General features: G+C 35.5%; 2 pseudogenes; both read right to left on the bottom strand.

Annotated features, from left to right (window-relative positions):
* Positions 1-71,716: 71,716 nt before the first annotated feature.
* Positions 71,717-114,131, bottom strand: LOC122738289 (annotated as a pseudogene).
* A 29,664-nt stretch (positions 114,132-143,795) lies between these two features.
* The window catches only part of LOC122742278, an 806-nt pseudogene continuing 422 nt past the window's right edge, over positions 143,796-144,179 (bottom strand).

Here is a 144,179-nt window from a genome sequence, read left to right as displayed (position 1 = left end):
ACTTAATAAATGCTTAAAAGTATAAACTCTTCTAAAGCTTCTAATTTATTGGCGGCCACTCATTAGAATTTTAGCCACATCACAGCAACCCACCATTCAAAACACATGAAGTTTTCAGATGAAATAATCAATGCTACCTATAGGTATATTTTAAAAAATACTCTAACTCACGATTGATTAGAGAGATTCATGTCAAAACAATTCTGGGTACTACTTCCTACCTACTGGATTAGAGAATAGTACAACAGAGGAAAATGTCAAATGTTGTAGGGGATATGGGGAAAATGAGACATTGATACACTCTTGATAAGGTTATAAACTGATTCAAACTTTCTGTACAGCAATTTGTAACTATGGCCAAAGGGCTATAAAACCATGCATACTCTTTGATATAGTACAGTTGGTATCCAAAAAGTGATTTAAAAAATTGAATTCAAAATTGAGGAGATGCCCATCAATTAGGGATGGCTGAAAAAAAGTGCGGGATGAGATTATTATGGAACACTATTGTGCTACAAGAAATGATTAGCAGGATGCTATCAGAAAAACCTGGAAAGACTTACCTGAATTTATGCAAAGTGAAATGTACTGTATACAAAATAACTATATTGTAAGATGATCTGCTGTGAATGACTTAGTTATTTTCAGCAATACATTGAGCCAAGAAAACTCTGAAGAACTTATGAAAATTGCAGTCCATCTATAAAGAAAGAATTGATGGTATCTGAATACAGATTGAAGGATAACGTTTTTGTTAGTTCCTTTTACTAAAGTTGTTTTTGTCTGTTTTCTTTCATAACCTGACTAATGTGGAAATGTTTTGCATGACTACACATGTATAACATATATTGAATTGCTTGTCTTCTTAAGGGGAGGTTGGGAGGGAGGGAGGAAGAGAATTTGGAACACAAAGTTTTAAAAATCAATGTTAAAATTGTTTTTACATGTAATTTGGTGAAAAAATAAAATTCTAAATAAATAAAAAAAAGAAATGTGAGAAGCACAAATTTAGACATCGCCACTCCTAATATTCATATGGTCTATCTATACCTGACCTGGGATAGAGCCTTCCTAGATCATATTGGTCTGATTAAACTCAGTCAGATGCATTGTACCTTGAGTCCAGCATAGTAATATCATTTTAGTCCTATATGAGAATGAAGGACAACGAACCAACAAACCAATCAATCTCCCAGTTACCCTGATGTATAGTTGTGTAGATGCAATAATTCTTCTCTTTGAATCTGAAATCTTTGAGTGGAGGAACCAAGGTTTTTCCTTCCTTCTTCCCTTCCTTCCTTCACCTATCTTCTATTCATTTGTTTTATTTATTTGTTTTTATTCATTTTTTAGATTATTTGTATAATTACTATATAGCATGGTACACTAACCACAAGAAGCACTTATTTATTTTTATTTACCAACCGAGTTGACTAAATTTCCTTTGTGATCCCTTCTCATTATAGAATTTTGCTCTGTTTCTTTTTACTTAAGACATGTTCAATAATCTATACTTATGCATAATAATTTGTTTTACATTCAACATATATCCAAGTATGCAGAAAAGTAGGTTATAACTCTCCATGTTTTTATCAAAGTAAAGAACTATTTATCACAGAAAAGAAACTGATTTCAAAGTCATAGTCAAGGTGGGTAAAAGGTCAAATTTTGAACAGAATTACTATTTCTTATGTGTTGAGGAGAATTCATTAGGTGGTATTGTGACAACCTTAATTTTTGCTCATATTGCTTACTTTTCTTATTTATTTTACTAATACTTCTATAAAAATTAAAGCTTTAAATAGTCATTGGAACATAGCTGTCATTTAATAAATATTTATTGATTGATTGGTAAACATTTGTTTTACTATCTGGGTATAAAGTCAGGTTGAATTAGGGAAATGCCTTGATCTAATGAATATTCTATTTATATTAAGGACCCATAAGTGTTCTGGGCCTGGTGTCAGGAAGACTTGGGTTCAAATCTTGCCTTTGACACCTACTATTTATATAAGCTTTGAAAAATCACTTAACCTCTGTTTCTTCTCAGTTTCATCAACTATAAAATTGTGAAAATAGTAGAATCCATATCTCCCAGAGATGTTTTAAGGATCAAAGAAAGAAAGAAATGGGGCACAATCTCTCATTATTAGTAATAATCACTTAGTAAGCATCTAGTATGTGATGAAATTTGTCGGGATATAGTTAAAAAATAAGACACTGCCTTCAAGGAACTTAAATTCTTTTCTTTTTTTTTTAGTGAGGCAATTGGGGTTAAGTGACTTGCCCAGGGTCACACAGTTAGTTAAGTATTGTGTCTGAGGCCAGATTTGAACTCAGGTACTCCTGACTCCAGGGCTGGTGCTCTATGCACTGAGCCATCTAGCTGCCCCAAGGAACTGAAATTCTTTTAAGGGGCTATAGCATGTTTTTAACTGAGTCAATAAAGTATGGCATATGAAAAAAATACACATTGATCTGTGTAGGTAGTAGCACTTGTGTCGTTTAAAATTTAACGTGTGGTCACCTTAAATTAGAAGCTTTAGCACCAGTCTTCGGGCATTAAGCACTTATTAAAGCATATCAAGTATTCACATGGAGTTCAGAAAGTTAAGATAAGGCCTATCTAGCCTAGAGTTCCAGCCTGGTCGGGTTCTTCCTTAAGCCCTCCGCCACCAGCCTGCTTCAATCACAAACTCTCCTCAAACTGAGTGTGGAAGCTTTTTATAGGTCTGGAGTAGAGGAGGCCTTTACCCACTGCTTCAAGCTGATTGGTAGGTGTCATCCAAATCCATTGGTTCACTGGACTTGAAGGTAGTCTCAAGTTAAGTTCAAATTCTTTAGCTTCTGAGAATAATATCTCTTTAAAGGCCAGCCAGGTGTGGTTACAATCTAATTAACTTGAAGTAGCTAATAAGCAGTCAATCACTCTCACTTAATTTAATCAGTTCAGATTAATCTCCAGGGGAGCCTTTGAGTATCTGCCAAATCCCATTATTTTCTCACAAACCAATTACCAGAAGAATTTGGCAATGTCTTTTGAAAGAGGTGACATTGTAAGTGAGCATTGAGGGGATTCAGGTGTTCTAAGTGTAAGAGTAAAGGAAGAAGAACATCCCAACATGCAGGATAGCCTGTGCAAAAATTGTGGAGGTGGAAGATAAGATGTTATGCAAAGGCAATAGCAAATAGGCAAATGTGGCTGGAAAATAAGGTGTCTGAGAGGGAATAATGTTAAATAATACTGAAAAGAAAGGCTGTGGCCAAATTTTAAAGTGTTCACAAGTTACACTTTTTAAAGGAGCATGCATTTCACTTTAAAAGGAATGGAGAAGTAATGAAACTCCTGAATTGCAGAATGCTTTGGTGAACCATGAACTTTAGGAATATCAATTTAAAAGTGGTATAGAGAATCGATCGGAAAAGGAGACCTTTTCCTCCTGAAATCAAGACTGGTTTCAAGGAAGCTAACTGACATGAATGGAGCATAATAGAAAAGGCAATGTATTAATTTTAATTAACTGGAACAACTAACACTAGACTAAGAGATAGTTGAGTAATATAATTTGCTTATAAATATGTGGGGTTTTTAATATTATTGTTTTCTTCAAAAATGAGCAGTTAGGTTGGATAATGGATAGATCACTGGGCTGGGAATGAGGAAGACATGTTACTGAGTTCAAATCTGGTTTCAGACACTTACTAGCTGTGTGATCTGCATTTGTAAAATGGCAGATAACTTCAGTACCCTTGCTGAGAAAACCCCAAATAGGGTCACAGAGAGTCAGCCACAACTGAAATAAATGAAAAACATTAATTTCCAAAGTACTAAGAATCTTGAAGTATGCTTTATTAAATATATCACACTTAAAATGTTAGTAAGTGACAGCATGATACACTACATAAAGGTTTAGTCTTACACTTAGGAAGAAGAGGGGTTCAAGTCCTGACTCGGACACATACTGGGAATGTGAATATGGTTGAGTTACTTAATATGTCAATGAACCAGGCAACTATCTCAGATGAAGAATTTTAAATGTATTTGTCAATCTCTGGTTGTTCATAGAGTTTCTATACACAGAGTATTCCAGGCTGTAGGAAGCACAAATCCAGATTTTTTTTTTTTAAATCTCAGTTCTATAAATTATTTTTAAAAATCTGTCCATGTCCTTCTTATTCTTAAAAATTTAATGGTTCCCCTTTGCTTACTAAGTAAAATTACAACTCTTTTCCTTGGCATCTATACAAAAAACAACACAATATGATACAATTCCACTTTTTTTAGCCTTATATTGTTCTCCTTTAACTGTTCCATACTGCAGCCAAATTACATTATTATAAGTCCTCTGACAAACAACATGTGCTCTCCTATTTCTTTATCTTTACACATTTTTCCTTAAGCCTGACTTCCTCAATCCCCCCTGACTCAGTTGAATTTGTGAAATTAATCAGTTCCTGAATGTAAAAGCATACTTCAGCTGTCATCTCATTCTGGAAATTTCCTCAGTGCCCAGGATTTCCTCGCTGTGATACATACAAACACCTTTGTGATATTTGGACCTTGGAATATCCGATTACTCCTCTTCTATCATTATCAAGTTCCTCCTTGGGCCTCCATTTTGCTAGGTGACCAATGACAGCCAACCTTCATTCCCTTCTCAATGCCTCACTTTCTTGGCTTTGACACTATGCTCCATAGCCTCATCCCCTCGCCCTTTTGGGGGGGTAAGCTTTTTGAAGCCAGAGACTGGTTTTCTTTTGACTTTTATTTGTATTCCCAATACTTGACAATGTGTCTGGCATAGAGTAGGTGCTTAATAAATATTTTTTTTTTCCTCCCTTCTTTCTCATCACTGGATTTCTATTGATTCTTAAAATTCCATATCAGATATTCTCCCTTTTAATTTCTGCTTCTTGAAATCTTGAATTCTCATGACTAATTTCAAGTGCTTCCTCTTATATGAGGTCTTTTCTAATTCATGTAACCCCCCAAACTTACGTTGCATATATTTTGTATTTTTTATCTATGATTATGGTTTTTTTCCTCTAATAGAACTGCACATCTTTAAAGGCAGGGATTAAATCTTTTTTGAATCTCCAAAATCTAGCTTAGTGGCTTATGGCATGCTTAATAAAATTTTGTGTTAAATTTAATGGAGATACTTAGATGAGGTGACCTCTAGCATATTGCTAGCAAATCAACTTTATGATATGAAAATACACCTTTTAAGTGTCCTATTTCTTGGACCATGGGAACATGATTTTAGAGATAGGTCTGTCAAAAAACAAAAACAAAACATTTATTAAGTACTTATTGTGTGTCAGAAACTGTGATAAATTCTGGAAATACAAATACAAATCTAGTGACTTTCCCTGCCTTCAAAGAGTTTACATTCTATTGGAGAAAGCCAACATGTAAAAAAGAAATAAAATTGGGGAAGGGGGAATGTACATGGCATTGAATGGAGCAGGGTGGAAAGGATGGTATAGAAGGTTCTGTGGAGATGAGTAAACAATACATCCTGCAAAGAGATGAACACATGATGAGCCAGAACCAATAAAGGTTCTACAAGGAACCAGCCAATTGGAACAAGAGGCTATAGAAATGGCAAGGTATATCAAATGTGATTAGTGCATGGTGGAGTAAGCTTTTAGGACAAAGAATTTTACTTTATATGGTTGAGAAAGTCCTGTTGAGAGTCTGAGACCAGTTAGTCCAACCTTTTCATTTTATACTTGTAGAACTGAGGACCAGAGAAGTTTAGTTGCTTTCCCCAAATCCCATAGTTATAGCAAAACTAGGATTTGAACTCACTTATTTTGACTCCAAATACAATGCTCTTTATGTTCAGTGCTCAATAACATCTTATTTCCTTATGCTATTGGCCTGAGAACAATGTAAAATTGAGGATTAATTATAGACAAGGGAAAAATATTCTGAAAATTCATGCTATTAACCTCCCTTTCATGAATCATTTTATAAATACTAGTGAGTCTTACAACCTTTTTTTTTTTCTGATTTCAGTTCATATATTTATGAAGTATGCCATTGTTTAAACCTTATATGCTATTAAACCCTCCTCCTCCTCCTCCTCCTCCTCCTCCTCCTCCTCCTTCTTCTTCTTCTTCTTCTTCTTCTTCTTCTTCTTCTTCTTCTTCTTCTTCTTCTTCTTCTTCTTCTTCTTCTTCTTCTTCTTTCTCTCTCTCTCTCTTTCTCTCTCGGCACTATTGTGCTGACAATTTGTTCTTACCCAGCTTTAAATGGAGACTTAAGCTCATATTTAAGAAAGAACTCTATGGATGGCTAAATCACCATGGGAGCCATTATTGGATATAGAATACCTTCAATGTTTGCCTAAATAGATACCAAAACATTTCACTTCCAGTGTATTTCCAATTACCATACTTTATAAAACATGTTGAGAGTGCTAGTGTGGGAATGAGATTAAATAACACTAAGTCTATTTCTTCTTACTCTCTTTTCAGCAGTGTGAGATTCAGGGTATTTCTGGGAAGAGCACTCCATTGAGAAGTACATTATGCAACTACACCACTATTATTGGCCCTGTGGAGAATACATTCTTTTTGCGGCTGCAGCCTTCTCCTTTGTACTGCAAGCCTCCTCAGCTACAGTGCTTTTAATCTAACATGATGAATATCCAGTTTTATGATGTAAACAAGACTGTTGATACTAAAATATATGTCTCCTGTGATTTCCTGTGTTTAACCTCTGATTTTATTTTCAGTGTTTCCTGTTGTGAGTACTTTGAATTGTGAGTTAGCTGGGAAAAAAATAACAAAAACAAAAAACATAAATGCATTTCTGAAATAGCCACAGAAACTAGATTCCACGGTGCTCCCAGCTTTTTCCAATCCATGTAAGTTTCAGTTACTATTATAGGTGGAAAGAGAGCACAAACAAACCAGGAGCACTTCATTATCAAGTGACCAATCAAAAAGGATTTAGTAAATGTTCAATTTGTGCCAGACAGTTTGATAAAAGCTATAGATACAAAGAAAGGGGAAAACAGTTCTTGTTCTCAAAGAGATTACATTCTTTTTTTTTCTTTTGGTGGGGCAATTAGGGTTAAATGACTTGCCCTGGGTCACAAGTGTCAAGTTTCTGAAACAGGATTTGAACTCAGATTCTCCAGAATCCAGGGCCAGTGCTTTATCCACTGCACCACCTAGGTTCTCCCAAGGAAATTACATTCTGAGGGGAGGCAGTATATCCACATATCAGTACATATGTGGAATTCAGAGAAAATGGAAAGTGGTCTTAGAAGGAGAAAACATTGATATCTGGGGAAACAGCAAAAAAAGACTTCCTGTCATAGGTGGTGCAATGCTCAACATCACAATTTAATTTTTTTTTCATTAATCCCTTTTAAAACATCAATATATTTCAATTCTTCTCCCTCCCCATGATTCACTTTTTGATGTTTCTCTCAATACAAAAGAAAACAAAACAATTATGTAAAACTTAATGATGAAGCAGACTATGCTAGTATATTCGATTTTCTATACCCATAGTCCATTATCTCCACTATTTATGGGGCCAAAGTCATTCATTTGAATTCATCTGATTTTTCATAGCTTTGAGCCTCAGTTTCATTTATATTATGAAAGCCATTTTCCTTTTCATTCTGCTTTCTTTATCCTTTATCAGTTTGTTCAAGTTTTCATATGTTTCTTCACTTCTTACTGCACAATATTTTATTTTATTCCTATGCCACAATTCATCATTCCATAAAATATTTGGTTTCTAACTTTTTTCTCCCACAAATAACATTGCTGTTACTTTGTGTATATACACACCTAAACATATGACCACTTTATCATTAGCCTCCCCAGGAAAGGCTGCCATCATAGCTTTCTAAATATCCAGAAAAAGTATTGAAAGAATTGAAAATTTATTTCAAAGATCATTGAAAGAGTTAGTAGTTGTGGTAAGAATATTGCTTCACCATTCATCATGTCAAAGATCTGTAACTTCATTGGCACTTCAATTCCCTCTAACAATGTTGATTAGAACTCCTTTTAGCTTTCTAGGTAAATTACTTAATGCTCAAGCAGGTTCAATGACTTATCCACAGTTATTTCGTATAAGGCTTAAGCACTTGTGCATTGCCCACCACGGCTTATAGGTGGCTGATTTAATGGAGAATAACGAGGTCTACAAGATCAAAAGTTGTACTACTATAACTAATATTGGAAGAGCAGTGGTGGAGGGTGAATCTAGCTTGACATGGTTAAGGATAATAATATGCATCTTCTCTTTGAAGGTTGAGTTCAGCAAATTGGAGGAAATAATTTGTGGAATTCAAATAACTTCATTCTTATCTTAGTAACAAAACTCATGTTTGAGGTGTGATCCCTGGATCACCATATCCCTGGTTCATATCTTTTTTTTTCATAATTTCCACATTCCCTTGTTTTGATATTGTTTCTAATTACCTTGTTTTTAATCTAGATACTTCAGTATCTCAACTTGCTACTCTATGTCCTCAGCTACTAGTTTTAGGGTTTTGCACTGTCTATTTGAATAGGCTGGTTCTTCACTCATTTGGAATCTTCTGACTACATATTTCCTTGCTTCCCAATTGTGGATGCATTTCAGTGATCTAAGTATCAACTTTAGGTGACTAAAACGTGTCATAACTAGGATGAGAGAGTGGTGCAGGTCTTGCCATCTGAATAGTTAATTTCCCTCCACTTCTCTTGCCACTAAAGGGATGGATGAAAAGGGGAATAATTGAATATAATTCTATCAATGTGGCAGGAGAGTAGATGGAGTGATTCTGTCTGTGGCAAACAATAGTTGGAAGTTGGAAAGGGTGTTGACAAAGCCAGATCATTGAAAGAGTTAGTAGTTGTGGTAACTCACTTTTCAAACCCTTGCTATTCTTAAATTTATCACATACCTCAATTAAAATTGGTCTCTCCACATTAATGCACTGTTGGTGGAGTTGTAAACTGATTTAACCATTCTGTAGAGCAATCTGGAACTATGCTCAAAGAGCTATAAAACCACATATACTCTTTGACCTAGGTTTGTATCCAAAATGAGATAAAAATATCTAAAAGGAAAAGGATGTATAGGTACAAAAATTTTTATAGCAGCTCTTTTCTGGTGGCAAAGAATTGGAAATAAAGGGGATGTTCAACAATTGGGGAATGCTTGAACAACTTGCAGTATGTGATTATGATGGAATACAATTGTGCTATAAGAAATGAGCAAAGGGCAGCTAGGTGGTGCAGTGTATAAAGCACAGGCACTGGATTCAGAAAGACCTGCGTTCAAAATCCAGCTTCAGACACTTGGCACTCACTGGATGTATGACCCTGTGCAAGTCACTTAATCCCTATTGAAAGAAAGAAATAAAAGAAAAGAAAAAGAAAAGAAAAATGCTTTCAGAAAAACCTGGAAAGACTTACACGAGATGATGCAAAGTGCATTGTACTGTGCAGAAAGTGACAGCATTATAAGATGACCAGATGTGAACAACTTAGCTATTTTCAACAATACCATGATCCAAGACAACTCTGAAAGACTTATGATGAAAAACATTATCCACCCCAGAGAAATAACTGATGGTTTCTAAACACAGATTGAAACACTTTTTAAAATTTATTTTTCTTGAGATTTTTTTTGTCTGTTTTCTTTCACAACATGACTAATATAGAAATGTTTTGTTATATAACCTATATAAAATTTTTTACCTTCTCAAAGGGAGGGGGAGGGTGAAGGGAGAGAATTTGGAACTCAAAGTTTTTTTTTTTAATGGAATTTTAAAATTTGTTTTACAAGTAATTGGGGAAAAATAAAATATGAAATAAAAAGAATGTGCAAAAAATGGTCTCTCCCTTATTTGCTAAGTCTGATGGCTTGTGCTCAGCCACCAACCTTCTTGACTCCTTTATAGCATCTTCTTGAAGCTTTGATGATTTTTCTCTTTCTTTTGTCAATTCTCATCCTGAACACTTCCATTCTTTTTCCTGTTTTCACTCTCTTGTCTCATGGATCTCTTGCTGTCTGATCAGTTGTTCCTGTCTCCTTATTGTATGATAGTCCATGTCTGTACTCTAAGTCTCTTTCCTTGGCTCTCTTATTTCTACATTTTACCCTCTCCTAGTAATCCCACAAGCTTTCATGTGTTCTCATTATTTCAGTTTGGATGATACCCAGATCTATATATCTGCACTAAACCCTATCCTAATTTGAAGTTACAAAATCACAAAATATCTGTTGGACATTTCAAAGTGGCTATTTTATAGGCATATCAAGTTCATTGTACTTGAAAAAAATTCTGTTTGACATAATTATCTCTCTAGTCATTAAGATTAGAAACCTTGACTCTTCATTATCCCTCATCCCATCTCTACAATCTAACTGCAACCCACTAAGTCTGTTGTCAAATCTCTGCATCTCTTATATCTTTCCTCTTTATTCAATTACTTGACAATGTCTCTGGTTGAAACTCTCAGCACATCTTGTCTGAATTTTCTGTATCTGTTTCTCTTACTTTTCTTTCTATCTCTCCTCCTTCCCTCACTTTATTCTTCCAATCCAGCCTTCATAGAGCTGCCAATGGGATTTTCTTAAAGTACAAATCTGACTATATCATTTCCTCTACTCAATAAAATCCAATGGCTCCCTATTGACTCTAGCATCAAATACATATTGCACTCTTGGCTATATAAAAACTTTCACTGTGTGCCTTTAGACTATATTTTGAGGTTTATTACATAATACTTGCCTTAAATCACTTCAATTTTCAGCCAAATTGAGCAACATGCTGTTCCTTATCCATGTCTATGTATCTTTGTTTTTTGTCCTTCTTCCCAGGTGTTTCTTATACTTAGAGAACACTTCTTGGTCACCTTTTCCTGATAAAATCCCCAACAGTTTTCAAGGCTCAACTAAAAGGATACCTGTTACAAGAAACTAGATCTCTCCAGATGCTATTGCCCCATAGCAACCACTGTTTTAAAATTTTCTTTTTACTTCATGTTGACTAATATGTGCACATTATGTGACTCTCAATACATTAAAAACTTTTTGAGTGCAAGGTGTCTTTCTTTTCTTGGTCAATATATAGAACAAGAATGTCTATTGTTCATCAAATGCATAATGATTAGTTTAGTGAATAACTATGTGTTTTTGTGGGAGACTAGATAGTACAGAGGCTGGAAACCTGCTATGATTTCCTTGGATCACCTTCTTAATGGCCGTTAATGTGTATCAGAACGTGTGCATTTGTGTTAATCTTGGACAGGACACGTGGCTTGGCAGGACTAAATCACACAAAGCATATATGTCTGGATAAATCATAGAGAATAATTGAAAGGGTAGATTCTGTCTAGAATATATTTATCTGAATAGTAGACCCCTAATATTTTGTTTTTCCCAGAGTGTCCACTCAAAGGAGAGTTTCTAAAGAATATCAGGCAACCTAAAAGCAAGCTATGGTAAGTTCTGCCCCCCTCAACCTGAAGAGAAAACCTAGGTACATTACTTATCCTTGTACCAAGTCAATAAGATAATTATATTTCTCATAACAAAGAAGTAGAAATCAAATTTTACATGAACAGTGATAATGTGGATAGGTACAGGACCTGTGCTTTGGTTGGCAGTGGTACTCCCTAGAGACAGAACTCCAGCTACAAATGAAGGTTTGTAACTTCTTTGAAATATAGCAATTATAATGAGAACAACTCATGTAGCACATAGGTTTTTACAAAATGAAACAATATTATCTCATTTGCTTCTCATAACAACCATGGGAGGTAGGTACCACTATTATACCCATTTTTAGAGATAAAGAAACTGTGGCATACGACACTGTGGCTTGATCAGAGTACTGGTTAGTGAGTATCTGAGTCTGGATCTGAACAAAGGTTTTCCTAAATTGAGGCCCAGGACTCTATCTACTGCACCAACTAGTAGTCTTCTAATCTTTAAGGGCTGTGTGGAGTAGTAGGAGGTTAATTTACTTGCCAATGATTACAGAGCCAGTATGTTTCAGAATCAATACTTGAAGTCAACTTTGTTTTAGAATAGTTCTCTCTCCACTTCATCAAACTTCCTCTCAACAACAATAATTGTTTACCTGTAAAGAGCACTTTATAGGTTATGCAATCTTTTTACATTTAATATCTTAGCTGATCCTTGCAATCCTTGGGTTAAATAGCACATTTTTTAAAATCCATGCTTGTGATTTCATTGGCATAGAAAGTTTACTCTATAAATTAAGGTCAGTAACTTCTCTGCAGCTTAGATTCTTTTTTGTTTGTTTGTTTGTTTGTTTTTTTAGTGAGGCAGTTGGGGTTAAGTGACTTGCCCAGGGTCACACAGCTAGTAAGTGTTAAGTGTCTGAGGCCGGATTTGAACTCAGGAACTCCTGAATCCAGGGCAGGTGCTTTATTCACTCAGCTTAGATTCTTAAAGAGATTTCCAGGGCATTGAGAGACTCTCCAAGAGACTGTGAGCCAATATACATAAGAGTCAGGGCTTGAGCCTCAGTCATACAGATATACATGTACTTTCCATTCATTCTAAATCACTGCTTCTTAGTAAAGTATCCATTTTGTATGGATGAAAATACTTAGGAAATGTGACTTTCTCAATGGAGTAAACTGATTCAAACATTCTTTTTTCCCTTTTTTTCTGTTTAAAATTTTATTTTACAAATTACATGTAAAATCAAATTTTGACATCACTTTTTTAAAACTTTGTGTTCCAACTTCTTTTCCTCACTCCCTTCCCAACCCCATCCCCAAGAACTCAAGCAATTCAATATAATTTATACATGAGAACTCATAGAAAACATTTCCAAATTAGCTAGATGGTGAAAGAAAAGAGATAAAAACAAAACTTCATATTAAGGAACTGTCAAAAAAATTATGCTTCAATCTGATTTTAGATACAATCAGTTCTTTCTCTGTAGATGGATTGAAATTTTCATAAGTCCTTCAGTGTTATATTGGATCATTATTTTGCTGGAAAAAAAAAAAAACCATGTCCTTCCCAGATCATCTTACACTATTGCTGTTATTTTGTATACAGCACATTACATTCTGCGTCAGTTCATGTAGATCTTTCCAGGTTTTTTCTGATAGCATCCTGTTTATCATAACTTTTATATAGTACCTTAAACTTGACAAAGAATTTTCTTCACAATAGCCCAGCAAAGTAGGTACCATATGTTTTGCCATTATAATCAATCATCATACCTGTTTCCCTTAATCCTATTCCTTTCCCATGATATTTACTCTACTTTATATCTTCTTTTACCCTATTCCTCCTCAAAACTGTTTTGCTTCTGACTGTCCCATCCCCTGTTTTGCCCTCTCTTCTTTTACTCCTCCCTCCTTATCCTCTTCCCCTCCTACTTTCCTGTAGGGTTAGATAGATTAATCCTCTCAAACGGTTGTGTATTTTATTCCCTCCTTGAGTCCACTCTGATGGGATTAAGTCTTTGGGCTAATTCTGTGTTCTAAATTTCTTCCCCTCCCCTCCTCTATCCATCCCTATGAAATCAAGCAATTCAATATAAGTCATACATGTGCAGTTAGGAAGAACATATTCACCTTCCTCGAAAGTGTTTTGCTTTTTACTGCTCCCTCCACTAATTTGCCCTTCCCTTCTTCCCTTCTTCTCTCCCCCCCACCCCCTATCTCCTTCCCCTCCCACTTTCCCTCAGGGAAAAATATATTACTGTACCCACTTCAGTATGTATGTTATTCCCTTTTTTGAGCCAATTCTGATGATAGTAGGGTTTGCTCACTCGCCCACTCCTTTTCCCTCTTCCCCTCCCCTCCATAAGCTTTTTCTTGTTTCTTTTATTTGAGCTACTTTTCCCCAGTCTACCTCTCCCTTTACCTTTTTTCCACTGCATTTTTCTTACCGCTTAACTTTATTTTAAAGATGTTATCATGGGTAAGCTAGGTGGAACAGTGGACAAAGCATCAGCCTTGGACCCAGGAGGCCCTGAGCCCAAATCCAGCCCCAGACAAAAGCCACCCAACCTTTCCTACCCCACAAAAAACAAACAAACAAACAAAAACCCTAGGGATAAACAAAAAAAAGTGCTTTACAGATATCATTCCTTCATATTCAGTTCATACCTGTGTCCTCTAAGTATTCCTTTTAGCTGCATTAATGCTGAGAAAGCTCTAATGACTTAGAAGTATTATCTTCCCATGTAGGAATGTAAACAGATCAATCTTTTAATATCCATCAGGATATCTGTTTCCTGTTTACCTTTTTATGCTTCTCTAGGTTCTTGTATTTGAAAGTTGAATTTTTTATTCAGTTCAGGTCTTTTCATCACAAATGACTGAAAGTGGGCAGTTAGGTGGCACAGTGGATAAAGCGCTGGCCCTGTCTTCAGGAGGACCTGAGTGCAAATCTGGCCTCAAACATTTGTCACTTACTAGCTGTGTGACCCTGGGCAAGTCACTTAACCCCCATTGCCCTGCCTAAAAAACCAAAAGATGCAACCCCCCCCCAAAAAAAAGACACCACCAACAACAAAAATGCCCGAAAGTCCTTTTTCATTCAAGTCCCATTTTTCCCTCTGAAATATTGTAGTCAGGTTTTCTGGGTACGTGATTCCTGGCTGTAGTCCCAGTTCCTTTGCTCTCCATTATATCATATTCCATGCCCTCTGGTCCTTTAATGTAGATGCTGCTAGATCTTCTTTTAGCCTTATTGGAGCTCTACAATATTTGAATTCCTTTTTTTCTAGCTGCTTGCAATGTTTTCTCATTGACCTTGGAGCTCTGGAATTCAGCTATAATATTCCTGGAGGTTTTCCTTTTGGGATCTCTTTCAGGAGGTGATCGGTTTTCAATTTCTATTTTACCTTCTGCTTCTAGAATGTCAGGGCAATTTTCCCTGACAATTTTTTGAAAATGATTTCTAAACTCTTCTTTTGGTCATAGTTTTCAGGTAGTCCAATGATTTTCAAATTCTCTTTCCTGGATCTGTTTTCAACATCAGCTGTTTTTCCAAGGGGATATTTCATATTGCCCTCAATTTTTTATTCATTTGGATTTGCTTTACTATCTTGGTTTCTCATATTGTTACCAGCTTCCATTTGTTCAATCCTAATTCTTCAGCAACTATTTATTTTCAGAGAGCTTTTGTATCTCCTTTTTAATTTGGCTTTTCAAGCTGTTGGCTTTTTTCTCCTGAGTCTCCTGCATTGCTCTCATTTTTCTTTCCATTCTTTCCTCCATCACTCTAAATCTTTCTTCTACCTCTCGTACTTTCTCTTCAAAGTCCCCTTTGAAAGTTTCCATGACCTGAGACCCATTCATATTTGTCTTGGAAGCTTTGGATATAGGGGCCCTGAGGTTGCTGTCCTCTTCTGAGGGTGCACCTTGATCTTCCTTGTTGCTGGAGAAACTTTCTATAGTTCCCAACTTTCTTTGATTGCTCATCATGCCGTCTTTTAGTTGTCTTTTAACTCCTTTTTACAGCCCTACTTCCAAGCTAAACTATCCCAAGCTTCCGACTGTCTCAGGTGTTCCAGGTTGAGGGAGGGAAGGTTTTTCTCTCTCCTGGCCTGTTCTCTGGTCTGAAGTTAACCTCAAGGCAACTTGATAATTAGCCAGCCAGCAAAACTTTTTGTGCTCTTAGGTCTTTGGTTCTTAGCTTGGATGAGCCTGCCTTGGACCCCACCTGGATCTCCTGCCACTCAAGATTTCTTCCTGGTTCCCTGATGGGATGGGATAGTGTAGGGACCAAATTTAGTATGGGGAGAGTTAATTAGGTGGCTGCATAATATTGGGGTTCAGAAAATAATGGGAGAACTCTAGGTCCAGAGTTTCCTCTCTTCCAAACTGCCATTTCTTTAGTTAATTCTCCCAGAATGATAAGAAAACCTCTTTTCCACAAACAAATCAGGTTTTATTAATGGGAACAAATTTACAACACAAGTGAAGTTAATAGTCCCAGGGACAATGAGAAAGGGGATAGAGAAATTCTGAACCACCTAGAATCTGTATTTCCAAGGAGAATGAGCTGTGCAGTGTCTTCAGGTTTTCCCTGAAGGCCACCACCACCTTCTCTCCTCTCTCTCTCTCTCTCTCTCTCTCTCTCTCTCTCTCTCTCTCTCTCTCTCCCCTCCCTTCTCCCTCTCACTTCCTTCCTGCCTCTCCCACCTGAAGGGAGGTCCTTAGCAATGCTGAGTCTCCAATTAGTTCAACATGCCCCTTGGGCTGTCCCCATTATAATTTGGCTAGGCCAATGTAGGCGTGGGGGAACTCCTAGGTGGAACTTTTTCAAGGTTACATCTTTTCAGTCTGACCATGATGAAGCAAATATGGGGTCATGGAAACCCCAAATCACAATTAATAGTCAAATTCCTCCTTAGGTCTCACAGACACCCCTGTATACCAGCCCCCTCCGGCCAGCCATTCAACACTCTTATCTGACCATAAGCTTAGTTCCAGAAGTTGCAGGTTCTGTAGCTGATTCAGAGGCTTGCGGGTATGTTTCTCTGGTGTAGCCTGCCTGGGAACTGTGTTGGTGCAATCACAGGGTTGGACTCCTCTCGCAGCCCAGCATGGCCCCTTCTAAGCTGTCTTTAGATGGAAAATTATCTCAGCACGTCTTTTTGTGGGTTTTGTTGCTCCAGGGCTTTTTTTTATTGCTTTTTAGGTAGTAATTGTGTCAGGAGCTCCGTGTGTTTAATGTCTTTCCTCCACCACCTTGGTTCTGCCCTGGATTCAATCATTCTGTAGAGCAATTTGGATCTATGTGCAAAGGGTTATAAAACCATGCATAGCTTCTGACTAAGCAATACCACTACTAGGTATATATCCTAAAGAGGTTTAAAAAAAAGGAAAAGCCTCTATACAATTTCATTTTGTGGTGGCAAATAATTGGAAATTGAAGGGATGTCCATTGATCAGGGATTGACTGAACAAGTTGTTTTCTAGAATTGTGATCAGATGCTATTGTTCTATAAGAAATGGTAAGAAGAATAGTCTCAGAAAAATGTGGAAAGACTAATGTAAACTGATGCAGAATGAAAGAGCAGAACCAGGAGAACATTGAATACGTTAATATTAATACCACAAGAGGATCAACTGTGAACTGCTTAGGTATTCTCAGCATTACAATGATCCTCCACAACAATTCTGAAGGACTTATGTTGAAGAATGCTATCTCTTACACAGAAAGAAAAGATGTGTGAATGCAGATCAAACATATTTTTTATCTGTATTTATTTTCTTTTTTTATCTGTGTTTTCTTTTACAACATGATTGCATGTTTTGAATGATTATACATGTATAATCTATATCAAATCACTTGCCTTCTCAATGAGGTAGAAGAGGATGGAGGGAAGGAGAAAATTTGAAATTCAAAATTATTTTTAAAATGCTAAAAAATGTTTTAAATGTACTTGGGAAAATAATTAAATTTTAAAAGCTACTACTCTGGGCCTCTGATGCTAAACCCAGTGCCCATACAACTACCTCACATAACTTTTTTGCTAAGAGTATCACAGAATTACAGTTATATTTGAATCAAAAACAAGAAATCTTTAGATACATGTGATCATAAATTCTGCCTTAGTCACTTTTTTTTTTGCGGGACAATGGGGGTTAAGTGACTTGCCCAGGGTCACACAGATAGTAAGTGTCAAGTGTCTGAGGCTGGATTTGAACTCAGGATCTCCTGAATCTATGGCCAGTGCTTCATGCAGTGCGCCACCTAGCTGCCGCTTCCCCCCCCCCGTAGTCACTTTTTATCTATATGATCTTAGAAAAGTCCCAAAGTCTCAGGGGATCAGTTTCCTTATATGTAAGTTTGAAGTTGAAGTAGATGCCCATCAGGGTCAACTCCAGAGCTAAATTTATGATCTTATTTCCTATGGTTATTAAATTAGTTAACATGTTTTTTTAGTTGTGTCCAATTCTCAATGAACATGCTTGTATTTTCTTGTTTGTTTTTTTCAGAGATACTGGAGTTGTATACCTTTTCCTTATCCAGCTAATTTTACAGATGACGGTTAAGTGACTTGCCTAGGGCCAAACAGTTAATAAGTATCTGAGGCCATATATGAATTCAGGAAATGAGTCTTCTGACTTTAGGCTCAAAACTCTATCTACTGTACTGCCGAGAATATCAAAGGTCTTTTAGTCCAATCTCTTCATTCAATGAGGACAAGAGAAGTCAAGTGACTATCCCAAAGTCAACAAATAGTAAATATGGGTTATTCATTTATATATATTTGAAAAATTTTATTATATCCTTTCTCCCTAAAGTTTGATTTCCAATTTTCTGTAGTCTCTCCTTAATTCTCTCCCCCATTCCTTCAATACTGATGTAGATGTTTTCTGTTGGAGGAGTACAGGGGACGTGCCCTAGGACAAGTTAAGTTGGAAAGCGGTAGCCACAATAGCCACTATCTAGCCCAAAACTCAAGAGAAATCTCCTAGAGAAAATATTTACCCATATTTTCTTTTGGTTTTCACTTGGAAATTAACTTTGAACACATTGTATGAGCTCCTGATGAGAAAGCAACTATTATATTATAAGGTGATTTACAAAATTAGTTTCAACTACATTAGTCATTTTAGCCCCATATTTAAAATGGAAATAAATTTTAACTCAGAGAATAAAGGAAAATCATAACCAACCACAATATTCTCTAGTTATTTAAAGTAAGATTAGTGCACTAAAATGTTAATACTTCAATGTATGGTAAAGGGAGAGATTCATTCTCATAAAAAAAATATGTAAAATAAAACTGAGAAGAGAGGAGGAGGAAGAGGAGGAGAAGAAAGAGGCAGAGGAGAAGGAGGAGGAGGAGGAGGAGGAAGAGCAGGAGGAGCAGGAGGAACAGGAGCAGGAGGACAAAGACAAGGAGGAAGAGAAGGATGAAAAGGAAAAAGAAAACATAAATGTATAAATATGTCTCTGATGGAGTGAACTTTGAAGATTACCTTAGGTGTCCAATTCTCTTTTATACTACATCTAGAGCCAGCTGGGTGACAAGAGTATATAAAGCACCAGCCCTGGATTCAGGAGGACCTGAGTTCAAATGTGGCTTCAGACACTTGTCACTTACTAGTTATGTGACCCTGGGGACGTCACTTCACCCTCATTGCCCACTTTATGGAGCATAAAAGAAGGTCTCATATTGAAGGGTAAGGGGATTACTATTAAAACTATTTATAGGGGCAGCTAGGTGGTGCAGTGGATAAAGCACTGGCCTTGGATTCAGGAGGACCTGAGTTCAAATCAAACATCAGACATTTGACATTTACTAGCTGTGTGACCCTGGGCAAATCACTTAACTCCAACTGCCTTACTGAAAAAAGAAAGAAAGAAAGAAAAAAAAACCACTTACAACAGAATGCATTACATTGTAGTAAAGTTGGATTAGAAATCAACAGATGAAAGTAATTACTGTATCAACTTCTGAAAACCCTGTTTAGTCATCTTGTTTTTGTAGCCTCCCCAAACGCCCCCTGCCAGCATATTCCTTACCCCCAACATGGATGACATTTCTAATGCAGGAGTTTTTATCAATGGTCATAAAATATTTAGTCCTGGAATGGACATTTCAGGGTAAGTCCAAACCCTTCATTTTACAGATGAGATAAGTGAGGCTCTATAGGGGTTAATTGGGTTAAGTAAATTGACAGCTTCCCAAATACATTCATGAGGTTTGAACCTACATTCTCTGACTACAGAAACAGTAACTCTTTTCCAAAGAGCCATATATTGTTAACTACAAAAGTTTGCAATGAGGCTTTAGTTTATGATATGGGAAAGAAGGAAAAGATTTGGCCAGGGACTGCCTGTTATTAATATATGGTAAGTGATTTTCAAACTCTAAAGAACAACATACATGTTAATTATTATTGTCATATTGTTATCATCTGTGTCATCACTTTCATAACAATAAGTTTCCATTAGTGAGTGCCTTGACTATGCCTGATTATCCCTCTCTCATTATCCCACCCAGTCTGTTTACCAAATTCCAGGCAGCCAAGCAATTGTATTTACCTATATATAAACTTAACTTGTCCAAGCACTATCACATTGGGATTAAAATGTAGTGTGTATTCCAGAGATAGGTTTGAAAGGATCTGTTTGGCTTCCCATTATTTTTGGTGTTTTGTTGTTTTTGTTTTTGCAGGGCAATGAGGATTAAGTGACTTGCCCAGGGTTACACAGCTAGTAAGTGTAGTGTCTGAAGCAGGATTTGAACTCAGGTCCTCCTGAATCCAGAGCTGGTGCTCTATCTACTGCACCACCTAGCTGCCCTGGCTTCCCCTGATTTTTAGCCACAAATTTTCATATTTTTTTTTCTTGTTATTTTTCTATATCCCAATCAATGCACTCATATAAAGTGATAAAGATGATTTTCTCTACACATCACTGTTGAGAACTCTGAACAGCAATCTCTATTTACCCAGAAAACAAAAATCAACAATAATAAAAATAATAATAATTATTAAATCAACAGCAATATTTATATAGTATTTTGAAGCTTTCTATAAATTTTTCATATTCAAACATCTTTTATGAAATAGCTGCTATTATCCCCACTTTATAGCTGAGGTGATAAGTGACCTTCCTAGTAATACACAACTTTTAATTCTATAACATGGGGTTCAAATTTGGACCTTTATGACTCCAAATCTAGCACTCTATCCACTATGCAAACCTGTCCCTCTCTGATAAAAGATGATTCTGTTGACGGAGTGCCAGGTCTGGGCTCAAATCTCAGCTCTACCATTTAATTTACTTAATAGCTATGTGATACTGGAGATGTTAATTTTGTTCTCTAGGGTCTCAATTTCTTCATATGTTCGATGAAGTGATTTAACAAAATTATCTCTTGGAACCTTCCCAGTTCCAAAAATATGGCTGCCTTGTAATTTAAGAACTCCTAGTAGGATTCCTGTGACCTTCTCATGTCTACCCATAATCAAGATTTTAAAATCAAAACCCAGCCATTGATACTGCTTCTGGTGAGCACAACTGACCATTTGTAGAAATGTTTAAGTTCTGTATGCCTCAAGGGGATTAAATGGCTTTGGCACTAAAGAGCTGATATGACTCAAAGGCAAGCTAGTACTACATATGTGGAGTGGGAAGGTGCCATTCTTGCAGTTGCTGTTCTATCTTGAACCACATACAAATAACCTTGAGATGCCCTTTACTACCAACCTCTGTAATATAACCAAAGAATAAGTGTGTACTATGGAACTTCAGGAATGATCCTAAAAAAAAAAAATAAGTTTGCTACTCTTGAAACCACAGCAAGACCAAAACAAAGGACTGTAAATTGCAGACAAATGTATATACATATTTACATATGTGTGTATATATATATATATATATATATAGAGAGAGAGAGAGAGAGAGAGAGAGATGAGTAAAGAGTTTGTCTCTTAGTTCTGTGACTCTCTCTCTCATCTCTCTCTCTCTGTCTCTCTGTCTCTCTCTCTCCACACACACAAACACACACACACACACACACACACACACACACACACACACACACCTGCATATATATTACTAAGATTAATCAACATTTAAATGTTGATCATTTACACTTTATGGTCTCACATAGTTCAAAATTTGTTTATCACAAAACTTACCCTTAATTAATTTTATTTCTTTCTTGTTTTAATGTTTATGAAACTGGGTTGTAGGAAGGATAAGGATAAGGATAAGGATATTGATAAGCATAAAGGTGAAGATAAGGAAAACTATAAAAATAATGATAAGAAGCAAAAGAAGGAGAAGAAAACTTAAACTATGATTTCATTTAGATTCTTAATTTTCTGATGAACAATCTCTCCATAGCAATGTAGATCAGCTTATTTGAAATTTTAATCTTAGATAATTGTCTTTAAAAAAAAGTAAATGGGGGGGGGGCAGGTAGGTAGTACAGTAGATAAAGCACTGGCCCTGGATTTAGGAGGACCTGAGTTCAAATCCGACCTCAGACACTTGATACTTACTAGCTGTGTCACCCTGGGCAAGTCACTCAACCCTCATTGCCTTGCAAAGACAAACAAACAAACAAACAAACAAAAAACAACAAAAACAGTAGTTAGCAAGAATTTCAGTATCTCCTTTAGGGAATCAAAAGATGTAGCACCTGAATCATGGCTTTCTTATCACAACATCTATTCTTTCTCCTATTCTGTTGTGTTAAGGGCTAATACTTCTAGCTAGTCTGTCTAAAATATACTATGAGTGGTCGCCAATAAATATAAACTTTAGCAAGAGTTAGACTTTTAAGCATTTATTAAGGAGAATAAGAATTTGGTAAAGAGAGAGAGAAAGGCCTAGATTCCTATCTATTAAAGGAGAGAGCACAATTTCTAGCTCCGCTCTCCACCAGAGTTCCAAGGAAAGAGCGCGAGAGCGAGCACCAGTCTCTCCTTCCTCCTCCCCACTAGCCCGGTCCCTGATCCTGACTCCTGGTCTTGCCCTCAAAGACCTTCGCTTCATGGGCAGAACTCTTCTACAGTAAGTCTCCAGCAGGTGGCATCATTCCAATCGTTACATGTGGGAGAAAGTGCCACAACAGCTCTTGAAAACATCAAAATGTGAATATTTGATAATAATCACCATCGCAAGTAACACTCATGGAATTTTATGTTATGAAGTTATTCCATGGCAAATACATGCTTATCCCGATGTGTTTTTTTTAAAAAGGGGGAAACTAGAGATCAGAGGGTGGTGTAGTAGAGGAAGTGCCAGCATCGGAGTCAGGAATATTTATCTTCCTGTGTTAAATTCTCTCCTCAGATACTTACCACCTGCGTGACCCTGAGTAAGTCATTGTATTCTGTTTGCCTCAGTTTCCTCATCTGTAAAGTGAGAAGAAAATAGCAATCAACTAACGTATCTATGCCAAGAAAACCCCAAATGGGGTGACAATGCATCAGACAAAAGTACAAACAATTGAATGACAACAACAAAGAATCAGAAATATTTAGTTATTGGTCTAACGTCATGGAACTAAGGAAGAGTTACTTAAGTAAGGGTTACTCTTATTCGAGCCAAATCTCTAGGATCCATATTCAGTGTTTCTCTGTTTCTGTGGCCTTCTCAAGGGTACCTTTCTAGATAGAAATACCAAATAAATATCTCTATCTATGCCCAATCTATCTTCCTACTATCATAACATCCTAGATTTGGAAGGAATCTCAGATATTATCCTATCCCAACTGCTACTTAAAGCATGAGTTGACACCTTCCCCATCCACCATTTTAGTATCCCCAATAAAGGACCACAGAGTTTCCTCTAATAAAAAGGTCTATGTTATTTTTAAATGTATCTCAGGCCTTTTATGAATAGTTGAAATTCTTAGATAGGTTACATTGAGCTTAAGTGGGCCTCCTTATAACTTTCACACATTGGTGCCAGTTATGGTTTCAGGAGCTATGTCAAATAAATCAAATTTCTCGGACAAATAACAGAACTGCAAATATTTGTTTATGGATCTCATTTCCCCACTAAGTGTTCTTTTTTCCAGATTATATACCTTACAGTGATACTCCAAATATTTCTCATTTGGCATGGTTTCTGTGTTGAATATACTCCACTTTGTCAGTTTCTCTCTTTAAAGCTAGCTGGTGGAATTAAACAAAATACATATGATAAAAATTAGTACAGAAGACTTGGCCATTTGCCCCAAGAGAAAGAGAAAAAATATAAATATAAAGAAGGAGAGGGGCTATTGAATATTTCAATAATGTAACAAATAATGTAGCCACCCAATTGCATTCATATGTGGCTTATTTATGGGTATTACATTTGTACCTACCATATTTTTGCTGAGGGAACTATTACCTTCCAAGTTATATTTTGTTTTGAAAACTTGCAGTTATCATTAGATCTTTTCTCTCCTTTATGGCCTATATCCAGTCAATTGCCAAGGCTTATTCATTTTCCATCCATGACATCTCTTAAGTTTACCCCTTTTTCTTCTGTCACATTACAACTGTCCTAGTGTATGTCCTCATTACTTCTAATGTGAAGGACTGATATAAAATCCTGATTGATTTCTCTGCACTGTCTCTTCCTCCTCCAATCTGTAAAACACAGGGTCTGGGTACATCTCAAGTCATCCTAATTTGTATCTTGCCAGTGGATCCAGATGGCTCTGGAGGAGAGAATCAGGTTGATGACTTTGCACAACTGTAAAGTTGCTATCTAGCTATACTGTCTAAAAATCTAATGAGTGGTTGCCAATAAATTAGAAGCTTTACAAGAGTTTAGAATTTTAAGTATTTATGAAAGAGCATTAGGATCTAATGATCAGAGAGAAAGGTAAAAATCTAACTATTTCTAAGAGACCCCATCATCTGACCTGCCATAGTAAGGTCAGGAACAAAAAGGACCCAGTACTTCCTTCTTCCACCCAGAAGCCTCTTGTCTGAAACAGAAACATCAAACATCACTTCCTGATGCCAAGGACCTGACCTTCTAAGCCACATGGCTTGCCCTCAGGTGCCTTCTCCTCATGGCAGAGCTTTCCTACAGTAACTCTCCAGCAATTGGCATTACTCCAATTGTCACAGTCCCTCCTGTGCTTCAAGTGAAGAAACATGGTTTCCTCACATGAAGCAAAACCATTACAGATGCTTATGACTAACTAAGTAAAGGGAATGAAAAGAGAGAAAAAGAAATTGAGTAACACATTGACAGGGGACACTCCCCTATTAGGAGGTAGACATCACAAACAGAAAAAAAAACCTAAAGGGGCACTCCCCTTTAGTAAGTGGACATTATAAACAGTGTATACAATGCAAAAAAGGAAAAAAGGGAAATGTCTATTTAAGTCTTTAGAAGTCTTTTCTCAGATGATTCTTGGGATGTCCTCTGGGTATATTTGTGGATTAAAAGTCTTTTCAGGGGTTGATGTTTGGATGCTGGTAATCAGCCAGGAAAATTTCCTACAAAATTGAGCTTAACACAACTTTAAAATAGCTTTGCCAATAATCAAATCAAACAATGAGAGTTCTCAAAAACATGTCTAAGGGAATTCAGAATCTTAGTTGTTACACATGAAATATATATAAACAAAAAATTGAAACATTCTCTAAAACATAATATTACTACACTCCTCTAAAACTTAATATTACTCCAGTCCCCCAAAACTTAATATTATTATAGTCCCCCTTGTGGAGGGTAAATTGAGAAGACAATTATGATATTAATTTTAAAAATAATTTTTATCTTTGTTTTATCACTTTTTGCATCATCTGCCTTATTATCCTCATGCCATTATGAGAAATTAAAGAATCTAATATATTTGGTAACAGATGTCAAGGCCAAATCCAACACTTTATTTATCATGACACCAGAGATAATTATGGGGGTTACCATTAAAGAACAGAGAAATGATTGGAGATGAGCATTTCCACACTTCAGCAATATATACTGCCCATGAAGTATGCCAGGCTTAAATTAGGTGGATGGGATATACATCCATGCCACCTAACATATTGGAGGAAACTGAGTCAGACTTAATCAGATGCATGAAATTGAGATGTCTGTGGCATCAGGCATATAGGAGGGGTAATAGAAGTCAGGTGTAGAATGAGATGGGTGGGACAAAAACTTCCAGCCATCTATACAATATTGTGGGGGAAAATTAAACCAAGAGAAACCAACCTCAACATTTGTCAATAGCCATTGCCTCAGCCATACCTTGATTTCATGCATGTCTCCCCTCAAATGATAATTCAATGTCTGTTCTTGCATGTATTCCTCTTGTGATCTGATGTCATGCTGGCCAACTGGCATCTAATAACTCAGAATGAAGGAAATTCATGTCTTAAATGATAAATTCCCATTATCCAAGTCTCTTATAAATTTTAAAATTGAGGATAATAATGATTGCAAAAATGTAAATATACCTTGACTCAGAATATAATATACAATTATGCAATAATTTCAAATAATACCCCTTTTTAAACTAAGTATAAGATTATTTTTGTGAAAAATCAGAACATATTTAAATACAAGTTAAAACAGAACACAATCTTAAAAGAATAAAAATCTTTACAAAAATTAACCCATATTTTTGAACTCAAAATATAATTGCAGTAGCATAAAAAGAAACCCTTATGTAACATTTAAACTGACTTTTTAAATCAAATTAAAAAATAATATCTGAAATACCCAAATAGCATATTATTAAGTTGTACACTATATCCCTATTTATGGCAATAATGAATTAGATTACATAAATATGAGAAAAGAAAAAAAAACTTTTGTAAATGTTCCCCTCTTTTTTAAAAAATATGATTAACAAAAATAATACTTCTAGAATCAATTTACACTTGCCATGGCAACCAATTTGCCAGGGAAATGGTTTATAGAGTTTGATCAAATAATGAGTTGGAAAGAAAAAAACAATTTAGAATATGGGAGCACAATACTCCCAGGATTAACATTATATTATGAAATCAAAACCATCTTGCATTGTTTCAAAACCAGAGATAAATAAATATAACAAAATACACGTGGAAGAATAAAAGACAATGAAATTCAAACTGGGGAAATTTAAATGAATATGAACTCAACATTAATAAGAGTATTACAAAATATAAACTTGATCACATGAATATAAAAAGCTTCTACAAATATTCCCCTTTTTTTAAAACTAAGTATAAAACACAATCTAAAAAGCATGAAAATATCTATGAAAGTAAGCCCATACTGTTGATTTCAAAATGTAAATGTAATAGTATAGAAATTCTATGTAACCTCTGAACTGACATTATTTCTCTGAGTGAATTTAGAGCACTTTTCATTCAGTGATCTAAAATTCCCAATACTCATATTAATACCTTGCTGTTTACCTCTACATTTCTGCAAAACTAAGACTTTTAAGTATTTATTACAGAACAATAGGATCTAATGGTCAGAGAGAAAGGTAAAAATCCAACTATTTCTAAGAGACCCCATCATCTGACCTACCATAGCGAGGTCAGGAACAAAAAGGACCCAACGCTTCCTTCCTCCTCCCATAAGCCTCTTGTCTGAACCAGAAACATCAAATGTCACTTCCTGATGCCAAGAAAATGACCTTCCAAGCCACATGGCTTGCCCTCAGACACATTCTCCTCATGGCAGAGCTTTCCTACAGTAACTCTCCAGCAGGTGGCATCAATCCAATTGTCACACAACCCTGCATCACTCAAATCCATTTTACTTGCAATTCATGACATCTCATTCCTGATATCATGGTGGTCTTTGAGAATGACAAACAACAACAACAACAACCACCTTAAGAAACTAGTCTGATCATGTCATTCCATTTCTCAAAAAAAAAACAAAACAAAACAAACCAGTGTCTCTCAAATATTATTATAGATAAAATATAACCATCTCTTTTTGCTACTTTTAGACCTTTACCATATAATGCCACCTTCTGTGTAAACTTATTACATTTTTTCTCATGTACACACCTTAGGCTCTATGTAAACTGTCCTTCAGATGATTTTCTCACAGCCAGAATTTCATCTCCCCACTCAATGTTGTTGCCCAAGTCTGAACTGTACTTCATTTTTTTTCTGCTCTTATAATCCTTGACTTTCCTCAAAGATCAGCTAATCAATTTGTTCATTTTAATAGACTGTAACATGATATTATTTCCCTGAATAGAATGTTTCCCCCAAATGCTCCTTGAGGACAGGTACTGTTTCATATTTGTCTTTGTTTCCACCTAGACTAGTACAATACCTAAAACAGAGTAGATGTTTAAGAGTTACTGATTTGTTTACTCAAATGTAGCGGTGTTATTACCCTAAATTTTTGCATTTCTATACTTAGCCACTGAAACTTATTTTACAGTAGAACTTAAAAAAAAAAAAAAGAATGTACACTTGTTGCAAGGAAGCAGTGGGCCATCAGGGGTCAGTCTAGAGTAAGTTGGTACTTTTTATTTGGACATAAGAAGTAAATGTAACCTAAGATCATGATAATCAAAGGCCCAAATTGTTTAACTTTGCAGATTTCATGGAATTATAAAATTTCAGAATTACCATGGAAATTAATATCGAAACCATGACCAATAATGAATGCCTCCATGAAACATCAAACAAGTGGTCTTAAAGACCTCTGTCAAAGAAAATCCCACCACTTGTTAAGGCATTCCATGACATTTTGGTTATTTGTAATTGTTAGAACGCTGAATTTTGTTTTGTTTTTGTACATTAAGCAGTTCTTTAAAATTCCCAATAATGGTTCTGAGTAATGCCTTATAGAACAATACTGAACACAATAATCTCTTTTTTCATACCATAGTCTTTCAAGTACTTAAAAAAAGTTCTCATTTGCTATTTCTCTGAAACCTTCTGTAGGCAAAAAATCTTGAATTTCCTTTTGTTTGTTTGTTTGAATAGAATTTTATTTTCCAAAATATATGTAAAAACAAATTTTGACATCAATTTTTTATAACTTTGTGTTCCAACTTCTCTTCCTCCCTCCCTTCCCAACCCCCACCCACAAGAATTCAAGTATTTCAAAATAACTTATACATGAGTAGTCAGGGAAAACATCCCCACATTAGCTAGGTTATGAGAGAAAACAGTTAAAAAACAAAACTTCAGATTAAGGAATTGTCAAAAACAAAAAAGTTAAAAAATATATGTTTTAATCTGTTTTTAGATACTATCAGTTCATTCTCTATAGATGGATTGCAATTTTCATAAGTCCTTCAGGGCTACATTGGACCATTGCCTTGCTGAAAATAACCACATACTTCCCAGCAGATCATCTTACACTATTGCTGTTATTTTGTATACAATACATTTCACTTTGCTTCAATTCATGTAGGTCTTTCCAGGTTTTTCTGATAGTATCCTGTTCATCATAACCTAAATAAAGTACCTTAAACTTCACAAAGAATTTTCTTCATAACAGCCTAGCAAAGTAGGTACCATACGTTTTGCCATTATAATCAATCATCATAACTATTTCCCCCATCCTATTTCCTTCCCATGATATTTATTTTATTTTCTATCTTCTTTTAACCTATTCCTCCTCAAAAGTGATTTACTTCTGACTGTCCCCTCCCCCACTCTGCACTCCCTTTTTTCATCCTTCGCTCCTTATTCTCTTCCCCTCCTAATTTAATGTAGGGTTAAATAGATTACTCCTCCCAATTGGGTGTGAATGTTATTCCCTCCTTGAGCCCACTGATGAGATTAAGGTCTTTGAGCTAATTTTGTGTTCTACATTTTTCTTCCTCCCTCCCTTCTGTAAGTAATTAATTGTGATTTGGGGTTTTCATAACCCTATCTTTGCTTCATGATGATCAGACTGAAAAAAATGTAAGCTTAAAAAACTAAGAGAAGATGGGTGTGTACTTTGAGAGATAATTGAACAAAGAAGAGGAGCTCAGACATCAGGGAACATTTATTGAAACTAAGTAACTATGCATTCCTCTAATAGCTTTCCCATGCCCACATGGGTCTGGCTAGATTATAATGGGGACACCCCACGTGGGTGTGCTGAGCCAATCAGAGACTCAGTATACCTAAGAATGGACCCTCTCCTTGCTGTGGAAAAGTCAGATACAGTTGGTTTCAGTTAGAGGGAGTTAGGAATAAAGGCACTTAGAGAGGGTTATGAGGGAAAAGGGAAGGATGGCAGACATTTAGAGGAGCTGCTGGTGTTTGACCTTCAGACAAAAACAAAAGAGACTACAAAGCTGATTCTCCTTAGAGCTACAGATGTCAGGTGTGTTGAGTTTTGTGGGTTTTTAGGCAAAGCTAGCTGGGTTGAAGGCAGGTTTGGGTGCCTGGGGCCTTTTTACCCCAGAGATTTATACATTGTTTCTAGTTCTATTAATCTCTCGTGTGTGATTCAGATATTGTGTTTTAAATTTTAAACCTGTTTTTGAAAAAGGATATTTCTTTTCTTACCCAATATTATGGTGAGCCACCCAATTAACTGGCAGGTACACTATTCCATTTTCCCTTAATTTGTTTATAGTATCAAACATCTAAGTTTTGAGAAAAATATAAACTATCTGACAAAAACTACTGTGAAAACTGGAAAACAGTATGGCAGAAACTAGGTATAGACCAACCTCTCACACTGTATACCAAGATAAGGACAATATGGGTCCATGGTTTAGGCATATCTAGCTGCCCCAACTTTTCTCAACAATACGATTCAAAAAAATCTCAAAAGACTTATGATGAAAAAGTTTTCTGCCACCAGGAAAAGAACTGATGGCATTTGAAAAGAGACCAAAGCATACTGTTTTTTGTTTGTTTCTTCATTTGCTTTATTATTTTTTGGTTCAATTTTTCTTCCACAAAATGACAATTATGAATATATGATTTACATTATTGCACATGTATAAACAACATTAGATTGCTTGCCATCTTAGATGTGGGAAAGGAGAGAAAGGGAGGGAAATAATTTGAAACTCAAAACTTAAAAAAAGTTAAAAGTTGTTTTTATGTATATTTGTGGAAAATGAAATATTATTTTAAAAACCTCCAGTTTTTTTAAGTGTAAAATGGGGAAAATAATAAATATGGTTTTATAAAGAGCTAATGAGATTATATATGTTAAGTAATACATAATTGCCCTGACACTATTTTCTAAACAATGCATCTGCCCCTAGCTCTGTTTAATAAATGTTTATTGAATTGAATATATTAACATATTCTGTAAATAAGATGGTCGGCATTGCTGACAAAACGGCATGAAAATAGACTGGATAATTATTCATCCAATATAAAATGGATCATTACTTTTCCCAGTTGTGAACATTATTCTATTTTTATCAGTAATATAGTGAAGCATCTACACAATATTACACTTAAAAATATGACATAGTAACATTAGTTCTTATAACTATTTTGCTATTTCCAAAAGAATTGACACAATGATTAGAAACTTGATACAAAGAAGGGAGAAAATGACAGTACATGTATCTAACTTTGTAAAATATTATAGCTAGGAGCAATATCACCCAGGCATAGCTTTTTTTTTTGGGGGGGGGGTGGTAAATACATAAAACTATAGGCTTAGAAATGTCTTTGGATTGCTTACTGTAACAAAAAAAACAACAAAGCTAAGATGCTTCAGATTATAATGTATGAAGTAATATATCTAAAAATAGAAAAAAAAATGAAATCCCATACCAAAATTGATTAATGGTACAACCATTCACAAGTTACATAGCCTTACTTAATTTTAGTTTCTTCATAAGTAATATAGGTAAATAATAAAACTTTAATTTTTTTTTACCTCACAGGGTTCCCATTAGGATCAAATGAAATAATCTATGTAACATACTTTGGAAAATAAATCAACACAAAAATATCAGTCAATATTTTATTTTTCTACTACAATGATAACAAAGACAAGGACAGTTACCACAAATCCCTCCTTCTTGCCTTTCTTTGCTGCCCCATATGCCAATGCCTTCCTCTTACAGATTGTCTTTGTCTATGCTGTATATATTGTCTGTAATTGGTTATTTACATGTTTTCTCCACCTTTGGAATGTATGCTTCTTGAGAATAGGGACAATTTTGTTTTGTTTTGTCTTTCTTTGCACCCTCAGTACTGAGAACAGTGCCTAGAACTTAGAAAATACCTAGTAATTGCTTGTTTATTGAAATGCATACTAAAGACAGCTTGAGTAGCCTACATGTTTATGGATATATCCATGTCTATAAATAAATGCAGTACAATCATGCACATATAGTTAAAAAAAGATTCCATCCCATGTTTAAAGAGTCTCAACTTCTAGGTAAGTAGGACTTAGTAACAATGTCTTTGATAGTTTTTAATTTATAATACCCATTCCTGCAAGCTTTCTTCTTGCCCTGATCAACTGGCCTTAAAAATTCTAATGCATTAAAGAAGAATCTGATTTCTATACAGGGCCTTAAGAAGTATTTAAACAGTCTATAGAAAATTACTTAACCTGAATCAGCTGTATAACTTCATAAATAGTTTCTCTCTCTCTCTCTCTTTCTCTCTCTCTCTCTCTCTCTCTCTCTCTCTCTTTTTTTTTTTTTTTCTTGAGACTAGTACCCTGGTGGTAAAGGGCTTGAAGGTCACTCATCCAAACAATGAATCAGGAAAACACAAAATGATGAGACAAAGAGGATGAGTGTTTGTGTGTGTGTGTGTGTGTGTGTGTGTGTGTGTGTGTGTGTGTGTGTGTGTGTGTGTGTGTGGTCAGATAGCCTTTCCAGTACACATAGAGTAAAGTTGCATGTAGAAGCTATTTTCTGAAGAAGCAAACATACTTTCAGCTATTTTACCAGGAAAAGTTTGGGAGACTGTAGGATTGGGAAAAGAATTATCCAAATCATTTTTGTTTCTTATTTGCCATTGCACTTTGCCTATGGTTATGTGCTAGGCCCAGCTTTGTCCAATGTACATAATACACTCAATACCAAAAGTAATGAAATCACCTCATTCCCTCAATTTATCCTACTATATCAATTATTTCAATTTTATTTCCACTGAGACTAATAGTACATTGCACCTTGGGTTTTTAGTATGGTGAGTTTTTCTTTAGAGGGTTAAGGTATTTTGTTATTCTTTCCTTTATTCAAGTTTCCTCATTTCCCTTCATTATCAGAAAGCCCACACAGTTCAAGGTAATAGCCACTCAGAAAAGCACACTTGTTTGAAGCAAAGCTTTTAATTTACATATTTTATCATAAGAAAAGCAGGTTTTATCCTGAGATTAAAGTGTAATATTGATCTTGGAATAAATTAAACTGTATACTGAAACACTTGCAACAAATTTGTAATTAAAAGGCACAGTATGTATTAGAGGCACAAATTATTAATAAAAGTAACAGTTAAAAAAGCACAATGCTTAAATAGATAATGGATATATTTATTTAGAAATATGCATACATCTATCTGTGCTTGCATTTCTAAAGTTGCTCCTGGGTGGGCTTTGTTCATGATTCATTCAAAGTTCCACCAATGAGTGTGTGTGTGTGTGTGTGTGTGTGTGTGTGTGTATTTGTGAGTTTGTAATGAAAAGTATATTTGATGGATTCATTTTACATGATTGATAAACTGTGGCTTTCTTACTGTTAGAAGCTTCCATTCTGCTCAGAACACAGTATTTAATGTAAGGAATTCAGATGAATTAGAATCTGTAGAATAATTATAATGCATTCGTCATTTTGAATTGCAATGAAGAAAACTTCTATTGGATAGTTAAATGAGGCCATGCCTGACCTTCTGGCCCTTTGTGATTGTGCTCTAACATTTATCATGCTACATCTCCTACACAAATTACATTTCTATTTTAATCTTTAAAATGAACTCAAGCTTAGTGTTTCTTTACTCCTGGGCACTATGAGATCCTCATTTGAAATTTGAGAAATATATTAGGGAAGTTTTCCTTCCCTGAGTAAATTATGTACAACCTAAGAGGACATTTTCTCCTGGCCCATAGATTCCAAGGAGTGGGAGATAAAATAGAGCTGACTGATCAATAATCCCTTTAAAAAATCATATTCTATATATCACCTATTTGCTAGGATCTTTACATCTTGGCAGAAATAGTGTTTCCAAGTTTCTTGTGGACAAAATTAATGTCTCTCAATTGCCTGTGGATACATGTCATTAATATGTCTTAAAGTGTAGTTTTGGGGTATAAGTCTGTCACTTGCTCTTTTTTTCACTGATGTTTTAAAGTAACCATAGGGGTTCTGCAACAATTTCAGCCCTTGTTTTCCTCACTCTGATTTCTCTGAACTTCCAAACCACACAATTTCTCTTCTGTTCATATCCTAACTCTGATTATCTATAAGATTTAACTTCCTTTGGTCTCTGTTTTTGATACTGGCAGAAGAGGGAAACTGAAAAGAGGAGAGCAAAGGTGCCCATTGTTTGGTGGATGACTAAAAAAGATCTGTGGTATATGATCATAATAGAATATTACTGTGCTATAAGAGATGGTGAATATGATTAGTACAAAGAAATTGGAGAATATTTACAACATTTGATATAGGTGAAGAAACAGAGCCATTATGTCATTATGCAATGACCATAAAAATGTAAATGTAGAGAACTACCAGGAAACAATCAAAAGCAAAAATGACAAAGGTGAGAGGTCCATAAGTATGGTACAATGCATTTTTTTCAGATCAGATAGGTTATTTTTGCTGATTATTTTCTCTTCCTGCTTTTATTTTCTTTAAAATTATGATTTGTTAACTGAAATGGCTTTCTAAGAGAAAGGAATGGAAGTATATTGGGAGAAGTCAAGTGATGTAAAAATAAAAGTATCCATACCATTTTATTAAAAAGAAACATGTATAAGCCAAATTCAAAATGTACAAAAGAGTCAAAGTCAGGACTCAAGGTATGGGTCAAATTCAAATGGAAGTCAGATAGAAGAAACAGCCTTCTACACTTTTGATCACTCTCTTCTAGGGTTTTGGGATGTCAATCTCCTTTTCTTCCTACGTATCTTACTTCACCTTCTTTATTTTTCTGCTGGATCCTTTTCCAAATTACATCTTCTAACCCAAGGTTTCCCTCAAGGTTTTGCCCTGGGCCTTCTTATATTCCCCCTCTAAACACTTCACTTCATAATCGCATAAGTTCCCATGTATTTAACTCCCATCTCTCTTCTGATGATATTCAAATCTACCTTTTCTAATCCAATCTTTTTTTGATAACCTCTAACCTTGCATCTCTAACTGTTTTTCAGACATATTGAATTGGAAGTCAAGTAGCCCTCTCAAACTCAGAAAGTGAACTCATTTTCTTTCCCTCTAGGGCAACAGGATGTATGGGATATTCAGGGAAGACTAGAACCTCTGGTATGAACGCTTGCCAAGCTTTTGCAGGGCTGCTTGTCCACCTTTAGTGTTCACCTATTACCCTACTCTCATTTGTGGCTCCAAGGCACTATATAATGTTCAATAGCCATACTCCAATGATATCCATGTTGACAATTGGGCTAAACAAGGTTGAGGTTAACTAATAGACTTCAAATCCTAGTATAGAAAGACTATCACCAGCTGAATGGGCAGATTAGAACAATTTGTTCAAAAGGCCTTGAAGGCAGCAGAAGTAGGTGCTGTGGAGTGCATCAGACATCAAATACACTAAGGCCATCCACTGAATCCTGAGCAACTTTATCTTGCTGCTGGACTCTGATGATTCTGGAAGAGCAAGTAAGACCAACAATTTAGTAAAATTGCCTCACTTAAATGCAATTCACCTGCAAGTCAAGACATCACCTATCATCCACTATTTAATTCCAACACAATGATGGCATTAGTCATCTTTGAAAAGAAAAGAGGAACAACAGCGGAGGGAAACACCATCCTCCCAGTCACAAGCTAAGAGTCATCTTGGATTCCTCATTATCTCTCAATACTGTAAGAAAATAATTATTAATAATGTATCTCTAGGAGAAACTCAGACATTACTTTGAGCTGCTCTCTCCCCCTCACACCACAAACCAGTCTGGGATGAGCCTTCAGCTTAACAAGAAAGAATGCATATTTCTTCTTTTGATTAGCTAGGGGAAAAAGCACACTTAGATGGTTGGAATTTAATCTCTAGACCCCAACCCAAGTCATGTCGATCAATGGAGCTGAATGATGCTAACCAATTAGATTAGATCAATGTATGGTGGGTAACCTGCCTCTACCAAAAACTATAAAACCCCTGGGCACACCAGGGTCACCTTCTTGGCTCTCTCTTCTTCCCTGGACTCTCTTTTACTCTCCATGCACCGTCTTCCCTCCCTCTTGGATCAATAAGCTATGCAATATATGTAATTGGTTAGGCCTGTAAGCCTGTGACTAGTGGGGAAGTCAGGGAAACATGGTCAATGCTGTAATAATATGTGATATTGATTAATAATAAATGCTTGCTGCCAAAACTGGTGCAAAAGCCATTAATATATAATTTAGTAACATTTTAGAAAACACAGCCTAGTCCCCCAATAATTTAAATAATGCAATATAAAAGCTGTTGCTAAGGTGTGTTAATTTCATCTTTACAATGTCTCTTGCATATGCCCCCTTCTCTCTTCTGACACTGGTATTACCTTGGTGTAGGCCCTCATGCTTGGACTATTGCTATACCTGCTGTTGGATCTGCCTACAACTTCGTGCCTTGCAAATAACTCCTTCAGCTGAACCTTTGTTTCCTCAGTTATTAGAAATTTACTCTTAATAACATCTAGTGTATAGCCCACAACATCCAGTTCCACATGATTGAACCCAACATAATGACTTTTATAGCCTTATAACAACTCTTTGAGTATGTCCTGACTGGCTTGCCTTCCTTATTACTTATTTGTAACCTCCATGAGATAAGATATGTAGATTTTTATTTCTTCTGTATCCTTCATAACACCTATCATAATTCTGAGTTCATAGGAGCTCAACATATAAATAATATGTACTTTTTCTTTTACAGGGGATTGATTGAATAGTGAAACTAAATTCTCATACATTGGCTATACTTTCTATATGGATGTTAACTTCTCACATTTCTTTTGTAATTTAGAGTTAGCAAAGCTGTTTCCACTCAGTATCCCTGAAAGTTAGCTAAATAACATTCCATCTCCCAATCCCATGCCTTTGTGAAGGCTGTCACTCATATCTCATATACTTTTCTTCTACTCAACACTTGTATCTTAGAATTCTTAATTTTCTTCAAATCAGAGTTCATATTCCACCTTTTACTCAAGGCCTTGCCTGAAAATACCAGTTATTAGTAGATGGCTACTGCTGAAATTAGTTTGAATTTATTTAGCCTCTGAACCACAGTCACCAATACCTGACCATAAGCCCCTTGAATCCATGGACTTACTTTATTTTTTTTTCTTTTGTATCCTTGCTGTTAATATAGTGTGTCACCACAAAGGAAGTGTTTGATAAGTGCTTGTATTGAATTGATTTTGTTTAAAATGAATCCCCACTTTATAGAAGAAGAGACTGAACCTCTGAGAAGCTAAGTGATTTTTACAGGATCTCACTAACTAAAGAATCAAAGTAAGATCTACTTACTTAAAATTCAGCATGCTATCCATTATTGTCTGCTTTTCTCAACTGATTTAAGTAACAACTCTTATACATCAATGAAGGGTCCTCATGAAAGAAAGAGGATTTGTAATGTAACAAACAAACATAAATCACAGCTCTGTATTTCTAGGACACTAGTAGAATTTCCTTATCCAATTGCTGAAGAGTCCCTATAGTAGTATCTTCCATAGATCCATGCATTGTTGAGTAATAGCATACCAAGGAAGAATGTCACCCAAACAAATAAGAAATGAATTGAATTTTTTAATTAAAATTGTCTGATTTCTTTGGTGGTAAAATTTGAATGGAGATTGCAGGGACCTCAGATACCTGGTAGCTCTCTGATTACCAAAGAGTTAGCAGGGGGCAGCTAGGTGGTACAGTGGATAAAGCACTGGCCCTGGATTCAGGAGGACCTGAGTTCAAATCCAGCCTCAGACACTTGACACTTACTGTGTGACCCTGGACAAGTCACTTAACCCCCATTGCACCACACAAAAAACAAACAAAAAAAAAAGCCACAAAGAGTTAGCAGAAACAGGGTAGCACTAGGGCAATAGGAATCAATAAATCACCCATTATTTTCTCATAAATCTGAAGCTTAAAAAACATAAGATTGTATACCAACCTGACATACATCAAATGAAGGAAGAAACATATACTTTGCAAAAAAGAAAGAAAAAGAACAATATTTACTGTACAAAACCTTAGCACTTTAATAGTTTATGTGGGTCAAAAATAAACTATGGACTGCAGAAAACACTAGTTGGTACCTATGATCTGACTAGTCTTTGTAGTCAAATGTACAATTAGCCAAAACATCAAATACCTGTAGGAGGAACCAGGTTGTTGTTTACTTGCTCATTAAATAACCCCAGCAGCAAAGTAAGTACACATGATGTTTACTTATAAAACTCCAATATCACAGAGAGAGAGAGACAGAGAGAGAGAGAGAGACAGAGAGAGAGAGAGAGACAGAGAGAGAGAGAGAGAGAGAGAGTCAGAGAGAGTCAGAGAGAGACAGAGAGAAAAAAGAAATTCACAAAGAAAATTAAACTAATCTCTTTATATTATCATATACCACAAGAAAATAACCATAGTCTGAATGAAATTCATATACATAATGCATGCCCCTATCACAACAGGACAAGGGGAAAAACCAACAGGATAAATGAATTTACTACATTCTATTGCTTCATTATGCAGCAACAAATAAAATTTAAAAAGCCATAAAAAAGAACAATAGTTTATTCTGCACATGACAAGTATAAAAATGCATTGTGATGAGGGATTTTTCCCCTTTGTAAAAGCTTCTCTTGCTTTGTATTCTGATACTCTAGAAATAGAGGGGAATGGGCACATTATCAATAAATTCAATTTAAAAATGGAAATACTGGAGCTTAAAAGTTAACAAAAAAGCTACACCCTACCAGACCAGTAAGTCAGCAAAAGAGCCTTTAAACAAACATAGATGCTCAGTAGTGGAGAAAGCAATGCCGCTGTCAACACTGAAATCATTAGAAATACCTCCTGGCAAAAGCTGGTCTTTCCTTGAATGATAGCTTGGAAGGAAGAAAAAAGGTCCTTGAGCTGCATCTAACATGCTCATATAAGGAAATGTAGTAGCTAGCATGTCACACACAAAAATGATGCCCATGTAGAATAAATCAGAAAACTAAGGTTTCCACACACTAAGATATATCAACCAAATGCAACATTTCAGCCTTCTATCTGAAAAATCAATTAATGGTAAATCCCTGCTATTTCATGTTTGTATTGCTCAGTAACTAGTTGCACTTGGTATATTACTTCTCTAAGAAGTAAGACATTTTTATATGGAAAGATCATATCTTTGCATGTGTGTTCTGTGGGGTGCTGGTTAGCTATTATTCTGTGTATACACAAGAACATATATACAAAGACAATTGAGGTTTAATGGTGATACTGTAGAATGAGATTTTTGGAAACATTTGGAATGACACGTGATGGCCTTCAAAGTATTTTTTCAAATCTGTGATTGCTGGTGAATAGGACATTTCTGTTTTGGCAAGCGGGATCAATGCATGTAATTACTCAACTGAGAAAGACTTGAGGCACTTCTCCAACAGTAGAGATATGTCCTTTAAGGAAGAAGAAGTTTCTTTTAATCTCCCAGAAAATTCTGAGGATCCATAGCAATCACCAGAGGGGAAGTCAGCTAGTATTGTTCTGAAGAAGAAAGAACAAGAAGTGATCATTGGTGATTCCCTGATGAAGGTGCTCTGGAAGATGTTTGTAAATCTCTAGTCCAGGTAATTTGTCTTATTGAACAAGTCTAAGCACATGAACTTCGAGAGGGAAGACCCAATTAGGAAATGAATGATAGCTGACATATATCTCTATCTCCATCTCTATCTCTATCTATCTATCTATCTATCTATCTATCTATCTATCTATCTATCTATCTATCTATCTATCTACCTATCATCTACCTCACTTTAAGGTTGAACATGTTTTCTCATAAGAGATAATTGATATAAATATAAAAGTCATACCACAAAAAAGAGGACAATATGTTTGTAGCTTTATTGTGTATAGGGAAAAAAATCTCTAAATAGAAAAGGAATGAGACCCTTACAAAAGACAAAACTACTTTATATAAAATTTAAGGCGTCATGGTGATTCATCTGAAAAAGTATCTCACATTTTTAGTGGACTGATATCTCAATATTAGCCAACAATGCAATATCATGGGCTAGAAAACTAATAGGATTCAATTCCAAAAGAATGTTATCCAGGAATAAAGAAGTGATAGTTTTGAATATTCTACTCTATTCAGACCACATTTCAGCTATCCTGTTAAATTCTGTTTATAACATTTCAGGGATGCCATTAATAATGTTGAAATTGTCCAGGAAAGGATGCTAATGGTGTGTTTCAAATCCTTGCTAAATAAGGATCAGTTGGAGAAATAAGATATTTGGCCTTGAAACCTGAAGACCTTTGGGGTACAAAATACCTATCTTCAGTTACAAGAAGCTAGTATGGTCCAGTATTGCTGGGCTGTGAAGCTCTAGAGGGAATAATAGAGCTCTGTAAGAGTTAAATGGGATTCCCAAGAAGGTAATTTTACCCTCACTCCAGCTTTGAAGAAATCCAAGCAAAAGGTTTCTGGCCTCTTGCCTATTACAGTAGGTTTATTTACTATTTGGTTACAGGTACACATCATCATGTGATTTAATTTGCAAGAAATTTAAAGTCATCTAGAGTAGATTTTCTGGCTAATTAGGAGAGAGAGAGAGAGAGAGAGAGAGAGAGAGAGAGAGAGAGAGAGAGAGAGAGAAGTTCTCTGCAGATTACTTTACTTAAAGTAAGACAAATAATAAGTAGGAGAGAAAGAAATTCAACTCAGATCTTCTAAATCTAAATAAAGAGGCATTTAGGTAATGAAGTGGTTGGAAGGTTGGACATGAAGTCAGGAGGTTCTGATTTCAAATTTGACCTCAGACACTTACTAGCTATGTGATAGTGGGCAAGTTATTTAGTTTCTGTCTAAATTAAATTCAATAAACCTTAATTAGGTTCTTAATATAGGTTGTGTGTTTTGTTAAGTTCTAGGGATACAAAGAAAAAGTCCCTGCCCTCAAAGGGCTTACAACCACATGGGGAAAATCAAAAGGAATCTGAAAAGTAAGGTGCACATTGTGATATTTGATGGTGTAATATATTTGATGGAGTTGAATCCAGGCAAAGCTTCTGACAGAAAATGGAGATATCATAATGGTCACAAACCCTCTATAACTGAATAATTTTGGAGGAGCTTAGTCTTTTGCACTCCAATCCTCCAAAGAGAGGGGAAAGGCAACTGAGAATGAATTGAAAAGCTGTAGAATATCAAAAGCTAAATCATGGGAGCAGCTAGGTGGTGCAGTGGATAAAGCACTGGCCCTGGATTCAGACTCAGGCACTTGACACTAGCTGTATGACCTTTGGCAAGTCACTTAACCCTCATTGCCTCACAAAACGAACAAACAAACCAAAAAAAACCACCCTAAATCATTCTTCAATGGTGCTGATATTTCAGGTTATCCACTTATTTGGGGGTGGAGAGCCCCAGTTTCCTCATCTCTAAAATGATGTTTATAATAGCACCTATACCAAAGAGTAGTTAACTGCAAAGATCAAATGAAATAATATCTCTAAAGAGCTTGGCTCAGTGCCTGGAATATAGTATGTGCTTAATAAATGTCTGCTCCTTCCCCAGGACTCTTCCCACAGTTATCTAATTTACCATTTTACCATCTGCTAACTCATTCATCTAATTTCAATGTGTTTTTTATTAGTAATAATAGCATAAATATATATTATGCTTTAAAATTTTCTAAGTGTCTTAGTAGCATTATTTCTTTTGAGCTGCATGATAACTGTGAGGTAGGTGTTATCAGTAAAACAATCAATCAATATTTATTAGGCATCTACTATATTCCAGGACTAGTGCTAAAAACTGAGAGTACAAAAAGAGGCAAAAGATCATCCCTATTCTCCAGGAGCTTACAATCTAATGGAGGAGACAACATGCAAGCAAACATATATGAAGCAAGCAATATTCAGGATAAATAAGAAATAATTAACAGAGGGAAGGCACTGGAATTAAGAGGGAATAGAGAAGGTTCTAAGAAAATAAAGGACTTTAGTTTTGACTTAAAGGAACACAGCAAGGTCAATAGGTGGAGTAGAAGAGGGAGAACATTCCGGATATGGGCGGCAGCCAGACAAGATTACCAGGAACCAAGACACAGAGTGTCTTGTCCCTGAGCAAGCCAGAGCAGTGGCACCAGTGAGTAGGGGAGTAAGAATAAGAAGACTGAATATGTATTAGGGGCTTAAGTCATGAAAGTGTTTTAATGTAAAATGTAACATTTTGTATTCAATATTACAGCCAATAGGTAATTATTGGATTTTCTTGAGTAGGGGAGGGGATGCCATGGTCAGACCTACATTTGAGGAAAACCATTTTAGTGGCTGAATGGATGATAGATTTAGGATTTAGGACAGGTACGAAAGAGTACTCACTCTTATAGATGAAGATACCAAGCCTCAAAATGTTAACTAGTGAGTAAGTGTTGGAAATGGGTTTTAAACCTACAGCTTCCTGACTCGAAGTTCAGTAGAGTCTTCATTCTATCACACTCACAGCATCCTTAGTTACAAAGCAACCTCCAGTAGAACTTTAGATTATTTTCATGAGAGATGTAATATATAGAGCTGGCTTTTAGTTCTGTAGGAGGGAGGTGATCAAGGTCACTAGAGAGCTATTTTCAAAATATGAGACATGTTCTTCACCAGCCTGAAATAAGCACTGAACTGCACACCATGCCAGTCCTTGATTAAAGAAATTGTTTTGAAAATCTTGGGGACTAACACAGGGGAAGAGCTTGAATGAGAGGAACTAATGGTAACCCACGTGAGCTGCCAACAGCAAGGCACTACTTAAACAACCTTGTGATTTTGTCTGGAAAAATTTAGGAGATAAATCATCTTCAAAGAGATGTCAGAGGGATGAAGAAAGGGAAAGGGATGTATCTATGGGGAGACTGCTCACCCAAAACAAGCAGGATTCTTTCTAACTTTGAGAGTGATTCAGTTAGACATAATTAGGTGGCTTCATATCCAAAAACCTTTGTACTTGGTAATTCTGAATAACTTCGGATGTCATAAATGTCTTTTTTTTTCAGAACAATGAGGGTTAAGTGACTTGCCCAAGGTCAAACAGCTAGTAAGTGTCAAGTGTTTGAGGCCAAATTTGAACTCAGGTCCTCCTGAATCCAGGGCCAGTGATTTTATCCACTGCACCACCTAGCTGCCCCAGATGTCATAAATGTCTAATGAAGACTCAAAACATGCATCACCACTTTCAGAGTGGTTTATTATTATTATTATTATTTTCCTGATGAGAGAAGATGTACTAGAGGGAACTTGAAGTGTCTGGGTAAATAAATCAGGGGCTTTGGGTGAACAGACAAAAATAATTCTTAAAGATCATTTTTATGAAAGTTAAAACTAAAAGGGACATTATTTATACTCCTCTCAAGTAAAAATATAATTTAAAATCTCGAATATTTGAGAAAAATTAAGTTATAATTCTTTGGGTTTGTTATATCAAAAACTGAATTCTTAACATGTTAGTGTTTATTTCTTTTAACCATTTTTTATTACGGAAAGAAAGAAAGAAAGAAAGAAAGAAAGAAAGAAAGAAAGAAAGAAAGAAAGAAAGAAAGAAAGAAAGAAAGAAAGAAAGAAAGGAAGAAAGAAAGGAAGAAAGAAAGAAAGAAAGAAAGAAAGAAAGAAAGAAAGAAAGAAAGAAATGAAGAAAGGAAGAAAGAAAGAAAGAAAGAAAGAAAGAAGGAAAGGAAGAAAGGAAGGAAGAAATGGACTAATAAACAAATACAAACAAATGGCCAAAGTAATGAATGGCTAATATATTAAGTAAATGGATGAGTAAATAATTAAATATATAAACTAAAGAGATAGATTATAGATTAAATAGCTAGATCATTAAATAATAAATGGATAAATAACTACATAAATGAATGGTTAATTCAAATACATCTCTTTTTTTGGCCCTTCACAAACTTAATCCAACCCATTTTTCAGATTTTGTTCACATTAGTCTAAGTTTCTGTTCCAATGGGCAAGTGATTTGTTAATAAATGCTATATAAGTGGTATGTTAGATATATTCAAGTATATATAACTTTACTATAGTCAAGCAACTGGTTCCAATTCTGAAATCATTTAATGCCTGCCTGGTCATTTTTCATTCTTTGATTCTCAAAAATGTCATCATTTTGCTTCTAACATTTGTTTTCCTTTTTATTTGTAACAGAAAACACAATAACACTTGAAGTCAGAACACTTTCTTAGAAAAAGGAATTCATAGGCAATAGACATGGCATGTACCAGATAACATTGCAAAAAAAAAATGAAATAGATTATATTTTATCAGGTAAGAAAGCACTCATTCTTGATGTGGGAATTATTCCTAAAGCAGCCGGCTCTGTACATTTGAACTTTACATGAAACCTGAGAGGTCACTGTTATCTCAACTGAACCTGACATGAGCCAATCAGAATAAGTGCTTTGCCAGATTTTGTTTTCTTTATTTGAAGAGTAAGAGCATGTAATATATTTTCTCGAAGACTGAGAAGAGTTTTTCAAAAAACCCTCAGTGTTGACCTAACTGGTAATTCCCACAGCAGGGTTATCAACAATTCTATTGAATTTGGATCTCAGTTGGAAGAAAGACAGCCTTAGAAATCAAATATATACACCAAGAATATTTTCTAAAAGATAAACAGAACCACCAGATACTTGATTTTGACTGACTTCAGTAAGTATGTTTTTTTGTTGTTTTGGGTACTACTAATTGCTAATGTGCAAATATAAAGGATGTTCCCTCTCACTCCACCCCCCCCCCCCAATTTTCGGGCAGAATGTTAATTTATTTATCTGTACATAATTGTTATTAGTTGACTTAGCAAAATGAAACTGACTAGTAATCTGTATACTTTTAAAGTATTTATTGTATTTAAAGAAATAAGAATTTTATGACCATGATCTATGGCCAAATTTAGAGACTATAAGAGAATGATAGGAGCTTGATGGGGCTTTAGTGACCACATAGTTCACTCCCTCATCTTGCGTATTCAGAAATTCATTTATAGAGAACTTAAATAACTTCTCCAAAGTCAAACAGATATGAAAATGATAAATATAAATCCAAAGATAACCAAACTCTAGGGGACATATCAGATAATCACAGAAATTAATTCTTTCATTCCTTCAATAAATATTTATTAACTGTATACTAGGTGCCAGACATTGTGCTAAGAAATTGGGATATAGGAGGCAGCAAGGTGGTGCAGTAGATAATGCATCAGCTCTGGATTCAGGAGGACCTGAGTTCAAATCAGACCTCAGATACTTGACACTTACTAACTGTGTGACCCTGGGCAAGTCACTTAACCCACATTGCCTTGCAAAAAATAAACAAATAAATAGACATTGAGATATAAAGGGAGACAAAAGACAGTCCTAGTCCTCAAGTAGTTTACTCATTTTTTTCTTTTTCTTTTATTTTTTAATAATAAACATTTTTATTTATACTTTTGAGTTCCAATTTTTATCTCGCTTTTCCTCCCTCCCCGTGCCCCTCCATGAAGCAACAAACAATCATATATGGATTATACATGTATACTTATGTAAAATATTACCATATTTGTCATTTTGTACAAGAAAACATGATTAAAAGAAAAAAAAGAAAGTGAAAAATTGCATGCTTCAGTCTCTTCCATCAATATCTGTTCTTTCAATCCTTTGGGATTGTTTTGGATCATCTTAAAAGGAGTCTCAACAGCTAAGTAGTATAAGAAAAAAAAAAAACTTAAAAAATCCTCTACAAGTCCTCTACAACATCATCTAGCTTCTTTCAAAGACCTCAGATGAAGATGAACACATCTTCCCTAGGCAGCCAATTATACTTTTGGATAACATGATTTCCTAAGAAGTCACACACAACCAAGTCCCCCACAAATTTATCAAACCTACAACTCCTATTCATTGTCTATAATTTTCTCATCTGTGATGAAGCAGATAACTCTCGTCCCAATTCAAATAATTTTCTATTTAATCATTAATGTGACTTTCCCCAAATATGAGGTTGGATCTTGACAACCCATATTAAATAAAATCCAATAAGATCTTATTTCATCCAGAATAAAATTTAAAAAAATGATTTTCCCCATGTAAATCCTTTCCTAATCTAGCCCCCTCCTACCTATCCAGGTTTTCTTTTTAATATATGCTTATTTATTTCCTTAAATATTTCCAAATTGATTACAGCAAGTGATCACCAGGATAATACACTATGACAAGGTGGGATTTATACCAGGAATGCAGGACTTGTTCAACAGTAGGAAAACTATTAATATAATCAACCACATCAATAAGAAAACTAACCAAAATCATATGATTATCTCATATTTGTCATTTGACAAAATACAGCACCCATTCCTAATAAAAACACTAGAGAGTTTAGGAATAGGTGGAGCTTTCCTTAAAATAATAAACAGTATCTATCTAAAACCATCAGCAAGTATTATATGCAATGGAGATAAATTAGAGGCCTTCCCAATAAGATCAGGGGTGAAACAGGGATGTCCATTATCACCTCTATTATTTAATATTGTCCTAGAAATGTTAGCTTTAGCAATCAGAGAAGAGAAAGGAATTAAAGGAATTAGAATAGGCAAGGAGGAAACAACACTATCACTCTTTGCAGATGATATGATGGTATGTTTAAAGAATCCTAGAGAATCAACTTAAAAATTACTTGAAACAATTAACAACTTTAGCAAAGTAGCAGGATATAAAATAAATCCACATAAATCATCAGCATTTCTATACATGACCAACAAAGTCCAGCAGCAAGAGATAGAAAGAGAAATTCCATTTAAAGTAACGGTAGATAATATAAAATACTTGGGAGTCTATTTGCCAAGACATACCCAGGAACTCTATGAACACAACTACCAAGCATTCTTCACACAAATCAAATCAGATCTAAATAATTGAAAAGACATCAATTGCTCATGGATAGGCAGAGCTAATATAGTAAAAATGACAATACTGCCTAAATTAATTTACTTATTCAGTGCCATACCAATCAGACTACCTAAAAATTATTTTATACAGCTAGAAAAAATAATAACAAAATTTATCTGGAAAAACAAAAAATCAAGAATATCCAGGGAAATAATGAAAAAAAAATTCACAGGAAGGTGGGTTAGCAGTACCAAACCTGGAGCTTTACTATAAAGAGGCAGTCATCAAAATTATCTGGTACTGGCTAAGAAATAGAGTGAAAGATCAATGGAATAGGCTAGGCACAGGAAATGCAGTAGTAAATGACACTAGTAATGTAGTGTTTGATAAACCCAAAAGACTCCAGCTTCTGGGATAGGAACTCAGTATTTGACAAAAACTGCTGGGAAAACTGCAAAATAGTACAGCAGAAATTAGGCATAGACCAAAATCTTACACCTTATACTAAAATAAGGTCAAAATGGATACATGATTTAGACATAAGAGGTGATACCATAGGTAAATTAGGAGAAAAAGGAATAGTCTACCTATTAGATCTTTGGAAAGGAAAACAGTTTATGACCAAACAAGAGATAGAGTATATTATAAAATGCAAAATGGATGATTTTGATTACATTAAATTATAAAATTTTTGTACAAACAGAAGCAAAGCATCCAAAATTAGAAGAGATGCAGAAAGCTGGGAAACAATTTTTGTGGCCGGTACTTCTGATAAAGGCCTCATCTATAAAATATATAGGGAATTAAATCAAATTTATAAGAGTCCAAGTCATTCCCCAAATGAGAAATGGTCAAAGGATATGAACAGGCAGTTTTCTGATGAAGAAACCAAAGCTATCTATTCCCATATGAAAAAATGCTCTAAATCTCTAATGATTAGAGAGATGCAAATTAAAACAACTCTGAGGTACCACCTGACACCTATCATATTGGCCAAAATGACAAAAAAGGAAAATAATAAATGTTGGAGAAGCTGTGGAAAAATTGGAATACTAATGCATTGTTGGTGGAGCTGTGAACTGATCCAACCATTCTGGAGAGCAATTTGGAATTATGCCAAAAGGGCAATAAAGCTGTCCATACCCTTTGACCCAGCAATACCACTTTTGGGTCTTTTTCCCAAAGAAATCATGGAAAGGGGAAAGGGACCCACATGTACAAAAATATTTATAGCTGCTCTTTATGTGGTGGCAAGGAATTGGAAGTTGAGGGGATGCCCATCAATTGGGAAATGGCTGGACAAGTTGTGGTATATGAATACAATGGAATTCTATTGTGCTGTAAGAAATGATGAGCAGGAGGAGTTCAGAGAAACCTGGAGGGTCTCGCGTGGGCTGATGATGAGTGAGATGAGCAGAACCAGAAGAACATTGTACACAGTATCATCAACATTGAGTGTTGATCTACTGTGATGGACTATATTCTTCTCACCAATGCAATGGTACAGAAAAGTTCCAGGGAACTCATGATAGAAGAGGATCTCCAAATCCAAGGAAAAAAAAAAAAGAACTGTGGAGCATAGATGCTGAATGAACTATACTATTTCTTTTGTTTTTGGTGCTGTTGTTTTTTCTATTTTGAGGTTTTTCATCATTGCTCTGATTTTTCTCTTATAACATGACATGCATAAAAATGATTAATGTTATTATGTGTATATATGTAACCTATATCAGATTACCTTCTGTCTAGGGGAGGGGTGAGGGAGGGGAGGGAGGGAGAAAAATGTGAAATTGGAATGTCTGTATAAACAAAAGTTGAGAACTATCTTTACATGTAACAGGAAAAAAATACTTTATTAATTAAAAAAACTAGGATGGAAAAAAATATGAGTAACAACTAAACAAGCTTATCCCTATTGATACTTATATTTAGAATTTTATTTTTATCAAATTACATATAAAAACACTTTTAAAACTTTGTGTACCAAATTCTCTTCCTCCCTCCCTCTCAACCCCTCTTAAAAACGTAAGAAATTCAATGTAAGTTATACATATTTATTCATGCAAAACATTTCTACATTAGTCAGGTTGTGAAAGAAAACAGGAAAAAAAAACTTTAGAAAAAGGAAATAAAAAATGATGATTCAATCTGTATTCAGACACCATCAGTTCTTTCTCTGGAGATGAACTGCATTTTTCATAAGTCTTTTAGAGTTGTCTTAGATCATTGTATTATTGAAAATAACTGTCATTCATAGAAAAACATCTTACAATATTGCTGTTATTTTAAATACAGTAAATTTCACATTGCATCGGCTCATGTAAATCTTTCCAGATTTTTCTGATAGTATCCTGCTCATCATTTTTTATAGCACAATAGTGTTCCATCATATTCTCATCCCACAATCTGTTCAGAAATTCCCCAATTGATGGCCATCTCCTCAATATGAAATTCATCTATTTTTTCCATAAAAGTATTTTATTATTTTCCAGTTACATGTAAAGATAGTTTGTAGCATTTGTTTTTATAAGATTTCTAGTTTCAATTTTTCTCCCTCCCACCCCTCCTTCCCTCCCTCCCCAAGACAGCAAACAATCTGATTGATATATGTTTTATATATATATAAAATCACATTAAACATATTTCTGCATTATTCATGCTGTGCAAGAAAAATCAGAGCAAAAAGGAAAAACTACAAAAAAACCAAAAAAATAGAGATAAGTATGGTTCAATCTGAATCTAGATTCCATAGTTCTTTTTTTCTGGATTTGGAGAGTATTTCCCATCATGAGTCCTTTGGAACTATCTTGGACCAGTGTATTGCTGAGAAGAGTCAAGTCTATCACAGTTGATCAACACACAATGTTGTTGATACTGTGTACAATGTTCTCCTGGTTATGCTCATCTCACTCAGCATCCTAGTAGCGGTATTACTAGGTCAAAGAGTTTGAATGGTTTTATACTCTTTTGGCCATAGTTCCAAAGTACTCTACAGAATATTTGAATCAGTTTACAACTTTACCAAGAGTGTACTAATGTCTTATTTTCCCCATGTCCCCTACAACATCTCATTTTCCTCTGCTATTCTATTATCTAATCTAATAGGTATGAGGTAGTAACATAGAATTGTTTTGACCTGCATCTCTCCAATCAATAGTGAGTTAGAACATTTTTTTAAAATATGGCTATAGGTGGCTTTGATTATTTCATCTGATAACTTCATGTCTTTTGATCATCTGATAATTGGGGAATGGCTCTCATTTTAACAAATTTGACTCAGTTTTCTATGTGCTTGGGAAGTGAGGCCTATCAGACAAACTTGCTTCAATTTTTTTCACAGTTCCTATTTATAATCATAATTTCCTCCATTCTATTACCTCCCCTTCATATTTACTATATTTTCTTTCACCCTATCCATCCTCAAAAGTGTTTTGCTTCTGATTTCCCCCTCCCCCAATCTTCCCTCCCTTCCTTCACCCCTCCCCTCTTATCTCCTTCCCCTCCCACTTTCATACAAGGCAAGATATATTACTATATCCAATTGAATGTGTATATTATTCTCTCTTTGAGCCAATTTTGATGAGAGTAAAGCTCACTCACTGCCCCGCATCTCCCCCATCTTCCCCTCCACTCCATAAGCTTTTTATTGCTTCTTTTATGTGAGATACTTTACCGCATTCCACCTCTCCCTTTCCCTTTCTCCCAGTGCATTCTACTCACTGCTTAATTTTATTTTTTAGATATCATCCCTTCATATTAAATCAAACCTCTGCCCTCTGTCTAAATATACTCCATTCAGCTGCCTTAATCATGAGAAAGTTCTTATGAGTTACAAGTATCATCTTCCCAGAAACATCACTTTTGTACTTTTATCTCTCCATTTTTTGATGTGAAACAAATAGTACATACGACCAATTCACCTTCCCTTGTGAGGCTTCAGATGTAGACAATTTGAGGCTATTGTCCTCATCTGAGTTTGTGTTGGCTTCTTCCCTATTGATACAGAAGCTCTCAATGGAGAGGGCTCTTTTTTGCTTCTTACTCATTATTGCAGCTTATTTATTTATTCTTTAAGTTGAGGTCTGCTCTGGGGGCACCAGGGTCCCTGTTTTGGGCTTCTGGTGCAGGTGTATAGGTGCTGTGTGACCGGCCTTTTACTCTGAGGCCTTTATGGTGTGTGGAGATCCCCCACCCTGCACTTCCTGTCTGATTGTGCTCGGCCAGCCAGGCGCCAGACCCCGGCGTCTGATCCCACCGTTCGTGGCCCTCTCGGCCGGTGCAGGTAGGTTTTTCCACTGTCCTTCTTGGCCACCAGATTTTTGAACCAGGTTCTGGGAGCCTCAGTTGTTCTGCTGTGGCCCGCAGCTCCTGCTGACTTGCCCTGACCCCCTTGGCGCTGGGTTGCTGCCCTGCGCTGGGCCTCCCTTTTGCCCGAGTCAGACCGATCTTTTCCTGAAGTCTTCTAAATTATCTCTGGTTGGAGGACTGTGTCTCTCTGTCTCTTTGCAGGTTCTGTAGTTTCAGAATCCGTCCAGAGGCTTGATTTAATGTTCATTTTGAGGGAACAGAAGGAGAGCTCAGGCAGCTTGCTGCTTCCTCTCTGCCATCTTGGCTCCGCCATCGAAACAAATAGTACATAATGACACAAAACCAGGAAATTTGCAAGAATCAGATACACACAAATGATGTACATGTTGGAGATGGTACAATTTTAGAGTCCCCCAAGATCTTATTAAGATATTTCAAATCAATATATTAATTCATCAATTAGCATTTATTAAGCATGAATTATATACCAGGCATCGTGCCAAGTGCTAGAGATAGAAGGATGTCAAAATAGTTGTTCCCCTCAAAGAGTTTTTAGTCTGAGAGATGGGGAGTGGAGAAACAGCACACAGAGTTAGCCATTCAATGGAGCTTGTGATTCAGACCCAGAGTACTCTCATTACATGTACTAACAATTTCAGTCACTCATCACCTCATTCAAGTTGTTATTGTTTGAGGGGAGCTCTACAGTTCTACAATTCACTCCAAACCATTTATGAAATGCATTCACCCTACTTAGATTCTCTCTCTCTCTCTCTCTCTCTCTCTCTCTCTCTCTCTCTCTCTCTCCTAATCAGCCTTCTAATGGTGAAGATGTCTCCCACATTTGCAATAGAATATTCCTTTTATCTCTTTCACAAGTTTTATATATAAATGAGCTGGATAAGAATGAATGATTAAGATTTGTATAAGAGTTTTAGAGAAAATGGACATGAAAGTGAATTGGAAACACATACACACACCACCACCACCACCACTACCACCACCACCACCACATTTGGTCTATTTTCCCTAACAGCCAAGACAAGTGTGTAGATGGGAAAAATTCCATGTTACTCACATACAAAAATGTTCTAAAAAGAAATGGGATTAGAGAAAGGTCTTAGCAGTTGGGAGGTCAAAGAAAAAATTCATACAGAAGGTTATGATAGAGATGAATCTTGTAGGAAAGCAGAGATTCTAAGAGATGAATGATGGAGGAACTGCATTTTAAATGTGGAACAGCTAGCTCAAAATATTGAATTTAGGAGATTAAGAATGCTCTCATGTTCAAAGAATAGCAAGGTTTATTTGGTTGGACATTATACTGCATAAAGGGGAGTAATGTATAATAATAAGGGAATGATAGGAAAGGACCAGGTTAATTACTTTAAATGCTGAAAAGAGGATTTTACATTTTATCCTTAAAGGAATACAGAAAAATATTTGTGTAAACAAAATATATGTTTCTTTAAAGTGTCTCTAGTCACATGTTAAGGTCATTCAACATTTCTAAATAGGCACAGACTCAGAAATGTGTTAGTACAATTACTTCTGATTATCAATTTCAATTGAAGCAAAATGCCAAGGAAAATTTTTGGTTCAAAGTCCACAAGACTTTCCTGATCCTGATCCCCCTTTCCTGCTGCTAATTGTTCTCTACCTACAAGAACTCTTTTATGATAGTTGGTGAGATTCTCCAGATGCATCTATTCCCAAAAAACATTAGGCTAGAAGCATCAAGCTCAAGATTGAAAAGGGGCCTCCTCAACGAAACCCATGAGCACCATGAAGAGCTTGGTGCAATAATCCTTCACAAAGAAAAAGAAGAAAAAAAAGAATACATATCTATCTATCTCTGTCTCCATCTCCATCTCCATCTCCATCTCCATCTCCATCTCCATCTCCATCTCCATCTCCATCTCCATCTCCATCTCTATCGCCATTTCTATCTCTATCTCTTTTTCTGTCTCTGTCTCTATCTCTCTATATATCTCTATATATCTGGAAAAGTTGCTGGAAGAGTTATGACTGCCTAAAATTAGAATCCCATGCTATAATGGGTAATGCTTTCCCCATTACTGGAGTATTTCATATAGAAAATAGATAATAATAATAGTACTTTAAGATTTGCAAAACAATTTACATATCTCCTTTGAACGTCACAGCAATCATGTGAAGTCAGTGTTATCAACATACGAATTTTATCAATGAAACAATGTCAGAGAATTAAAGTAACTTGATCATAATTTAAGAAAGTGCCTAGATTAAAATCTAGTCCTTCTCCTATCTTTGGGTGTATTACCACAGTTCTGAACTGTTCTTATTTACTATATTCCTCTCTCTCTCTCTCTCTCTCTCTCTCTCTCTCTCTCTCTCTCTCTCTCTCTCTCTTTCTATCTGTCTCCCTCTCACCCTTCCCTTACACTCACCTTCTTCTTTCCTCCTCTCCCTCTCTATCATTCTCCCTCTCTCTTTTGCAGTGATATTACTAGCCTGTATAGGTTGTTATCATCATTATCCAAATAATTCTCCAATTGTTTACAACAAAGACAATGTCTATATTTTGATCCCTACTTTCTGTCATGAGTGTTGGTACTAATAGCCTAAGAAAAGATGCTGGAGTGATGCCAGGAATGTCCATAAAGTCTACCAGATTTCCCTCAGAAAAATTAAATTAAGCTTCTAAATAGATCCTAGAGCTACAAAACCTACAAAAAGACAGAATGAAACTATCTTCTCGCTTAAGATACCCTAGAAGATCTTCAGGAAATATGTCTTGTCTGGGTAAAAGGGGAGTGCAGCACAGAATAGAGGGTGTCTTAGCAAGCCATCTGATGGCTCTTAGCCACAGTACAGATCATCAGCTGAAGACCCTTGGTCCTACGGCAACAAGCTAGTGGTACAGCAGACCATTTTAAGACTCCCAGCCCCAATGAAAAAAGCAATATACCATCTGGGGTACCTGCTATCAAACAGGCCCAACTAGGCTGGACCACTCCGATTCAGTGAGCAAGCTAGAAGACACTGAGCTTTCAGAGGAGAAAATTGGTGACTCAACTCCTAGGCCCCAGAAAAAGAAGCTTGGGACAGTGGATGTTGTAAGAGCAGAACTCAGCTTAATAAGGCAGGAAAAAAAGGGCTAAAATATGAATGACAAACAGAACTCTCACCATAGAAAAGTACTATGGTAATGAGGATCAAAACATAAACTCAGAGGAGGACAACAATATCAAAAAGCTTACATGTGAAGCCTTAAAATGGAAGATGAATTGGTCTCAAGTAAAAAAAAAACACCACTTCCTGAAAGAGCTCAAAAAGGCAAACAAAAGAAGTAGAAAAAAATTGGGAAAGAAATGAGTTATGAAAGAGAAAGTCAATAGATTGGGAAAAGAAAATAGTATATTAAAAATAAAATTGGACAAATGGAAAAGGAACTGCAAAAGCTGACTGAATAAAATAATTCCTTAAGAGTCAGCATTGGGCATATTGAAGCTGACATCTCAATGAGACAACAAAAAGAAGGAAAACAGAATCAAAATAATATAAATGTAGAAGAAAATGGAAAATACCTTTTCAGAAAAACAACAAACCTGGAAAATAGATACATGAGGGACAATTTAAGAATAATTGGGGCAGCTAGGTGGTACAGTGGATAAAGCACCGGCCCTGGATTCAGGAGTACCTGAGTTCAAATCTGGCCTCAGACACTTGACACTTACTAGCTGTGTGACCCTGGGCAAGTCACTTAACCCTCATTACCCCCCACACAAAAAAAGAATAATTGTACTACCTGAGAAACATGATCAGAAAAAGAGCCTGTACAGCATGTTTCATGACATCATTAAGGAGAACTTTCTCCATGTCTTAGAACCAAAGGAAAAAAATAGTAATTAAAAGAATCCACTAATCACCTCCTAAAAGAGATCTCCAAAAGGAAAACTCTAATGGATATTGTAGCCAAATTCCTGAATTAACATGTAAAGGAGAAAATACTGCAGGCAGTTACAAAGATTTTTCATGATTACTATTGTTAACTGTTTCCCTCTATCCTATTTCCTTCCCCATTATATTTACTCTATTATCTATCTTCTTTCATCCTATCCCTCCTCAAAAAGGATTTGCTTCACAGTTGGCCCCCTCCCCTAATCTGCCCTCCCTTATTTTATCCCTATCTCCTTATCCCCTTCCCCTCCTAATTTCCTGCAGGGTTAGATAGATTGCACCACCCAATTGACTATTTATGATATTCCCTCCTTGAGCCAACTCTGATGAGATTAAGGAATTTGAGCCAATTCTGATTAATTTAAGGCTCATTCTCTGCCTATCGTAGATAGATTACTCCACCCAATTGAGTATGTATGTTGAAAAAAACCTGTCCACATACCTCCAAAAATAATGTGATAAAACAACTCTTGGAGCAGCATAAACCACTTAAGAATAGAGTGAGACATTTTTCCAGCCAAATTTCCAGCTTAATTAGGTGAATGGGATCACCTGCTGTTTGGGCTGAGAGAAGAGCACAGCTTACAGATCAGGACCAGATTCAAGCAGGCAGTGCCTCCAAAGCCTCAGAATCACCAGCTGCTTCTTCTGAAACTGAGTTCACAGACTGGTGAAGGGGTTCATCACTTGAAAATGGGGCAGGGTGCCAATGTTCTGAATCAGCAAGCAAATTTGAGGGACAGCCACCCAGTCAGGGAGGGCACAGGCACACCAAGTTCTGACCATAGAGAATTAGATTTCAATCAGACTTTGACACTATTTTCCAAGAAATTGTCAGGGAAAATTGTCCTGATATTCTAGAAGCAGGAGGTAAAATAGAAATTGAAAGAATCCACCAATCACCTCCTAAAAGAGATCCCAAAAGGAAAACTTCCAGGAATATTACAGCCAAATTCCAGAGATCCCAGATCAAGGAGAAAATATTGCAAGCAGCTAGAAGGAAGGAATTCAAATACTATGCAGCCCAGTCAGTATAACACAAGATCTAACAGCTTCTACATTAAAGGAATGGAGGGCATGGAATGTAATATTCCAGAGGGCAAAGGAACTTTGACTACAACCTAAAATCACTTACCCAGAAAAACTGAATATAATCATTCTGGTAAAAAAATGGGATTTCAAGGAAAGAGAGGACTTTATGGCATTTGTGATGAAAAAAACCTCAACTAAATAGGAAAAATGACTTTCAAATAAAAGACCCTACATTATGTATGTTAATCTTTCCTTGAGACAACTCTGATGAGATTAAGGTCTTTCAGCCTAATTCTGATGAGTTTTAGGTTTATTCACTGCCCTGCTCCTCCCCCTTCTCTCTCCCCCACTCCATAAGCCCTTTCCTGTTTCTTTCACACCATTCTACCTCTACCCTTCATCCTCTCCCAGTGCATTTCTCTCACCCCTCAATTTTACCCTAAAGATGTCATCATGAGGCAGCTAGGTGACAGAATGGACAAAGAACATTCCCTGGATCCAGGAGGACCCAAGTCCAAATTTAGCCTCAGACACCAGACACTCACCCACTGTGTGACCTCAGGCAAAAATGAAAAGAGAAAACTCACCACCAATGAAGAGGAAATTAAAGCAATAATTTGGAGCTATTTTTTTTCAATTCTATGTCAATAAATTTGGCAGTCTAAATGAAATGGCTAGATATTTAGAAAAACATAAATTACCCAAATTAATTTATGAAAAAATAACATCCTTAAATAAGCCCAGTTTAGAAAAGGAAATTGAACAAATAATAAATTAACACCCTAAGAAAAATCTCCAATTCTAGATGAGTTTATAAGTGAAATCCACCAAACATTTAAAGAACAATCAAATCTAATACTGTCCAAACTATTTTGGAAAATATGTCAAGAAGGAGTTCTATCAAATTCCTTTTATGAGACAAATATGGCTCTGATACATAAATGAGAAAGAGAAAAGAAGAGGAAGAAAAATATAGACCGATTTCTCTAATGACTATTGATGCAAAAATCCTAAATAGAATATTAGCAAAGAGATTAAAGCAATTTATTATCAGGATAATAGACTGTGATCAGGTGAGATTTATGACTCAATATTAGGAAACTATTAACACAATTGATTACATCTATATCAAAGCTATCCAATACCATATGATTATTTCAACAGTTTCAGAGAAAGCTTTTGATGAAATACAATAGCCATTTCTCTTTAAAAACACTAGAGTGCATAGGATAAAATGGAGCTTTCCTCAATAAGATAACAGTATCTATCTAGAACCATCAGCAAACATTCTATGTAATGGGGATAAGTTAGAAGCATTCTCAATAACATCAGGGGTGAAACAAGGATTTCCATTATCACCACTATTGTTAAGTATTGTACTATAAATGTCATCCTTAGCAATGAGAGAAGAAAAAAAATTGAAGGATTTAGAATAAGCAAGGAAGAAACAAAATTATTACTCTTTGAATATATGATGGTATACTTAGAGAATCCTAAAGAATTAATTAAAAAGTATTTGAAATAATCAACAACTTTATCAAACTTGCAGACTATTAAATAAATTCACATAAATCATCAGCATTTCTATATATGACCAACCACCTGCAGCAAGAGAAACAGGCATCCTAATTAAAATAAACACATAAATCAAATCAGATCTAAATAATTGGAAAGATATCAATTGCTCATGGATAGGCAGAGCTAATATAGTAAAAATGACAATTCTACCTAAATTAATTTACTTATTCAGTGCCATGCCAATCAGACTACCTAAAATTTGTTTTATAGAGCTAGAAAAATAATAACAAAATTCATCTGGAGAAACAAAAAGTCAAGAATATCAAGGGAAATAATGAAAAAATGCACAGGAAAGTGGGTTAGCTGTACCAAATCTGAAGCTCTACTATAAAGCAGCAGTCATCAAAACTATCTGGTAATGGCTAAGAAATAGAGTAGAAGATCAATGGAATAGGCTAGGCACAGGAAATGCAGTAGTAAATGACACTAGTAATGTAGTGTTTGATAAACCCAAAGACTCCAGTTTCTTGGATAGGAACTCAGTATTTGACAAAAACTGCTTGGAAAACTAGAATAACTTTGGCAGAAAGTAGACACAGACCAACATCTTACCTCATACACCAAAATACTGTCAAAATGGGTACATGATCTAGACATAAAGGGTGATAAGACAGGAAAATTAGAAAAGAAAAGAATGGTTTACTTGTCAGATCATTGGAAAGGGGAAGAATTTATGACAAAAGATGATATAGAGAACATTATGAAATGCAGAGTGGATGACTTTTGGCTACACTAAATTAAAAAGGTTTTGTACAAAGAGGAACAACACAACAAAAATTAGAAATAAAGCAGAAAGATGGGAACCAATTTTTAAGGACAGTGTTTCTCATAAAGGCCTCATATCTAAACTATACAGATAACTGAATAAAAAGTATAAGAATACAAGTTATTCCCCAATTGAGAAATAATCAAAGAATATGAACAGGCAGTTTTCAGATGACAAAATGAAAATTACTATGGCTGTGTGAAAAATGTTCTCAATCACTACTTTTTTCCCACAGATTTTGATTACTTTATTTTTTCACTTTACATTTTATTTTTTTTTAATTATGAAAGTATTTTATTATTTTCCAGTTACATGTAGAGATAGTTTTCAACATTTATTTTTACAAGATTTCTAGTTTCAAATTTTTCCCTCCCTCCTCCCTCCCCAAGACAGCAAGTAATCTGATATAGGTCACATATGTACAATAGTATTAAATATATTTCTGCATTAGTCATTTTATAAGAGAAGAATCAGAGTAAAAAGGAAAAACCTCAAAAAAACAAAAAAAAAACAAAACATCAGCACCAAACACAAAAGAAATAGTATGGTTCAATCAACATCCATATTCCACAGTTCTTTATTTATTTTTTTTCTTTCTGGATTTGGAGAGCATTTTCCATCATGAGTCCTTTGGAACTATCTTGTACCATTGTATTGCTGAGAAGAATAAAGTCTATCACAGGTGATCAACACATAATGTTCATGACACTTTGTACAATGTTCTTCTGGTTCTGCTCATCTCATGCATCATCAGTTTGTGCAAGTCCTTTCAGGTTTCTCTGAACTCTTCCTGCTCATCATTTCTTACAGCACAATAGAATTCCATTACATTCATATACCACAACTTGTTCAACCATTCCCCAATTGATGTGCAGCCCCTCAATTTCCAATTCCTTGCCACCTCAAAAAGAGCAGCTATAAATATTTTTGTACGTGTGGGTCCTCAGATTGCTTGCTGGCTTCAGGAGCGGGGAGGGAAGGGAGAGTGGGAGAAAACTTTGAAACTCAAAAACTTACAAAACTGTATGTTAAAAACTATCTTGGGGAAGCTAGATGGCAAAGTGGATAGAGCACTGGCTCTGGAGTCAGGAGTACCTGAGTTCAAATCCAGCCTCAGACACTTCATACTTAACTAGCTGTGACCCTGGGCAAGTCACTTAACCCCAATTGCCTCACTAAAAAACAAAACAAAACAAACAAAAAAACCCCTATCTTTACATATAATTGGGGGGGGGAGGTCTGGAAAAGAAGGAGTGTTCCTACTGTATCACCAACCTCTTATTGGTCCTTTCTGACTACATATCCCTAGGCATTTCAAAATCAAAATGTTTGATACAGAACTCATTTTCTTTCTCCAAACCCATTTCTTCCCTTAATTTTTTCTTTTTTTTTTCTTTTTTTTTCTTTTTTTTTTATGGGGCAATGGGGTTAAGTGACTTGCCCAGGGTCACACAGCCAGTTAAGTGTCAAGTGTCTGAGGCCGGATTTGAACTCAGGAACTCCTGAATCCAGGGCCGGTGCTTTATCCACTGTGCCACCTAGCTGCCCCATTCCCTTAATTTTTTTATTTCTCTTGAAGGCACCAAAATCCAGACCTGCAAAACTGAAGTCATATTTTATTCTCCCACAAACCTGTATCAGATCAGTTGCCAAGTATTATTTCTCTCCATAAAATCTTTCTCATGTCTCTTTCTTTCTACTCACATCATGCCACCTCAAGTTCATGTCCTCATCACTTCTCATATAAACTACCATAATTCCTCTCATGATTGCCTTATTACCTCTCTTGGACATGAAAAACCACCAACTATAATTTACTTCACTATCACCCTTCAAGCCATTACTTCTAGAGAGTCTCATGACAATCCATGACCCCTCTGGTATAATCTTTCCCCCTGACCCTCCTGGAAACATGAACTGTGACCAAGTCAACTTTGTAATTAATTTTTGATGGGATAAGTTAATCTACTTCCCTATGTCTCCTCTCATCATTTCTTTAACTTTATGGACCAAAAAGTGCCCTTTTGTGACCACTACTCACTGAGCTTTTAAAGTATTTCCCCCATTAGAATATTATCTCTTTGAATGGAACATCTTTGCTTTTGTGTTTGTATCTCCAGCAGTTTGCACATATTTTACATAGTAAGGACTTAATCCCTTTTTGTTCATTCATTCTCTCTTCATCAAATGTCTCCCCTCTTCAAGCAAATTCAAAGCACCTACCAGATTGATATTTCTTTCATGTCCGACCTCATCACTACCTTCTCCCTTAACTCTAATGATTCTCTATTCCTTCTAGGATAAAAATAAATCCTTTTTCTGGTTTAAGTCTATGTTTCCAAGGTTATTATTTATCACCCTCCATACACACACTACATTCAATAATCTAAATGAACTTCTTGCTGTACTTAAATTCTACTCCATTTCCATATCTTTCCCTGGGATGAACTCCTTCAGCTGGATTGTGGTTTTCCTCACTTTCATATCTTAAAATTCTTAGTTCCTATCCAATATCAGTTTAAATTTCAATTTCCACAATGGACTTTGTCCTCTACTCAAATGTTATTTTGCATTTACTCTGCATTTATTTTCCATTTAATTACACTGCTATATATTGCTTTATCTAGACATACTAGAAGTTTTCCGAGGGCAGCATCTTTTTAATTTTTGTCTTTGTATTCTCAGTGCCTAGAATTTTACCTAGAAAATAGTAGATGATTAACCATTTTTTAAAAAGATTGATGGACTGAATGATTGCTTACTACATCCAACACTTTATATGATACTAATCATTTATTGGGTATACCATGCCAAAGAACCATAATGCTTCAGACAGGTATTGGAACTTAAGGATTCCTAGGGTACCTTAAAATCAAATATTTTGTGCTTCTATAATTTCATGAGAGGTACAAAAGTCAAGTACTAGACAAAAGTTCGAAGAACAATATGGGGTACATTAATATAAATACATAAAGGGAATGCTATAATCATTGACCAGACTTATTTTCAATTTATTTGAGGTATGGGCAATTAATTTACAATTATGTTTTTTAGAAACTTTTTTTTTGAACAAACAGTTATTTTATTTTTTTAAGTTACATGTATGGATATTTTTCTTTCTTTCTTTCTTTCTTTCTTTCTTTCTTTCTTTCTTTCTTTCTTTCTTTCTTTCTTTCTTTCTTTCTTGTGGGACAATGGGGGTTAAGTGACTTGCCCAGTGTCTGAGGCTGGATTTGAATTCAGGTACTCCTGAATCCAGGGCAAGTGCTTTATCCACTGTGCCACCTAGCTGCCCTTGAAGGACAGTTTTCAACAGTCATTTTTATAAGATTTAAAGTTCCAAGTTTTTCTCCCTCCCTCCCCAAGACAGCAACCAATCTGATCTATGTTATATATGTACAATCCACAAGTGCTCTTTTTATAAGTTCTTTCTATAGGAGTCGATAGTATGCTTCATCATTAGTCCCTTGAGATTGTCTTGGATTATTGTATTGCGGAGAGTAGTTAAATCATTCACAATTGCTCATTTAACAATACTGCTGTCACTATGCACAATGTCCTTGCAGTTCTGCTCACTTCAGTATACATCAATTCATATGAGTCTTTCGAGGTTTTTCTGCTATCATATAATATAATACCATTCCATTAAAGTCATATACCACAGGGCAGCTAGGTGGCTCAGTGGATAGAGCACCGGCCCTGGAATCAGGAGGACCTGATTTCAAATCCGGCCTCAGACACTTAACACTTACTAGCTGTGTGACCCTGGGCAAGTCATTTAACCCCAATTGCCTCACTAAAAAAAAACAATCATATATCACAGCTACTTAATTCATTCCTCAATTGATGGACATTCCCTCAATTCCCAATTATCAGCCTCCATAAAGAGTAGCTAATAGATAATTTTTGTACAATTTTCCCCCTTTTTCTTTTTCATGATTACTATTATTAACTATTTCCTTCCATCCTATTCCCTTCCCCATGATATTTACTCTATCATTTATCTTGTTTCACCCTATCTTTCTTCAAAAGGGATTTGGTTCTGTCAGTCCCCTCCCCCAATTTGCCATCCCTCCTTTTGCCCTTATCCCTTTATCCCCTTCTCCTCCTATTTTCCTGCAGGGTTAGATAGATTACTCCACCCAATTGAGTGTATTTGTTATTCCCTCCTTGAGCCAATTCTTATGAGATTACAGTCTTTGAGCCAATTTTGAAATGTGTTAGGCTCATTTACTGCCCAGATTAAACAGTTTACTCTACCCAATTGGGTCTGTGTGTTAATCCCTCCTTGAGACAACTCTGATGAGATTAAGGTCTTTGAGCCTATTCTAATGAGTGTAAAGTTCATTTCCTGCCCTGCTCCTGCCCCATTTTTTCCCCCACTCCATAAGCCCTTTCCTGTTTCTTTCCTATGGGATTTCACCCCATGCTACTCTGCCCTTCCCCCTCCATCAGTGCATTCCCCTCACCCCTCAATTTAACCCTAAAGATGTCATCATGGGGTAGGTAGGTGACACAGTGGAGAAAGTATCCACCCTGGACCCAGGGGCACTCCAGCCAAAACCCGGCCTCGGACACAAGATAGTCACCCACTGCACAACCCCAGGTATGTCCCCCAAATACAATTTTTTTTTATGGTTCTCTAGGGTCTTGTATTTGAAAGTCAAATTTTCTGTTGAGTTCAGGGCTTTTCATCACAAATGGCTGAAAGTTCTCTTTTTCATTGAAGTCCCATTTTTTGCTCTGAAAGATTATACACAATTTTGCTGGATATGTAATTCTTTGTTGTAATCCCAATTCCTGTGCCCTCTGGAATATCATATTCCATGCCCTCTATTCATTTAATGTAGAAGCTGCTAGATTTTGTGCTGTCTTGATGAGGCATGCCACAGCACTTGAATTCTTTCTTTTTGACATCTTGCAAAATTTTCTCCTTGACCTGGGATCTCTGGAATTTGGCTATAATATTCCTGGGAGTTTTCCTTTTGTGGTCTCTTTTAGGAGGTGATTGGTAGATTCTTTCAATTTCTATTTTACCTTCTGTTTCTAGAATATCAGGTCAATTTTCCCGAATAATCTCTTAGAAGATAATGTCTAAGCTCTTTTCTTGATCATGGTTTTCAGGTAGACCAATAATTTTCAAATTATCTCTCCTGGATCTATTTTCTTAGTCAGCAATTTTTTCAAGAAGATATTTCACATTGCCCTCTATTTTTTTAAAAATTTATTTGGGTTTGCTTTATTATGTCTTGGTTTCCCATAAAGTCACTAGCTTCCATTTGTTCAATACTAATTCTTTTTTTTTTTTTTTAGTGAGGCAATTGGGGTTAAGTGACTTGCCCAGGGTCACACAGCTAGTAAGTGTTATGTGTCTGAGGCCGGATTTGAACTCAGGTACTCCTGACTCCAGGGCCGGTGCTCTATCCACTGCGCCACCTAGCTGCCCCCCTCAATACTAATTCTTAGGCAATTATTTTCATCAGAGAGCTTTTCAATTTGGCTTTTCAAGCTGTTGACTTTTTTCTCCTCTCTTTCCTGCATCATCTTCATTTCTCTTTCCATTTTTTTCTCTACCTCTCTAACTTTATATTCAAAGTCCTTTTTGAGTGCTTCTATGGCCTGAGACCAATTCATCTTTTTCTTGGTAGCTTTGGATATAGGGGTCTTAATGTTGACATCATCCTCTGAGGGTACACCTCGGTCTTCCTTGTCACTAAAGAAACTTTCTATGGTCCTCATTGTTCTCTGTCTGCTCATCTTGCCTTTCTTTTACTTGACTTTTAGCTCCTTAAGTGGGGCACTGTTTCCAGGCGATAGTATCCCAAACTTCAGAAGGTCCCAGGTGGCATGATTCAAGAAAGAACAGGTTATTCACTTACCTGACCTATTCTCTGGTCTGTAGATGACCCTAGACCAACTTTCTAATCAACCAGTTTTGTGTGCTGTGGTTGTCAGCTCTGACAAGCCTGTGCCCCTCCCCCACCTGGGCCACTGCTACTCAAGCCTACCTCCCGGTTCCCAGCAGGATTGATGAACCCAAGTTCTGCCTTGGTACCAGCAGAGACCCATGTAATTCCCCCCTTCCAAGGGCTCAGCCCTCTCAATAGACTGTCAGTCAGTGGTCCAAGTAATACGGTGTGCATCTCTCTCTCTCTCTCTTTCTCTTTCAGTCTGTCTCTCTCTGATAGATAAGGAGTGAATGACAAAGGAGGGAAGGGAGGGTCAGGGGAAAAAATGAAAGAGAAGGTTTAACTTGGTACATTTCATTTCTAGGCAGCATAAATTTAAGAGACCATAGTGTCTTTCCAGTATTGAAAGTGAACATAAGCAAATTAATGACATATCTCTGTACATTTTAAAATCAAAGGAAGGTGGCCTAGGTGAACCAGATCTAAAACTATATTATAAAGCAGTAATAATCAAAACTATTTTGTATTGGCTAAGAAAAAGAGTGGTGGGTCAGTGGAATGAGTTAGGCACATTAAACCAGCCGATATGACAAAAAAGGAAAATGATAAATGTTGGAGAAGATGGGGGGAAATTTGAACATTAATACATTTTCGGTAGAGTTGTGAACTGATCCAAGCTTTCTGGAAAGCAATTTGGAACCATGCCAAAAAGGCTATAAATCTGTGCATACCCTTTGACCAAGAAATACCACTACTAGGTCTATATCCCAAAGAGAGCACTAAAAATGGAAAAGATCCCACATGTACAAAAATATTTATCACTGCTCTTTTTCTGGTGGCAAAGAATTAGAAATTGAGGGGATGCCCATCAATTGGGGAATGGGTAAACAAGTTTTTGTATATTTTAAAGGACAAATTTAGTAAGGGAAGAGTTAATTGGGTGGCTCGCCATAGTATTGGGGTAAGAAAAGAAACAGCCTCTTCCAAAAACAAAACAGGTTTATTAACAGGAACATGTTTAAAACACAAGCAAGTTTAATAGAGCTATGGACAATGAGAAAGAATCTAAATCTCTGTGGTAAATAGGCCCCAGGCACCCCAAACTTGCCTCCATCCCAGCCAGCTCCAAAGAGCTAACTTTACCTCAGAAAACACAAACTCATCACCACCCAAAATCTATAGCTCTAAGGAGAATTAGCTTGCAGTCTCTTCTGTTTTGGTCTGAAGGTCAAACACCAGCAGCTACTCTGTTTACCTTCCTTCCCTGTTTCTCTCAGAACACTCTGTAATTGCCTCTGTCTCTCCCACTGGAAAGGGCAGTTCTTAGTAATGCTGAGTCTCCAATTAACTCAGCATACCCACATGGGCTGTCCCCATTATAATCTGGCCAGACCCATGTGGGTGTGGGGGAGCTAGTAGGGGAGGCTTAGTTACTTAGTTTCAATAAATGTTCCCTGTGGTCAGAGTTCCTCTTGTTTGTTCAAATATCTCCCAAAGTCAGAGTTCCTCTTGTTTGTTCAAATATCTCCCAAAGTACATACCCGTCTTCTCTTAGGCTTTTCAAGCTTACATTTTTTTTCAGTCTGACCATAATAAAGCAAAGATAGGGTTATGAAAACCCCAAATTACAATTAATTCCTTACAATATGAATGTAATGGAATACTATTGTGCTGTAATTAATGATAAGAAGATGAATTTCAGAAAAACCTTGACTTAGATGAATTGATGCTGAGTAAAATGAACAAAACCAAGAGAACATTGTATGGAATATCAGCAACATTGTGCGATCATCAGCTATGATAGACAACTCTTTTCAGCAATATAATCTTCCAAGACAGTGCCAAAAGACTTATGATAGAAAATGCTTTTCACATTGAGAAAAAGAACTATGGAATCTGAATACAGATTGAAGCATACTATTTTTAATTTTATTGTTCCTTTTTTGTAATTGTTCTTTTTATTTTCTTGTGTTTTTTTTTCTTTTTGTTCTGAATCTTCTCTTACAACATGACTAATGTGGAAATATGTTCAACATAATTTTAATGTAAAACCTATATCAAATTTCTTGCTGTTCTCTGGAGTTTGGAGGGAAGTAAGAGTGGGAGAAAAGTTTGGAATTAAAAAAAATTTACATATAATCGGAAAAAGATTTAAAAAATAAACAGCATGAGATTCTGAATATAATGATTTTTCTTCCTTTCCTATACACATATATTTGCATCTACTGTCCATCCACAAAATTACTTTACAGATTGTGGGTGAGACACAAGTAAAATGATGGCCTTATTAATTTTTTCATTTTTCATATTATATTTTAAAATATTGTAGAAGTGATAAATAGTATTTATTTTTTTCCCTTAGGTAAAAGAGTAAAATTTCAGGTGTTTAATACTATTTTTCTATTATGACGAGCCCATACCAGCAATTCTTGCTGATGTATGTACTAATCATTGAATTAAGGATATTTAAATCAATATACACAGAACCTATTATATTGATGCTCTTTGATGGACACAGCTTGTACCAGGTAGAAGCTTTTACATGCCTCCAATCATTATGATATTCTAAAATATTTTTTGAAAATGTTGATGGGAATTTGAAAATAGAAGGTCAAATTTTACCTATTTGGTACATATAACACTCCCAAGTTGAAAAGGACTTCCAATTCATGGATACTTTAGGTAAATTGCTCCATGAACAATTCAAACAGAGATAAAAACTTTAAGGATGCAGGATGAAAACAGGAAGAAACTCTTACAGCTGGCACTTCTTTATTGAATAAGGCTGCAAAATGCCAGAAAGGCAGGCATAATTTGAGCAAGTGCTGAACATGGGAAATTCTCCTCAAGTATTCCATCACAATTTTAGGTTTTGTTCAGTTAGTAATATGTCTAAGAAGATTTATATCTATGAGATGTTGGAATACATGAGGGACAGATAAACTAGCAAATGCAGGAGAAGGAAAAATTCTAAGTAGAGAGTAAAAGCACCAGAAATCTAATGCAAATATGAATTCATTTGCACATAAATCTAAAGCTATTCTTACAGGGAAGCATTATTAATCTAAAAAGCAATTTTACCATGAAGTTCTATGTTCTATTCAGGATGGTTATGGTCCTATTGGTGAAGTTGGAATAGCATTAAATTGGGAGTAAAAAGCACTGGGTTCAAATACTAGCTTTGTCATGCAGTAGATATGTGACCTTGGACAATTTGGGAAAGCTCTATCAATTTCATTTATCTCATCAATAAAAGTGGAGTCAAAATATTTCTCTTGACTATGTCAATTTTTTTTTAATGATAACTAAATGAACCTGTTATTTGAAATATCTTCCATCATTCAAAAGTGCTAGGACAATATTCTTTTTCTTATTACATTTTTGTATTTAAAATGTAGAAAAGCAATTTATTGTTTTTATTATTATCATTATCATCATCATCACCATCATCATTATAACTAAACCGGTATCTAAGTTACCTTTTAAGGTTTGTAAATAATTCATAAATATTTATTTTTACCTTTATAACAACCATGCCATATCAATAATATTATTACCATCATTTTATGGATTAGGAAATTGAAGCAGTTAGAGGTAGAATGACTCAGCCATGATCACACATTTAATAATATTATGTTTGGCCTGATTTGAACTTTGATCTTCCTGACTCTAGGTCCAGCACACTCTACTTGCCACCTAGGTGCCACAATGTTGTTTTTAACTTTGCAGTTATATATATATATATACATTTTAATATATGAAAGGAATTAATTGTGATTTGGGGTTTCCATGACCTCATCTTTGCTTCATTGTGGTCAGATTGAAAAGATGTAATCTTGAAAACCTCAAGAAAAGATGGTGTGTACTTGAAGAGATTATAGAACAAACAAAAGGAACTCTGATTAGATTTGTCATGTATATTGGGGGGGGGCTGAATAACAAAGAACATTTACTGAGTCAAAGTATCCAAATAAAATACCTTACCCCCACCTAGGAGTTCTGCCATGCCCACATGGGCCTGGCCAAATTATAATGGAGAGAGCCCAGGGAGTATGTTGAACTAATTGGAGACTCAGCAAGTCTAAGAACCTCCCTTCTCTTTGGAGAGGCAGGAAGGAAGGGAGAGAGAAAGTTGGAAAGAGAGAGAAGTGGGTGTTGGTGGACCTTCTGACTGAACCAGGAGGGACTGCACAGCTGATTCTCCCTGGAAATACCGATTCCAGGTGGTGGTGAGTTTGTTTTGTGTCTATCAGAAGATAGACGTTCAGCTTTCCTCTTTGTGTTCAGCCAAACTGTGTTGTTGAGTTTGAGTCATGTTTTATAGCTGAGGAAGCAGAGCTTATTTGAGGTACCTAGGGGCCTTTTTACCCTTCAGATTTAGATTCTAACCATCTGAGAAGTGGGTTGTATTTTCCCCTTTCTCTATCCCCTTTCTCATTGACCCTGGCACTATTAACTTCACTTGTGTTGTAAATTTGTTCCCATTAGTAAAACCTGATTTGTTTGTGGAAAAGAGGCTTTTAATATCCTTTCTTATCAGTCTAGGAGAAATAACTGAAGAAAAGGCAGTTTGTAAGAGAGGAAACTCTGGACCTAGAGGTCTCCCATTATTTCCTGAACCTCAATATTATGGCAAGTCGCTCGATTAACTCTCCCTATACTGAATTTGGCCCATAAAAATAAATATGACAAAAATGAAATGTACCAATATATGGTTACAAGTAAAAATACCTTTCATTTGGTGCTCTAAATGTATTGATCTGTGTCTGTATATTGAATTAATTAGCAATAGAATTTATGCTATTTTTGTTTTTTTCTGAATTAACCAGGTAGTTATCTCGGTTTAAAAAAAAAGATGAATTAATTAATAACATTGTAAGAACATGGGATAACTACTTGTTGACATTGTATGTTTTTCATTTGTAGTCTTACAATATCAGGACTGAGCAAGGCAAGCCACCAATCATTGGATAGACCATAATTGGATAGTTTAAGGGACTAGACTTGTCTAGTTTAGGCAAGTGTTGAGTGTTGTGACCTATATCATTAGAGGGAATATGCACATTAGTGAGATAAAAGATATATTTGCTTATTTGAATATTCAGATGAGGGTGAAATAAAATAAGGGAAAAATGTTGTCCTTGACTGTCTGGATAACCTTCTCCATTTTTTTTTTCATCTGACTCTCTCTCTCTCTCTCTCTCGGCAATAAGGGTTAAGTGACTTACCCAGGGTCACACAGCTAGTAAGTGTCAAGTGTCTAAGGCCAGATTTGAACTCAGGTTCTCCTGAATCCAGGGCTTGTGCTTTATCCACTGCACCACATAGCTTCCCCCTCATCTGACTTTTGAGGAATTGTTGCTAGACACTAAATTAAAATGGAGCTTTGCTGACCATTGCCTCTCTCTGTCTCTCTGTCTCTGTCTCTCTCTATTATCACATCTCATTTCCAAGACATGAAAATATGGCCAATCCATCTCCATTATTATTATGTCTTTCTTTCATCTTTTCTTTTTATTAATCTTTAAAAATTTTTCTTTGAGCAGCTAGGTGGCACAATGGCCCTGGATTCAGTGATCTTTTCCACTTCTCTGATTAGTGAAGCTAAAGTTTGAAAATGGAGTACTTACAAAGTTTTAAAAATTCATTTGAAAATTTAAAGGGAAAACAGTAGATACTTAGCAGTACTTTCAAATTTAAGGGGAGAGTGGAGGGGAAATCTTACCCAAGTGGAAGATCAGAAGATAGACGTTCAGCTTTCCTCTTTGTGTTCAGCCAAACTGTGTTGTTTAAAAATCTAATGTGGGTTCTAATCTGTTTCCCCAATTTGGGGGGAAAGTGGCTAAAATCACTGATAAATTCATGAAGAGTTTAGGCTTTTAAGGATTTATTGAAAAAATAAGATAGTAAAGAGAGAGAAAAATTGAAAACAGATTCCTTATAGCATGGAAATCCTAGCCTTCCTAACTACCCATGTGAAATTCTGCCACTGTGCCAATGTCTTGAACCAAAAGAAATGGAGTCTGTTCACCAGTATCTGCTTCCTACTTCCTGTCATCCTCCCAGAAATGGGAGGTTCTTCAAGTTGATTGGATGAGAGTGGTCTCTTGATATAGCAGTCAATCAAGTCAGACCGCTGGGTATCTACCAAATTCCATTATCTTAACACAATGTGTATACATATGCATACATGTATATTTAAAAATATTCTATACATACTTCTATTTATCAGTTCCTTCTGTGGATACAGATAGTGTCTTTCTTTATATGTGTTTTATATTTAATTTGTGTATTTATTACTGATACCACAAAGGGAAAACTAGAAACATTTTAGAATGTATATATTCTTTTCCTTTTCCCCTAATCATCTTTGGAAAAAGACCAAGTTGTTGTATTTCTGGGTGGATGGGTATAGGTAGTTTACTAACTACTTGGGCATAATTGCAGATTGTTCTACAAAATGATTGGATTAGTTCACACTTCCACCAACAATGAATTAGTGAGCAAAACTATCATTGCCAGCAAAATTTTGCTCTTTTGCTTAAGCAGAATTAGTCTAGCCAACGTAATAAATGGTTTTGTTCATTTTCAAAACTTTAAGAGGGCACAAGTAAAAGACTGTCAGTAATCTTATTTCACAAAAGATTCAAAACTAATAGAATAAAATTAATTAAAATGCTACTTAAGATGAAACAGGAATATTGACCTGACCTGACTAAAAGCATATTGAAAAATTTCTCAAGCCATTCTTTTTATTTTGTTGTGAGAACTGCAATATATTTATTATTTTTAAGGAAAAAAAGTTAACAAATTAGCACTAAAATTGCGTATATAATTTGGAATTTCAAGCATGAAATTCTTAAATATCTCAATTCACAAGGCATATTTCTTTTAGGTGAAAATGTATATAATAATATTTACTTAGATATTATGCAACAGCTAAACTCATCCTTTATGGTAAAAGAAAGTTATAATAAAATAATAATTTACATGTTATCACATTAAAATTTTTAAACTATTTGAAAACATCATATCCTGAAATGATCTGGATGTTTTCACCAGCTTCCACATTATAAAATATTTGTTTATATACAATATTTGATCATCAAGCTCACTTAACAGTGTAACCACTATTACTAATTTATATGACTCTATTACTTTTAAAAACCTTAGAAAGTATGACAGTAATTATGAAAAATTAGTGCAATCACTTTATTAATACTATAAGTAAGACCAATGAAATAAAAATATAAAATCTGAAACTCTAAAGAAAATTGTGGTCTTAATAAAGAACAACTGTAGCAGAAAAAATAATGTGTATGATAAACCCCACAAAACTGAGATATAGAACTCCATTTAATTATTTTCCCTAATTAACAATTTTTCCATTCTGATAAATGTTTGTTCACTAGAATCAAATTTGAGAAATAATTTTTTGCTTGTAAATTTCAAATTGTTAGCTGTGTTTAAAAAAAGAAACATATCTAAAAGGGATCCTACAAAGTTTACCATAAGCTTCTTACAACCCTCACCATTTAGCCAAATGGTTTTATAGTTCCTTTGATTGAAGAGCAGATGGGACAATAGGTTGGAATTTTAGCTTTAAAATCATAAAGCTGCCACTTGCACCATATTATCTTAGATTTTTTAAAAAACACTGGTGATTGGCTCCATTAGTTCATTGGAAAGACTTGTAAACAAATGCTTCAGATGATCATTTAGAGAAGGCCCAATTACATAACTCCCCTGCACTTAAGCATTTAATGCCCTTTCAAATACTTCACCTTCTGAATGCCTCAGAGCTACCTTCAAAACTGCAATCAGTCTAGGTAACAAGGCACAATTTTTTTCATTAGCACCTCCAAGTAAAAGTAATTCTTGAAATGTTTTAGTTCCTCTTAGACAACTCTGCTAAAGTAATAGGAAGAAGATCAAATGGAAGAGTTTGAAGGAGACAGTCCTACTCTAATCTGTGTTTTACTGAACCACATACCAATCTGCAAGGAATATCCCTTTTATAATAAATTGCAAAAGCAGAAAGAGCTCATGGATAATCAACAAATGGGTCAATAGTTTTAGGATTAATTTTATCACTTATGTGAGGTTAAGGTCTCTTTACAGAAGTTGGAGAACCATTGGAGTGTGATGACTTGTTATTGGTGTATTACAGATTTATGTTTTACTTGGGAGCCTGATGACATTTTTTTTTGTACATAGTTTCCAATAATTTTTTCTCAATTGTAGGCTTATATGAATCTGATTCCTGCATTATTTTTTTTTCCTTAGTGGTTGCTTTTGATCTGCAGGAGCTCAGGTGATTGGTATAGATGCCAGGCCAGGAAACCTTAGCTTAATAGAACTTGATCCAGAGCACACTGAAGCAGATGAAGTATGGAGAAAGAGCTCAAGTGATCTTGAAGAGGCAATGAAAAAGTTCTTATAATAAAAAATGTATGTATGTATATATGTATGTATGCATGTATGCATAATATAAATATATTTAACATGATAAAATTTTAAACTTTACCAATACAAATGTTTACTTTATATATTTTACATAATTATTATGCTTGAATTTTGCACTACAATGCAAAAAATAACAATAATAATAATAACTCATTAACATGAACAAAAATCACAAAACATGATCTGTGGGTGGGTTGTAATGTCCACCAATGTGAGGAAGTTCTCACATTATTTTGATCATGCATTCAATGAAGAATCAAAATAAAATTCATAAATTTTTGGAGGTTTTTTTTAGGGGTGGAAGCTTTACAAATCATCTTGTCCAATCTCGTTATGCAGATAAAGAATTTTAGTTCCAGAGATTTGAATTAACTTACCCAAAAACATATAGAGAGAGAGCTGGACCAATGCATTTTGTGAATATTTAAGATTGAAAAAAAATTAAACATATCATACATCCATAGCATAGATCAAATAATCTCATCTCAATCCCTATTTAAAACACTTAAGTACATATTTCATGTTCCCTTCATATATACTATATTCTATAATTTGTACTAATTTCATATTTATTGATATAGTTTTGATAACTTTATATGATGCTATGATTTGGCTTTCTTAACTCCATATGTCTTCTGATAAAACTGCACTATTTATAAATGACATATTTCTGTGAAGGACTATTCCTATATACAAGCAGAAGCATCTCCAACCATTCCTCAAATATTTGACAAATGACTTATGTCTAAATATTTAAAATTATGGCTAAATCATCTATTAAAAGTTTTGTACAGATCAACCTTTGTTTTCCCTTGCTTACTACCATCCTCAGATTTCAAGCTTAGTATTTGGATATCTAAGACATATGGTATTCATTGCATATTACCCCTTTGCTTTCCAAAAGGAAGAAATGTAGCACCTTTTCACAGCTTCACCAGCAGCACTGAGTTTTACGCTGTTTAATTATATCATCAATATGACGTGTGAAAGGTAGGAATTTAGTTTTCGTTTAATTTTCATTTTCATCTGATATTACATGTGTATTTAATATACCCCTTTTCTCATTCTACTATCCCATTCTCCCAAGAGATTTAATATAATAAGTTGGTCTCTTATGTTTTGTGATGTTGCTTTAATTTAACACTGATATGTTGTTTTGATTTTTTTATTATGAATTATCAATTCTATTTTATACATCAAAATTTTAATTTCTATTTGATATCAGGAAGTTATGAAGATTAGTATTTATATTAGATTTAGAAATCTAGTAGGTCAGTTTTTAAAAATTATTTTTGGCTTTTTCACAATGGCCCTTTATAAAATTCTCCATTTTTCCTACATAGCCCTTATATTCTCTTATCTAATTCTAAGTGAGACATAGTTGACTTAGTAGATACATGCCCTGTTTTAGAGTCAAGCAGATATGAGTTTAAGTCCTGACTATTTATACTAGTTGTGCAACCATGGGAGTCATTTAAACTCTTGGTGTCACAGATAACTCACTACTATTGTTAATAAAATGTATCTTGGCATTATGCACAATGGCAGGGAGTTCTTTCAAAAGCATTTGCTTATGTAATGTAATTACAAATCAAGATACTCTCTATCTTTTTCTGTCTCTCTCCCCCAAGTTATTCTATGGAGTAGTCCATTTATATTAAACCTATCAATTTTGTTGGATAGCATTGTGTTCTGTATATATTGTCTCTGTCTAATCCCAGATACTGTATAGTTCTTCAGTTATTTAATTTATCCTTATGTCTGTTAAATTTTTTTTATAGTATATGTGCCAGCTTCAAGTTCCTCCCCACACCAATCTATTCTCTGTTCAGTCACTAAAGTAGTTTTCCTAAAATACAGTTCTAATCATTTCACACACACACACACACACACACACACCTCCTTACTCTTCCCCAAACAAATCCAGTTTCCTATTGCCTCTCTTGGAAAAAAACTAAAAATGCTCTGTTTACTATTCAAAACACTTTATAACATAGGCCCCTTCTCCCTTTCCAGTCTTCTTACATTGATTCAAAACATAAATTTTAATCCAGTAAGAGTGGCTTCCTAAATTCCAAAAACAAGATAATATGTCTCTTATTTCTGGATATTTTCTCTGATTGCTCACCATCCCTGAAATTCCCTCTTCTGCTTTGAAAACGTACCTCCCTGAATTCCTTTAAGGCCCAACTAAAATATCATCTTATACAGGAAGCCTTCTTTAACCCTATTTAATTCCTATTTTACTTTATACATATTGTCTCCTCCATTATAGTGTAAGTTCCTTGGGGGAAGATGCTCTCATTTGCCACTCTTTGGATCCCTAGCACTTAGCATAGAGCCTGGCACAGAAGTGTTTAATAAATATTGACTTGGGGGCAGCTAGATGGTGTAGTGGATAGAGCACTGACCCTGGATTCAGAAGCACCTGAGTTCAAATCTGGGCTCAGATACTTGACACTTACTAGCTGTGTGACCCTGAGCAAGTCACTTAACCCTCATTGGTCCACCAAAAAATATATATATATATAAATATTGACTTAAGAGGCAGCTAGATGACTCAGTTGATAAAGCACTGGGCCTAGAGTCAAGAGGACCTGAGTTCAAATCTAACCTCAGACATTTACTGGCTGCGTCATCCTGGGCAAGTTGCTTAATCTATGTTTACCTCTGGAGAAGGAAATGAAAAACCACTCCAGTGTCCTTGCCAATAATACCCCAAGGACAACATTGTTATGATACGGTCCATGGGGCCATGAAAATTTAGACATGACTGAATAATAACAAATATGTATTTATTGAAAGATCATATCTTTTTTTTTGTTTGCTTGTTTTAGTGAGGCAATTGGGGTTAAGTGACTTGCCCAGGGTCACACAGCTAGTAAGTGTTAAGTATCTGAGGCCGGATTTGAACTCAGGTACTCCTGACTCCAGGGCCTGTGCTCTATCCACTGCGCCAGCTAGCCGCCCCAAGATCATATCGTTTTGATAGCTTTGATGTGCAAGTGATTCAAATATTTTACCTTTTCTCTTGAACTGGCATTTCATTGGTATAGGAAACTCTCTAAACATATATAATAACAACTAAATGGTAAAGTGCATAGGGTACTGGATTTGGAGACATGAAGGCCTAAATACCAATTATGCCTTTTACACTACATATATGTGTGACCCTGGAAAAAGTGAATAACTTTGGTTGAATGTTTTTCAACCTCAGTTTCTTTAAATATAAAATGAGATTAGACTGATTTTCTTCAAAGTTGCCTTCAAGTTCTAAATATATGATACTATGAACTTATCTGAAGCTTATGATCTTAGAGAGCTGTCTTAAGACCTAAAAGATTAATTAATTTTACTAGAGTCATACACTTAATAAATGGTTGAGGCAAAATTTGAACATAGTTCTTCCTGATGCCAAAGGGAATTCTGCATCCACTGTGCCATTTTGCACTGTAAATTCTATATATTTAAATTAATTTCTTTTTTTAAACAATTTAGAAAATTATAGTTTTTTGCATTTGTTTTATATTAAAGCCATTTGTTATCTTATAATTGATTTTTAATTGTTTTGTGAGATCTTTATATAAGCTATCATATCATTTGCAATAGAGCTATTTTAACTTCTGCTTTCCATATTTGTATTATTTTCATTTCATTTTCTCATTTTGTTAGCGTATAGTTGGAATTTCAAAAATTATTTTAAAAAGAAATTGTAACTGTAGATAACCTCTATTGACTCCTTATTAGTGGAAAATGCATATGGTGCTTCAAAATTTCATCAAATAGTTGATATCAGGAATGGCTGAATAAGTATTGATATATGAAGATACTATTGTGTTATAAGAAATGATGAAAAGGCAGAGTTCAGAAAAAAACCTGGAAAAACTTAAGTGGACTACTGCTGAGTGAAGTGAGCAGAACTAGGAGAACATTGTCCACAGTAACAGCAACATTGTTCAATGAAGTGAGCAGAACCCAGAGAACATTTTCCACAGTAACAGTAACATTGTTCAATGATCAATTGTGATAGACATAGATCCTCTCAGCAATAAAATGATCCAAGACAATTCTAAAAGAATCATGATAGAAAATGCTCTCCACATACAGCAAAAAGAACTGTGGAATATTAATTAAGATTGAACTATATTATTTCTACTTTTTGTTTTTGTTTTTTGTTTTTTTCTTTTGTTTTTTCCTCTTTTGTTCTGATTCATTTTTCCCACAAAAGGACAAATGCAGAAGTATGTTTAATATGACTATACATATATAATCTATATCAGATTGTTTTCTGTCTTGGGGAGGGGGAAGGGAAAGGAAGGAGGGAGAAAAATTTCAAACCCCAAGTATTATAAAAACAAATGTTGAGAGGTGATGGAGTCAGGATGGCAGAGGAAAGGCAGTGACTTGCCTGAGCTCTCCCCAAGAGCCTCCAAATACCTTCAAATAATGTCATAAGACAATTTCTAGAGCATAAGATCTCAAAAAAGGGCAGGGTGAAATAATTTTCCAGCCAAAGACAACTTAGAAGGTTGGCATGATAGTTTGTACTGGAATGACAGTGGCATATAGCCCTACACAGGCAGCTCCAGAGCAGAACCTGCCCCAGCCCCATAAAACCAGGAGCAGGCCATGGGAACCTATGAATCAGCAGAAGCAGCAACTGCTTCTGGAACTCATCCCACATATTGGGTGAGGGGAAGTCAAATGGTTGGACAGAGGGAGATTAGAAGGATTTCTTTGCTAGCACTGAGGCAGGACTGTGTTGTTTTTCCCATGCTTGGATCCATGTTACAGTCTTGGGTGGCAGTCCCATGTGGGGGTAGGAGCAAAAACACACCAAAGATTGCAGCCACAGTAGAGCAGGACTCTATTCATAATTCTGGGACAGAAAAGCAGGTCTGTGGTTGCTTGCAGACCAGAGCACAGGCCAGAGGAGTACAAAACATACCTTTCTTTATATCTTACCACCTTGGAAGAACTAAAAACTTACAAATTCTTGGAAGTATCTCTGAAAACAGCTGCACAAAACCCCTGAAGTTTGGGGCAGTGCACCCTCCACCCTGGAAGCAATGTCCCACTTTACCCAAATAGTTAAAAGTCAAGAAATAGGCTGGGAAAATGAGCAAGCAGGAAAAAAAATGCTGACCACAGAAAGTTTTTATGGTGACAAGGAAGATCAAAATATACCCTCAGAAGAAGATAAGAAAGTCAAAGTTACTACATCCAGTGCTTCCAAGAAAAAGCAAACAAACATGAATTGGTCTCAGGTCATAGAAATGTTCAAAAAGGACTTTGAAAATAAAGTAAGAGAAGGAGTGGAGCCAAGATGCAGAGGAAAGACATTAAACATACAGAGCTCCTGATACAATTACCCCCAAAACAGCAATAAAATAACTTCTGGAATAGGAAAACCCACAAAAAGACAGGCTGAGATTGTTTTCCAGCCAAAGACAGATTAAAGGGAGCCATGCTGTTCTGTTAACAGAGTACAAACCCATGATCATGCCAACATAGACCTCAGGCATGCTGTGCCTGAGCCTTGAATCAGCTGAAGCAACAGTATCTTCTGTAACTAAGCTTACAGTCTGCTGAGAGGGCTGAACAGCTGGATGGGGATGGAAATACAGGGGTCTCTGTGGGACCTAAGGAGGAATTCATCTGTCCCACCCCAGCAGGGAACCAGGAGGAAATTGTGAGCAGTGGGAGGCCCAGATTGGGAAGGGGCACAGGCTCATCCAATCTAAGAACCACAGCACAAAAAGTTTTTCTGGCTGGTTAATTAGCAATTTGGTTTGAGATTATCTTCAGGACCAGAGAACAGGCCAGAAGAGAGAAAAACCTGCCCTCCCTCAAACTGGAACACCTGGGACACTCTGAAGGTTGGGACAATGTAGCTTGGAAGTAGGGCCCAACTGTAAGAAGGAATTAAAAGTCAAATAAAAGATGGCAAGATGAGCAAACAAAGAAAGTTGAGAACTATTGAAAGTTTCTTTAGCAACAAGGAAGATTGAGGTACACCCTAAGAAGAGGATAGTAACCTCAGGGTCCCTACATCCAAAGCTTCCAAGAAAAAATATTAATCGGTCTCAGGCCATGGAAGTGTGCAAAAGGGACTTTGAAGAGTAAGTAGGAGAGATAGAAGGAAGATATAGAGAGGTAGAGGAAAGATGGAGAGAGAAATGAGAGTGATGAAGGAGAGTGATGAGAAAAACAGCTTGAAAAGCCAAATGGAAAAGGACATACAAAAGCTCTCTGAAGAATATTATTGCCTAAGAATTAGGATTGAGTAAATGGAAGCTAGTTACTTTATGAGAAACCAAGATACAGTAAAACAAATCCAAGTGAATAAAAAAATAGAGGGCAATATGAAATATCTCCTTGGAAAAACAGCAGATCCAGGAAAGATAATTTGAAAATCATTGGACTACCTGAAAACCATGACCAAAATAAGTGTTTAGATAGCATCTTTAAAGAGATTGTCTGAGAAAACTGCCCTGATATTCTAGAAGCAGAAGGTAAAATAGAAATTGAAAGAATACACTGTTCACCTCCAGAAAGAGATCCCAAAAAGAAACCTCCAGGAATATTATAGCCAAATTCCAGAGAACCCAGGTCAAGGAGAAAATATTTCACACTGCTAGAAAAGAGGAATTCAAATACTGTGGAGATACAGTAAGGATAAAATAAAATCTAGCAGCATCAACATTAAAGGACCAGAGGGCATGAAATATGATATTCCAGAGGGCAAAGGAATTGGGACTACAGCCAAAAATCACCTACCCAGCAGAACCGAGTATAGTCTTTTAGAAAACAATGGGATTTTAATGAAAAAGAGTATTTTCAGACATTTGTAATGAAAACACCTGAACTGAAAAGAAAATTTGAGTTTCAAATACAAGACCCTAGGGAAGTATAAAAAGGTAAAAAGGAAAAAGAAATCATGAGGGATAATAAAAGATTAAACTGTTTACATTCCTATTGGGGAAGATAATACTTCTAACTCATAAGAACTTTCTCAGCATTAGGGCAGCTGGAAGGAATACATTTAGACAGAGAACACAGATTTGAACTGAATATGAAGGGAGGATATCTGTAAAACATTTATTTTTGTGTATCCTTGTTCTTTGTGGGACAAGCAGGGTGGTGTCTTATGTCTGGGGCCAAATTTGGGCCTGGATCCACCTGGGTCCAGGGCTGGTACTTTGTCCACTGTGCCACCTAGATAATCCATGATGACATCATTTAAATAGATTTGAGGGATAGGAGGAATGCACTATGGGAGGGGGAAGGAGAGAGGTGGACTGGAGGGAGGTAGCTCACATGAAGGATACAAGAAAAAAGCTTATGGAGGGGGGCAGCTAGTGGCGCAGTGGATAAAGCACCGGCCCTGGAGTCAGGAGTACCTGAGTTCAAATCCGGCCTCAGACACTTAACACTTACTAGCTGTGTGACCCTGGGCAAGTCACTTAACCCCAATTGCCTTACCGAAAAAAGAAAAAAAAAACAAAAACAAAAGCTTATGGAGGGATGGGCAAGAGGGGGAAGGAGTGGGGGAGTGAGTGAACCTTACTATCATCAGAATTGGTTCAAAGAGGGAATAACATGTGTACTCAAGTGGGAATAGTAATATATTTTTGTTCTGAATAAAAGTGGGAGGGGAAGGAGATGGGGGAGAATAGGATAAGGAATGAAGGGTATATTGGGGGTGGCAGCAGTAAAAAGCAAAACACTTTCAAGGAATGTGAAGATGTTCTTTATAACTGCATATGTATGACATTGAATTGCTTGATTTCATAGGGAGCGTTGAGGAGGGAGGGAGGAAGAAAAATTTAGAACACAGAATAACATACACACTCGATTGGGAGGAGTAATCTATTTAACCCTACAGGAGAGTAGGAGGGGAAGAGGATAAGGAGGAAAGAGTGAAGGAAGGGAGGGCAGAGTGGGGGAGAGGGCACTCAGAAGTAACACACTTTTGAGAAGAAATAGGGTAAAAGAAGATAAAAAATAGAGTAAATATCATGGGAAGGGAATAGGATGGAGGGAAATAATTATGATGATTGATTATAATGGAAAAATATATGGTACCTACCTACTCTCCTGGGCTATTGTGAAGGAAATTCTTTGTCAAGTTTAAGGTACTATATAAAACTTATGATGTACAGGTCACTATCAGGAAAACCTGGAAAGACCTACATGAGCTGAAGCAGAGTGAAATGTACTGTATACAAAATAACAGCAATAGTGTAAGATGATCTGATGGGAAGGAGGTGGTTATTTTCATAAAAGTGTGAGATTTAAAATTGGATATTAGATCATAAATCTCTCCTCTTTAACTTTTCCCTTAATTTATCTCCCAGACTAGTAAATGGAAGAAGCTTCTGGCTTTCTAGTTAGAGCTTTTATTGCGTGGTAGTTACCAGGTGATGTTGATTAGAGGGATAGGAAAGTAGAAATACAAAACAAATAGTCTTAAGTCTAAGCTTAGTCTATATTCCATATAAAACTCACCAAAAGCCCAAGGCCACCTTTGAGGAGAGAGAGAGACCGAGTCAAGTGTGTGCTGCTAACCATGAGCCAGGCCTAGTTGAACTCCAGTCAGTGTCTGTCTGTGCAGTGCATCCAGGGGACCAGCAGAGCAGGAAAGAGAACCCACTTCCATTCTCTCCTTGCCTTTTAAGCTCGCACTCCAGAAGTCGAGTGCTTAGCAGGCAGACTGGTGTGCGTAGCTCATGCCATTGGTCTCCTCCCCAAAAGGGTGGTCCTTAAAAAAACTGGCCTCTCTCCATTATTGCTAACCAACTGTTAAAACTTTTTACCACAAAGGCAATGATCCAATACAACTTTGAAGACCTTATGAAAATTACAATCCATCTACAGAAAAAGAACTGATGGTATCTGAAAACAGATTGAAACACTTTTTTTTGACAATTTTTTAATCTGAAGTTTTGGTTTTATCTGTTTTCTCTAACAACCTAGTTAATATGTAAATGTTTTCCATGACTACTTATGTATAACTTCTATCTCATTGCTTGAGTTCTTGGGATAGGGGGTGGGAAGGGAGGGAGGAAGAGAAGACAGAACACAAAGTCTTAAAAATGGATGTCAGGGGCAGCTAGGTGGCCCAGTGGATAGAGCACCGGCCCTGGATTCAGGAGGACCTGAGTTCAAATCCGGACCCTGACACTTGACACTTACTAGCTGTGTGACCTTGGGCAAGTCACTTAACCCCAATTGCCTCACAAAAAAAAAAATGGATGTCAAAATTTGTTTTTACATGTAATTTTGAAAGTAAAATTATAAACAGATGAGGAAAAAATTTTAAAAATTTAATGGCAAAGTTGGGGGGGCAGCTAGGTGGCACAATATATAAAGCACTTCTCATGGATTTAGGAAGACCTGAGTTCAAATCTTGCTTCAAACACTTGACACTTACTAGCTGTGTGACCCTGGGCAACTCACTTAACCTTCATTGCCCCTCAAAAACAAACAAGCAAACAAAAATAAAGGCAAAGTGGTGTAGTGTAAATAGCACTGAAGTTGGGGTCACAGGACCTGAATTTGAATCCCAGGCCTACCATTTACTGCCTGTAGGAGTGGACAATTCTCTTTACCTTCTTAATGCTCACTCTCCTCATTTTTAAGGTGAGGCAATTGTACTAAATGATTTCAAATGTCCTTGCTAATTCTAGAGTTATGCTCTACCATATAAAATATAGTTTCTTTTTTCATTGGGGCATATTATGGGGAGAGGATATGCAGAAATTGACCAATAACTGATCTAACCATGGATATATGAATAAACTGCATTATAGCAGATATCTATTATACTCATCTACACATAATTATTCCAGTACAAGAGAGGGGGTTTTTAATAAATTAAAAAGAGAGAATATAAAGAAAGGTAGGGAAAAATGGAAAGAGAAATGACAGTGATGCAAAAGTCATGAAAAAAGTCAATAGCTTAGAAAAGCAGACACACACATAATATATATATATATTTATACTGAAGAAAATAATAACTTAAAAACCAGACTTGGCCAAATGGTAAAAGAAGTACAAAAAGCCAATGAGGAAAAGAAATCCTTGAAAAGCCAAATTCACAAAATGGAAAAGTAGATATGAAAGCTCTCTGAAGGGGCGGCTACGTGGTATAGTGGATAAAACATTGGCCCTGGATTCTGGAGGACCCAAATTCAAGTCTGTCCTCAGACACTTAACACTTATTAGCTGTCTGACACTGAATAGGTAACTTAACCCTCATTGCTGCCCCCCCCCCCAAAAAAAGAAATAAAAGAATGAAAGCTCTCTGAAGAAAATACCTCCTTAAAAATTAGGATTGAACAAATGGAAGCTAGTGACTTCATGATAAATCAAGAAACAATAAAACTAAACCAAAGTAAAGAAAAAATATATAGAAGGCAATCTGCAATATCTTATTGGAAAAACCCCTGACATGGAAAATAGATCCAGGAGAGATCATTTGAAATTTATTGGACTACCTGAAAGCTATGACCAAAAAAAGAGCCTCATCTTCCAAGAAATTATCAGGGAAAATTGGCCTGCCATTCTAGAACCAGAAGCTATAATAGACAATGAAGGAATCCACCAATCACCTTCTGAAAGAGATCCTAAAATGAAAACTTCCAGGAATAGTATTGTCAAATTCCAGAGCTCCCGTGTCACAGAGAAAATATTGCAGGTAGCTAGTGGGAGGCTATTCAAGTGCTATGGAGTCACAGTCAGGATGACACAGGATTTGGCAGCTTCTACATAAAAGTATCAGAGGACTTGGAATATGATACTCCAGAGGGAAAAGGAACTGGAATTAGAACCAAGAATCAGCTATCCATCAAGGCTGAGTATAATACTTCAGGGGGAAAATGGCAATTCAATGAAAGAGGACTTTCAGGGGCAGCTAGGCAGCATAATGGATAAAGCACCGGCCCTGGATTCAGGAGGACCTGAGTTCAAATCTGTCCTCAGACACTTACTAGCTGTGTGACCCTGGGCAAGTCACTTAACCCCAATTGCCTCACCATAAAAAAAGAAAAAAGAAAAGAAAGAGGACTTTCAGGCATTCCAGAGGAAAGGAACCAAGCTGAATAGAAAATTTGACTTTCAAATACATAACTCTAGAGAAGCATAAAAAGATAAATAGGAAATAGAAATAATAAGGGATATTAAAAGGTTAAACTGTTTACATTCCTCCATGGGAAAATGATGTCATGGGAGGATTATGGGCCCTGGTCACCCCAACAATTCTCCGGGGGGTTCAAGGAACTTTTTCCTTGAAACCTCAGGGGTTTTCCCTTCAAATCAAGTAGGCCTCTCCTTGAACACAATCAAGGACACACACACTCACCTAACGGAGATAAGCGGCACAGATTGAACTGAGCATGCTCCAGGACCATCACCCCACATGCCAGTCCTCCTAAGCATCTGGATGAGGTAATCCAGGAGAAGACCACCTGGAACCACCCATCAGCAGACTGCTTAGACCCATCAGGACAAAGTTGACACCCACCACCAGATCTCTCACGAGGGATTCTTCCTACCACAGCGCAACGCGGGAAGACCACCAGCCCCTCACCCAATAAGAGACTCTTACCCACCCCCCATCTAAACCCTATAAAATGGCACCCCACAAGTCAGTTGGGGGGAAAGCGTTTTGTTCTGGCAAAACCTTCCTCCTGGCTGGTTTCTCTTGTACCCCAATAAACCTGTTCCCTTATTCCTGATTAGGTCTTGTGCGAGAGTGTAATTCTTTACAGAGGAATCCTAAGGACCCACGTGCTTTCTCCTATCAGTTTCCCCTTATCAATGATAATTGTAACTCATAAGAAATTTCTCGTTATTAAATCAGGTGGAGGGAGTATATTAAACAGAGCCCACGGGTGTGACTTGAATATGAAGGGCTGATATATTTTAACAAAAATAAAATTAAAGGGTGAGAGATGATTGCATTGAGAGAAAATGAAATCGAGAGGTAGAATGGGGGTAATTTATCTTTCATAGAAGAAGCAAGAAAAAGTTTATACTGTGGATTGAAAGATGGGGGTATGTGCTGGGGAGTGAGTGAACCTTATTGTCATCAGAATTGGCTCAAAGAAGGAATAACATACACACCCAATTGGGTATATTAATCTATTTTACCCTGCAGCAAAGTTTAACTTGTATTGAAATGCTTGCATTCTTAAGTGGGGGTGGAAGTAGGGAGGGAGGGAAGAAGATAATTTGGACCACAGAGTTTTAAAAATGGGCATTAAAATTGATTTTACATGTAATTGGGGGAAAATAAAATTCTAAATATATGGGAAAATGTTTAGAACTATCTTTATTGTAACTGGAAAAAAATACTAGTGAGATTGGAAAGAAAGAGTTGATGTCAAATAAAATTTCAAATAAAATACTCCATTTCAAATGCATGCTTTTCATCAAGATAAAGAAAATATTTCTAATTCTATGTTTAACTTTTAAAAAAATAAGCATGTTGGGGCTGCTAGGTGGCACAGTGGATAGAGCACTGGCCCTGGATTCAGGAGTACCTGAGTTCAAATCTGACCTCAGACACTGGACACTTACTAGCTGTGTGACCCTGGGCAAGTCACTTAACACCCATTGCCCTGCCAAAAACCAAAAAAAAAATAAAAATAAGCATGTTACATTTTATCAAAGTTCAATTATGTTTCAATATTTAATTTAATATATAAATATATATGTGTGTATATTCTTATTGGTCATACACTAATATACTACAACAATTCATCATTATTTATTTGAAACTATCACTCAGAGGTGCATTCCAATTACTCAGGTCACCTTGTTTCTCTCCCAGCCATAAGTAATATCTTTACAAATAGCTCAGGATGAGCTCGATGAATTCTCCCCTCAGACCTATGGTTTAGAGAGTGTCAAGCCAGGGTGCAACAGCACTCACTCTCTTTTCATACATTCTTTCTAAGCTCCTGTGTTTAAATTTCTTTCTATATTGCAAGCTGATTCCTCTTATTCTTAACTGATGTATTGATTCCCAAGGACTTAGTTCAAATGCTAATTCTTCAAATAGCCTTTGTTTACCAAGTCTCTGCTGGTTTCTAAGCACTTTCTCACCAACATCAATCCTGAAGCTATTTGCAGACACCCTTAAATAGTCCTGGGAAAGAACTAGCCTCTTCAGTCTCAAGTGTAGAGTATCCTCTCATTTTTGCTACATCCTCAATGTCTGTTTTTTTTTCCTTGTTGTTATTCCTTTGTTTGTTTGTTTTTCCCAGAGATAGCTGTTCTCAAGGGCTCTGCAGGAAGATTTTAAGCTCTGCTAGGACTAACCAACATGTTAAGGACTGACTGTGGTCCCAGTGCCAAACTCTATATTATATGTAACATCTCACTACTACCCTAGGTAAGTTCAGAAAAGTCTTCATTGGTTTAATCAAAAAATGATTTTTCAAAGATCCATTGTTTTAGAAGGGTTTCATCTTTTAATTTATTTTTTTTTGGTGGAGGGACTGACCACAAAATAAATTACAGATCTTAGAAAATACAGAAGTAGCCTTATTGAAATTATTTATTATTGTGTTTATATTTTGTATTAAATGGCATTTTGATTATCATTTTTGCATGAGTAATATTATTGACCAATGTTGTTATTACTGTTGTGGTTATTTGTGTTATTAATTAATATTATTATATATGTGATAAGGGGAAACTGATAGGAGAAAGCACGTGGGTCCTTAGGATTCCTCTGTAAAGAATTACACTCTCGCACAAGACCTAATCAGGAATAAGGGAACAGGTTTATTGGGGTACAAGAGAAACCAGCCAGGAGGAAGGTTTTGCCAGAACAAAACGCTTTCCCCCCAACTGACTTGTGGGGTGCCATTTTATAGGGTTTAGATGGGGGGTGGGTAAGAGTCTCTTATTGGGTGAGGGGCTGGTGGTCTTCCCGCGTTGCGCTGTGGTAGGAAGAATCCCTCGTGAGAGATCTGGTGGTGGGTGTCAACTTTGTCCTGATGGGTCTAAGCAGTCTGCTGATGGGTGGTTCCAGGTGGTCTTCTCCTGGATTACCTCATCCAGATGCTTAGGAGGACTGGCATGTGGGGTGATGGTCCTGGAGCATGCTCAGTTCAATCTGTGCCGCTTATCTCTGTTAGGTGAGTGTGTGTGTCCTTGATTGTGTTCAAGGAGAGGCCTACTTGATTTGAAGGGAAAACCCCTGAGGTTTCAAGGAAAAAGTTCCTTGAACCCCCCGGAGAATTGTTGGGGTGACCAGGGCCCATAATCCTCCCATGACATATGCATGCCAGTCATTAATGGTTTTGATATTTATTAATGTTTAACAGTGGGATTAGTTAACATTATTCAAAATGATATTATTAATTATTTAATACTATACATAAATAATATTGACCATGACTTTCTTTTTTTTTAAGTTTAAAGGTCAGAATAATTTTGGACATAGAAAAAATTTGGGAAGAACACTTTCTTTTTTTTATTTGACAAAATACAATAAAGGGATTATTCCTTGAACATTTAAATAATTCACTTACAAATATATTATTTGTAAAGTTTGTTGACATGGTAGATCATTAATATTCCAGTTAATTTCATCTTTTGAAATAGGCTTATAAAAGTTTTTTTTTAATTTTTCAGTGAGGTTTATTTATATTTTGTAAATATGTGTCAATTTCTTGTTGCATATCACTAAGCATAGTAAGATGTGATATATTTTGTTTATTTAAAATATTATTTCTGATAAATTGCTTTTTCCTTTACATAAACATTTATCAGTTATTTGTTTATCAGTTTTATTAGGCTTTGTAAAAGTCTTCTTTTTTGTTATATTTATCATTTTTTTGCAACCTATGGATTTCTCCATTTTAAAAAATGTTTTCTTTATACATTATAGACATGCTAAATTCAACTAATAAATAATACCTCTTTTGTCAAAATATGCTTTCAAGAGTATAACTTTACCTCTGAATCTTGTCTTGGATTCACCTCATTAATTCTCATCTGGACTACTCTATTGCCATTATCTTTAATATTATCTACATTTTCTATACTTTATTCTCTAATCCAAACATTATTTAGCTAGACATTTTAATTCTCTATATAAGCCTTCATATTTTGATTATGTTTTCCTTGTTAATTACTATAACATATAGTATTTAAATATTTTCCTTTCTGAATTTATTTATAAGTTTTCATTTGCTACTAATTTTGCTGGAATTTATATTTTGTACTGCATGACATCTTCTGGCACATCCCTCGTAGGTGGTTCTGAGGAAGAAATGAAATATTGCTAAAGTGCTTAGGTAAGTATTCTCTGTAGCTGGTATATAGTAGCCATTTAATAAACACTAATTTCTTTTCTCCCTTCCTCCCTTCCTTCTTTCCTTCCATCCTTCATTCCTTTTCCCCTTTCCTTCCCTTTCTCTCTTCCTTATTTTATCATTTTATTTCCCATTTCCTTTGTGTCCATTTCCTTCCTTCATTCTTCCCTTCATTCCTCCCTTCCTTCTATTCTTCTTTTCACATTCCTCCCTCCTTCCTTTCTCCCTTATTGATGTTTTTTCATCCTGTAGGTCACCACACAAAGTTTTATTCACAAATATTAGTTTTAAAATAAAACAATTTGAGTAACATAAAGCACAAAAATGAATCAATATTTTCAAGTTGTTTAAATCATTTTGCTTTATCTTCATATATAGCAGTGAACCAACAGGGACTAAGGTTAATTCTTTTGACCTCATCCAATAATCATGGAACTGTCAGAAAACATAGTTTACAACTCTCCAGCATGTTTTTATGATGACACACCAGGATACACATTAATGGCATAATAACAATTCAACTAGGTTCTTTAGCTTGTAGATCTTATAGAAAAAAAAAACTGGAGGAAACTCAGAAAAAAAATTCTAATTTTATCTAATTTCTAGATTTCGGGGAAAGATGGAGGGGAACAAGAAAGACTTGTATTTATTTTTTCCAGTAAAAACATCAAAAGTTCACCATAGTATATCTATGTCAAAGAGTTTACTACCAAAATCCTTATCCAAAGATAGTTGTGGAGAGAAGACTAAATTACATTCTTAGTAATTAGCAAGTACTGAAGTATCCTAACATCTAGTACAATGCATAGCACATAGTAGGCACTTAATAAATGTTTATAGACCATTGACTTTATTGACTAATTTAAGAAGAGCCACATTCAGGAGATACAGAGAATTTGCCCTAGGATGTCACAATTATTGGATAACATCAGTGTACTTTTGAAGTGATCCTGTGGCTGAAAACTTTGACAAGAACTTGGAAATAGTAAAAAATGAATTTCTGAAATTAGCCACCAAACTATTAGTGTATAAAATGTAACAGAGAGTTACTAACAGTATGACCCTGGCAAGTCACTTAACCCCAATTGCCTTAAACATCTGGGGCCATTTCTAGTCATGCTGATGTATATCTTGCCAGTGGACCCAGATGGGTCTGGAGGAGAGAATGAAGTTGGTGACTTTTCACAGCCCTCCCTCACTTAAATCCAATTCACTGCAAGTCATGACATCAGCCCAATGTCATGGTCCTCTTTGGGAATGAAGGAAAACCACACACACACACACACACACACACACACACACACACACAAAGTCTCATACTCCCTTCTGCCTCAATGCTTTCAGCTTATAAAAACTTAGTCAAATAAAAGAAAGTCTTCCCTTAATATCACATATCAAGATTTTTTCCCCAAATTATGGTCCTATCTTCTGATCAGTTTACTAGGTATTTAGCAATAGAGGTTAAGTGACTTGCCCAGGGTCACACAGCTAGTAAGTGCTTGAGGTGAGATTTTAATTCAGGCCCTCCCACCTTCAGAGCCAGTGCTCTATCCACTACATTATCTAGCTGCCAGACACACGGAGAAATATATTTCTGTAGCAAAGAAAAAATGGTAAAGTTTATCCATAAAAGTGATTGGCTGTCAAATGTATGAGATGAACATGTGATACTTCAACTCATTTAAATGGATACAGACAAGATCAAGTCCATTTTTATTACCTAAACTCTTACTTGGGCTTTGCATATTTCTGGATTTTTTTATGGAGACACATCTTGTTGCATATTTTTACATCATCAAAGGTCTGTGGGACTGGGGTCTTCCTGTTCAGGGATTTTAACAAGGTGAATGTTTCCCCAGCTCTGCTACCATATTTCAGGTTGATGAACATAGTTAAATTTATATTCCCATTCCAAAATATTGCTATTTTTAGTGTACTGGCATATTTTAATCTCTGCTAGTGGGTTTTTGAAACAGAATGTCTCATTTAAATACATTAGCATATCAGCACCACAAGGTCATTATGGAATATACAAGAAGAAAGTAATTTTACATGCCATTATTTCTTGTAGAAATGAGTAGGGAAAGATTGAGTTAATTGCCTTCCATTTTCGTGTTCAAGGGTGTGTCTTTTTCCTGAGGAGTGAGAGAGAAACTTTAAAAAATATTTCTCTGGTGAGTTCTTCATACACTGGAGGGTCTCAGATTGCTCCTTTGTTGACAGCTGAGTATTCCTTTTCTTATTTGCTTTCAGATTTAAAATACCCAATGTAACTTCCAATGTTTAGACATCATAGCAATTGTGAGGAAAGGATAGCAATAACTAAGAAATCATCAACCACCATTTGCTTCCAGTTGCTAAGCAACTCCTCTGTTTTAACCTCTCATGATCTGATTGGTATATGTAGGACAATAGGAGAGAGAAAGTGTGTGTGTGTGTGTGTGTGGGGGGGATCCCAACTATCACTTTTTCTCTTCACTAGCAATTTGAAACTATACTAATCTGTTTTCCACCAAAAAAGTGCATTTGAAAAATAGATTTCATTCTTATGATAATACAATAAAGGGCTTGCTTATACCTGATAGAGAATTGTCTTATATGATAAAGAATTGCCTTTCTTCAAATATAACACCATCAATGAAAATGCATTTTAAACTTTAAAATGTCATTGAAAAGCACAATATTGTCATTATTTTTACTGCTACTTTGAAAATGCACAAAACATATGTGACTTTACCAGGGTAGAGAATCCCTAATGTAGGAATTCTCTCCATCAAAGTAGATCCCAAGTTGGACATGGGGAAACATAAGTCCTTGTGAGATAACCAAGGTATGTGAATATTAAGTGACTTATCCATGGTCACAAATCTAGTAATTGTCAGATATAGAATCTGAACACAATTCTTCCTTGCCCCAAATCAGCATTCTATTTGTTGTTATGGTGTCTCATTTACTATCATCCTGATTTTCATGATTGTATTTGCATTTGGAGACACATAGCTTAGAATTATTAGATATGGGCAGTTTTCTGAGTGTTTTTTTCATAGCATCTGCAAAGTAAGAGTTTAAGTATGAGATTTAGTTTTAATATTAAAAGTTATGAAAACTAAAGAGAATAACCTCCTACTCCCCCTGTAAGAGTATTTAGAGAATAAAATGTAATTACTCCAGTAAGAGATTTAACACATTGATGAGTTGTATATTATGATCAAACATCATGTATTCAGTAATAATTGCCAAGTACTATCTGAAATAAAATGTAAGATGTAAGTATATCTTTATTCTAACAGTGTTTCAAGCACTGCCTTCATTAAATTCTCAGTATTTAACTATTCATGAGATGGACATTCAAAGGGAAGTCCTCATACTAATATGTCTAGCTCAGTCATGAGGGAAACTAAAAAGTTTAAAATCACTTTTAGTAACACATCAAAAGTGACACTTGAAAACCTTGCCTTTAATTATGATATATTTGATGCTTCCTTTCCATTTGTGAACTTTACAAAGGAAGGGTTGAGGAAACTGTGTGACTTTTTTTTTAATTTTAAAATTGTGTCACCAATTATAGGAATCTGGAGAGCTTTATAAAATGAGCTTTTTACCCCCACTCAAGTTAAGGAAGGAGGAAAATAAGAATTTAATTCAGCAATATCAGTTAATAGAAAATGGAGAGGGTATGACAATCTTTGAAGCAATATCTAGAAAAGGAAATGTGTCTCTTTCATGATTGAGTGTAATTTTTAGTTTTGCTCTATTTTAATTGTAATCATTTGTGTAGAATATTAAATGACATACTTGATGCATGAACAAAATATAGAATAATGACATACCTAATATATGAATGAATAGATGTAAGAAGAAGAATTAATTTAAGTGGTGATGTGGGAGGGGAATTGTAACAAGCTCTCAATGTTAATTTTTCCCTCTTTTTTTGGAAAGGAAAACAGTTGGTTTTGAAACTTAGAAAGATAGTTTAGCAGCTAAACAATGGGAATTAAATATTTCTCTCTTGATTAAAAATATTATTAAATGAAAATGGACTAGTATTTTAACATAGATTTGTTTTTTTTTAAATGCCTTGTATATCACACAAAATTAATAGGGTCAGAACATTTTCCTGTGTACCATTATGATAGAAGCAGAAAGCCTTAAATATCCAGAAATTAATTGTAAAAAATGAAATGTAAATGAAAGCAAAATATTTAATTTGCTCACTATTGTTCCTTCCTATTAGTGTAGTTCTACCATAAGGCAAGTGGTGCAATTTAGCCTGGGACATAGTTGGGGGAAAGTTCTGCCAGAAGTTCTGAGGAAGGTATGGTCTCACTCCCATGCTAGGGCTATTTGTAGCCAGTGGATAAAACCTTGGAGAATTTCTTACCAGCTTATGCTAAAATTTGAATAACTTTGCTGGTAGAACTGATTTTTGTAGGAGACAGAGAGAAACAGACAGATAGTCAAGGAAAGAAATAGAGATAGAGGAAAAGAGAGACACTGAGAAGTAGGGAGAGACAGGAAAAGAAACAGAGAGACAGACACACACAGGAGAGAGACAGAGAGAGAAGAATGAGCTGTTTTGGGATTCAGGAATGAAAGTGGCATAATCTTTCATTTCTGGTGGTTTTTTCAAAAAGATTTTCATGTGAGTTCCTGTTTTTTGTGTTGGGGGCAGTCTTATGTGTCAAGTTGCTAATCTGTCCATCACAAGATAACAAAATGATCCTGCAGGTCATGAGTAATAGCCATAGAACATTTGCTGGTGTTTGATGATGATGATGGTGGTGGTGCTGGTGGTGTCTTCTGAGAAACAGAAAATTCTCTCAGCATAACCTATGTCAAAAATCACCTGAATTAGCATTCAGAGGTGTTGGGATCCCAGCAACGCATATGGTGATTCTTGGTCTTTAGCCATACATAACGCATATACTGATCCACATACCTGACTACACCAATAGTGAATCCTATAAACTTACAAAGTAGCATTTTCATCTTTCATGAGGTAGAGTAGCAAAAATGGTACCCAGAAATCAGAGTATTTGTTACTTTTCACTTTAATAATTCATTTGATACCTGACTGTTGCTACATGTTAATTCATTTTCGATGGGACTCAGTTCGCACTCAATAAATGCTACCATATTCAAACTCTGTCATTCCGCCAAATAAATATCTAAGAGGGGTAAAGGAAAAGAGAGTGTGATTGTTTTAACTTTAGTCATATTTACGGAATAATCTTGTCCCAATTATATATGATCTTGGGAAAATGGGGGAAAGTACAAACATAGCATGATCAGCACCTGAGATTAAGAAGTATTTTTCAATGAATCTTTTGATAAAATAATGTAAAAAATAATGTTCTATTGCTGACATGTATTTATAATTTGATATAGCACCAGGATTAACTATATAAAACTAAAATAAATAAAAATAGAAACTTCTCCTGATTAAGAAAAATCATTTTATCCCAGATAGGCCATCTGATGAGACTAAGAATCAGATCTTGGAAATTCAGGCCATTGGAAAAGCATTTACATTTACTACAGGAATTCATTGTAAACCAAAGTTGTCACATGGCCACAAAACCCCTTAGCACAGCCTGAACTGGATAATTATGAAATATTGAACAAAATAAATAAACATACCATAAAACATAGATAATGTTTCATTTTAAGATTAAGTTAAAAAGCAGCCTATCAGGAATATTATACACAGATTAGGAGACCTGTTTCTATTTTAGTTTGATAACATTGATTTAGACAAAGGAATCTTGGCCTTTGACACAAGACTTGAGATAAAATCTGTCCTGTTACTAGCTAGCTGTATCATTTTAAGACCTCTTTGAGCCTCCATTTGTTTACCATTCAAAAGAAGAGAATGGACTGAATGTTCTCTAAGGCCCTTTTACTCTCAAAAAGTTTATGATCTATGTGGACCATAGAATTACAACATGTCCCAAATAATTTTTTATAACAACAGATTGAGCTTATAATATCAGATAAACATTCTGACAATGAAAGTTTGGCTATATTAAAGAAAATTTATTTCCTTTGTTGGTTAAGGTCTAGGAAGGGAAGGAGAATTGAAGTCCATGTCCTAATCATACTAAGTCACTTTCATCCATTTTATATATGAAGAAAAGTACAGCATGATTAGAAATTAAGAAAAAAAGTTCCCACCCTACTGGTAAAAGAGTATTTTATTACCCAAGAGAACATGATTAAATAATTCTCAATTAAATTAATTATGCTACAAAGCATGTATTATGTATTACATTCATCTGAATTTATTTCTCCTAAATAATACTAAACATGTGTAATAGTGATTTCTATGGCTACCTTTGTCTGAGAGTCTGGATGTACGACATTTTCACCACTACTCCTGGGTTCACCAGGGGATTGAAGGGTGTCTAATCTCTGTCAGTGGCTCAAGTCTCCATTGAATGTGTTCTAACACAATTTTAGGAATTCAAGAACTCCATTTCCATTCACCTATCACCAGTCAGAGTGGCTTTTATAAATGAAAATTTACTTCAAAAATATAATAAGAATAAACATTTAAGCATTTTCCCCCAACATGTGGGGGGTCATAATTTCTCTTATATCATCTCAGTCTCTGGAGAGAGAGATTAGGATCACAGTTTAATTCGGGTTTTATAGTTTGGCCTCAACAAGTTGCTTGAATTACTCCTAAATAAGCCCTCTGTTTATGTATTTCTGTTAGCATTGAAACCTGGCTATTTTGTGTTTGCAGAAATTATTTTTCCTTCTGAGAAAAAGAAAGGATTACTGAGTTACATTAGAAAGTTATTATGCTCTAATTGTATATTTCACTAAAACATAATAAATTAACTGAAATAATAAGATCTCAAGCACCATTTTTTTCTGATCAATTTCAAGCCAGTCAAGTTTATTCATTTGAGATAGGTAAGAGTTAGAAAAGCTCATCTTTTATTTGACAATGTTTATGAATCCTTAATCTTTTGAGAGTTATGGGGGCAGCTAGGTGGTACAGTGGATAAAGCACTGGCCCTGGATTCAGGAGAACCTGAGTTCAAACCCAACCTCAGATGCTTGATACTTAATAGCTGTGTGACTCTGGGCAAGTCACTTTACCCTCATTGCCCTGCCCTCCCCTCCCAAAAAAAAACCAGAGAGAGAGAGAGAGAGAGAATTATGGAAAGATGAATTAATTGTTGATATTTGGCTCACAGGAAACAAAATAAATGGGAATGTTGTAGGTCAAATTATTTGAAAAAGTCTAAAGATAACATAGATTAGATGTTATTTTTAAACTTTTTTTTTACATATTGACGCACATCTTACTCTTGTAACATTAAAAAAAGAATGTCAACAACAACAACAAAACAGAAACAGAAACAAAAAATAGGTTAAAGAGAGTCAGTAGTTTTTTTTAGGTGACCTTCCCATTCATCCCAATATTAGGTAGCCAGTAGTGATGAGCAACAGCCTTGTAATATTTATTCAAACTTGGTGATGGTTGGTAATTATGGTAATCATCATTATCATCACATTATCATCACCTATATGAATCTGCATTCTACTTTAAGACTTGCAAAGTACTTTATATGTTATCTCATTTCATCTGGACAACAACCCTTTGAGATAAGTGTCATAATTACCCCCCCCCCCGACTTTACCAATGAGGAAACTAAGACTTACAGAAAGATGGATGAGTTGCCCAATGTCAGGAAGCTTATAAGTATCTTGACACAGAACCATTCGACTGAACCACTAGCCTTTCATTGCTGAAGAGTAGAGGATGCTTGTGGGACACATAAATACCTAATATGGATAGAAAGTTAAAGCAGAAAGCATAGTATTGAATGAGAGTCAAAGCCAAAAAAAATGGCTCGATTGACCACACAGAATAAACATTCAGAATTGGAAATGGCAGACTAGAAAAAAATGGCATCAAAACCAATAAGAGGAATTGTAATATTTACAAAAATTTAAGTACAAAGTCTTATCCTTGGGTTCTAAAACTCAGTGTCATAAGTAAAAAATGGAAAAGGTAAGATAGAAGTTTGCCTGAAAAATACCTGAAGATATCTAATAATAACTAGCATTTTTATAATGCATAAAGATTTGCAAAGAGTGATGCATATCTTATCCCTCTTGACAACCCTGGGAAGTGAGTGCTATAACTATCACCATTTTCCTGATCAGGGAACTGGGACAAACAGAAGTTAAGTTTGCTACTCATTATCAAAGAGGACCATGACATCAGAGTGATATCATGACTTCCAATGAATTGGATTTAAGCAAGAGAGGGCTGTGCAAGATCACAAACCTTACTCTCTCCTCCAGAGCCATCTTGGTCCAGTGGCAAGATATGCATCAAGATGACTGGAGATGGCCCTGGATTTATAAGGCAATTGGGGTTAAGTGACTTGCCCAGGGTCACAAAGTCAGTAAGTACCTGAAGTGAGATTTCAAATCAGGATTTTTAAATAAAAAGGGGAGGGGGAAGGAATTAGCATTTTAGCAAACCTAACAAATATCATAACTACACCTAAGAAAGAAAGCGATGTCCTGTGCCCACTGCACCCTATCTCTGCAAAGAAGAGTAGGTGTTTCTTTTTCTCATAACACTTTTGGGTCATCACACTTCATACATATAAATATGCAATGTTATATTTTGTTATTGTTTTGTTTTAAAATTTACTCTAAACACAGTAGCTTTAGTTATTGTACCACCTAGTTGCCTCCAATGAACAGCAATCAGAAAATGAATTAATGTTGTGAGATAGGGAAAAACAAAAACAAAAAGAGTTCATGAAGACTTAGATTTCATTAATGGGAGCACAGTACAAGGGGAATGATATTTATTCTGTCCTTTAAACTGGTCACATCTTATCTCCTTATCTCGAGTACTGTGTTCCTTTTTTGACCTGATATTTTAAGAAGTATAAAACAATTCTGGAGAATAGGAAGTCAACTTGTGTAGTGTAAGGTTTAGAGTTCAGGCTACTTGAGGATTAGTTGAAAGACATGAAGGAACTTCAGTCTGGAGAAAAGAAAACTTAATCTAGACATGCTAATTGCCTTTAAGTATTTAAATGTTTGTTATATGGAAATTTTTTTTTTTTGCTATTCATCCCTGGTTTGTGGAAATAGAAACAGCAGATGGAAATTACAAAAAGGGACATTCTGGTTTAACATGAAGAAAAACTTTCTAAGAAATTGAATTATCTGGGGGCAGCTAGGTGGTGCAGTGGATAAAGCACGGGCCCTGGATTCAGGAGGACCTGAGTTCAAATACAGCCTCAGAAACTTGACACTTGACCCTTACTAGGTGTGTGACCCTGGGCAAGTCACTTAATCCCCATTGTCACATTAATAAAAAAAAAGAAAGAAATTGAATTATCTGCAAGTAGAATGAGCTATGTTGTGACATGATGATTTCCCCTTCACTGAAGGCTTTTGAGCAAATACAGGATGACCCTTGTCAAGTAGTTTATAAAAGTGGATTTTAACCACCAATAAATAGGTTGAACTAAATCATCTCTGAGCCTTTTCCCAACTCTGAAATTCCATGGCTCTGAGGGACAGTGATAATTTAAAAAATTGCATGACGAGTCACAGTAGAATCAGATATAAGCAAGAAACCGAAAACTTAAAGTCAAATATAAGAGTAGTGGCATGAGACCACAAAGTGTAGCATGATTTGGGGAAATAAGACTATTTTTACTCAACAGAATGTGTTTCCCTTAACAATGGACTTAAATGTTAATTCTGTCCTAGACATTCATTAGCTGTGTGAATGTGGGCAAGTTATTGAATCTTTTCAGCCTCTATTTCCTCACCTTTAAAATGGAAATAATAATATAACCTATTCAGGATTTTTGTGGAGTTCACAAACTTTGAAATGCTATATGAATGCTCACTAAAAAGTATTATTGTGACAAACCACAAACTTTAGTCTTTGATAAAAATATGAAAACTGATCAAAAGATTTACTTATCAAACAATTTTTTTCTTTGAGTCTCAAAGACATCTTTAACCAACTTAATTTCCTGAGATATGAGGGAGTTTAAAGCACTAGAAATATTTCCCTGAGAAATGGTAGGAATAAGCTTTTGATTTTTAATTTGATTAATTTATTGATATTTATTTATGTTTCTTTTTATATCATGTTCATTATATAATACACATATTTACTTTTCCCATTCTTATATATAATATATTGTATATATTATATATACATATATACACATATGTATATATATACATTCATATATTCATACACACACACATACACACACACACATATATATGTATAATTTCATCAAAGTTAATCAACATGGTATCAATCTAAGATTATAAACAATGTCTTGTGTCCATAGTTCCCCATCCCTACAATGAAGGGAAGATACATTAATTTTTCATATCTTCCTTGGGGTCACTCTTCACAAGTATAATTACTTAGTGTTCTGTTTTGACATTTTCGTTTTTGTGTTTTTCCATTCAGGTTGTTTTGTGATTGAATTTGAAATCCTACTTGCTAACTTGATTATATACAAACCAACTTTGTGACATGTAATCACTGTTGTTAGGCAAAGGCACTCTGTGTACAAACAGACCCTCTTACCACCAGCCATTTCTTGAAGCATCCCTGCTACATGAAATTCTATAGCTAGGTTCTATTTTGTGTGCCAAGCTAAACTGCAAATATCCCTGTGAGCCAAAACATTGTTTTTATCAGTTATTAGCATCTAAAAGTGAAAGTGTTTATCAGATCATTTCCACTTTTCAGCTAGCTCGAAGCAGCTCCTTGAAGAAAAAAGATAAACATTAGGTAAGTTATGGACAGGAGAATAGGAGGGCAAACATAGCCTTGGTGGAACAGACTGGGAAACTAGAGGTTTTATATAAAGCTAGAAAATGAAAATGGTAAAAAACAAAACAAAACAAAACACCCCAACATACTTGTCCAGGAATTAAAGAAGATAAATGAGGGCACTCCTTTAACATATTCTTTTATGCCCTCAACAAACAGCATTATCTCCTTAATTCCTTTGCACATCCCTGGGGAGAAGAGAAGTAGAAGACCCATCAGGTATGTGAGATACCACCTAGCATAGTGCCTGGTACATAGTAAGAGCCCAAAATATTTATTGATTTAAAAAAAAATTCTTGAAATGCACAGATAGAGCATTAAACCTACAGTCAAGAAGTTTTAAGTTAAAATCCTACCTCAGAAATTAACTTACATTATGACCCTGGTAAAGTACCTTAACTCTTTTAGCCTCATTTCTGCATCTTTAAAATGGGAATAAAAGAATGGAATAAATTAGTTACCTATCTTGGAGAATTGATGTAATATCAAATTAGAAAGTATATGTAAATTGGCTGAGTGAAACCTTAAAAACCTATTTGAAGGATATCCGTAGTATTAACATCATTAGTCAGTTGTTCAGAAGGGGTAGCCATAAACATCTTGATTGACTGCCAACACATTAAGGCCTGATAAAGAAACCTAATGACTGCCATAGGTTGTTGATAGGAAGAAAGGATCATTTGCTAATTAGGTAGTTACTGGGAAAAGATCCTTAACATATAGCACAACAGAGAAGAAGACATCAGAAATCAAGAGATTCTTCTGTTCTTCCACTTTAGGACTTTATGGGAAGCAAGAAACAAATGTTTAAAGGATAGGATGCAACTCAGTCTTATACTCATTGAAAATAAATATCCCTTAGGATCAAGGTAAGCTATCGTCAGTATTGACAAGTCATTTCTGGTAAAAGTCCATCATGCTATCTAAAAAAAGTTTAGCTGTCACTGCTGGAGCATAATTATCGTTAATTATGATAGAAATGTAATTTCATACATTTGAACTGTCCTATGTGTAAGCATATTGAGAGACTAAACTATAGTCATCCTGAATAAGATTTAATGAAAATCATTAGTCAGCACTCAATCCTAGAGTATTAATGTAGGAAAAAAGTGGTTGCAGAAGTAAAATCCTCTTCATTATCTATTGAAAGAAGAACTTGGAGTGAATACCAAAAGGAAGGAAAAGCAGCAAACATTTATTCAAGGCTGAAGGTGAAAAGTAATATTTTACGCAAAATGTTCAGGTAGGAAAAGACAGGTAAGGCTTAGAAATGTTTGTCTTCCTGAGGGCTTGTACAGATAGATGATACTCAATGTCCTGAAGCAAATGAACCTGCACTGGAAGAGTTTGGGAAGAGGGGATGCTCACAGCTTGACCTGTTCCAGGTACTTTCTCAAAAATGAATTTTGTTATCTAATCAAGGCAATATTCTTTTGCAGCACAGATCCCAAGGTATATAGAATCAGAAGGGGATGATTCTTCTCCCAGGGCTGAATCTTAGAGGTAAGATCCTTACCAGCTTTTCTAATTTGGTAGGCATTAATAACTTGTCACTCATAGGAGTGGTCTAAGGCTTCAAGAATTCAGTTATATTCTTTGCCTGCACCACCTCTTCACATGAAGATTTCAAGACATCACTAGGTATAATAATATGAGGTAGCATTTATGCAGCACTTACAAGTTTTCAAATAATATTAGACAAATATTATTTTATCCTCAAAGCAGCCTAGGTGGTAAGTGTTATTATTATCCCTATTAACAAATGAGGAACCTGAGGCAGACTGAGGTTATGATTTACCCTAGGTTACACAGTTAATATGTGTCTAAGCATTACAGGTTCAGATATCTATCCATTATGCCATCCAGTTGTCTCAGGAGAGAGAGTGTTGTTTTGAAGTAGGATCTTGGTTTGAATTATGGCTCCATGATATACTAATTATGTGACTATGAATGGGCATCTAGGTAACACAGTGGATAGAGTGCTGAGGCTGGAGTCAGGAAAACCTGAGTTCAAATCTAGCCTCAAATGCATACTGGCTGTGTGTTCCTAGGTAAGTCATTTAACTCTGCCTCAGTTTCCTCATCTGTAAAAGTGAACTGAAGAAGGACATGGAAAATCAATCCAATAAGTTTACCAAGAAAACCCCAAAAGGGGTCATAGAGTTTGATAAGACTGAAAATGACTAAACAACAACACAGTGAGTTTGAATAACTTAATAGTCTCCTTCGATTTCACTTTCCTTGTCTTAAAATGTAGCTTTGAAATAGATAATTTTTTCCCTCCTTTCTAGTTACAGATATAGGATGTCATGAAACAATGGATGCTTGATTTGGAGGCCATAATTTGAATTTGATACTTGTTTCTATTATTGCTACCCATATCACATTGGGCAAATTGCATAATTGCCAGTTTTTTCAATTTCTCCATCTATAAAAAGAGGAGGGTCACACTAAATGAGATCTAAGATTTTCTTTCATGTTGAAACTTATGATGTATGAACCAAAATCACACCAATGGCAAAAGATATAGGAGAGTTAGGAACATTTCATCATTGATCATAACTATGATTTTCCCAGGCTGTATTTCAAATTAATGTTTGTACAACTAACATATTCAGAAAAAGAAGGAAAAACAAATGGAAAATTTCAAGAGTCTATCCCTGTATTATGTATGCAGAAAGTGTAAAATAAGTAATTTTCAATCTCACTGGACCCTAAGGGGATTGAAATATTTGGAGGTTTATGTAGTGTCAGAGTAAGATGAGTTATTTTGAAGTGAATGATTGAATTATCTCCTGAAAGGTGGCTAGAATTAAATAAGAGAAGTAATTAGCTGTTCTGGAGCTATTTTAGTAATTATTTAAAAGATTATTTGTAAGCAGAATCTATTTACTTGCAGGGTCCAGCAATCCTCTAAGTAGTTATTCTTTCTACTGATGCAGATTGCACCCCCTTCATATATGCATAGACATTATAATGAAATTAATCACTTTGTGTCCAAACCTTTTTCAACATAGCTAGATAAGTCATTCAGTGAAACAATAGGCATTTATGAAGCAACTATAATCTGTCAGACATTATTCTGGTTATACAATAGTAATGATTACCATTTATATAACCCTTTGAGGTTTGCAAAGCATTTTAAAATAGTCTCATTATATCCTCTTTACAACTCTGGGCAATAGATCCTATTATCCCCATTTTAAAGATGAGGATGCTGAGGCAGACAGAGATTGAGTGACATGCAATGGGTCACACCTAATAATTGTCTGAGATTTGATTTGAACTCACATCTTCTGGATTCCATGTCAAGCACTCTATTGATTAGGACACCTAGCTGCCTTTATACAAACAAAACATATATATAATCCCTACTCTGAAGAATATTACCTTTTTTTCCTATTAACAAGCATCTGTCCTATCTCACTTTACCTCCCCAAGGAAACAAGCCAAACAAAACCCTTGATGGAAATAATTCTAGTCAAAGAAAGCACATTTTCCCATGTCCAAAAACATGTAGTTCATTTGCACACCTCGTCCATTATAAATATTCATTTTTACAATATTGTTATGGTATAATTGTTCTCCTATTTCTACTCATGTCATCTGCACAAATTCAACATGAGATTCAAATGATGCCTGCTTACTCTACCCTTCCTCATTTATAAAGTCATCTAAATGTATCCCTCAATTATGTGACATAAATAGGTCTCTATCTCCTAGTTCTTCCCTTTTTTATTCCTTTGTGATTTTTCTCTCCCCTATTATTTTTTCCTTTTAAGATCATCAAAGTGTAACAGAAATCATTTCCACATCATCGCTTTTATTGGACTTTTTCTAAGACCATGCTTACAAAATAGTTTTGTCAGATGTTAGTCCCATTCTCTCTACCTTCAATCGAATTCAGCACTTCATTCTTAATACTCCCCTACTGAATGCTCACATATATTTAATTTTTTAAAATATTTCTCTTTATTCCTATGTTTATATTTCAAAGTTAGTACTAAGCTATTTTTTAAAAAAAATTCAGGAACTCTTGGGAGCACTCTATTTCATGATACATCAATATGTACATATATTCATACATATTTTTCCTTTTATAATCATATTCAGTTTTGCAGAGAAAGTTATTGTTTATTGCAAGATTATATACTTTCCTTTTGGCATACTGCATTCCATGCTGTCTGTTAATTATAAAGATAACTGGTAAATTTTATTTAATATTGGCTGTAAATCTTCACTACTTGAATCCTTGAAGAATGAACTGCACTTTGAGATGAATCTTAGAAGACAAAATTTCTATATGATGTAGATAAGAAGTGAGTGTATTTGGGGGGCAGCTATAGGTGGCACAGTGGATAAAGCATCAGCCCTGGATTCAGGAGGATCTGAGTTCAAAATCCAGCCTCAGACAGTTGACACTTACTAGCTCTGTGATCCTGGGCAAGTCACTTAACCCTCATTGCCCTGAAAAAAAAAAAGAGTATCCTTGATATGGTGGATGGACAAAATAATGACACCAAAATAGGAGATGGTGGACTATACACAAAAATCAGAGAGAAGACAAGTACATCTGCTTTGCCAATTTTAGAAGGCCAAGAAAAGGCTAGAAGGACAGGTTGGGACCAGATTGTAAAGACATTTAGAAATTAATCAGAGAAGATGATATTTGATGTGATTTTGTGACTATTCCTAGAACTCCAAGGAGTCATGGTGTCTAATACTGTTTCTCACAAAAACTTATTCATTGAGGATTTCAATATCGATTTACCCAGTTGGGAATTGATTAGCTTTTACAAAGGAATATTTACTGAAAAAGTATAATAGAACATCATTATTCCAACAATTCCCACAAAATTGGGAGGTACATTCTTCAGTCTGCTTATGCCACAGAATCTGCGAAGAGTAGACTTGAACAAAAAATAAAATGGAAGTCACCTGTAAATGTCAGAACATATTGTGTCCCAAGTACTGCACAGCTCCTGCCCCTTGGAGGTCTTTTATCCTTTCTTTCAGTCCCAATCAATTTCTACTCTAGGTATGATATCAATAATGAATCAATTGTTTCCTTGATCAGCTGCACTGGATCCCCACCTATTCATCCACTTCCACCACCAGCTGTCATAGTCTCTGCTGTCATCTCTATTAGCTAGACAGCCTGTAATTTTTATTTGACATTTTAATCCATATAAGATCAGGCCCAGGTCAATTCTTTATTCAGATACTCAATCACCAAAGATCACAGGAAAAAAACAAAAAAAAATACAGATCATAGAGTTCATATTGGCTGTATGGGGGGTAAAAATGACTCTTTTTCCTTTCTCCACAACTGGTGGTTCATAGCAGTTTTTCTCACTTGAAAGCTACCATAGAAGAACATAAGAGACCTCCCTCTCAAGCCATATATACCACACAAACACATATACACCCATGCATACATATACATATACACATACATATGTGTATGTGTGTATGTAAAATTCCAGAAGAATAGCTCACACTCATGGGTAGAAGAAGCCTGACCAAGTCTTATACTCATGTTGAATTGGAATCAGGGATATTGTATTTGCTTTGCTTGTATTTGTATTATTTACCAGGAAGGGTAAATCTAAATGAGTTCTAACGAAGCCCCATTTTTCAGTCCTACATAGTGCATATATTTAAATACATATAAATATATGCATGTATATCTCTATATGTGTATGTGTATATATATACACACACACGCATCACACACGTGTGCAAATACAGGCTCACACATATATATGGGAAGGGAGAAAGGGGGAGAGAGAGAGAGAGAGAGAGAGAGAGAGAGCTAGATAGAAATCAGGAAGACCTGAGTTTGAATTTTGCCTCTGACAGAAAGCAATTTGGCCCTGACAAGCCACTTAACATTTCAAGTCACAATTAACAGTCTGTTGAAAAAACAATGCATACCTTTATTGGAAGTTTTCTTGTTTGGGATTTGTGTATGCCAATTATATCACAAGACCATTTCTATTACATATAAGATCATAGATTAAGAACTACAAGGTCATTTAACAGTTGAGTTCAATTCCCTAATTTCACAGCTGTTAAAAAAGAGACATAGAGATTTAATTACTTGTCCAGCATAAAACCTAATATTTTACTGAGATGAGATTTGAACCCAAATCATTTAGATTTTAAAAATAATGTTACATAAAATATGTCATCCTTTTTTGGGTAACATTTATATGATTTATAGTTTTCCCCATTGGAAAAATCATTTTAACACTGTAACTAGTACTTGTTCAACAATTTAAAGTTTTAAAGAAGGTCTAGGATATAGAGACTAAGTGACTTATTTATCAGATCACACATCTGATTTTTCTTGGAAGCAAGATTTGAACCTCAGTTTTCCTGACTCAAGACATGCCTTCCATTCTCTAGACCAAACTTCATCTCTTTACTTATGTGTACACATATACATAGGGCCTATTTAACAATATCAGTACTTGTTAATAGAGTTAACCATATTCATTTTTTTATTGAGAGAATAATAGCATGTAGGAAGTTTTGCTTGTTTTATTCCCCAATTTGTCCTCACTTTACCTAGGAATCCAGAAGAAAATAGGCAATTATTATGACTCACTTTCTTAGTTTGAATTGTGGGGGAACGCTGAAAATGTCTGAGGCTTTTGCTTTGCCCTCAATATAAGGGAAGTTTTAACCTATTAACCTTCAATTTTATACTGAATTAAATGGTGAATTTTTTGTTTGTTTTTGTTTTTATTTAAAGGAAATTACTATTGGGAATTTGTAGATCCACTAAAGTCTTTCTGTTTTTCATTACCTGTTAATTATGGCATAGCCTTTTGACTTAAGGGCAGATTGTATTGAAATTAATCCAGAATCACAAATTTTCTAAAAAATTTCCAAATACAAATGAATTTATCACATTCTAGACACAGTAGCTAATACACGGCCTGACTCAGGCCATATTAACCTGATGATTTGGGCCTATCTGTGTCCTTTACATTTAATTACAGTTTGCCCAGTGTTTAGTTGGTCTGGGGTTGCCTGACTTCTCAACAGGGAATATGAGCCTCTATATCTCACTTTCTTTTCCTCTTCGTCGCCACATCAGATCCTCCAGAGAAAGTGAATACTTACAGAGTAGCTAATTATGAAAAGAGTTATGAGCTTAAAATCTAATGGGTCTTTCCCATAGATATAAAGTAAAACAGCTGTGGGACAGGTAGTTGATTCTCACACAGAAAAGGGTAGGCTAAGCAATAAAAAATCATGGAATGATTACAATAAAATCTAGTAACTTCTCACTGGGAAGGTAATATCCATGCATCATTAGCACATAAAAAAGTTTATCACAAGGCTGCTAATTAGCAGATTCACACACCAACTCTATTGCATATAGTATGATTACACACACACACACAAACACACACACATATTTGGTTAAGGTAGTGGAAGGCCAAGGGGGCAGTGTGACTTCCAGCCCTAAGGGATCAAAGACCTTAAAGAATAATATTATTTCTGGTCCCAAGGGAGAAGGGACCTTGAAAAGAAGTATTAATCTCAATCCCAAGGAATAAGAGGAGTTTTCTGAGTAAGGACCAGAATGTAAACCAAAAGAACAGTTACCAAACCTCTCCCCATACAAACTTCAAAACCCTTGAACTAGCTCTGAAAACATAAATATGAAAAATCCTGTAGCTTGATACAGTCTCTTTTGGGGGGGTGCAGTGAGGTTTAAGACTTGCCCAGGGTCACACAGCTAGTAAGTGTCAAGTGTCTGAGGCTGGATTTGAACTCAGGTACTCCTGAATCCAGGGCCAGTGCTTTAGCCACTGTGTCACCTAGCTACCCCCCATGCAGGAAATAGAGCCCACTATTAAAATATTAAAATAAAGTTCCAAAAACAAGAAATAGGGTGGAAAAATATTTAACAAAAACGAATGACCATAAAAGATACTATGGTGGCAGGGAAGACTAAGACATGAGCTCAGAAGAAGATAATGAAGTCAAAACACCTACAACAAAACCACAAAGGGGAAAAACATCAATTAAACAGAAGCCCAGTGAGAATTCCTAGAGGAAATTAAAAATTATTTTCAAAATCAAATAGAAGTGATAGAAGAAAAAATCAAGACTAGAAATGACAGTGAGGAAGAAAAATATGAACAATAATTAAAAGCTTGGTGAAAAGAGGCACAAAAACACTGAAGTAAATAATACCTTAATAACCAGAATTGACTAAATGGGAAAAAAAAAAAAAATGATTAAAAGTCACTGAAAAAGTGATTCCTTACAAAGCAGAATTATGCGCATGGAAACGTGAAGAAAGACTAAAACAAAGTCAAAAAAATGAAAATAAAAAGAAGAAAATGTGACATATCTCATTGGGGAAAAAACTGACCTGTAAAACAGATCAAAGAGAGATAATTTAACAATTATTGGATTACCTGAAATGCATGATCAAAGAGAGATCCAGGACATCATATTTTAAGAAGTTATCAAGAAAACTTCCACAATGTCCAAGAATCAAAGAGAAAATAGATATTGAAATATTTCACTAATGATAACTTGAAAGAGATCCCAAAATAAAAATTCCCAGGAATATTATAGCCAAATTCCAAAGTCCTCAGTTCACTGAGAAAATATTTTAAGCAGCCAGAAAGGAACCATTAAAATTTGATAGATACACAGTTAGAATCACATTACATTTACAGATACTATGCTAAAGGAGTGGGAAACTAGAGATTGGATATTCCAGAAGGCAAAGGAGCTAAGGTTACAGATAAGAATAACATTTCCAACCAAACCGAGTATAATCCCTAAGGGGAAAATGGATATTTAATGATATATAGGACTTTCAAGACTTCCTGACATTCAAATGCTAATATTAAGAGAAGCATAAAAATGTAAACATGAAAGAAATCATAAGAGACTCAATAAGGTTAAACTGTGTACTTTTTTACATAGGAAGAAGATACATGTATCTTATAAGAATGTTATTAGTATTACTTGTGTAGAATGATTGTACATAGAAAGAGTGAGATTGGGGTGATTAAATTTGGATAATGTAAAAAAATGGATACGAAAGAAAGGGGGATACCCTGGGAGAAGAGGGGAGGGACAGGAAAAATGGGGAAATTATTTCACATAAAAGTCTGCTTAAACCTAACATTCCTCTAAATTGGTTCACAGAGGAAATGTAAACACACACACACATACACACACACACATGCACACACAATTTGTAAGAGACAAAAAATATATTTTACCAAACAGGAACATAGGAGGGGAGGAAATAAAAGAAGGGCAGATAAAATAAGGCAATGGTCAGAAGAGAAACAGTTTTAGAGGAGTGGAAGGATAAAAAGAAACAGAAGGATGAAAAGAAGAAATTAGGATGGAAGGAAATGCAGTTAGTATTGTGAATGGGATAAACTCACCTATAAAATGAAAATGGATAACAGGAGGTATTAGAAACTAGGATCCAACAATATGTTCTGCACAAGAAACAGACACACAGAGATAAAGAAAGGGACTGGAGCAGAATCTATTATGTTTTAGGTGAAGTAAAAAATGCAGAGGTAACAATCATGATCTCAGCCAAACCAAAACCAAATATAGACCTAATTAAAAGGCATAAGTATAGAAACGATATATTCCTAAAAACAATAGATAAAGAAGTTATATTAATACTAAACATATATCCAATAAATGAGATAGCATCCAAATTCTTAGAGAATAAGTTCAATGAATTATAGGAGGAAATAGACATTAAAACTAAACTATGGAGGCCCTAAATTTTCCCCTGTCAGAGCTAAAGTTAACAATTAAATAAATAAATAAATAGAACAATAAAATATTAGATATACTAGACCTGCAGAGAAAACTGAATGGGAACACACACACACACACACACACACACACACGTTCCTTGTCATTGTATGTGTTTATATGTGTACATAGAAAGACACATATATCACACATACATATATGCATATGTAGATATACCCATATTCTTATGTATGCATTCATATTTACATTCACGTGTGATGTATGTGTGTGTGCAGTGCATTGTATAAGGAAGCCCATGCACATGTGCATATACATTAGCGCATACAAAGCCATGTGCATATATGCATGCATATATATGCACATGTCTTGCATATATATGCACATATTTATATGAACATGTCTGTTTAGAGTCACATACACGTGCCTGCACACTATATGCATATACATATACACATGCATATGCATATACATATACACATGCATATACATATACACATGCATATGCATATACATATACACATGCATATGCATATACATATGCATACATATATACATACATGTCATAAGCAGATAGATAAATAGAGATAGATCAATAGATCGATATAGATAGAGATAGATATCTATCTCTATCCATTTCTATCTCTATTGATCTGTCTATCAATTTATCTATATATTTTCTCAACCCTAAATGGATTAGGTATATTTTTTTTTAAATGAGAGAAGAAAAAAAATAAATCCCCAATCAAATACAAAATACCAAATACTAAAATGAAAATGCTTAAAATCAAAGGATAAGTTTAAAATAGAAAGGAAAAAAATCTTTTAACTAATAAATAGCATGAGGAACTGATTTTATTCTTTAATGAATTACATAAACCAACAATTAATTTCATTTAAAAATGAAAGAAAAAAGCAAATTATTAACATCAAAAATGAAAAGGATGCCCTGGACAAGTCACTTAACAAGAATTGCCTCACTAAAAAAAAAAAAAATGAAAAGGATAGATACATGACTAATGAAGATGAAATTAAGGCAATTTTAGAAGTTATTTTGCCCAATGATGTTCCAATGATACTAACAGTCTAAGTGAAACAGATAGTTATAAAAGTATAAACTGCCCTAGATTAACAGAGAAAATAGAGTGCTTAAATACTTTTATCTTAGAAAAATAAATTGAATAAGCCATCAATGAGATCCCTAAGAAAAATTCTTAAGGATAAAATGGATTCACCAGGGAATTCTACAAAATATTTAAGAAACAATTCATCCCAATACTATAAATATTATTCAAAAAATGGGTAAAGAAAACATCCTACCAAATTCCTACATAAATGTGGTTTTTATATTTTACTTAAGGGAAGGAAACACAGAGAAAGGAAGGTATAGGCCAATTTCCTGAATGAATATTGATGCCAAAATCTCAAATAAAAATAATAACAAGGAAGGTAAAAAAAAATAAATATACCACAAATATCTTACACCAAAATCAGGTGGGATTTATATGAGGAATTAGGACTGGTTCAAGGTTAGGAATATTATCAGCCTAATTGGCCATAATAATAACAACAAAAATCATATCTCAATATGTGCAGAAAAAGACTTTGACAAAATACAAAACCCAACCCTTTTAAAAACAATAAAAAGCTTTCTTAATCAATGGAAATTTTCTTAAAATAAGTAGTATCTTTTTAAAACCAAGATCAAGCATTACCTCTAATGAGGATAAACTTGAAAATTTCCTAGTAAGATCAGGAGTCAAGGAAGGATGTCTATTATCACCACTATTATTCAATATTGTACTAAGAATCCTAGTTTAAGGATTGACAAAAAAGTTAAGGAATAAAAACTGACAAAAAGGAAAGAAAACTATCACACTTTGGAGATGAAATGATGGTATACTTAAAGAACCCTAAAGAATTAGCTAAAAAACTTGTTGAAGTAAACAACAAATTCAACTGTTATAGGATTTAAAATAAACCCACACAAATTATCAGAATTTCTATATAATGCCAGTAAAACCTAGAAGCAGAAGATATAAAGTGAAATTTCAGTAAAAAAAAAAAGAAAAACTGCCATGAAAAACTCAGGGATTATATGAACACATTTACACCACACTTTTCACACAAGTCAAGACAGATCTAAAGAATTGGAGAAATTTTATTTGTTCATGGGTAAGTCCAGTCAATGTAATGAAATGTTAATTCTACCTATTTAAGTTTTTTTCTTTAGTGCCACACAACTGAACCACCAAAGAATTATTTTATAGATCTAGAAAAAATAACAATAAAATTCACTTAGAAGAACAAAAAGTCGGGGCAGCTAGGTGGCACAGTGGATAGAGCACCGGCCCTGGAGTCAGGAGTACCTGAGTTCAAATCTGGCCTCAGACACTTAACACTTACTAGCTGTGTGACCCTGGGCAAGTCACTTAACCCCAATTGCCTCACTAAAAAAAAAAAAAAGAAGAAGAAGAAGAACAAAAAGTCAAGAATATCAAAGTACTTGATGAAAAAAAAAGTGAAGCAAGGTGGCTTAGCTATTTCAGACTTCAAGTCAAATTACAAAGTGGTAATCATGGAAACAATCTAGGATTAACTAAAATTACATTGGTGGATCAGTGAAATAGATCAGGTACACAATAGAAAGTAGTAAATGTCATAATTAGGTAGTGTGTAATAAAACATAAGATCTACGATTTGGGTTGAGTATTCAACATTTAATAAAAATTGATGGGAAAACTAGAAAACATTTAGTCAGAATCTATATATAGACTAACATCTCATAATGTATACCAAGATAAGGTCAACATGGATAAATGATTTAGACATAAAGGAAAATATCATAAGTAAATTGTTAGAGCATGGGAAAATGTGCCCATTACATCTATGGATAAAGGAAGAATTGATGATCAAAAAAGAGATAGAGGAGAATGTGGGAGATAAAATTAATTAGAAAGCTTCTGCAAAAACAAAACTAATATATCAAATTTAGAAGCAAATAGGAAACTGGGAAAATTTTTCTACAATTTAATCTGATAAAGGCCTCATTTCTCAAATATATGAGGAACTGATTTAAATTTATAAAAACAAGGGAATTATTAAATAGTCAAATAAAATGAATAGTATATTTTTCAGAAGAAATTAAATCAATTAGAGAGATAACTCAAAAATTATTGGACTACCTGAAAATCATGATCAAAAAAGAGCTTAGGGACGAAAAATCATCTACCCAGCAAAACTGCATATAATCTTTCAAGGGAAAAAATCCGACTTCAACGAAAAAGAAGACTTTCAGGCATGAATAAAAGACCTGAACTTAATAGAAAATTTGACTTTCAAATATAAGACCCTAGAAAAGCATAAAAAGGTAAACAGGAAAAATAAATCATGAGGGAAGTAAAAAGATTAAACTGTTTACATTCCTACATGGGAAGATGATACTTCTAATTGTGATGTTTAAAATCTAAATGTGTTGTCTAAAAAAATCTAATGTGTGGTCACCTTAAATTAGAAGTTTTAGGACCAGTCTTTGGGCATTAAGCAATTATTAAAGCATACCAGGTATTCATGTTGAGTTCAGAAAGTTAAGAAAAAGGCCTATCTAGCCTAGAGTTTCAGCCTGTTCAAATTCTTCCTCAAGTCCTCCACCACGAGTGTCCTTCAATCATGAACTCTCCTCAAACTAAGTGTGGAAGTTTTTTATAGGTCTTGAGCGGAGGTGGTCCTTACACACTTTTCCAAGCTGATTGGTAGGCATCATCCAAATCCACTGGTTCACTGGACTTGAAGGTGGTCTTGGGTTAAGTTCAAAGTCCTTAGCTTCTGAAAACAATACCTTTTTTTTTTTTTTTTTTTTGCGGGGCAATGGGGGTTACGTGACTTGCCCAGGGTCACACAGCTAGTAAGTGTCAAGTGTCTGAGGCCGGATTTGAACTCAGGTCCTCCTGAATCCAGGGCCGGTACTCTATCCACTGTGCCACCTAGTTGCCCCCTGACAATACCTTCTTAAGGGCCAGCCAGGTGTGGTTACAACCTAATTAACTTGAAGTAGGCTAATCAGTAGTCAATCATTCTCACTTAATTCAATCAGTTTAGATTAATCTCCAGGGGAGCCTTTGAGTATCTGCCAAATCCCATTATTTCCTCACATAATTCATAAGAACTTTCTCAGTGTTAGGGCATCTGAAAGGAACAAATTTAGACAGAGGGCAGGGGTGGGTATTGATTATAAAGGGATGATATCTGTAAATCTTTTCTTTTTTCTTTTCTTTTCTTTTCTTTTATCTTATTATTTTGCAGGGCAGTTGGGTTAGGGTGGCATGCCCAGAGTTGGGCAGCTGATGAGTGTCTTGTGTCTGAGACTGGATTAGGGCTCAGGTCCTCCTGGTTCCAGGGAAGGTCCTTTGCTCACTGTGTCATCTAGCTGGTCCCATGATGACATTTTTAAAATAAAATTAAGGGATGAGAGGTTTGCACTGGGAGAAAGGGAAAGGGAGAAGTTGAATGGAGTAAAGTATCTAACATAAAAGAAGGAATAAATAGGTCATGGAGTGGATGGGGGAGGGAGAGTGGGGTGATGAATGAGCCTTACTCTCATCAGAATTGGCACAAAGAGGGAATAACATACACACTCAAGTGGGTATAGTAATATATCTTGCCCTGCAGGGAAGTGGGATAATAAGGGGATAAGGGGGAAGGGGTAAAGGAAGAGAGGGTAGATTGGAGAAGGGGCAGTCAGAAAAAAACACTTGAGGAAGGAAAAGTTAAAATAAGATAGAAAATAGAGTAAATATCATGGGGAGCAAATACGATGGAGGGAAACACAGTAATCGCAACTGAGAAAAAAAATTAAAGCAGAGACAAGAGCAATGTAAGATGAGGATGATGATGGTGATGATGATGGTACTTATTTTGCTGATCCATCATGAAGAAAATTCTAAAGTATAAGATACTATATACATGTTAACTATTATTGTTGTTGCAATAATCAACCTCATGGGTGTTCTGTAAGGAAATCTCCCTTTAAAATACTATATAACTGTTGTTTACAGGAAAAAAAATGAAGAAAAAAAAAGATGAGAAGGAAGTTATAAGAAAAACTTGGAAAGACTTAGATGAGCCAATGCAAAGTGAAATGTACTATATACAAAATAAGCAATATTGTAAAATGAAAAACAAAAACAAAAACCAAAACATGAAAAAAGAAAAAAATATTTAAGATGATCTGCTGTGAACGACTTAGTTATTTTCAGCAATGCAATGATCCAAGAAAACTCTGAAGGACTTATGAAAAATGCAATCCATCTACAGAGAAAGAACTGATGGTGTCTGATTCTTTGCCGCATCACCGATTAAACGTTCTGTGTCGGTGAAGGCCATGTAGCTTGGGGTGGTCCTGTTTCCTTGGTCATTAGCAATGATCTCCACTTTCCCATGTTGGAAAACTCCCACACAGGAGTAAGTGGTGCCGAGATCAATGCCAACTGCGGGTCCCTTCGACATGGTTGCTGGGGAGTCGGGGGTCGTAGCTGACCGCTGTGGAGAAGGGCTGCTGCTGCGCTGAGTAGCCTGATGGTGTCTGAATATAGATAGACATATATTTTGTTGTTGTTGTTTTTAGTTACTTTTTCTAAAGAATTTTTGTCTTCTATGTTTTGCATGACTACACATATATAACTTATATTGAATTGCTTGAGTTTTTAAGGGGAGAATAGGGAGGAATGAAGAGAATTTGGAACACAAAGTTTTAAAAATCAATATTACATTTTGTTTTTATGTGTATGGTGGGAAAAATTTCAAATAAATAAATTTGGGGTTGAACAAATAAATAAATAAATGAGTGAATGAATAAATAAATAAATGAATGAATAAATTAATCAATCAATAAATTAATTAATAACTGAATGAATAAATACATAAATAATAAATGGATGTATAGATAGATAAGTGAATGAATATATGAGTAAATAAATAAATAAATGACTGATTGACTGACTGACTGACTGACTGACCGAATAGAGAAATAAATAGATGAAGTGAATGTACAAAAATAAATCAATTTAATTGGGAAATATTTAACCAATTACATTTTTTTAAAAAAATTATTTTAAAAAATAAAGGATGGGGGCAACTAGGTGGCACAGTGGTTAAAGTACTGGCTTTGGATTCAGGAGGACCTGAGATCTAATCCAGCCTCAGACACTTGACACTTACTAGCTGTATGATCCTGGGTAAGTCACTTAACCCTCATTGCCCCACTAAAACAAAATAAAATAAAAAACAACCAAAAAAATCCCCCCAAAATAAAAATAAAGGCTTGATGATTCCACATACTTAGTGGAATTATATTTTGTCTTCTTGAATGTGGCTTCTTAGAGACCTGCCAGCTGGAAGCCTTCCTTTCTTCTACCACAATTGATAGCCCATGTATAAGTTTTTCTGTCTCAACCAACAGTAAGAAGAACTAAACAGGCAATGTTTCATACAATTCCAGGAATAGGAAGAAAATATCTACATATAATTAAGTTTCTATGTGATCTCCTGGGAGCAGGCACAGAATATTTACATGTGCTCTTAAAATAGGAGGGGAATTATTTTTTTTTAATGCAACGTTTGAAAGTGACATTCTCCAAAAAGCCTTTCTCAACTCCATTTAATACTAATGCCTCCCCTCTTTTGATTATCTCCAATTTTTCAGAAACATACATACAAATATATATATATATATATATATATATATATATATATATACGCATACACACACATACACACACAAGACTTTTCACATGGCACATGTTTAATAAATATTTGTTGCATGAATGGATACATTTTTTACCAATGAGGGAAATGAACAGATAGTAAGTATTGGAGGTAGTATTAGAATCCAATTCACCTGATTGATACCAGGCTCTATGCTCTTGATATACATCAAGGTCCAATCCTTCCCTTCCTTCCAGTCTTCCTCTACCCTTCCCTTCCTTTCTCTCTAGACTTGTTGTTCTGGGTTGGGCAAGATTTGGACCAATCCCCTGATAGTTTACTTTCAAACTGGTAATAAAAAGAAACATTCAAATATGATTCAGCAATTAACAGAAAGAGATTTACTTAGTCATAGAAGAAGAGAGATATTCAACAAATACATGAACTAAGGACACCTCAAATTTATTCACCTTAGGAAAAATCCTTTGCTTGAGTTATTTGTCATGATCTTCCAGACAAGCATCAGGAAATGCCTGGATTTTCTTATGGGTGTTTTGTTTCTGGGTGATTAAGAACTGATGACAATTCTATGAACTTTTAGTTAGGTTATTACCTCCCTGAAACAAATCTGATGAGGTAAGGTTAAAACAATGCTCACCCATTCCTTCTTTCCCTCTATTGTAATAGGTTTTTTCGTGCTTCTTCATATGATGTAATTAATCCCATTCCACCTCCTTTTTCCTCTCCTCCCCTATTCTCCTTTTATTTTTCCCCTTAAGTTTCTTTATATCATCACAGCAAAGTCAATTTAATAACAATACCCTGATAGAGATATAGATCTTAAGAGTTAAAAGTATTATCCTCCCCCATAGGGATGTAAACAGCTTAACCTTATTGAATAATCTCTTTTTCCTCTTTTCCTTTTTATACTTCTCTTGAGTCTTGTATTTGAAGATCAAATCTTCTGTTCAGTTCTGGTCTTCTATTCAGAAAACCTTGGAAGTCCCCTGTTTCATTGAATGTCCATCTTTTCCCCTCAAAGATATTGATCAATTTTGCTAGGTAGTTGATTTGTTTGTAATCCAAACTCCTCTGCCTTCCAGAATATCATATTCCAAGCCTTGTGATCCTTTAATATTGTATCTGCCAGGTCCTGTACAATCCTGACTGTGGCTCCATGATATTTAAATTGTTTCTTTCTCTCCTTCACCTGATAATTCTGGAATTTGGGTACAATATTCCTTGGAGTTTTTTTTTTTTTTGGAGTCTCTTTCAGAAGGTGAACAATGGATTCTTTTAATGATGATTTTATCCTCTGATTCTATCATTTCAGGGCAGTTCTCCTTGATAATTTCCTGGAATTTGGTGTCTAGAATTTTTTTTTTATCATAGCTTTCAGGTAGTCCAATAAATCTTAGATTATCTCTCCTGGATTTATTTTCCAGGTTAGTTGTCTTTCCAGTGAGGTATTTCACATTATCTTCTATTATTTCAGTGGTTTGATTCTGCTTAACAGATTCTTGGTGTCTCATGGAGTCATTAGCTTCCATCTGCCAAATTTTAATTTTCAAGGCATTATTTTCCTCAGCAAGATTTTTAATATCTTTTCCATTTGGCCAGTCCCCCCCCCCCCCTCAATTTAGCCAATTGCATTTTTAAGGAATTGTTTTCTTCTTTCAGTTTTTGTGCTTCTTTTCCCAGTTTAGCTCTCATTTCTGCCATTTCTTTTCCCATTTTTCTTCTTCTACCTGTCTCATTTTTAAAAGATTTTTTTTCAGCTCTTCCAAGAAGGTCTTTTGGTTTTGAAACCGGATCATCTTCACATTTGAGGCTTCACTTATAGGCATTTTCACAAAGTCATCTTAGTTTCTGTTTTGGTCTTCTCTTTCCCCATAGAAGCTGTGAATGGTAAGGATCCCTTTTTGTTTATTACTCATATTGTAGGCTATTTTAAAACTTGTAAAGTTAAGGTTTGCTCTTGGGGTACAGGGGTCATTGTTACAAACTTCTTGTGCTGGGAGATAGGGGCCATGTTACTGCCTTTCTGTTTTGAGGCCTCTGTGGCTTTTGGATTCCTCACCACCCTGGGCTTGTTCCCTGTGTTGGGATGGCTTGGTTACATTGCACCTGTCATTTGAGTGGTTCTCTAGCTGGCAGTTTGCCCTCTCATCTAGGGATGGCGTGTCTCATAAATGGCCTGTTTTGCCACCAGCCTTCTGAGACAGGACCAAGGGGCCTCAGTGACTTATTTATGATGTTGTCAAGAGCCTCCTGCTGACCCTCCCAGACCCCCTCCATGGCATGCCTCTCTGAGCTGTGCCAAGCTACATTTTGTTTTGATGAGCTGCCCTCCCCCTTTGGCCCAAGTGAGACAGAATTTAGAAGACTTTTCCTGAAGTCTTCTAAATTCTATCAAGTAAGAAGATTGTGTCTCTATCTTTTTGTAGGTTCTGTAGTTCCAGAATCCATTTAGAGGCTTGATTCAATGTTGTTCTTGAGAGAAACACAGGAGAGCTCAGGCAACTTCTTAGATTCTCTCCACTATCTTGGCTCCTCCCCCAACATTCTTTTATAAAGTTGAGCTTGTTAACCTGGAAATTTAGGAAACAATCAATATAGGAGAAATAAGGTCTTTAATTGGGGCAGAGGAACCATAACTCATGGTATTGCAAAGCTCAGAAGCTAGGAATACCCAAACATGGGAACAGAGGACAGGGTTTTTAATGGGGTAACAGAACAAAAGGGAACCAAAAGATTGCTCCAGAGTGACATATAGCTAATTAATATAAATGAACCTTTGACAAAAGAAATAATAGAACTGCTCCTAAATTAAGTATAGGTGGTACTGACTCTGAATAGAAACTACTTAATGTAGGTGGACCCTTTTTACATAATAACATAAAGTCCCCAGAGTAAGGTGGGGAACCTTGGGAGGGGATAAGTTGCTTGGGGGAAGATCCATAAGTCCATCAAGAGTCTGGGAATGACAAAGACAGTCAGCCCTAGGAAATTCACCTGCCTGGGAAAGAGGGGACTAGGTGGGGAATCAGTTCTCAGTAAATTTTGTAGTTCTCAAGCTCTAAATGTTTTTCTTTTTATTTTTCCTCCCTAACTCATTGAGAAGGCAATGTGATATCAGTTATCAAATTGAAGCAAAGCAAAACTCATTTCCATATTAGCCATTTTGCAAAGTAAAACAAAAAAAATTGTGAGAAAACATGCTTCATTTTGAAGTAAACATTCATCAGTTATTTCTGAAGAGGAGGAAAGCATTTTTCATCTTGGGTACTTTGGAATTATCTTGGATAATTTTTTCACCCAATTTTTCTCCTTTCCTACTTTCCTTTCAATTTTTGTTTTATTTATACAAAAGCATTTTAATTTCATGTAGTCAAAATTATCTATATTTCATTACATGATGCCTTCTCTTTAGATTTTTTGTTTGTTTTGTTTTCATAAATTTGTTCTTTATCCATAGATCTGGCAGATATTTTTGTTTCACACTCCACTATTTTATTAATGTCACCCCAAAAGTATAAATAAAATGACAATTTTGACTTTATTTTCTTATATAATACAAGCAGTTGGTCTCTGCCTAGTTTCTACCAAACTGTTTTCCAGTTTTCTCAGCAATTTTTGTCAGATGGTGAGGTATTACCATAATAACTTTGTTCTTTTTGTTTATCAAACTGAAGATTACTATGGTAACTTACTACTGCGTATTTTGTACCTATTCTATTCTGCTCATCCACTCTATTTCTTAGCCTGTATTAGAATATTTTGTTGATTACCACTTTGTAATATAGTTTGAAATAGCACTAGTTTGCCTTCTGTCAGATTTTTTTCACTGATTCCCTTGATATTTTTAAACTTTTGTTCTTCCAGATGAATTTTATTATATTTTAGCTCTATAAAATAAATCTTTTAGACTTTGATTGCAATATCACTGGATAAGTAAATTATCTTAGGAAAATGCTATTTTTATTATATTGGCTCAGTCTACCCCTAAGCAATAAATATTTCTCCAATTGTCTAGACCTGACTTTATTCATGTGAAGTATTTTGAAATTTTGTTCCTATAGTCCATGGCTTTGTCCTGGTTGGTAGTCTCCCAGATAATTATAATGTCTGCAGGTATTTGAAATGGAATTTTTCCTTTTGACTCTTCTTGCTGGGTTTTGTAGGTAATATCTAGAAATGCTCAACATCTATATGACTTTATTATTTTTTTTCTTCAACTTTGCTAACGTTATAACTTGTTTCCTTTATTTTAAGGTCATTTTCCACTCATCTTTTTCTTTTCATCAGGAATTTTTGAAAGTCTTCTATATCAATAAATATCTATTTTCCCCCTGACAGACCATACTGCTTTTCTGGAGAGGTTATTTTTGTTTATAATCCTATCTCGAATCCTCTTCACCTTTATGGTGGTAACTTTAAATATTGTTTGATGCTGCCTGTATCCCTAGCATATTTGAATTGTTTCTTTCTGGCTGCTTGAAGTATTCTCCTTTGACCTGGAAACTGGATTTTGGCTATAATATTCATGGGAGTTTTTATTTTGGTATCTCTTTCAAGTAGTGATCAGTGGAATATTTCCATTTCTATTTTACCTTCTCTTTCTTCTACATTGGGGCACTTTTCTTGATAATTTCTTGAAATATGATATCTAGGCTCTTTCTTTAATCATGGCTTTGTGGGTGCTGAAATTAGCCTCAGTTCCCCTACCCTTCTGCTTCAGCTAGGGGGGTGGTGGTGACCTCTGAGCCGGACTAAGCTGGGTAGATGAAAAACTCAAGGCCAAGGTACTGCCCATGCACACAGAGGGGAGGTGCATGAAAACCCTCAGAGATGCTGGGGTTTGCTTCACCCACCCCCCAGCTCAGCTTGGGCAGTATGGGCTTGGCTGGCCCTCGGGGTGGCCAGCCCCAGATTTCACCTGAGAGAGAGTTAATAAAAAGGGATACTAGAGATGCTGAGAGGGAGGCAGTTGAGTGAGGCCAGAAGATTAAGAGAACAGGAGAGACTGGAGAAGGAGACTGGAGAAGACAGTAAGAGGGGAGACAGACAGAGGAAGGATTGATATGGAGTAAGAGGCTTTTCAGGGGTTCATCACTACCATAGTGAGGGAGAAGTTAAAGAGTGAAGCAGGGGGCTATTCAGTGGGGAGGTCAGTATAGAGGAGTTGGAGAAAGGGCTTTCCAGTTAGAAGGTAGAGAAAAGGGGAAGGACAGAAAAAAGACTGAGAAAAAGCTAAGAAAGAGAAAGCTGGAGCATACCCTAAGGCAAGAGGCAGCAAGTACCCTTATTATATTAAAAGCAGACAGGTTGTATAATTTGCATTTCTTTACCCTTATCTTTTACATTGATTTTTTTTTTTAGTGAGGCAATTGGGGTTAAGTGACTTGCCCAGGGTCACACAGCTAGTAAGTGTTAAGTGTCTGAAGCTGGATTTGAACTCAGGTACTCCTGACTCCAGGGCTGGTGCTCTATCCACTGTGCCACCTAGCTGCCCCCTACATTGATTTTTATAAATAAATTCTGCTTTGGTTATTTATATTAAGAGGCTTCTTAATCATTTGCTTATCAATTTGGGAGCAGTGTGGAGAAATTTTTAAATGGCCCATATTAAATTAATAGCGGTCAAATAGCCAGTGAGTCAAAAGTCCCCAGATTAGTCATCCCCAGATTAGTCCCCCAAATTAGGCAAATTAGTTTAAAATATTTTACACTTGAATGGTGACCCAGATGGGACTTATGGCCTAATTATAATTTTTCATACAAGCACAGTCATAATTTTCAGATTAGATATAGTTAAATTTTTTTTTTACAACTTTCAGGTGATACAATAATTATTAAATTATTTTTGTAGTATCTATTTTCCAGGTCAGTTGTTTTTCCAATGAGATATTTTCACATTTTTTTCTCTTTTTTAAAATTCTTTTGACTTTTATTGTTTTGTGATATCTCATTGAGTAATTCGTTTCCAATTGCACAATTCTGCTTTATAAATATGTTTTATTGAGTTTTACCCTTTTCTCCTCATTTGACCAATTCTATTTATTGAGGTATTATTTCCTTCAATATTTTTGTACCCTATTTTACCAGGCCTTTAATTATATTTTCATGATTTAATTCACTTGCTTTCATTCCAATTTCTGATTTTCCTTCTATCACTCTTATTTGATTTTGAAAATCATTTTTTTTCTCTTCCAGGTATTGTTGTTTGGCTTATTTTTTTTTTTGTGGGGCAATGGGGGTTAAGTGACTTGCCCAGGGTCACACAGCTAGTAAGTGATATGGGGGGAAGTGGGGTATGGGTTTGGTTAGAGGATGGGGTTGGGGTTCTTGGGAATTCCTCTTTAAAGAATTACACCCTCTTGCACACAATGTAATGGGGGAAATGGGGTCCGGGTTTGGTTAGGGGTTGGGGTTCTTAGGAATTCCTCTTTAAAGAATTACACCCTCTTGCACACAAAAGCAGTTAGAATAAGGTGGTAGTTTATTTAGGAGCCAGGAAAGGGAAGGGTGGGGGGAGGGAAACCATGAAAGAAATCCTTAGACTTCTCATGGGGAGATAGGCACAAAACACATGGCTCAGTGGTACCAAATCTCCTCAAACAGGAGATTGGAAGGTACTTTTATAGAGGACTGATGGGGGTGGACCATCTGCCCATGAAAAATTCCTTTAGTGAGAGAGGACCATCCCCTACTGGTGGTAGCTGGCGGAATTGGTTGAGGAGTGGAGGACCATCCTGCACTGGTAGTGACTAGAGGAATTCGGTCAGTGGTGGCTCTCTCTTCAGGACACAAAGGCCACAGCCACACACAAGGGAAACCAGAATGAAGGGTAGGAATCTGAAGTTAGCTCAGTCCGATTTGGTTCAGCTTATCTCTCTAGGTGTTATCTGTCCTCTGGTTTAGTTTCTCAAGGAGAAGGTTCCTTGATGTGTACCGGAGAACTTCTGGGGTGCTCTGCACCCCATGACATAAGGGTCAAGTGTCTGAGGCTGGATTTAAACTCAGGTACTCCTGAATCCAGGGCCAGTGCTTTATCCACTGCACCAGCTAGCCACCTCTTGGCTTATTTTTAATATGCATTTTCTTAGATGTTTTGCCTGTAGCTCTTTTGAATTCACTGTCTTCATCTGAGTTTATGTTGTGATCTTCCCCTTCACCATTACATATTTTTGAAAGTCAGGGTCTTTTTTGTTGTTATTTGCTCTTTTTACAGGTTATTTCTTGATTTTCAATTTCATGCTAAAATTTGACTTTTTTCCCAGAGCAGAACACACTCAAAAGAAAATAAAACCAATGACTAACATAAAAATACAACTAATAAATTATAGCTTAAAAGTTAAACATATATGCACATAAAAATCAAGAACATAGTATACCATTGGAGAATCAAATGAATCATATTTTTATGTGCCATGTTTCTTTCCCAACATATATCTTCCAATGCCCTATCATGATAATAGCATAGTCCCTAGAACTTTGTAGGCACTTAATAAAGGCCAGCTGACTGATTGAATGATATAGAGTTGAAGACTTTTCTCTATGGAGAGAAATGTATTAATATCCCTATCAAAAAGGTTCCTATGACTATGGGTCAAAGAATGGAAGGTGGAATAAAAGACATACAAATGTATTTTAGCAGGCTAAGGAAACTTCTTTAAGGTCATAGAGTATGGATTCAACTTGCTAGAGTATAGATTTAGGTTTTATCCTAATCAAACCTGCTTAGAGTATACAACCAGTAGCATTCTGCAGAAATTTAGGATGAATAAGTAAGAAATTTTATATTTTATATTTTAATTTTAATTTTTAATAGAATTTTATTTTCCAAAATATATGTAAAAACAAAATTTTAACATCAATTTTTAAAAAACATTGTGTTCCAACTTCTCTTCCCCCCCTCCATTCGCACCCCCCTACCCACAATAACTCAAGCAATTTAAAACTGGAGAGAGAGTAGTGGAAAAAGGGATAATCATTCAAGGGAGAAAAAATAAGAATATTCTATGGCTATATTTTCCACTCAACTGACAGGATATGCTATCAGAATGGAAAAAAAAAAAAGAAGAAGAATTCCTATTCAAGCACAGAAGACAAGTGGAGGTAACCAAATAAATTTAAAATTGTGAAAGGGGTCCCTTTAGAGAAAACTTAAGGGTTGAGGTAACCATTTAGACTAAATTACAGGTGTTTCTTATTCAGAGACAATAAGAAATTGTATGACAACAGAGCAGCCTATCCAATCTGTTTTTACCTTGTCATTGCAGAGTTTATTACATTATATTTTATCTTCAATAGTGGTTAAGAGTATTCTATTATTAGTTAACCAGATGGTGAAGGTGGGGGAGAGTCTATAATTTTCGTCCTTCAAAGTAATAAAAATGGTAGTGATTACTATTTTCCATTACAGAGGTAACCCTAAATTCTTGAATGTTATGCCAATGGAATGTAAGCTCTGATAAGTGCTACAAATCAATAAAGTCTTTGAGTAGAGGGTAGGTGACAGACTCTGTCTCTATAAATCATGAACTGGTCTTGCTAAGTTAGGAAAGGCTCATAACAAGTGGGGATTAATTAATGTCTATCCTTGATCACAGCAATCCATATAGATTATCTACTAGAGTGTGCATCGATCTGTAATCAGCACTAGTGCATGGAATTTTAGACTCATAGAGTGATATATTTCAAGGTATTCATCTTTTGTCTTACAGGCTAGTCTTACTTCTCAGAGTATAATTATTCTTCCAGATGTATTATTACCTCAGCTAAAACTTAGAATAAGCCTGGGGGTGGTAGTGTGGGAATAAGGGAGTCAAAGGATTCTTCTCCTTACTTTAGAGATGAAGAAACTGAGGCTTAAAAAATTAAGAGTTTTGATCCATTGTGATAATATCAATATACACTAGAGCTCTTACACTTTCTACAATAGGAATTAGTTTTCCCTGAAAAGGAAGAAAGATTCCCCTATAACCTGATTTTCCCCTATCTCCTTTCATACCACTTTCTGGCCACATAAATTTATAATAGGATAGGATAGGATAGGATAGGATAGGATAGGATAGGATAGGATAGGATAGGATAGGATAGGATAGGATAGGATAGGATAGGATAGGATAGGATAGGATAGGATAGGATAGGATAGGATAGGATAGGATAGGATAGGATAGGATAAGGTAGGATAATATATAAGATATATATATATATATATATATATATATATATATATATATATACATATATACACACATATCTATCTATCTATCTATAGACCCTTCTGGCTAAATGGAGGTCTGAATACCATGGAAATCAGCATCTTCAATGAATAAACATATTTCCATATGCAGAGAAGGGGTCCCACATCTATAGGAATCAAATGCCATTCAATTTTCTGTTTGAGCTAAGTAAACTTTGTTAACTGTTCAATGACTTATGAGTGTTTCTTTACTTCCAGAAATGAATCTAAAATAATGTGGTACTTTTATCTTGCCCAACCTTAACACCTCTCTAAAATACATTTCAATATGTTTACCTGAATCTAAGAAATAAACCCTTTTACCTCTCAAATGTGTGGCATATGCTACAATTCTGAATTGCTCCCCATTAAAGATTTTGAACAGATGTTTTTACATACTAGCAGTCTTCCACTGAGTGGAGGTTTTTTATTGAAGGGAGCTCAGAGAGGTCCTTGGAGATGAATCATGAAACTTTTTGAAGTATAAATCTGCTCCTTTAACTTTTCTTTCCAGAAGTTTCAAGGGAAGATTCAATGCTGATGACATAGAAAAAATGCTGAATGGTTCAATTTTGAATAAAGTTAATAATGGTTGCAGAATGAGAGATAAATCTTTTTACCACAGCCTTAGTCTGTGAATTACAGAATTCACCAATTGTACCTCAGTGCCATTTCCCAGCATATATCAGAGTTCCCTACATAGATTGCCCCATTATTATTCTGTCATTTCTCTTAATCAGAAAAGTACTTTCATTTATTTTCTCTCTATTCTTTTAGTTGCCTGTCTCTCTCAAGTTCCAGTTCACCAAACAGCAGCGTTCTAAGTTGAATCAACAATTAGTTTCCTCTTTATCAACAGACCAAACTGACCCCAACCACATAGTAATAGCTTGATACATTTTTTTCTTATTTTATTTGAGTATCCTCAGGGTTCCAGTTTTTAAAACTTAGATTCCTAGGTGGGGTTTAAGCTTTCTGGTATAGCCATATTTTCTGCATCATGAACAAAATCACATCATCCATAGCTCTCCTTGACAAGATGTTTATCTATCCATCGAAATTATGCTGTGGATATACAAATGTTCTATTGAGACTAGAAATTTGTTGCAGGCATATATTCAAGCAAATTAATTTTTTAAAAAAAGTATTGCAGAACCAAGATAAATGATACATAACTCTAGATTTTAAATTCTATCTATCTATCTATCTATCTATCTATCTATCTATCTATCTATCTATCTATCTATCAGTGGACAGTGGTTTAGTATGATGGGTTTTCTCTTTCAAGTATGTAAGAAATTATTTTTGTCATTATTATTCATTAGTGTCAGTCATGACCAACTCTTTGTGGTCCCATTTTAGATTTTCTTAGCAAATATACTAGACTGGTTTGCCATTTCCTTCTCCAACTCATTTTATAGATGAGGAAACTGAGGTAAAAAGGGCTAAGTGACTTGTCCAGGGTCACACAGCTATTAAGTATCTAAGGCTGGAATTGAATTCATGAAGATGACTCTTTCTGACTTAGTACTCTGTCCTCTGTGCCATTTATCTGTCCTAATATAAGAAATGGATTAACTAAACCTCTAATTCAAAAACTGAATGGCAATTTACATCATTCCTCAAAAACTACTTTAAATACCACATATGTTATCTTTGCTCTTGATATAGCAGAAATTTCTGATGGTATATTGTAGGAATAAGCAAGCTGGAGTGAACAGGGAAGAAGTGGAAGAGAAACAATGGAAATAAAGCAACTAGTATTCCAAGGCATTAGTGAATATCATTCATCCCACCTTTTAGTGATTTAGATTATAAATCATTCATTTATGTATACTTTGCATGACTCTTGGCCATGTTCTCTCCTAAATGAGCCTCAAAGGGGCTCACCAAATATGCTGAGAAATGTCCTGTACTCCCTTGACTTTAGGCATCCAAGGAACAAGTAGGCTAATGATTATCCTTTGTCCTTTTTATAGGCCTAAGCCCCTTTTTGGAAAGTCATACTTTTCACAAAGATCCTTTATTTCCCCCTTCCCACATAATTCGGCATTTGTATTATGCCAAAGTCTGTTCTATCCATTCTGCCTCTCTCCATTAACCTTTGAGTGATCTTCAACATCAGCTTCAATTCTTCAGCCACTAAAGTGTTTTCTGACTCATTGACAGAACATCACTGGAAGATTACATGAATAAAAAATAGAAAGAGGTGATCAATGAATTGGGCATGCAAATAAAAAAGCTAGAAAAGGAACAAATTTAAAATCCCCAATTAAATACTAAATTATAAATGCTGAAAATCAAAAGAGAAATGAATAAAATTGAAAGCAAGAAAAATATAGTATTGCTCAATAAAGCTAAGAGCTGGTTTTATAAAAAAAAACAATAAAATAGATAAACCTTTGGTTAATTTGATTAAAAAGAAAGAAGAAAGCAAAAGTTCCATTATCAAAAATGAAAGGAATGAATTCACCACCAATGAAGTGGAAATTAAAGAAATAATTAGGAGCTATTTACCCAAATGTATGCCAATAAATTTGAAAATCTAAATGAAATGGATATTTATAAAAATACAAATTGCCCAGGTTAACTGAAGAGGAAATAAAATCTGTAAATAGGTGAATTTTAGAGAAAGATATTGAACAAGCCATCAATGAACTCCCTAAGAAAAAATCTCCAGGGCCAGATGGGTTTACAAGTGAATTCTACCAAACATTTAAAGAACAATTAATTCCAATACTAGACCAATTATTTGGAAAAATAGGTGAAAAAGGAGTTCTACCATATTCCTCTTATGACACAAATATAGTGTTGATACATAAAACAGGCAGAGCTAAAACAGAGAAAGAAAATTACAGATCAATTTTTCTAATGAATATAGAGGCAAAAATCTTGAATAAAACATTAGCAAGGAGATTACAGGAAGTGATCACCAGGATAATACACTATAAGCAGGTGGGATTTATTCCAGAAATGAAAGGCTGGTTCAACATCAGGAAAACTATCAACATAATCAGCCACAGCAAAAACAAAACTTACCAAAATCATATGATTATCTCAATAGATGCAGAGAAAGTGTTTCACAAAACACAGGACTCATTCCTATTAAAAACACTAGAGAGCATAGGAATAGGTGGAGCTTTCCTTAAAATGATAAGCAGTATCAACCTAAAACCATCAGCAAACATTGTATGTAATGGGGATAAATTAGAGGCATTCCAATAAGATCAGGGGTGAAGCACCTCTATTATTTAAAACTGTTCTAGGAATCAAAGGAATTAGAATAGGCAAAGAAGAAATAAATCTTTCACTCTTTGCAGATGATATGATGGTATGCTTAGAGAATCTTAAAGAATCCACTAAAAACCTACTTGAAGCAATTAACAACTTAAGCAAAGTTGTAGGATATAAAATAAATCCACATAAACAATTAGCATTTCTATACATGACGAACAAATGTTAGCAGCAAGAGATAGAAAGAGAAATCCCCTTTAAAGTAATGGTAGACAATATAAAATACTTGGGAGTCTACCTGCCAAGATAAAATCCAGTAACTCCAAGAACACAATTATGAAACGCTTTTCACACAAATAAAATAAGATCTATGTAATTGAAAAAATATCAATTGAGCATGGATAGGCTGAGCTAATATGATAAAAATGACAATTCTACTTAAATTAATATACTTATTCAATGCCATACCACACTACCTAAAATTTATTTTATAGAGTTAGAAAAAATAATAACAAAATTTATCTGGAAGAACAAAACATTAAAAATATCAAGGGAACTAATGAAAAAAAAAATGCAAAGGAAGGTGGGCTAGCCAAACCGAATTTGAAGCTATACTATAAAGTGGCAGTCATCACAAATATTTTGTACTGGTTAAGAAGGAAAGTGATGGATCAATGGAATAGATTAGGAAAAGGTACACAGTAGTAAATGACTATAGTAATCTACTGTTTAAAAATCCCAAAGACCCCTGCTTCTGGGATAGGAACTCAATATTTGGCAAAAACTGCTGGGAAAACTGGAAGGTAATATGGCAGAAACTGGGCATAGACCAACATCTTACACCTTATACTAAAATAAGGTCAAAGTAGGTATATGATTTAGACACAAAGGGTGATACCATAGATAAATTAGGAGAGGAAGGAGCAGTTTATGTCTCAGATCTATGGAGAGGGAAACAATTTATGATCAAACAAGAGATTGAGAATATTATGAAATGAAAGTTGGATGACTTTGATTACATTAAATTAAAAAGGTTTTGTACAAACAGTAGCAATTCAGCTATAATTAGAAGGGAGGTAGAAAACTGGGAAACAATTTTTTTAATTATATTTTTTTGGTTGGGCAATGAGGGTTAAGTGACTTGCCCAAAGACATACAACTAGCAAGGATCAAGTGTCTGAGGCCAGACTTGAACTCAGGTCCTCCTGACTCCAGGGATGGTGATCTATCCATTGTGCTACCTAGCTTCTCCCAGGAAATAATTTTTACAGCCAGTATTTCTGATAATCACCTCATTTCTAAAATATATAGGAAACTAAATAAAATTTATAAGAATGCAAGTCATTCCCCAATTGAGAAATGGTCAAAGGATATGAACATGCAGTTTTCACATGAATAAATCAAAGCTATCTATTGCTGCATGAAAAAAATGGTCTAAATCACTATTAATTAGAGAAATAAAAATTAAAACAACTCTGAGGTACCACCTCACACCTATCAGATTTGCTAATATGACAGAAAAGGAAAATAATAAATTTTGGAGAAGCTGTCATCAGAAATGGAATATTAATGCATTGTTAGTGGAGCTGTGAACTGGTGAGCAATTTGCAACTTGGCCCAAAGGGCTATGGGACTATTCATACCCTTTGACCCAGTGGTACCACTGCTAGGTCTGTAACCCAAAGAGACCATAGACCATGTGGGAAAAGAACCCACATGTAGAAAAATATTTATAGCAGCTCTCTTTGTAGTGGCAAAGAATTGGAAATAGAGGGAATGCCCAACAATAGGAGAATAGCTAAACAAGTTGTTGTATATGAATATAATGGAATAGTATTATGCTGTAAGAAACAATGACCAGGAGGAGTTCAGAGAAACCTGGAAGGACTTACATGAATTGATAATGACTGAGAGGAGCAAACCCAGTAGAACCTTGTACATGGTGACAGCAATATTGTGTGATGAACACTGGTGTTAGACTTGGCTTTTCTCGGCAATGGAATGATCCAAAACAATTTTTTTTCATTTTGTTTTATTTTTTTTCCACGGTAATGAGGGTTAAGTACCTTGTCTAGAGTCACACAGCTAGTAAGTGTCAAGTGTCTGAGGCCGGATTTGAACTCAAGTACTCCTGAATCAAGGGCTGGTTCTTTATCCACTGCACCACCTATCTGCGCCAATCCAAAACAATTTCAAAGAAGTCATGAAAGAAAATGTTCTCAACATCCAGAAAAAAAGAAATTTAGATTATGAATGCAGATTGAACCATACTCTTTCTACCTATGGACTATTTTTCCCCCTCTTGTTTTGGGAAGATTTTCCCTTGTGCTCTGATTCTTCTTTCACAATAAGACTAATGCACAAATATGTTTAATGTGATTGGACATGTATAAACTATATCAGCTTGCTTTCCATCTTGGGAAGAAGAGATGGAAGGGAGGGAAGTGAGGGTGGGAGAAAAATTTGGAACTCAAAATCCTATGAAAACAAATGTTGAGAAGATGCAGAGGAGAGGCTGTGACTCCCATAAGCTCCAGATAAACTGTCAACTCACTCCTAAGTAATGCCATTAAAAAAAAAAATAAAGACAACAATAACAACAAAAACAATGGAGCAGCCTAAGGCATATAAGAACAGAGTGAGGCTATTTTCCAGCCAAAGATAGAAATTGGGATCACCTTCTGATCAGGCTGAAAGAGGAGCTCAGGATGCAGGTCCACACCCAGTCAGGAACAGACAGTGCTCCCAGTCCTCAGAGTCATCAGAGCCAGTGGCTTCTGAGGCTTGGCTCCCAGACTGCTGAGGGGGTTCTGGGTTGGCTCAGAGCACAGGTACACCAAGTTTCACCAAGTTTCTGACCTTAGAGAATCAGATTTCAATCAGCCATCTGCTTCCAGGTTGAGATGAGTAAGCAAAGAAAACAGCAGACAATAGACAGCTTCTTTGGGGGAAGGGTAGACAAGAATATACCCTTAGAAGGAGATAATAACAAAGTCAAAAGTCCAACACCCAAAGCTTCAAAGAAAAATATGAATTGGTCTCAGGCCATGGAAGTGCTCAAAAGGGACTTTGAAGAGAAAGTAGGAGAGATAGAAGATTTAGAGAGATGGAGGAAAGAATGGGAAGAGAAATGAAAGCTGTGCAGGAAAGTTATGAGAAAAAAGTCAACAGCTTGAAAAGTCAAATGGGAAAGGAGATACAAAAGCTCTCTGAAGAAAATAATTGCTTAACAATTAGGTTTGAACAAATGGAAGCTAGTGACTTTATGAGAAACAAAGACACAGTAAAGAAAATCCAATTGAATAAAAAAATAGAGGGCACTATGAAATATCTCCTTGAAAAAGAGCTGACCTGGAAAATAGATCCAGGAGAGAAAATTTGAAAATAATTGAACTACCTGAAAGCTATAATCAAAAAAAAAGAGTCTAGACATCATCTTTGAAGAAATTATCAGGAAAAATTGCCCTGATATTCTATAGTAGAAGGTAAAATAGGAATTGAAAGAATCCACCAATCAACTCCTGAAAGAGATCCCAAAAGGAAAACTTGTAGGCATATTATAGCCAAATTCCAGAGCTCCCAGATAAAGGGGAATATATTGCAAGCAGCTAGAAAAAAGGAATTCAAATACTGTGGAGCTACAGTAAATGTAAAACAAGATCTATCAGCAGCTACATTAAAGGTCCAGATGGTATGGAATATGATATTCCAGAGGGCAAAGGAACTGGGACTACAGCCAAGAATAATGTACCCAACAAAATTTAGTATAATCATCCAGTGAAAAAATGGGATTTCAGTGAAAAAGGGATTTCAGGCATTTGTGATAAAAAAAAGTTGTGAAATGAACAGACAATTTGACTTTCAAATACAAGATCCTAGAGAAGCATAAAAAGGTAAACAGGAAAAAGAAATCATTAGTGATATGAAAAAATTAAACTGTTTATATTCCTACATGGTCAGATAATGCTTCTAACTCATGAGATCTTTCTCAGCAATAGGGCAGCTGAAAGGAACATACGTAGACAGAGGGCACAGGTGTGAATTGAATATGAAGGGATGATATCTGCAAAGCATTTTTTTGTTTATCCTTGTTTTTTGTGGGGCAGGCAGGGTGCTGTGGCTTATGTCTGGGGCTGGATTTGGGCTCTAGGCCTCCTGGGTCTAGGGCTGATACTTTGTCCACTGTGTCACCTAACTGACTCATGATAACATCTTCAAAATAAGTTAAGGGGTAAAAGGAATGCAGTGAAAGAAAGGGAAAGGAAGAGGTGGATTGCGGGAAAGTAGTTCACATGGAAGAAACAAGAAAAAGCTTTGTAGTGGGGGGAAGATGGGGAAGGAGCAGGGAGTGAGTGAGCCTAACTCTCATGAGAATTGGCTCAAAGAGGGAGTAACACAAACATTCAAGAGGGGATAGTAATATATCATGCCCTTTGGGAAAGTGGGAGGGGAAGGGGACAAGGAGGGAGGGGAAAGGCAATGGAAGGAAGGGCAGATTGGGGAAGGAGCCCATAACATTTTTGCTGGGTAATAGATTCTTGGTTGCCATCCAAGCTCCTTTGCCTTCTGGAACATCATATTCCAAGCCTTGTGGTCCTTTAATTTTGAAGTTGCCAGGTCCTGAGCAATCCTGACTGTGGCTCCATGATATTTGAATTGCTTCTTTCTGGCTGCTTGGAGTATTTTCTCCTACACCTGATAGTTCTGTAATCTGGCTACAATATTCCTCGGAGTTTTGCTTTTGGGGTCTCTTTCAGGAGATGATCAGTGGATTCTTTCAATGATGACTTTATCCACTGATTCTATGATATCAGGGCAGTTCTCCTTAATAATTTCCTGGAATATGGTATCTAGATTCTTTTTCTGGTCATGGCTTTCAGGCAGTCCAATGATTCTCAAATTGTCTCTCCTGGATCTGCTTTCCAGATCAATTGTCTTTCCAATGAGGTATTTCACATTTTCTTCTATTTTTTCTTTCTTTTGATTCTGCTTGACTGATTTCTGGTATCTCATGGATTCCTTATCTCCCAAATGTCCAATTTTAATTTTTAAGGCATTGTTTTCTTCAGTGAGATTATGCACCTTTTTTTCCATTTGGCCAGATGAATTTTTTAAGGCATTGTTTTCTCCAGTGAAATTATGTGCTTCCTTTTTCAAGCTGCTGATTCTTTCTTCATAGTTTTCTTGTTTTGCTTTCATTTCTCTCCCCATTTTTTCTTCTACCTCTCTCAATTGAGAGGATTTGAACCTCTGGAAATAAAGGCTTTAGATCTTTCAGGAAGGCTTTTTGTTTGTGAGACCAATTCACCTTCCCTCGTTAGGCTTCACATGTAGGCAATTTGAGGGTATTGTCCTCATCTGAGTTTGTGTTGGCATCTTCCCTATTGATACAGAAGCTCTCAATGGAGAAGGCTCTTTTTTGCTTCTTACTCATTATTGCAGCTTATTTATTTATTTTTTAAGTTGAAGTCTGCTCCGGGGCACCAGGGTCCCTGTTTTGGGCATCTTGTGCAAGAGTATAGGTGCTGTGTTACTGGCTTTTTACTCTGAGGCCTTTATAGTGTGTGCAGTTCACCCCCCTGCACTTCCTGTCTGAGCGCCTGTCGTGTCCGTGGCCCTACAGCTGGCAACTTGCCCTCTTGGCTGGTGCAGGTGGGTTTTTCCACTGTCCTTCTTGGCCACCAGATTTTTGAGCCAGGTTCCAGGGGCCTCAGTTGTTCAGCTGTGGCCCACAGCTCCTACTGACTTGCCCCGACCCTCTCGGTGCTGGGCTGCTGCCCTGTGCTGGACTTCCCTTTTGCCCGAGTTAGACCGACCTTTTCCTGAAGTCTTCTAAATTATCTCTGGTTGGAAGACTGTGTCTCTCTGTCTCTTTGCAGGTTCTGTAGTTTCAGAATCCATCCAGAGGCTTGATTTAATGTTCTATTTGAGGGAACAGAAGGAGAGCTCAGGAAGCTTGCTTCTTCCTCTCTGCCATCTTGGCTCCGCCCCTGTTTTCCTCAGGAGGGGCCCATAACAAGCAAAACACTTTCAAGAAAGAATAGGGTGAAGGAACATAGAAAATAGAATATCAAGGGGAGGGAATAAATTGGAGGGTAATTAACCGTAAAAGAAATAATGACCAGGATGCTCTCAGGACATATGAAAAATGCAAACCATCAACTGAGATAGAACTGATAATATCTGAATACATATTGAAGTATAATTTTATTTTTGTTAGCTCCTCTTTCTAAATGTATTTTGTCTATTTTCTTTCACAACCTGGCTAATAAGATGTTTTACAAAACTGCACATGTATGACTTATATTGAATTGCTGGATTTCATAGGGAGGGATCAGAAAGGAGGGAAGAAGAAAATTTAGAACACAAAGTTTTAAAAAATCAATGTGAAAAGTAGTGATGAGCAGGAGAAGTTGAGAGAAACTTGGAAGGACTTACATTAACTGATGCTGACTGAGAGGAGCAGAACCAGGAGAACATTGTATAGGATAACAGCAAACTTGTGTGATGAACAATGCTGAGGCATTTAGCTCTTTTTAGGAATGCAATGGTCCAAAAAAATTTCAAAGAACTTCACAATAGAAAATGTTCTCAACATCCAGAAAAAGAAACTTGTTTATGAATGCAGATTGAACCATATTATTTTGACTTTTGGCTTATTTTTTCCCTTCTTTTTTGAGTTTTCTCCTTGTGCTCTGACTCTTCTTTCACAACATGAATAATGCAGAAATGTTTAATGTGATTGCAAATATATGGCCTATATTAGATTGCTTTCTGTCTTGTATAGGTGGGAGGGAAGTGAGGGTGGGAGAAAAATTTGGAACTGAAAATCCTATAAAAAATGTTGAAAAATATCCTTATATGTAACTGTAAAATAAAAATAATAAAATGAGACAAGAAAACAAATGTTGAAAATTATCATTACATGTAACTGGAAAATAATGACATACTTTTATTTAAAAAATAATACACCATGAATTAGAAATTAAAGCTATAATTAGGAGCTATTTTACTCAACTGTATGCCAATAAATTTGACAATCTAAATGAAATGGATGAATATTTACAAAAATATAAACTGCCCAGATTAACAGAAGAGGATATAAAATCCTTAAACAAGCCCATTTTAGAAAAAAGAAATTGAACTAGCAATGATCAATGAACTCCCGGAAAAAGAAAATGTCAAGGGCCAGATAGGTTTAAATGTGAATTCTACCAAACATTTAAAAAAATGAATTCTATACTATAAAAATTATTTGGAAAAATAGGTGGAGTTCTACCAAATTCCTTTTATGACACAAATATGGTGTTAATACCAAAACCAGACAGAGCCAAAACAGAGAAAGAAAATTATAGACCAATTGCCTTAATGAATATTGATTCAAAAGTCTTAAATAAGATATTAGAAAGGAGATTACAGCAAGTGATCACCAGGATAATATACTATGACCAGGTGAGATTTATAAGAGGAATGTAGGGATGGTTCAACATTAGGAAAACTATCAACATAATCAACCAAATCAATAAAAAACTATGTAAAATCATATGATTATCTTAATAGATGCAGGGAAACATTTGACAAAATATAGCATTCATTCCTAATAAAATATATTAGAGAGCATAGGAATAGGTGGTGCTTTCCTTAAAATAATGAGCAGTATCTACCTAAAACCATCAGCAAGCATTATATGTAATTGGGATAAGTTAGATGCATTCCCATTAAAATCAGGGGTGAAACAGGGATGGCCATTATCACATCCATTATTTAGTATTGTCCTAGCACTGTTAGATTTAGCAATAAGAGAAGAAAAAAGAGAATTAAAGGAATTAGAATAGGCAAGGAGGAAACAAAACTATCACTCTTTGCAGATGATAGGATGGTATGCTTAGAAAATCCTAGAGAATCAACTAAAAGATTACATGAAACAACTACTTTGGCTAAGTTGCAGGATAGAAAATAAATCCACATAAATCATCAGGATTTCTATACATGACCAACAAAGCTCAGCAGCAAGAGATAGAAATTGGTAGACAATATAAAATACTTGGGAGTCTATTTGTCAAGAAAAACTCAGGAATTCTATGAACACAATTACAAAACACTTTTACAACAAATATGAAATCAGATCTAAATAATTGGAAAAATATCAATTGCTCATGGATAGGTCAAGCTAATATAGTAAAAATGACAATTCTACCTAAATTAATTTACTTATTCAGTGCCATCCCAATCAGACTACCTAAAAATTATTTTATGAAGCTAGAAAAAATGATAAAAAAATAATCTAGAAAACAAAAGTTCAAGAATATCAAGGACATTAATGAAACAATATGCACAGGAAAGTGGGCTATCCACATTAAATCTGAAGCTTTATTATAAAGCAACAGTCATCAAGACTATTTGCTACTGGCTAAGAAATAGAGTGGAGGATCAATGGAACAGGTTAGGCACAGGAGACGCAGTAGTCAATGACTATAGTAATGTACTGTTTGATAAACTGAAAGACCCCTGATTCTGGGATAGGAACTCAGTATCTGACAAAATCTTCTGGAAAAACAGGTAGAGAGTATGGGAGAAACTAGGCATAGGCCAACATCTTACACTTTATACAAAAATAAGGTCAAAATGGGTTTAAGATTTGACATAAATGTTGATACCATAGACAAATTAGGAGAGGAATGAGTAGTTTACCTCTCAAATCTATGAAGAGGAAAACAATTTATGTCCAAAGAAGTGATAGAGAATATTAAGAAATGCAAGATGGAAGACTTTGATTACATTAAATTAAAAAGGGTTTGTACAAACAGAAGCAATCGAGACAAAATTAGAAGGGAGGCATGAAGCTGGGAAACAATATTTATAGAACTAAATCAAATGTATAATAATCCAAGTCAATCCCCAATTGAGAAATGGTCAAAGGATATGAATAGCCATTTTTGCTGAAGAAATCAAAGCTATATAATGCCACATGAAAAAAAATGCTCTAAATTACCATTGTTTAGAGAAATGCAAATTCAAAAAACTCTGAGGTACCACCTCACATCTACTATATTGGATATGACAAAAAGGAAAATATTTACTGTTGGAGAAGCTGTAGAAAAATTGGAACACGAATGCATTGTTGGTGGAGCTGTAAACTCATCCACACATTTTGGAGAGCTATTTGGAATTATACCCAAAGGGCTATAAAGCTTTGCATACACTTTGACCCAGCAATAACATAATTGGGTCTTTTCCCCAAATAGATCATAAAAAAAGGGAAAAGGACCCACATGCACAAAAATATTTATAGCTTCTCTTTATGTAGTGACAAGGAATTGGAAACTGAGGGGATGCCCATCAATTGGGGAATGGCTAAGCAAGTTGTGGTATATGAGTGTAATGGAATACTATTGTGCTGTAAGAAATTAGGAGCAGGCAGATTTCAGAGAAACCTGGAAAAACTTTCATGAACTGATTCTGAGTGAAATGAGCAGAATGGAGAACATTGTACACCCTATCAACAACATTGTGTGTTGATCAACTGTGAAAGATTTGACTCTTCTCAGCAATACAATGGTCCTAGATAATTCCAAAGGACTCATGATGGAAAATGCTCTCCAAATCCAGAAAAAAAGTCTTTTACAGCATGACTAATGAAGAAATATGTTTAATGTGATTGTGCACATATAACCTATATTAGATTGCTTTCTCACTTGGGGAGGGGTGAGGGAGGGCAGGAAAGGAGAAAATTTTGGAACTAGAAATCTTATCAAATACAATGTTAATATCTATCTCTACATGTAACTAGAAATAATAAAATACTTTTATGATTATAAAAAATAAAATAAAATATCATAAGGATCATTTAAAAAACACTGTAGTGTTTTGTGACTCATGGTTATATAGTGTCACGAGGATAATTCTTTGGTCAATCAATGGATCTGAAGTCTCCCTGATTATATGAGCACCCTTCACTGATGTGCATTTTTAAATTTTCCAACCTTTTAATCCCATTTTATTTTTGTCTGTATCCTCCCAAAAAACTCTAAATGAAAGATCTAGTCAATGTTCCATGCACATTTGTCTGTCTTTTTATAATTAACATTTTCATAGATAACAATACTTCTTTCAATCCATATATAGGTTATTCCCTTCTTTCCCTACATATCCAGTCCATCTACCTATACAAGGTAGATTATACAAGATCAAGAGAGTAAAGGTATTAAAAAGATGGAAATTTGTGGCAGAGAGCATCTTGGACTCATTGAAAATACTTTGTAATTTCTCAACTGTGATCCATTGATCCTCAAAGATAATGGTAGTTATTTCTCCTTATACTGAACACAGCAAAGGCCCTTCAATTTAAGAGAATTCTGATGGATGTAATGAGAAAAACAGATGTTCACATTTTAGTTGTCAAATTAGCCTGGTTCTCATTGAACTGCTATGTGACGGGTATTGTGGAAGGATTGCCTTTCCATAGGGAAGAACATTTTAATGCAGATTCTTTTGATTGTCTGAAAAATATCTCAATGACAGACAATATTTCCACCCTTTACTCTATTTTTAATGCATAAATGGATATATACAACAATAGAGATGATATTCTGTTATTGCATATTACCCTAGTACTTAAGCATTTTTGTGGGAAATAAGGACTCATGAAGTGGTTTCTTCATGCACAGATCCCTAATTCACATACAAACAAATAAGCAAAAAGTTATGTAAGAAATACTATATTTCAAGCAATAGCCTACATAGGCATGAGGGGACTTATTAATTTGAAAAAAATGTACTTTTAATTTCAAGATTTAGAGATGACAGTATTTGTCAAAGCCAACCCCTTTCTTCCATTGTTTTATGATATTCATTGTATTAAGAGGGTGGAATGGAGTGCTACAGGAAAATAAAAGGCAGAATCATAATACTGGAAGATTGGCAGACAGAGCTGTAGCTTCCTTTCCCCTTTACCCCACCCAAGAGTAGATGATATGTATTGTAGCCTCAAATCAAACTTCTATGAAAATTTCAGTTATGGATATATGTAAAGGGAGTGGGGTGTGCTGGGATCCCCATATGGAGAGACAAAAATATGGTGATACCTAGGTTGAAAGGAATATAAGGGTGGTAGTAATATGGTTGTACCTTTAGGGAGAAGTTTTTGAGTTTCTGCAGAGAGAAAGAAATGCTGTTTTATAGCTCTATGCTCTAGTTTTTTATAAATAAATCTTATTCAATTACTTCAGTAGTGTCATCTAAATTTTGGCACTCCATGGCAAAGCCCTGCTTCCCCCCCCCCCTTTATGGCTTAGTTTTCAGTAAAAAAGAGAGACAATAGGTCTAATGTAAAAGAATAAAATTTTCCAGTCCATGAATCAATGGAATAATGGGAAAGATAATCCAAAGGTCAAAGAAGAAAATCCAGGGAATGGTGATTAAAGGAGACAGGAAGGAAAATGTTATTTAATTTTGAGAAAAGTCAGTCTATAGTCAGTGGGGTCCACACAGAGAAAGATCAGAAGGATATTATGGAAAAAAAAGAATGTTTGGCTGATGATGATTTACTTCACACACACAAAAAAATACACGACATTTTCTGGTAGAGTAGTACCATCACTCATACTTCTTAATCCCTATCTTCCTCCCAACACTCAGCTGAAGAAAAACATAGCTGCTGTCTTGGATAGTTATACTTGAACTTTTTGGCTTCTTTCATTCATTATGAAGTTATAATACAACTATCATTTCTATAGTCTTTCAAGGCTTTCAAATTTGTTTATATGCATTATTGTATTTTTGTTCCTTATTACTTTAGAGGCAAGAACTGCACATACGGTTGTCCAGATTTTAAAGATGATAAAACTCAGGCTCAAAGAAATTAGTTCCTTGTTCATGCTCGCATGAGTGTCAATGGCAGTATTCAAATATTGATTTCTCTTACAAGTCAGTCTAGTCTCAGTGCTTTCCCTACTATAGTCTGTTGTTGTAGGCAGTATATTGCTGCAAAGTAGTACTAAGACTTTCAAGAAGCAATATTATAGTTCAGATCCGAACATCACATATTTTATAGTTTATTTTAGAGCTTTTCCTATATATTTAATACATATTTCTTTCATTCTAAGATGCACCCCCATATATATATACATACATACATATATATACATATATATGTGTATGTATATATATATATATGTACACACTTACTTATGTTCTCATTCCTTTTTATTTTCAGGGCAATGAGGATTAAGTGAGTTTCCCAGGGCCACACAGCTAATAATTGTCATATTTCTGAGGCTGGATTTGAAATCAGATCCCCCTGGATCCAGTTTGGTGCTTTATCTACTGTGCCACCTGGCTGTCCCTTCTCAGTCATTTTTTTTTTTTTTGCAGGCAATGGGGGTTAAGTGACTTGCCCAGGGTCACACAGCTAGTGTCAAGTGTCTGAGGCCGGATTTGAACTCAGGTACTCCTGAATCCAGGGCCGATGCTTTAACCACTGCGCCATCTAGCTGCCCCCTCAGTCATTTTTAATAGCTATATTGCATCACTTGACTAAGGCAAAGTCCTTTATTGATTTATGGTTTTAATATTTGAGGCTACAGGGGCAGCTAGGTGGTGCAGTAGATAAAGCACCTGCCCTGGATTCAAGAGGACCTGAGTTCAAATCTGGCCTCAGACACTTGACACTTACTACCTATGAGACCCTGGGCAAGTCACTTAACCCCAATTGCCTCACCAAAACAACAACAACAACAACAAAAATATTTGGGGCTACAAAATATGTCTTTCATTTGAATGTGGACAAGTGAACACCAAAAGATAGGAATAGAGAAGCTAGAACCTGGCTCAAAAAATATTGTTTTTGTTTTCTTTCTCATCTTATGGTATAAAGATGGTGTTTAGTACATGCAATATAGTCATGGAAAGAGGACTGAATGAAACTGATATATTTTCAAGTGGACAATCACTATCCAGAAGGATTTAGAGTCAGATGACCTAACTTCAAATCTGGATTCTGAGTATTACCTATGTGATGTTGGATAGCTCACAAACTCTGTGGGCTTCAGTTTCCTCATAAGGGCTTTAGACAAGAATATTTTTAGATACCTTGCCACTCTAGGTCTATGATCTTAAGATCACTTATTCTGGTAGGCACATGCCTATTTTGCTGTGAGTAAAGAGAAATAAATAGCAAACCAACTGCTTGACTCAGTTATTGCAGTTTTGTGTTATTTAAACTAAAGAACTTATTAAAAGGCAGATTGTTCCAAGTTAAAAAATAATACATAGGAGGAAGAGCCAAGATGGCAGAGAGAAGCCAGCAAGTTGGCTAAGCTCTCCTTTGGTTCCTTCAGAAAGAACATTAAATCAAGCCTCTGGATGGATTCTGAAACTACAGAACCTGCAAAGAGACAAAGAGATACAATCTTCCAACCAGAGATCATTTAGAAGACTTCAAGAAAGGTTGATCTCACTTTGGGAAAAGGGAGGCTCAGCACACTGCAGTGCAACACAGCATGGAGGGGGTTGGGGCAAGTCATCAGGAAGCTGTAGGCCACAGCTGAGCAACTGAGGTCCCTGGATCCTGGCTCAACAAGTTGGTGGCACAGCAGGCCTGTGGTAGAACCTACCAGCACCAGCCAAGAGGGCAGGCTGCCAGTTAGGGGGCCACATATAGGACAGGTACAACCAGGCCTGGCCATCCCAGAATGCTGGGAGCAATCCCATGGTGGTGAGAAATCCACAAGACATAGAGGCCTCAGTGTAGAAAGCCAGTGACACAGCTACTATACACCAGTAGAAGCTTGAAACAGGGACCCTGGTGCCCCCAGAGAAGAACTCAACTTTAAAAACAAAAAAGCTGCAATATAAGTAAGAAACAAAAAAGAGCTCTTACCATTGAGAGCTTCTGTGTCAACAGGGAAGAGGGAAACACAAACTCAGATGAGGACAATACTCCCAAATTGCGTATATGTGAAGCCTCAAGAGGGAAGATGAATTGGTCTGAAGAACAAAAAGCCTTCTTGGAAGAGTTCAAAAGGATTTTCAAAATTAATTGAGAGAGGTAGAAGAAAAAGTGGGGAGAGGAATGAAAGCAAGACAAGAAAATTATGAAAAAAGAATCAGCAGCTTGGGAAAGGAGGCACAAAGATTGACTGAAGAAAACAATTCCTTAAAAAATTCATTTTGCTAAACGGAAAATAGGTGCATAATCTCACTGAAGAAACAATGACTTAGAAATTAAAATTGGACAGTTGGAAGATAATGAATCCATGAGACACCAGGAATCAGTCAAGCAGAATCAAAAGAATGAAAAAATAGAAGAAAATGTGAAATACCTTATTGGAAAGACAACTGACTTGGAAAACAGATCCAGGAGAGACAATTTGAGAATTATTAGACTGCCTGAAAGCCATGATTAGAAAAAGAGTCTAGACACTATATTCCAGGAAATTATCAAGGAGAATTGCCCTGATATTATAGAATTACAGGATAAAATTGGCATTGAAAGAATTCACCAATCACCTCCTGAAAGTGACGCCAAATAGAAAACTCCAAGGAATATTGTAGTCAAATTGCAGAATTATCAAGTAAAGGAGAAAATACTCCAAGCAGCCAGAAAGAAACAATTTAAATATCATGGAGCCAAAGTCAGAATTGCTCAGGACATGGCAGCTTCAACATTAAAGGATCACGATAAAAAAGGGGAAAGGACCCACATATACAAAAATATTTATAGCTGCTCTTTTTGTGGTGGTAAGGAATTGGAAATTGAGGGGTTGCTAATCAATTGGGGAATGGCTGAACAAGTTGTGGTATAAGAATGAAATGGAATTCTATTGTGCTACAAGAAATGATGAGCGGGAGGAGTTCAGAGAAACCTGGAAGGATTTACATGAACTGATGATGAGTGAGATGAGCAGAACCAGAAGAACATTGTACATCATCAACATTATGTGTTGATCAACTGTGATAGGTTAGATTCTTCTCACCAATACAATGGTACAAGAAAGTTCCAAAGGACTCATGATGGAAAAAGCCCTCCAAATCCAGGAAAAAAAGGAACAGTGGAATATGGATGCTGATTGAACCATATTATTTCTTTTGTTTTTGGTGCTATTGTTTTTCTTTTTTAGGATTTTCCTTTTTTGCTCTGATTTTTCTCTTATAACATGACTAATGCAGACATATGTTTAATATATATATATATATATTACTTGCTGTCTAGGGGAGGGGAGAGGGAGGGGAGGGAGGGAGAAAAATTTGAAATTGGAAATCTTATATAAACAAATGTTGAAAACTATCTCTACATGTAACTGGAAAATAAAATACTTTTTATCAGAAAATAAAAATATTAAAGGATAGCAAGGCTTGGAATATGATATTCTGGAAGGCAATGGAGCTTGGATTGCAGCCAAGAATATTTTACACAGCAAAACTGCGTATTCTCTTTAAGAGGAAAAGATGAACATTCAATGAAAATGGAGACTTTCAAGGTTTCCTGATGAAAAGAACAGAACTGAAGAGAAAATGTGATATTATTTTACAAGACTAAAGAGAAGTTTAAAAAGGTAAACACAGGGAAAAAGTTATTCAATAAGGTTAAGCTGTTTACATCCCTGCATTGGAAAATAATATTTATAACTCTTGAGGACTGTATATGTATTTGGGCATACAGAAGGATTATACACACAGGGTATAAATATAAATTGTCTTTGAAGTGATGATATAAAGAAAATTAAGTGGTTAGAAAGGGAGTTTATGGAGATAAGATAAAAGGGGAGGAGGAATGTGGTGAATTACATCATATGAAGAGGTGCAAAAAACCTATTACAATAGAGGGAAAGAAGGGAGGGGTGAACATTATTTCAACCTTACTCTAACCAGATTAAATCCAAAGAGGGAATAGCATATACATTCATTTGGATAAAGAAACTTAGCTTATTCTTTTTTTTTTTAAGAGAAAGATTTTTATTGAGGGTCACAAAGAATACAGCTTATACAGTGATAGTAAAAACTGCTTTTCACTGTCTTAATTATGATGAAATAGTTTTACTGAATCGACTGTGCTTGTGCTTGTGCTTTCTTTGCTAGCAACTTCAGATCTGTGATATACTTGGTAATTGTTTCCTTTTCCTGCTGAGCAGAGATGCTCTTCACCACATGGTTCTCAACCTATGTGATCATGTGTTCTTGCTCCTTCCACTGCATCATGTTCTGCTTTGCAATCTGATAGTCCAAGCGATTCTTCACCTCTGTGTATACCCTGTGCAGCCTCTCACGGTGGAAAACTTCTAGTGTCATGGCAATGTTGTTCCTCTGGACATCAAAAAGGTAATGACGCTTGGCAACCAAGGCTTGCTGTTTCTTTTCCAGGTCAATTG

This window comes from Dromiciops gliroides, chromosome 2, assembly GCF_019393635.1.
Source record: "Dromiciops gliroides isolate mDroGli1 chromosome 2, mDroGli1.pri, whole genome shotgun sequence".
In the NCBI taxonomy this organism is placed as follows: Eukaryota; Metazoa; Chordata; class Mammalia; order Microbiotheria; family Microbiotheriidae; genus Dromiciops; species Dromiciops gliroides.
This window is presented reverse-complemented; position numbering and strand designations above follow the sequence as displayed.